The sequence below is a fragment of the Nelusetta ayraudi genome, unplaced genomic scaffold, assembly GCF_046127955.1.
Source record: "Nelusetta ayraudi isolate G7.1 ecotype Tasmania unplaced genomic scaffold, CSIRO-AGI_Nayr_v1 ptg000017l, whole genome shotgun sequence".
Lineage (NCBI taxonomy): Eukaryota > Metazoa > Chordata > Actinopteri > Tetraodontiformes > Monacanthidae > Nelusetta > Nelusetta ayraudi.
The window spans coordinates 9,223,520-9,361,229 of NW_027466067.1; the positions used below are offsets into that span (position 1 = coordinate 9,223,520).

At 46.0% G+C, this 137,710-nt stretch overlaps 4 protein-coding genes across 6 annotated transcripts; 2 read left to right on the forward strand and 2 right to left on the reverse strand.

Annotated features, from left to right (window-relative positions):
• Window positions 1-2,755: 2,755 nt before the first annotated feature.
• dctn2 (dynactin 2 (p50)) lies at window positions 2,756-14,366 on the reverse strand. Its single transcript, XM_076025293.1, has 14 exons — window positions 14,168-14,366; window positions 13,800-13,868; window positions 10,701-10,797; window positions 10,282-10,343; window positions 10,036-10,134; window positions 8,854-9,014; window positions 7,386-7,539; window positions 7,076-7,141; window positions 6,777-6,815; window positions 6,520-6,597; window positions 6,187-6,258; window positions 5,302-5,404; window positions 4,310-4,401; window positions 2,756-3,631 (listed from the first exon to the last, which is right to left on the reverse strand). The coding sequence occupies exons 1-14, from the start codon at window positions 14,201-14,203 to the stop codon at window positions 3,545-3,547; spliced, it is 1,215 nt and encodes a 404-aa protein (XP_075881408.1). The 5' UTR covers window positions 14,204-14,366; the 3' UTR covers window positions 2,756-3,544.
• A 2,055-nt stretch (window positions 14,367-16,421) lies between these two features.
• Window positions 16,422-77,847, forward strand: kif5ab (kinesin family member 5A, b). Its single transcript, XM_076025270.1, has 28 exons — window positions 16,422-16,861; window positions 35,262-35,349; window positions 38,103-38,176; window positions 38,502-38,606; window positions 38,967-39,015; window positions 40,095-40,150; window positions 40,786-40,873; window positions 41,130-41,254; window positions 42,527-42,631; window positions 43,969-44,117; window positions 45,691-45,839; window positions 50,493-50,725; window positions 51,505-51,573; window positions 53,321-53,527; window positions 57,941-58,087; window positions 58,884-59,072; window positions 60,674-60,791; window positions 62,206-62,270; window positions 63,719-63,828; window positions 65,354-65,455; window positions 65,970-66,030; window positions 66,136-66,207; window positions 66,309-66,413; window positions 70,496-70,712; window positions 72,642-72,891; window positions 74,532-74,596; window positions 77,090-77,117; window positions 77,662-77,847. The coding sequence occupies exons 1-28, from the start codon at window positions 16,733-16,735 to the stop codon at window positions 77,759-77,761; spliced, it is 3,255 nt and encodes a 1,084-aa protein (XP_075881385.1). The 5' UTR covers window positions 16,422-16,732; the 3' UTR covers window positions 77,762-77,847.
• Window positions 77,848-85,084: 7,237 nt separating this feature from the next.
• Window positions 85,085-95,770, forward strand: soat2 (sterol O-acyltransferase 2). Its single transcript, XM_076025285.1, has 15 exons — window positions 85,085-85,197; window positions 85,513-85,571; window positions 85,757-85,890; window positions 85,987-86,040; window positions 87,487-87,594; window positions 88,038-88,320; window positions 89,763-89,838; window positions 90,535-90,619; window positions 90,991-91,036; window positions 91,260-91,389; window positions 91,832-91,929; window positions 92,347-92,445; window positions 92,624-92,759; window positions 94,128-94,273; window positions 95,505-95,770. The coding sequence occupies exons 1-15, from the start codon at window positions 85,122-85,124 to the stop codon at window positions 95,550-95,552; spliced, it is 1,578 nt and encodes a 525-aa protein (XP_075881400.1). The 5' UTR covers window positions 85,085-85,121; the 3' UTR covers window positions 95,553-95,770.
• A 1,484-nt stretch (window positions 95,771-97,254) lies between these two features.
• igsf8 (immunoglobulin superfamily, member 8) lies at window positions 97,255-114,446 on the reverse strand. Of its 3 annotated transcripts, none has more exons than XR_012926553.1 (9): window positions 114,264-114,446; window positions 113,850-114,003; window positions 109,909-110,289; window positions 106,861-107,322; window positions 104,996-105,174; window positions 103,821-104,073; window positions 102,447-102,893; window positions 98,927-99,752; window positions 97,255-98,794 (listed from the first exon to the last, which is right to left on the reverse strand). XR_012926553.1 is itself a non-coding variant. In XM_076025282.1 (8 exons), the coding sequence occupies exons 2-8, from the start codon at window positions 113,920-113,922 to the stop codon at window positions 99,625-99,627; spliced, it is 1,923 nt and encodes a 640-aa protein (XP_075881397.1). In that variant the 5' UTR covers window positions 113,923-114,003; window positions 114,264-114,446; the 3' UTR covers window positions 97,255-99,624. The 3 variants fall into 3 exon arrangements, 1 of the variants encoding a protein (XP_075881397.1); XR_012926552.1 differs by having other exon boundaries at window positions 97,255-98,419; window positions 98,462-99,752; XM_076025282.1 differs by having other exon boundaries at window positions 97,255-99,752.
• Window positions 114,447-137,710: the final 23,264 nt, after the last annotated feature.

The window sequence follows — 137,710 nt, forward strand, 5'->3', positions numbered from 1 at the left end:
CTCCATTCACTCCGTCTGTCCTGCCCTTGGCTCCATCATCGCCGCTTCCTGACATGTCCAGACACATTCCAGGAAGGGGGGGACGGTGGAGGGGACGGGGGGTTGGCACATAGGTTTACGTGGAGCGCTTTCTTTTTGTCTTCACCATCCACCTCTTCACTTCTCTTTAGATTTATAGGGTGTTTTCTTTTTTTTGCAGAAATGTATTGCGAACAAAAAATTAATAATAAATAAAAATTAATCCTATTATCGTCTCTGAAGACAATTGTGAGCCGAGCGTCTGAAAAAATCCCCACGCAGCCAAGTCAGCATCGGCTTCTTTATTCTGAGCGTGGACACGAGAGTCAAAAATATCACAAAAAAAAAAAAGAAGAAAGCACAAAAACAACGCTGCCATGAGAGTGTAAGGTATTAAACTTTAACCGCCAGTCTGAACAGGTGGGCACACTGGCAGCCAGACTCACTCCGGGGCTCTTACTTCATCCTTTCCCATCTCTCCCTTTAGTTTCCCCCCCCCCCTCACATCAGCACCAGAAATAGAGATTTTTCAGCAAGCGGTGCTCCCCACAGCCCTGTCTGTTTTCAGCCGCTCCGCGCCGCACAAGGACTTCAATATTGACTTTATTCAGTGGGGTAAAGGTCGGTGTGTGCTTACTGATTTATATTGATCGCAGCCATTTCAACTGTAGCCTGCTGACCCCAGTTGAGATTTTTGTTTTTTTTTGTTTTTTGTTTTTTTTTGCGCTGGTTGTTGTCTTTTTGTGAGAATTTTTGAGGTCCAGCATGCGGTATTCTAAGGGGGTTTTATTGTCATGAAGTGGAAATGGAAGACAGGTATGTATTCATCTTGTTACATAAAATCACTGAAAATGAAAATAAGATAAAGTGCTGTTTTTGTGGTTGTATTTGAAATCAAGAACGACAATTTTAAAGCAAAAAAAAAAAAAAAAAAAAAAAAATTAGCAATGCTTCAAATTTGCTGTCTGCAATATGTTTGATCTGGCATTAAACGCATCTAAATCATACGCACAGGGCCTTTAAACTTGAAAATAAACTGCCTGTTCAACATTTTTCCTTTCTTCGCTAATATTTAGAGCTCCTTGAAGAACAACATATTTAAAAAATAATATTCTAGATTGCCCCGACACCTTTTCTTTTTATTATTTCCATCCTGTCGTGAATGAAACTGTATCAACCGACAGGGCGAGGGTGACCCAAACTGACATCGCCCAAAAATAGAAGGACACAGGCGGTACGGTACGGCATGGCATGGTATATACGCAGCGCTCGCTGTCTCCAAGTTGGAGCAAAGGCCTCGCCAGCCACACTTGATATGTGCTGTCCAAGAAAAGTTGCCCCACATGGGGGAGAAGGCGAGCGCTGCTCCTCACGTGTGTGTGTGTGTGTGTGTGTGTGTGTGTGGGGGGGGGGGGGGTGTAGGTCACTGGGTGATAGGTATACGTCGAGAGAAATAAACTCTCAGACTGAGTTGCCGGAGTTAAGCATATACTCGGAATTAATCATCAGCCAGGAGCGCAGAGGTTCCCAGCTGCGGAGGATTTAGTGCCGTTAATGGCGTTGAGCTTTGGACTACAGCGCTGCTGTATCTGGATGAGTCAGCAGAAGAACCTTGACCCACTGCGTGTTAACCGGTCCGCCCGTAAAAAAAAAAAAAAAAAAATGATTAAAAAAAAAAAAAAAAAAAAAATTATACGCCGGACGTACAAACACGAGCCAGTTCAGAGTTCCGGTGTTTCGTACTAAGCCCTGGCTTTGATTTATGCTTGACGACGCAGAAAAATGTGACATTGTTCAAGTGAACGACAAGAGGTCGTGTCCGTGTTCCTCGCTGGTGATCTTTTGGACGGATGATCTCACCAAGTATCATGATGGTCGTGAGAGTTGAACTGATGACAGGTTGTGGACTGGACTGGGCTGGGCGGGTGGTGGTGCTTCGGGGTGACACCTTCAGGGTCCAGGTCATCGCCCTCGTCACACTCGTGGTTTTCTGCTCGGAGAACTTTGCAGCGTTTCAGTAGATTTCCGCGACAGGCCATTTCTCCCCGTCTGTTTCAAAAACCAGTTTGGCAAGAGTGTCACGTGACTATTGTGGACAAAGAGGGGAATTCGTTGTAGTTCACCGGAAGATATTGACAACACGTTTATTCCCGAGGACAGGAAAAACCTTGGAATGGATGAACCATACTGAAAATAGAATTTATAGAGTAAAAGTAGGCTGTATCTGGAGATGTTTGACCTGTTCATTAATGCTGTGCTGCCACCCAGTGTTCACAGAGAGTCAAGCCAACCCTTAAATTAACACAATTAAAGGTGTGTTTTTTTGTTTTGTTTATTAATTCGTTTGCATGTACGTGATTTTACTTGATTTGGAGATTAGCCAAAACAGCGCATCGTGAATTCTTAAAAAACAAAAAGCAAAAACAAAAAAAGCCAATGCCTTATTGAAATATGATTGTTTACGTGCTGGAACGCCAGCGAGCGGTTGGTGACTGCCCTCCATGTAATCTTACATCATCCCTGTCTTGACTGCTCTTGCGTGGAGGAAGGAAGGTATGGCCACAGGAGCCAAACATTTGTAGGGCGACGACAACAAAGGTCCACCTCAACTGGCAGGATTCATTCAATCTGGAATAATAATTTTTTTCCTCCCCAACCCCCCCCAGAGCCAACAACAAATGTTAAAATAAAACTCCAACGTTTCTTCTCGGACAGAAAAAACGAAGACGAGGCCGCGCTTGTCGCACTTTGATTTTTTTTTATTGTTGATTGGTTTCCATGACCACAGATGAACAACACAGCTGACTCGCAGGCATCGACAAAGCAGATTAAAACTCTCGTCTGCGGTGTTTTTGCCCTCGGCCATAATAATATAGTTACAGGTGACCGAGCGTGAAGAAACAATAAGGTACACGGGCGTATTTACAAGCTTTCCTTCGGGTGATTTGGCCCGGACACTCGCCCGCTACCACAAATATTCACCCCACCATTTCTCTCATTACACACGTAGACAACATGAACGTGTCGTCCAATCATCCCGACGTGAGCGCCGACCATCCATGTGACCGGTTGTACAGTACAAATCCAGTATTAGTTTAAGGTTCCAAAAGGTAAGGAGGAATCTTTTATTCAATAACTATTAATTATAAAAACAAATCAAGGCTAAAACTAGAGTAAGCTCAACGGGAGGAGGAGGAGGGGGAGGGGGATGGAGGTGGGGGGGTGGATCTGCGACCAGCGGCGTCTGATATCAATTTGATGCAAGAAAAGGAAGTGGGGAAGCAAGGAGGAGAGGGTGTGTTTGGTCTTCTTCTTCTTCTTCTTCTTCTTTGCGTGGTTTTTCAATCTTCTCCAACTCTCTCCAACATTCCTCGTAGTGACAGAAAGGCAGAGGCGAAGAGGAGAGCAAGAGAGGAGCAGACAAGAAGGACACGCGTTCAGGCCTCGTTGTCGCCGCTCGCTGCTCTCTGGCCAGCACGTGTTCGTCCGTGTCTCAGTCGCTCCTGGACCGGCCCGAAAAGAGGGATTAATTGGAGAGCTTCTTCATCCTCTGGTCCAGTGCGGCAAAGTTCTCTTCTACGGCCGCCAGGTTCTCCTTCATCGTCTGCTGGACCTGGTGGGGACAAAGTGGCAGAGGCCAGCTTAAAAGACGGGGACGGGAGCGACGGGGATGACTCGAGGAGAGGCAGGAGTCCATGTGTGAAGGTTCAAGCTGTTGCGCGTTTGGACTGAGCAGTGTGGAAGCATATCGCAGATTTTTTTTTTCTATGAAAACTCGATTTTTGGTTTTGATTTTGATTTAAAACTGCAAATTTAAAAAAAAAACACAAATTACTGCAAATATTTATCTTAATTTTTAAAGAAAAATTAAAGAAATTTTCCTAATTGGTTAATGAAGTGTAACTAAAAGATACTGTAAATCCTCCTTAGGTTTAGTAAAGTGACAACATTTATGGCCACTTAACCAAGCAAAGATTAATGAAGTGGGAGCCTCACGTTCACCAAACTTCACTTGAAAATGAGCAGGTTCTTCTTTAACAAAGATGAAGTTCCCTTATTTGGGAATAAAGTGAAAAGTTGAGAACCAGACATAAATTAATCCCCCTGTGGATAAAGTGACAACCTTAACCGTCTTACACCAAACGTCACTTTCAAAATAAAAGGTTTTTCTATCATCTTGAACAACGACGTATGAATAAAGTGCAAAAACTTGACTAATGATCCGATTTCGATTTAAAATCGAATTAACGCACAGCCCCAAGAGTTAACAAACGATATTCGAGCTTCCTACCTGTGATAGCAGGGTGTTATTGTCCTTCAGGGAGTTGTTAATCATCTGCTGTGTGGTGTCAAGGTGGGTCAGCAGCTGGCCGAACTGCATGGCTGCGGTGGCGGGTTCCATCAAACCAAAAACAAAAACAAACAAACAAACAAAATGGAAGCGTTTGTTCCAGAGTCCCAGTGGATGTGAGCAGAGATGAGGAACAATTAGAAATAATTGCTGGAAATTGAACACTTTTGATGCATTTGCTTTTTCAATGTGAGGCTCAGGACAGACTGGTGACAGACTGGTAGAATTAAATTTGAGTGATTTGTGATCTTTGTGTCCCCTCATGACCAAATCCCTCATTAGTGTTATCTGGAATATCTCTGGCTCTTTCATGTTGCTTATAATAAAAACGACCAGACATAAGTTGATGAAGAGACCCACGATGCATCCCTCTCCCAGTGGAGACTTTCATTTTTTTATTTAAAAAAAAAAAAAGGAAAAAGATTTGGTTTGTTACAACAGAATCGCCACCTTTTTTTTTTTGTTGATAATTTCCTTATCACTTTAAAAGCAATTTTTTGATTATGTTCATCTCTCGTGCTCCACTCGGCTGTTGGAAATGCTAATTTCTTACAGGGCGACTGTTGCTTATCGGCAGAGATTCTGCCTGGAATGTAATCTGGGTTCGTGCCCTTTCATGTTTTACGGCTGCATCCCACATCATTTGAATATTAAATGCCAGTCCCCTCCCCCACTAACCTACATTATTTCTCGCCTTGAACTCTCGCGGGTGTCATTTCAAGGTCGTTTAATAAGCACGTCAAAGAAACGGAACATAAATTACCAAAGTTTCACTGATGTAATTATTGGTGGGGTGGGGTGGGGTGCGCCCCCCCCCCGGAGACAATTATCCTCATCGCAAACTAATTTGTCAACACCAGTACATTTATACTGTGAGATGCACCTTTATCATCGGCGAGGACGGCGTAACGGCTTCGATTCGTGTGCGTTACCTTGCTCATGCAACTCCTTGACGGCAACGAGCCTCTGCACCACCTGGGGTACTGATGTGGACATGGCGTCCCACTTCTGCACCACGTCATAGAGCTGCGACACCTGAGCGAGTGGCGCACAAACACAAACACAGTTAGTCAAACCAAATAAAAAAACAAAAAAACAAAAAAAACAATGGATGGACAGAAAGGTTGTGTATGCGCCCTAAGCACGTACAACAGCTCAACCAAGTCACTGTAAAAAAACTAAAGCTCGAAACTGTAATTTGAACGGAAACATTGTGACTGGTTTGCATTTAGAAACCAGTCACTGTTAACTGTGTTAACAGTGAATCAAGCCATCTCACCCATTTGAATCATCATCATTAAAATGAATTTTATCCACCATGGAGAATACACAGAATTACACAACGACCTCCTGTGTCAACAACCAACGATTGGTATGGCCTGCCCTCTCCTGGCCATTGTGGAGTACAACAGTGCCATGCAAAAATGACGGGACTACGATTTTTTTTATTTTTTTTTATAGAACTACTTTTTTCTCTCTCCAAGTATTGAAAGATATAAACAGAATTTGACAGTCAATTTCCCACACAAATTAAATGTCTCGATCAATCAGGTTCAATTCAACTGAAATGAAAAAAGCAAACTGTCAAATTGAACATGCAATCTTTTATTTTCTCCACCCCATTATTCCCCCCTAGCTCTGTCGTCAACTTCCCCAAACTACCGCGTCATCATAAACTACCAGGAACACTATTTTCCTTAGAAAAAAAAATAAAGGTGCCAGATTAGTGGACAGATGGAGTATCTGTTCTGACAGAAAGTGAACACGGTTACTGCTGACCACTGCAGTCGCTGTTGCACCACAAGTGACATACAAACCTTGTTTTGTGTGTCTGCGTCCTCAATAGCTGTCTTGTGTTTAGCAATCTCATTCATCTTGCCAAGGACACTCTGAACAAACAAACAAACAAACGAATGAAAAAGGTCATTAAGTTATTTACCACTTTAAGGTTTACTTTTCTTTCCCTGTAAAAGCCACAACATCTTTCAACTTTCAGACACCGCCCCGTACGTAATATAGATTTTAAATACTCGTCTCTATTCTTAACAAGATTTAGTGAGGGTATAGTTTCTAAATTAGGTTTTCTTTTTTTCTTTTTTTTTTTTACTGGACAAACACAAATTAGAAGACAATCAGATTGAAGTGGTAACCTGCAGTCTGGCCTCCACTTGATCCAGAGTGCTGGAGTCCAGTGCGCTGACTCTCGCCTGCAGGAGGTCTATGGTGTCCTGATAAAAAGAAAAGAAAAAAAACCCAGACCAAACACAGTTACTTGGAAGTAGCAAAAGGAAAAAAAAAGAAAGAAATGTTGTCATCTTTGCAGCGCGGCCCAGTTCTGGGGCGGCACATCAAACGGGCCGACTCATGAATACAGACACGGCGTGCAGTGCGTCCTGAAACAAAGTACCATCAAACTGCCTCCCTGTACACCAGCGCTCAGAGGCCCCTGCAACACACACACAAAGAGAGGGAAATACATTTGAGCAAACAGCAATGAGCCGTCCCTGTGATTTACATAAAGCGGGCGGACGACTTGATTGCATTTGCAATTTGCTGATGGTTACAGAGCAACAGCGGCGTGACAAATCTGCCGTTGTGAGGTACGAAATTGAAAAAAAAAAAAAAAGGAAAGAAAGGGAAAAAAACAAGGCATTTGAGAGAGAGAGAGAGAGGGTGTGTGTGTGTGTGTGTGTGTAGCCTGTGCACCTGTTTGTCTGATCCCGGGCCAACGGCAATCTCCAGCTCAGCGAGACGCTTCTCCAGTTCCGCCACCTACAGGGAGACAGCAAAGAAACGCATGGCTGCCAGTGACAACAACAACAACGACGACGACAACACCACCATCCCACGGGACGTCAACAAATACCCACGCGCACACCTTCCCTCCTTCCCTCCCTCCCTTCTTTTGTCCCATTCATCACGCGTCCTGACACTGATCTGCTGCAGCGTGACGCCCGACACTTGCAGCCGCTCGCTGCTCGCCGCCGGCGGCGCCGTCGTTCCGCGGCCTCCTCACCTTGGCCGACTCGTTGAACTTCTCCTGCTCCGGCCGGCTGTGCAGCTCGTACATGATCACCCCGTCCGGCCCCTTGGTGGACGCCGGCACCTTGGCGTCTCCTGCCGCGTTGCTGCGGCCGCCCTTGGCCACCTCCAGCTGGGTGAGCAGACGTCTGCGGGGGGAGGGGGGGGAGGGTGGAGCCAGACAGAGAATTGTATTAATATTAATAAATACATGCATATGTATATTAGGGCTGCCGAAGTTAATGTGTTAATAGCGCGTTAATAGCGCTATTAACGCGCTATTAACACATTAACTCAAACTCCTTTTAACAACACTATTTTTCTAACGCGCGATTAACTTCACAGCTTCACATCGGAGGCGGAAGCGCCGCAGAACGCTGCTGAATGGAGGCCTCTTCCTTTCGGTGCCCTTTGTTAACCAATGGCGTCGTTCACACCAGAATCGGAGTGGCGCGCATCTGCGGCGTCCGGTGTAATTTGTGCGCGAGCCGCGTCACGCTGGCCAGGAATTCACTCAAAGAAACCACGAAAAATCTGGTTAATTTTCCAAAATAAAAGCAATTTTCAAAATAAAATACCGCGGTTGACAAACACGATCATATTTGTGTAGGTTATATTTGTAAGTATCTAGTATCAGAGTGCGAGAGAGATCAAACACACACACACACACACACACACACACACACACACACACACACACACACACACACACACACACACACACACACACACACACACACACACACACACGCACACACGCACTACGAGTATCTGGACAGTTTAAGTATCATTTTGGAATGTTCCAATGAAAATAAAAATATAATATTTCCACAAAGGAATTATTATTGTCAGCTCCAATTTCTCCTATAGTGCAAGAAACGCGATAAATGTCTTGTTAAGTCACATATAAAGCTGGGTAAAAAATTTGCGATTGATCACTAGTTAACTCAGGACTGTATCGTGATTAATCACAATTAAACATTTTAATCGACTGATGTGTACGTATGTATGCTGCCGTCATCTAGCCTTCACTGGCCAGCTCGAGAAATGTCAAGTTTCGGTGACCTTGGTTCTATTCAGATCTGCTCCAGACATCTGTTGCATTTGGTCTTGACAGTGCAAAACCTTATGCAGGACATTTTATTCTCTCATTGAGATTTTTAACATCTGCAGTTTTAAGTCATTCATCCGTTATATTCTTTAGTACCCAGATGAACTTCCTCCTTTTATTAAACAATTGCCTTCCCTCTATTACTCTCTCTATCCTTGTGTCAGGACCTGGACCCGAGGCTCGGCCAAATTAATTCTCACTCCCGTCTCTGCAGCTATCTTTTACACCCTCCCCCTACTTCCCCAAACGATCCCCTCTCGGGTCACAGCTTAAGATTCCAGCTGCCCTTTCCTCCAGCTTTACTGCCTCGTGCCTGCGCCCCCCCCCCCCCCCCCCCGCCCTCCCACCTCACCTGGCCAAGGCTCCATCCGGGTCGGCCAAGTTGATGTGAGCCTGAGGTCCCAGCAGCGAGTCGAGGTGCGCAGACACCAGCTGCTGTTTGAGCTGAGCCGCCTGCTGGGCCAGCACCATGGGGGTCAGCCGCTCCTCCGCATTGTTTTCTTTGGTGGCAGCCTGGAGACACGGGGGCACACGAGTCAGTGAACGGCTGAGCTCAACGCAGCGGAACCCGTTGTTTTGTGCCAAACAATAAAGCAAGTGGTCCACGAGCCAGGAACTGGATGTCCCAGTGGCCACGGACTCCGGTCCAGCTACAGCAAGAGCAGCAAGCGAGGCAGGAAAACATTTCCAGTACTTTTTTTTTTAAATTGAATTCTTTATTCTGACATAAAAGAAAAACAAAACAAAACACAAACACTGTGAATAAAATAAGAAAAAGATTAAAAAAATATATATACAAGCCTCTAAGAAAACAAATATCCATAAACTTAAGATATGCTTGAAAAGGAGCAGGAAGAAGTAGAAATCTTATTTAAACCTGCCCCTATTCACTTCACCTTTCACCTGCATCTCACTGCAGTCTCCATCAAAATGCATTAAGACAATATCCTATCTGCAGCTATTAAACATCATCAACTGCCACATTACTACAATTATATTACAGTAATATATTACTTGGTGGGGGAGAGTTGGGATGAAATGCGGAAGCTGACAGCATGGACAGCTTTTCTTCCAAGTGCCTGAAACGACTCAAAGTTGGATGAGGTGGAAGCCTCTTTTTGCCAGTGAGTTTTTTTTTCCCAGCGTGTTGTTAGTTTCTAGTTCATTCTTCAGATTAGAATTCAGAGGTCTGATACATTTTCCCGGTCTAAACAAATAACGAGACACATGGGGACAAAGTGAAGCACCTCCCACCAGTTGATGCGGGGCCACATCTACACCACATCTCAAACTTGCTTACTTGCAAAATGCAAATCGGATTAATCAGTGTAATCGCTGCGTGTGTGAATGGTGGACAGTGCTAAAGTACTAAAGATGTTTCTGTTAAGTCTGATGAAGACAGAGAAGTCCCCCCCCCCCCCAAGGTGAACGTAAGACAGTCACAGCTGCCACACCCAGACAGTCAAAGACAACCCTCCCCTGCCAGTCCGGTCAGCCAGAGGCCACTGGCGCTGAATTCCAGTGTGTCGCTCACCTGGATGGTGTCCACCTCCTGAACGAGCTCCTGGATCTCATTCACCAGACGCTGGTACTTCTGCTGCGGCGTCTCCTTCACTCCGCAGCCCTCTCCCAGCTGCGGGCCGCAGAGAGATGTGATTAATGCGACATTAGAGCAAGTGGTTTATTCCAAACCCTGAAAGCCTCTTGAATTAGCTAGTTGTAGCGGTGTGATATTTTCCTCGAAGGTGAGAGGAGGAACACCGGGACAAGAAGAACTCACAATTTCAAACTCTCCAGACTCGTAGCCCACGCGTCTGCTTCGACTGATCCTGTCTGAGAAGTCTGCGGGAAAGTGAAGAGCAGTAAAATCAGCAGACTGTAGCACGTCACCACTCCACTAATACCATCCACATTAAGTGTTATGTCTCAACGCATCCTTATATGGGACAATTTGAAGCTGTGCTCAGACAGGGACTGGCTGCCTGATAATAAATCCAAGGAGGTTGAACAGCCTGGTGGGAAACGCCTCCTTGCGACGCTTCAAACAAAACTGAATTATGACCCAATTAAAGCTCAAATTGCTTTAACTCTCAGTCCTCATTAGCGCCAGTAGTGACACCGTCCAGCCAGGCCTTCAGAAGTTCATGGTGGAGTCGCGATAAAAGCCGCGGGCTGATTCATAATGCAATGCAAACTGACCGAGCCCCTTGGAGCTGACGTGCTTGTCTTTGAACTTGTCGTACGCGGCGTTGGGGTTGACCACAATCCTCTCCACGCTGTCGCTGCAGAGCTCCTCCTATTGTTCAGACAACAGAGTCAAGACCGACAGACAAGTCACCGCGAACACGCCAGAGCAGAGAGATCAACCGGTGAACCTCGATTAACACAACGCAGGGCTGAGATACGGCTGCAAGCTTTGTTAAATCTGAGGGAAACGAGGCCATTATTGCCTCTGTAATGAAAAAATAAATGAACTGCGTGTGTAAATCAATGAGTGTGTGACCGGTTACACAGATTGGACACAGTTTAATAGTCAATCATCACCAAATAGATCAATTGAGGGTCGTTGGCGGATCAATTTAGGGTCCTGATTGAACGCCAGCGTGCAGAAATACGCATCCCGAGCGTCTCGTTGGCTCTTTTATCGCAGACATGGATTGGCAAGGTTTTCATTTACCCTACTACAATAAGCATCAGCTGATAAAGACGAGTCACACACCGACGTCACGTGACGAAGGCGGAAGAACACGCTGAGACATGGCAGGGGAATAAAAACCTTAAAAAATAAAAAATAAAAAATCTCTGTCCGAGATAAAAGAACCAACGAGATAATCGTAAGAAAAGACAGATTGAACGGAATTCAGTTGCATCCCGAGCAGTCACTTGGTCTGCTTGTCTTCATAAAAAAAAAAAAAAAAGTAAAATCAGTCAGACAAAACCATGGAACCAAAGATGTCGGCCATTAAATCCTAACTTCTAAATGACAGCCGCTTGATTAGTTGTTACAGGGAGCAACGACAAAACGTGGACGACTTGATTAAAACATTTCCTAGCGTTTAAGTGTGTTTGACAAGAGGCTAAATTAGGATTACAACCCCACTGACACAGAGATGGCACGAGTCCGGGCTCACACACACACACACAGACTAACACACTAAAAAAACAACAACAACAACAACAACAAGCAAACAAAAAAATAAAACAACCAGACGGAAGACGAGACTGATGGAGGGAGCGATGAGGAGGGGAAGTCAGGGGGGCGGGGGGAGCAGAGTTAGTCAGGCTCTTACCAGCTCCTTGGGTTCCCAAAGAGAGTTAGAGAGTAACGGAGGAGCAGAGGGGGAGAGAGAGAGAGAGAGAGAGAGAGAAGTCGGGGGGGAAGAGAAAGACAACACAGATTAATGTGGTTATCACATGCCATGCACACAGCAGGAACATTTGGCCGGGGGGGTCGGGGGGATAAGAAAGGAATCAGTGTTCTGAGAGCTGATGCATAAAACTTCAGAGACACAGCATTCAGTCTTTGAGAGGCCTCCGGTTCCGTTCTGCCCTGGCCGGGTGACTTTTTTTTTAGGGTGGGGAGGAGGCTCGCGTGCACGCAAGTTACTCTCTCCTGCAGTGGGGCCTTCGGTGCTCTGGTGGAGGCTTTTTTTAGGGTCTCAGACGTGACGCTAGAGGTGCGTGGAGGGGTTCGGGGGGGGGGTAGTAGGTGTGATGGTGGCGGTGTTATCGCGGTGCCTTGAAGACTTCAGCAAGTCAAAAAAAGACTGGAGATGTTACGAAATAAGGCATCGTTCAGTCAGAGTGTGTTATTGCTTGGACACATGCAGGTTTTTTCTCAAGTCGGGCTTTCCCCACTCCCGACCAAGGTGGTTAACAAAGCACAAGTCAAGGTCCCCTATACACTGCTTTCAATGTCATTTTTGCATTTTACTCCCAGCTGGTGGACTTTGCAGTACTTATTACTCGATGACTCAAGGAGAACATCCCAACATGCGATTCCCTCAGTGACTTTCACTGAAAGTCGTAGGCCAACTGAAGAGAGGTGCCGTTACTGGAACCATATTGAATGCATTGGGTCTTAGACACTAAGCCAAGATGTTTTTAACAGCATCAAAGTGCAAATGCCAGATGTGAGGCACAGTGTATAGGATCCTTTGAAATGTCTAGTTTGTGAGAAAAGTGTGGTTAGAGAAGTCACATCTGTCAGCAAAAACTAAAAACCCTCTAACTTACTCCTCACTTTGACAAAAAAAAAAAAAGGCTCATCGTCGCTGCCTTGCCAAAAACACCACTCTGTGAAAGTGCAACTTAACGCTGACCCATCAACGTTACTATTACCTCACAACTGTTTGGAATAACAAGGAAAAAAAAAAAGGAGGAAAAGAATCAAATTCCACTCCGTACCAATCAGTACTGGATGAATGAGAGAGCAGGAATCACTACATCAGTCTGGATCTCATTTCTTTGTCCCAATCAATAAAAGGTAGGAAAGGTTTATAGGACATAAACAGTAAGCATGCATGGGAAGCATGGCATTAGACTCTGGTGGAGTGTAATGGAGCCAGTCTTACTTGTACAAACTAGGGTCCCAGCAGGGGATGGGGGAGAGTCAAAACAGGGGCAAGGTAGGGTAGGGGGGGAGAACGAGTGAGGGGAAACATGGAAGGGAAAATGCCAATTAGGATTCACACTGCTGGTCGCTTCACATCTTTTCATTTCCAATGAGCTTCCTTTAACTATCGACATGAACTAGGCCGAGCGCGAGCCGTTGCTCGGACCCGGCACGAGGACTGGAAGGACGACAGCGATAAGTCTGAAACATTACAACGTCTGAATTAGGTTTGGAATATTTCACAAGTGTTTTAACTTTTGTTTGGACAGAGAGTCGGCTAGGTAATCAAATTAATCTCATATTAACAAAATCATATTGCTGAAAATGGCAAATTTAAAGAAAAACATGATTTTGAAGCTGAAATAGAACCTGATATGTGTAGCTTTTGAGAACAGTGTGTCAGATGACCCCCTCCACCCTTCTTCTACTTTTTTTCTTCTTCTTCTTCTTCTTTTTTTAAACAACGACATGATTTTCATTAGTGGTGCGTTGTTACACTGTAATTCATTTTGTTGTTTGTTTTTTAGTGAGTCAAAAAAAAAGTATGGCTATCGTGACAAGAACATAGATCCCAAAAGAAAAAAGAAAAATACGTTAGTCGGTGTAAGCCCTTGTTAGCTAGTCAGTCGAGCGTCGTTGAATGTTAAATAGTAACGTATCCAACTGAAATGTCAGTCCCTTACCGACTCGAACTGCGCTTGGTCATCTTCTGGGAGGTCACCTGTTTCGTAGATGTCCGGCTCGTTAAACGCCTACAGAAAACAGGACACAACATTAGCTAACATTACTGGGGCTATTCTATTCGTCTGGCCAACGCCCCGGTCTAATTCAGCACATCTTTGACTTTGTATCCCGGTATATCACCATAGCACGAAATTGTTATCAAAACGTTCGTTACTTTCCATTGCTAAGTTTTTTGCACAAGACGTAAAATGAATACAGACAAACAGGAGGCAGTAATAATGTGAGCCAAGATAGCTGTCATAGCTTGCTGCTAGCGCTGCCATGTAGCAACCAAGCTAATGTGTCTGCTAGTGTTATAGCCACTTACGATTCCAGGCAAGTTTGCGTATTTTGGATCAGCCATTGTTCGCGGGGACCTAAAATCAGAGCCACGCGTCTCGATAGGATGAAATAGACCTCCCTAAAGCTTGCAAACAATCGAACCGAATCGTAACAAAAGCTAACTCAGGATGACTGTCTCAGCCAGGGAAGGTTTCCAGGCTGATGTGGTCACTGGCTTGATTTGACAGCGCCCCTGTTCGGTTCTCTTACAAGCGGACACCAACGGGCGGTGATTGCGTGCACACGAACGGCAACTCCAACAAGGGGACGCGGACCGGCAGAACACAATCAACAAAACGAGCGTACCTTGAAAGAGTGCCGTATCGGTACGCATGCGTACTGTCTTTTTTCTTCTTCTTCTTTTTTTTTTTTGCCATATGACGTCGCCGTCCTATTTCTGTTGTTCAGGAATGTTCTATTTGGATTTATTTGAGACGTTTTTGTTTTTTTGGCCGTCAAGCTAATGCGTTTTCGTAATGTCCAACGTCTGACGAGCTTGGTGTTTAAAAAAAAAGACGTTTCATTAAATCTTGAAGGTCTTAAGAAAACTGGCCACACGAGGGGGCTAGAGGAACGCGCAAGTAACTGTCAACGACGATCGATAATTACGACGAGCCATTCTCGTCGTCCCTCCCAAAACAAGAAATTAATTCCTCTCTTTTTAATGTCACTGACAACATCTGGCACTATCTTTAGTCTAGACACAACACCACTGAACCTGATGTTGACCTTTGATTATATTTTAGCATTCACAGGGGTTGTGAGTGTCAACAGTAAGCTGTGAGTGAATTGACCGTAATTCACATTTTAGATAAAAAAAAAAAAAACCAATGGCAAAGTAAACCATTGTATGTATTGTATTCACTCATACATTAACGGTGAATGAATATAATAATTAATATAATGGACAGCCACAAGGCCACAGCGTCAGTCGAGCCTCAGCTGTTAACTTCAATCTCATTGGTCGGCAGAATGACACAGCACACATCGAGCGGGGGATTTTAGCGTGACTTTAAAAGCGTTCTTCTTTCGGACAGACAACTCCTCAAGTCTTCTGATGTCCAGTTTGATCACACGTCTTTCTTGCGTGTATTTTCGTGCTGCCCCTCAGCTGCTCTGTGACGCCACAACCGAGGTGACACAAGCACACTAGTGCAATGTGACCGCCTCTGTACACGTGAACCTGTTGTTAGTGTAGATATAAATGTTAATTATTAGAAAAATAAATACAAAGCAGTAGTTTATGGGTAGGAGATAGTAGAGTAATCCTTACATCACTTGGTGTTCATACTAAAAGGATGTGATTAAAATGCTTAGTTACCCACTTGGCCATGTTCCATTAAAGCAAGTCTGCAAAAAAAAAAGGCTCCTTTTTCCACATCTTGCACCGCTCACTTTGCTCCTCCTCGCAGCCTGCATTCAGGTGCACAGTCATGTGACTCAGCGGCGCCGAGATCAGTTTTCTGCATCCTTGGCATTTTTAGTCTTCTTGTATTTACATTCCTTTGATGAATTTGGCTCGGGTGGTTGTGCGTTCTTTTATCCAAATGCTTTGCCTGCCAATCTCTGTTTGCCTGGTGGGCACAATTATGGCCGGTGCTCTCAGCCAGCCTCCTGGTGGGTTTGCATGAGGAACATGTACCTTATTTCGCTGTACAACTCCTCCTGTCACATGACTTGAGACACATTGGTCTGACTATGTGCTGACGTCTGATGCAGTCATAACACAGGGTATCCAACTGGGGTTGTTTCACTCCGTGGTGAAATAAAATGGATGCTTTTACAATTAAACATCAGAAACACTAACATCAATATTAGTGTTTCTGATCTCATATTTATTCGGATACATTTCTACCATGTTTTGCAGTAGCACACACGCTCCTAATTTTTTGACTGTTAACTTAATGCTGTTTAATGACCAAAAAAAAAAAAAAAAGGGGGGGGGGGGGGGGGGGGTTGGGGACGGGACGACGACACATACTGAACGTGTACATTTTGATCAGCGTGAACTTTCATGAGGGATGTGGGAGGTCCATACTACAGCCGCTGGTGCTGATGATGGGAGCGGAGCCGCCTCCTCTCTAAGCCCCGCCCACCAGTGAGAGAGCACAGGGATGACAGCGATGCGCGGCGCGCTGCCGAGGAACCTGCAGCCCCATCCAGACACCGCCGACCGGACCAGTGTGGAATACACTCCCCGCATGCAACTCTCCATCTGTTTCTTCTCCACCGGCCAACCGACTTAAACCAACCCCCCCCCCCAGCTGGAGGACACCTCAAAACAACAGATCCGTCCCCCCCCCATCCCTCCTCTATTCACATTCCTTTGATGAATTTGGCTGGAGACTCACCCAAAAGTCGATAGTTGCCCAAATTCCTTCCAAATGCTCCGTCTGCCAGTCTCTGCTTGCTCGCGGGCGCAGTAGCCGATGCTCCCATCCAGCGTTCCGGTGAGGAATATTTAGTTCATTTTCTTTTTTTTCTCCCTCTTTCCTGTGGAAATCCCTCTTTATCCCTTTGGAGCCCGCCGGCCACTGTTTGTTCCCGCACAATGGCTGATGCGAACGCGGAATGCAACATCAAGGTGCTGTGTCGATTCCGGCCACTGAACAAGTCCGAAATTACCCGCGGAGACAAGTTCATCCCCATATTTCAGAAAGAGGACACCGTCTTCTTCGGGGTAAGTTATTTCGAACAAGCGCTTCCCTCCCCTTATCATTATTATTATTATCATTATTATTTTTAACCACGTTTTCCGCGCGGTGGATGAACCGGGTGGTGGTGGTGGTGGTGGTGGTGGTGGTTACACTTTCCATCACGCGCGGCCGGCCAGACGAGACTTGAGGGGGGCTTCAGTGCGCCCGACAGCCAGGGATCAAGGCAGCCAACCGTCGGTGATCATCAGCATGTTGCGTCTCTCAGGTGCTGCCAGGAAAAAGAGCGAGCGATGCACGCTGAGATGTGTCAGTCATTTGGACTGACAGTGGATGAATGAAGAGCTCGACTGGGCCAATCAGCTGGCACCCACGAGCCTGATTACACGAGTAATGCGAGGTTTATTGCTCTATCTTTCAGAAGCAGTGGATCTGGTTTAGATTGAAAAAATAAAAAGAGACCTGTTTGTGTGTGTGTGTGTGTGTGTGTGTGTGTGTGTGTGTGTGTGTGTGTGTGTGTGTGTGTGTGTGTGTGTGTTTCATCCGGCACTGGGGCTCATTAATGCATTATTTCATTATTTGGTGCCACAGTGTGCAATTGGTATCCGGTGTGTTTCGTGTCACATGAACCGGGCGAAGCCTGAAGGTTTGATTTGGACTTGTCAGCCCTCTAATGCACTGTTTAGTCATCAGGTGGTGCAAATCCATAACCCCGCCGCGATAATTAGGCTCTGTGGTCTGGCTCGGTCCAGCGGAATAGATTTTAGGTGCGAATGTGGGCTCGCGACTGCTGTCACTGACACCGGAACAGCAATGAAATAAAAAAAAAAAACCCAACAACATACACACCCACTGTGCTATGAAATGTTTCTGGCTGTGGGGTACAGCGGGAGGGAATATCTCTATAAATGCAAATGTGTCGGCTGATCATGTCTGGGATGGGGTTAACACACACACACACACACACACACACACACACACGCACACGCACACACATTAACATGCATGACGGCAGCGACACCAGATGTACAGGGCATCTCCGAACTGTCTTCCGTGGCTTTTTTGTGTCAGCGGCTCGTCTTCCATGTGCAGATTTAACACTTGAGCGTCTGTTTGCTGGAGGAGTGGCAGGTTCGAAATCTTCCACGTCGCCGCCCTCCGCCCTTCCATGTGTTTAAAGATGACACGGGTGTGGACTCTTATCTTCGTGAACTCTTTGGCAGCGTTGAGAAATGTCTCCCAGTCACCATCCTGATGGCGTTACAAAGACGGAATGCAAACTCTCTCTCTCTCTCTCTCTCTTCTAATGTCACTTGTAACGCGCCGACGCAGGGCAATGTGTCTTTATGAAGAGAGGCCACGCTGCCACGCAATGAACTAACTGTCTCCCCTGGTGTCTGCCGTGTGCCACTTGCAGCCTTCAGAGCTCGTGCCTGCAAACTGACGTCTTTATCTTCATTTCCAGCGGTACCGTGCGGCGGCTGTGCCTGATCTTACCACACAGACGCCAGTATTTTTTCATCTGTGCCACCTTGATTGCTCAAGTGGTGCGTGGGAGGGTTTTATTTTCAAGGTATACGGAAATATATTCCAGTTGTTAATCTTGAGGCTGTATGGAAATCTCTCAGTAGAAATAAAAAAAAAAAAAAAGAGAAAATGCCCCCGGGAGTTAGAATACTAAGACAATTAAACATTCACACTCTGCCCCTTGATAGAAAAACAGGCTGATCCCACCTGCCTGGTTCTGCATGCGGCTAATTCCGCCTGACTGAGTGGGTTGGGGGAATTAAATTGCTGATTGATCGGCCAGCTGGCAGGCGGGATTAATGATCGGTTAAAGACGGCCGGTTGGTTTTCTTATAAAATTCCGCGGAACGTCTGCCTGCGCGAGAACGTCGAGTCGATGTCTGGCAGGTAACGCGGTGAGTGTTTCACAGCCAGGGTCGAAATCTGAACGCTCACGCTCGCCAAATGATCTTGACACCTCGACTTAAACACTGGCTCGGCATCATGGTTGGGTTTAAAGGCTGTGCTGAAGTGAACCCTCCCCCCGGCGATAACGCGCACTCCCCCAGAAAGCCTGCCCCGAGGCCTGGAAACCAGCCACTTTCATGCATAGGTTCCACCCCCAGATATGGAGCATGGATCATAAATATTTCAGCGTTGCGTGTTTATTCTTTTCTCATTAATATTCCGTTGGCCAAACATGTGTCTCCACTAATTAACACAACTCTGCGTTGGTTTACGAAGCAACGCGCAGTCAGGTGCAGGATCTGACTGACGTGTTGTAGGGAGATTTTCATGGATTTTTCCCGTGCAGTGTTCTATGCTCGACCAAAAAAACTTGTCCGTGCTTCAGACGGCTTTGATCTGTGAGGTAAACAAAGGCCTTCGGAGTGACAACCACGCAGACGCACCGAGTGATGTTGCAAAGACAGAACTCCCAGCCTCAGCTGTTTTATTTTGTCGTGGGTAAAAACCAACAATGGTGAAGTAATGTTCAGTTCTGTAGTTCCCTTGGTGCATTGTTGTTTAAAGGTTTGTGTGAACATTCTTTTTCCTGTCATCTGTAAAAAGGAAGAAACAGCATAAAAAAGGCTCCTCTGAGTTTAGATCTTACTTTGAAAGGTCCTGCAATGTGCAAAACTGACTTGGTCTCTGTGAGTCAGAGACCTCGGAAGTAGTGGGGCGAGTCCATCCTTTTCCCCCCTGCTTTTTCTACTTGCACTCATACATTTCTGGACACCTGCCCTCCACACTCTGGACCCATTGGATGTCACCAATGCCCAATACTCACCAGCACCTCTCACAGATCAGCATGAGCAACCAAAGCCAGGCTCCTCACTTTTATATAATTTTCATTCCCTTCTCAACATGTGGAAGGTCAAGGACCATTTTTTTTTCTTTTTTTTTTTTTGCAGGATGCTGTAAACAGATGGTTAAATATGCTGTTTTCAGAAAGTAAAATTCTGCAAGGCTTCTCCACAACACCTCTGAGTTCAAAATAAATGTGCATGACATGGAGCCTTAAAGATTTATACACCTCTGAACGGCAGTAGATGGTTACGTATCCAGGCACCTCTTTGTCTGCTTTGCCTGTTTATCCTGTCGTTACATTATTTATCGTTTGCAGCAACTGGAGGACAAATAGATACATGCTCCGTCTCAAAGGCAAACTAAACAGGCAGTCAAATGTAGGCAGTTACCTGCTGTCACCTGTAGAGGTTTTTGTAAAAAGCTTTTAGTTAAATAATAACAAATAATTATAATAGCAAAGGGAGTTATTAACGAAGACGGAGCTGAATTTGAAATCTGAATACTTTGCAGGAGAAGCACACCATTGCATTTTTCAAAAGACCTGCACACCGTCACTTGTCTCGTCAGCTATCGACTCTGACAGCCCTCATGTCTGCAAATGACCTTATGATCTTCCCGCATCCCTGCAGGTGCTTCCCCCCCCCCCCCCCCCCCCCTTTCCGTCGCATCCTTTGGAAAGCGCGCGGCCCTTTAGCGGCTAAACGGCTCCTCCACCACTCCTCTGCCTTTGTCTCGTCTTCTGCAGACTGCTTGACAGGCAGCCTAATGAGAGCCCTTCCCCGCGTGGATGGCGAGCCTGAAAAATCTGATCAGCGGCACCAAACGGAACGCGGGAGCAGGGTCGCTCGTTTGTCGGATCATGAAAGAATCGCGCCGCGCGTTGGAAGGGAACATCCCGTAGCTGCGGCGTCCCTTGCTTTAAACACACCTGCTGCCATTCTAGCGCAGTTACCGTCGGCGCTTCAGTGACAAAGCGGCGAGAAAAAAAAAAAACACGGGCTGTGGCATTTTTTGGAAAGGCTCCTCTCCGACGCCAGGCCACCTGTGGATCTCCACAGGGGTGATTGGCAGCCAGACCGATAGCCGCACCCGGGCTGCAGGCCTTTGTATTAGTTTCCAGGGAGAAGACTGTAGTATTTCACCTCCGAAAACAGAGCCCAGATTGTCTCTTCTAATCTTCCGACATGCGAAAAATTACAGCGGGCTGTAAATCACACCCTGGACCCATCGGATGTCTTTTTACGAGTAAACAAAAGGCCCATTGGCCGTCGACGAGCCGGCAAGACGTGAAATGTCTGCGTGCGTGTTCGCCGGCGGTGACGTATGGATGTGAGGTGGCAGGGCCGTATATACTGCCGAGTGGATGGAGGCTTTCTTGCACTCCCGAGTGCACGGACGCGTGCAATTTTTCTATATGCGACCGGGAGCAAGATGCTGACTGAACCGGTTCAATTTTGCACCTAAATGGAAAGAAAAGGCGACTGTCAGGCGCTTATTCATGCGTGTGCGCGGCGAGTGGCAATATTGATGAAACACCCATTGTATCAACACTCTAAATTAGCTATTGACCTGCCTGACGTTTCTCACATGGGATTGTTTGTTTTTTTTTTTTTTCGTATTTTTTACATTTTTGTCCTCAGGCTGCGGCTGGTTATCCGAGACGGAGAACGTGCGAGGGTTCCCTTTAGTCCAATTGAACCGTGGGCATTAGAGATTTATCGATTCTCCATTTTCAGCAGCGCCAATTTATAATTCTATGGATTACCTCTCCCCCGGCTCCTGTTCTCCGATGCGCTCCCAGGAACCTTCAGCCGCAGAACACACCTTGTTTACAGGGAGGATGGAGGATTAGAACCATCTCGTCGCATGGGGTACATCCTGAATTCATTTCCCTTTTCTCCATAAAGCTTTTCTTTTCGGGCAGGGGGTGAGTGGGTGGGTGGGTCACATGATGCCATGCTTCAGCCCAAAATAGTCATATAATGTCATTAGGAATTAGCCGATAATTCTTGAGGGGGCCTCTCTCGCTTGGCTGTATCGCTACGGAGCTGCGGCTCTTCCCTCCTCCCTGCTTTATTACCTCTTTTGTTTAGGTGTGAATGCATAGAGAAAAAAAGGGGGGGGGAGGAGGCATCGGGCGCAGCTTCCAGAAGGCTGGCGATGCTGCGCGCCAGGTTCATTGTCGAGTCCTCCTTCTCGCCGGTTGTTGTTGCATCGGGCGCTGTCAGTTCTCGAGGGCGTCTCTTTTTTTTAAAAAAAAAAAGCGGCTTTAGCCGCCTTCACACGTCAAAGAATAAGCAAGAGTTTTCTGTCCTCCCTCCCCTCTGCATCCCAGACACTGGCACAGTCCTACTCCAAGTGTATCACCGCAGTGCACACACCCGATCCAATTAGCCGGTGTAATTGGATTGCCGGGCAGGGTCAGCATCTGCAATCTTAACACAGTGACCGGACCTCATATTTTCCTCTGCTCCTTCCCTCTCTTCCCACTTTCTTCTACACTGTGTTTCTTCTCCGCTCTGGCTGTGTTCCCGATGCTGCTGCTCACTTCCCTGCAACGCAGCAGCAGTTTTTCTCTTTTTTTGGGGAGGGGGAGGCGGGAAGATGTGAAGAAAATAAGCTCGGCTCAGTCTGTCGTCTCATCAGGCGAGGTAAAGGCTTCTGGCGCGCTCCAGTGGTGTCGGGGGGTGGAGGGGAAGCTCCTGTCAGTCAGCGGCTCTGGGAAAGTTAAGGGATCAAGTGACTTTGGCGGGAGGGAAAAAAATTTGCTTCTTTGGCCATCAGCGCCAAGGGGTTGTGAGAATGGGGCGACGTGCAGCGGGGAGATTGGCCGTCCTTTTGTTCGAGGAGCGAGATGAGCCAAGCCTTTCCGCGCACTTGCCACGGCTCAACGACCCCCGACATCGACCCCGATTTCACCATCAGGCCTCTCTCCGGAGCTACCAGGTCCTTCGGCTCCGCTGTATTTCATTTCTCATTTACGCCGCGTGCCAGTTTGTCAACACTTCTCCCCTCCTCCTCCTCCTCCTCCTCTCTCCGACAGCCGGCGGGCCGTGACTACCAGGCTTGGGCTGCGGGGAGCGCTAATGAAGCGTTCCCTCTGCTCGTTAGCCACGGCTCTGCCCGCTCGCCGCGCCTGGGCCCTGGTGTGTCCGAGGGCATCGGCGGTGTAGACGCGCGCACATGTTTGCACACGTGTGCGCACGTCCGAGAACCCCTCCCCCACCCGCCCGCCCAGCCAGCCATCCAGCCATCCAGCCATCCATCCATCCATTGCCAGCACCCTGAGCATGATAGTAAGACGCTAACCCAAGGAGACCGGGGGAGGATTCCTTCAAGTAGCCGCCCGCTCGGCTTATTGATCTGACGCACCGGAACACTGACATTTACCTCTGTGTGCGTCGGCTCTTCTCTTTTCTTCTCTCTTTTTTTTTTTTGGATCAGACGTCCTCTCAAGGTTTCCTTGGGCTGATTTTCGCCTTGGTTAATCACGTTAGGGAATATATTCATGATAAAAAAATGTGTGCACCCTGCTTTGAGGTTCGATGGTTGAGTTGTTTGTTCTTTGAAAAGTGCTTTGAGTTGGACTGTGACGCACTGTTTCCTCATCAAGTGAAGTAAAAGTGTTTTATTTTCAAAGTTGTCCTCTAAGTAGGTTTATTTATTTAGTGCTACTCTTTATATTTTTTACAACAAGGTTTCTTATTTAGCAAATAGTCTTTCCTGATTACTCAACTCAGGGCCCTGTCTACATATACTGAAGGTAGATGGGCTACACATCTCTGCCAGCATAAATTTCTGCCTTGTTTTAATGTCTGCAAAGTGCTACTAAGGCGCTACATCTGTTTCAGTCCTGACCTAAAAAACAAAACCAAAATACAAATCTTCAGGCTATAGAGCTGTGAAGCTGTTCTCACTTCACTCCCAATAATCGCATCCCATTTTTTGTTTTTGTTATTTCCATTTCTCTCACTTCACTGCTTCGCTCCACCAGTGTGTGATTAATTACATTTTATGCAAACTCTCGTTGCTTTTTTTTTTTCTTCTTTTTTTATCCGTGCCTGTGGCTCTTCAATGTCGAAATTACTTTGCTTCGCAACATTCTAAATAGTTTTCAAAAGAGAACCTTACTGTTTTTTTTGCGGAGGGATTGGCACAAGCTTTGAACTGAAGCCCGTAGCTTGATTTTCCTCCCAGCTGTTCGCCGTGAGTTTGGTAATTGCTGGAAGCGTACACACATTTCTGGAGCGTCGTCTCCACCCCTCCTCTTCCCTTTTATGGTCTAATTCATTATTCATTATCTGGCACATGCGGTCATTAACAGCTCGACGGTGCAGTTGCTGGATTACGCGTCTTCCTCCAGCAATTGGGTTTTCAGGGATCAGTCACAGAGTTGAGGTCTCAGATTCCAAATTTAATTGAAAGGGTCGGCCGAGGCCGAAGAAAATCTCGGCGTTCCTTTGGCACAGACATTGAGATGTCGACGATTTCGACATTTCAAAGTTTCCAACATTCTAATTTAATTAGAATATGACTTCCTCCCCTAATTGAATCAGGAGGTTGGAACAGCGGTGCTCATGTGTGTGCTTTAAGGAAAGTCTCAATAATGTCCCCGCTAACTTTGTTAGCTGGTAGCACTTTGCGTGATCAAGCATTGATGTGTTGTTTGAACACAGAAAAAAAAAAAAAAGCTATGAAAAAAACTATGGGGATGGACCTGTGATATTGATCAGTGTCAGCATAACCTCAACAGACAGTTACATCTCTGCATCGTGTTCACGATTTCTGAGGTGGATTTTTTTTTTTTTTTTTAAACAAAAACACACGTCTAAAAAACGGAAATCTGTTTAACTCTTATTCAACGTAACATTTAAAGAAAAGCTCTGACACCGATAAGGAGTTTGAGGGATATAGCTTTGATTGATGTTAACAATATGGAGGTCTCAGGACTCCAGAAGTTTAGCATCAGGCGCCATGCTACCATACTTTTCCTTGCTCAGCATTAGTTTGCTGGGTTTGAAGCATGTGAGAGAACAAGCAAAACAAATAATAGCGGTCCTGAATTGGCAGCATTAAATATATGGAATAAATGTAGGTGTCATCTGCAAACTGCAGTATTTCTCTGAAAGGTAATCACAACTGCTGCAATTTCACTCCCGAGCATCGCAGCTCAATTGATGGATTGTTTTCATCTGTTTGGAGGACAGCAGGATCAATCGGTGTCAGCTGAGGACAAAGAGGTGGCTGCTCCGCTCCAGTTGCGACACAACAGGCCGCTGTTGCAGGCGCTTTGACATGGACGGGCGCTACAAAGGTTTTATCAGAGCTGGATAACAATTCCTAATTCAAAGAGCAAAGAAAGGCACCATCTCTGTTCCTCTTACCGGCTCTGTCACTGGTGCTGTTAAAGCTGTGATGCATTGTGACCAGTGGTGATACTGGAGTCTATCTGGGTCTGAGGGGGAAATTAATGTAGCGTTTACTGCCATGATGCTGTTCATAAAAAAGACTCTAACAAAGATATTGCAAAATACAGAGTTTTTTTCAACGTCAAAGTTCATTAAAGACCTAAACGTGCACATAAATGCAGGCATGAAGACATGGAGACAGACAGGAGACGGAGCGGCTGTCCAAAGAGGGTGGAGACTGACACACTGAATCGACAAGAAAAGACACACATCACGTCGCAAGCAATCCTTAAAGTGCAATCCATACCCAGCGCAATCAATTAGAGGTAAAACATTTAACCTTCAGGTACACTGTATCCTGAGTGCCAGAAACATAACACTGGGACGTAGTATTGAAAACGGGTCAGGTTTAGAATCAGAAATACTTTACTAGTCCCCGAGGGAAACCTGCAAAATAAAGTGTTTTACACTCACAACCGTGACATCAGTATGCGCCAATCCAGTGCTTCCAGATATTTAGATTTCTTCAAATGTCTCGATAGATTTTACGTTTCACATTTCATTTGGTAGGAATAAGCACCGTTTCTCTGGGCGAATCCGCCCATTGAGCCTCCACTGAGGCACACAAGAGTCTCCAACCACAGTTTAGGCCAAACTGTCAGTGTTACATTGAATTATTATCAGCTCCACCTTCTCCCTTTTGCTTCTCCTCTTTTCTTTCCTCGTTGTCATCTTTCGGTTCGCTCGCACAATTATGCATGCTGCTTGTACTGAGAGTAAGAGGGGTCGGACGCACCCTCTGGGAGGTCAGGCCCACTACTGTCAATGCAAATTTTATGTATCTCCACTTCACTTTAACATTTTGTCGGCTCTTGGGTATCGCCTGGTGGTCCGGGTTCAGAAAAAAGTCTCACCCCTCGTATTGTTTGTCATGTGGCACCCACTGACAAACTGAAGGATCTGGCAATCGACTCCCTCCTTTGGAATCCTTCTCAGACAGATGCGTGAAATAAATCCAACGGACTTGCAAAAGATTCCCTCTGGTGCGTTTGCTCACTCAGAGCTATGTTATCGTTCATTAGCGTGATGTTCATCGAGGTCACGGCGCTCCCTAGTATGCGTTTAGCGCAAAAGTAGCAAAACACGGATGCCATATTTTCCATGTTGAGCCGCAAACCTTCGAGTCTTGTGAGACTTAATTTATTTTGACTGAATTTAGTTTCGACATGTTGCAAAAAAAAAAAAACAACACAAACAACAAGAAAACAACAAAATACAGGTGGTGCTTTGCAAAAACAGAGGAAATGACTTGAAGCCGTTAATACCTTTGGCACTTGCTTTGACGTCATGGAAAATATTCAGATTTCCCCTTTGAGAGGGAGGGAGGACTGGCTGGCTGGAGACAGAACAGGGAGGGTCTCTGTTCTGCCGCTGCGTGCTGGGCTCCGAGTGTGTCTTAGCTGATAATAGGAGCTCTTAACTCCAGTCTGAGCTGGCTGATCCCCGCTTCACTTTGGACAGGTGTGATTTCTGTCCTCAAGCTCCTTCTCTCTCTTTTTCATGGAATTCTCTTAATCTTCAACATAAACAATTTTAAAGGCGGGCGCAGGAGAGGACCTTAATGGAAGGTGACACTGCCGGCAAGCACCAAAACAGTCTGCGCGCGGCTGAGGCGATGAGGCGCTTTTGTCATCGCTTGACAAGCGTTTTCTTCGCTCTCCCACCCTTTAAACCTCTTTTACACTCCCACACTGCGCAGTGGCTGCAGCGCTTCTCTATTGGAGCCGGTGTGATTTTCGCCCACAGCACGTTTCTAGCGTGTTACTAGATGACAATTTCAGTTGTAAGAATGAACAACTTGCGCTGAATTGTTGTGAAATTTGATGAAAGTATTGTTCAGTTTACCTTCGAAACACCAGTGACATTGACGGTCAAGTTTATTTTCTAGCTTCTGAGGCACAAAAACACCCCTATAGAGATAGAACCGCAGAATTAGCTTCACTGACACTGCAACGTGAAGACTTTTTTTTTCATCATAGCGCCACAAAAAATAGACATGTTTGGTTTTTCTTTTCTTAATCTCGCTACGCGATCTTGAGAAGCCAGAGAGTTTGAGTTTCTTCAGTTGTCATGGGATCAAAACATAATTAGCTGTTTTTCCATGCACTGAAAAGACCTCCAGCACTTCGGAACGCCGCAGTCAGCAGCTGGCTAGATTAGCTTGTTAATTAGACTGGAAACAGGGCTGAACGTGGAGCCCGGTTCTGTCCAGAGGCAACAAAATCCTCCTACCAGCAACTGGTTTGCGAAGAATATGTTGCTCATTTTAAAAAGCGAAACTCCAGAAAGTCACCTCTGACTGCAGACCCTCATAATAAACAGATGCTCTTACCTTCTACTACTTTGCGCATTTGAAAACAAACACATGCACAAACTGTTGGTTCGGCTGGCAGCAACCCACCGTCTGAATTGAGCGAAGCGGCTGCAGCAGTGACATTAGTGCTGTATCACTCCGTACATCTGCGCTTATCTTCCCCTTGGCAGGACAGCAAATTGGAACATTTAACAAAATGTCAAGTCACTCCAAAAAGGCTGACCAGGCTGCTGATAGATAGCAGTTGATGGAGTGGATGAAAGGGATTTGAATCCTGATCTGATTCTGACACGATTATGACCAGCGAGAGGTTACAAAGGTTAAAATCATTTGGTGATTGCGGCCCCTGACGCTGTGGTGCCGAGCAGTGAGGTCCCCCCCTTTTTTTTATTTTAACAGACTCTGAGCTCCAGGAACCATCAGAAAAACTCCCTGATTTCCCCCTCGTCAAAGACAGGCAGGTCGAAAGGCGAGCGAACTGAAACCGGGAGATTTTCTGTAATTTCCTGCCAGTCACCTCAATTGGTTTGTCGCAGCTTTCAGCGCCACTCCGCCCTCCGAATGGAGCTGCTCACACGGATGCAGATGATGGTTTCCCATTCCCACTCACTCACTCACCCAAAGCCCTCCAAACTCACCACCTTCTGGCCTGAAGCTCAGTGAGGAATTCCTGGAGCTGTTCCTGCCCGTCTCTGCGCCGCTTTCCTCGCTCATTGTGATAAATTATGCAGCGCATTCCACTTTGTGGCGCTAATTGCTCCACTTCAGCGTGCGGATCTTACAATAAACAACTTGACAGAGGAAAGTAGGTGAAATTATCTCACGAGCGCCAACGCTAACGTCGGTTGTTGACCTTTTTTTTTGTCCCGTAAGCCTGTCGAGCAGCCGCGGAAAGCTGTGCGATGAGTCGACGTTAGCGGCGGGAAATCTCAGCAGGTACGTTGAGCCCAAATAATAATAATAAAAAAAACAAAACAGAAAGCCGCTTTACCCACAAGGCACCAGTCCTGTCATCAAGGGTTGAACGGAGCAGTACAGTAATGTCTGGTAATTTCGTGCGTCTGGAGGTTTCGCGGTTGTGTCCCCCCCCCCCCCCTCGTTGAAAGCATCGCTAATGACGGCGCTTATCTGGGGCTGGGAGCCCGATTAGCTTGACGGATGGAGCCGGCGCTGGCACAGTCAACCCCTCTCCGCCTGCGCTCCTGCAGGAGAGAGATGAGAGAACGGGAGCTCGCAAAGGTGGGTGAAGATGGACGGAGACAATGTCCGACGCCGACGCACGTCGGCGCGTAAGCGCAGACGAGTTTGATAAGAAGAAATGTCCCGCTTCCTCCTTCCCCTTTTTTTTCCCCGCCCTGCCAGTGCCAGTCAAACTTGCGCACTGGCGCCAAAGACACAGGAGAGGAACCATGAAGCAGAAAATGAGCAGCCACCTGCCTGTCAGCCCACCGGTGTGGAGGAGGCAGAGTAGGTGGAAGAGGAGGAGGAGGAGGAGGAGGGACACATGACTGATCTTGTTATCATCTCATACCGCTCTGCCTTTAAAATGTTTGGCTACGCACCTCGCGGCTAGCGGCCGAGATGCGCCGATACGGGGCTAAACGGAAAGCGGGGAGGGGAAAAGGATGTGACGGGAATGAAATCTTCCCCCCGTGCCGAGCTGAGGCGTGCGTCTGTTCGCTTGTGAGGGAGAGTGCGGCTCGTCTCGCGTGGAGAATTGGCTGTCAACAAATAAGAAACAAGGCGAGGGAGTTGCGTTCTCCCCCGTGGATGTTGCCTCGGCGCCTCGGCAGGAAAATCAAAGCGTCCTTCAGGTGTTTGGAACTTTGGAGGGAAAAAAAAAAACAGGAGAGAAAGAGATGCAATTTTCCTGACAAGCAGCATTTTGTGCAATTAAGACGTGCTTCAGGCGGCATGACCAGGCCTACAGGGTGGATGGAGTTTAGCCTGGCGTTGCAAACGCTCAAAGTTGCTTTGACTCACGCTGTAGCTACAACAAAGGTTCTTACCTACAAGCTACAAACGCCGCGAGTGATCAAACCCCCTCAACGCGTTCCCTGTCATACAACGAGCGCTCCTCACCAAAGCACGCAGTGCAAATTGATACCCACGACACCCGAGTGAAAATTCTATCAACACTTTTTCTTACCGCCCCCCCCCTTCTTCTGACATTTCAAAGTCGGCGTTCGCCTTCGCATCCATCGTCTCGTGCATCTCTGCCGCTTTGCTGCCATCACGTCGTTGCGTGTTCAGTTGCAGTGTGTGTGTGTAGTGTGAGTGTGTGTGTAGCGCGTTAAACCCACTTTTACACGTGCAGAGAATGCAAATGAAATTGTGACCCATATGCGGAATGGTGCTTCCACTGGATCGGATTTTCACTGGATGATGAGCCAAGCTTTTCATTCAGGGGTTGGGTTGGGGCAACACACCTTGGTGCTGACCTGACAGCTTTTTATAAATTACCCGGGCCGTTTTCTATCTTTCGTGCCTTACAGCTGCAACTCCCTGGCTTCATATGTAGGTCGACGTGTAGGGAGTCTCCTGTTTGAAGATATAAGCCATAATAAGCCTGAGCTTGACTTGACTTTTCTTTCATTACTGTATTTATATTGGCATTATTTTTTTTTTCTCTCTTTTTGGTCTTTCCGCAAAAAAATGATCAACCAACATTTTACTTCCAATTCATTTTCGACACGGTTCTGATTTCAGGCTTGAGCCACATTTTTATCGGAGTTTCGACAGCTGCCTCTCCTGTCGTCTGCACACAAGCACACAGGATGTTGTTGTGACGTTGTGACCTGAGTGTGTGGAACCATATCAAAGCAAACTGAAGAAGTAGGCTATGTGAATTTCACTTAGTTTATTTACTTCAAAATGGGTGATCCAAGCCTCTGTTGATAGCGTTGTTGGCCTGCTTTCTTTCTCTTACACCAACCGAGCTGAACATAGGATGTGGTTGGCCGATAAAGGAATGACAGAAGTGTTTTTTTCAATTACAATAATAGGCCAATGATGTTGCTGCTCTTCTATTCTTTATTTAAAATAGCCATTTGAGTGGAACGGTTTGGCTCACGCCCTGCGATGAACTGGCGACTTGTCCAGGGTGTCACCCTGCCTTCGCACCTAAGACAGCTGGGACAGGCTCCAGCAGACCCCCGCGACCCTGAATAGGAATAAGCGCGTATAGAAGATGGATGGATGGATGGTTTGGCTCACTCGTCCGATGCCAGACTCAAGACTTAACGGCCCTCAGCGCAGTTAACCAGTCAAATGCCAGTATACGAACACAATGGCCAGAAGCCAATCACAACACAACTTTATACACTTCACAAGACAACTCATGAAAGTATATTTCAGTCTCTGTTTTATTTTAAAAGGTATCACGTATATATTTGCACACACATACAATATATATACATACATCTACACAGTAATCCAATAAAAAAAAAAAATCCCCTTATGTCTATAGCCTTTTTTTTTGTTGAGGTTTATTGAATTTCATACCTCAAAAATAATTTGATTTACGAACATAAATTTGACTCCATGTGCAGATCCCACGCAGGGATGCTGGGAAATAACTAGAAATGCCCATCAAGCCCGGCGGCTGGCCTTGTTGTAATCCGTCAAACTAGAGTCTGCTTTTCACGCCTCTCTGCGCAACAATCTCGGTGATCTTCCTTCCAGTTGAGGGGCGTGCACTCGGGTGTCATCCCTTGGAAGCTTTCAGCGTGCGCTGATGTTTTTTCATAGGGTCGCGGCTGAATGGCAGTTTGTTGTTTGCATGCAGTTTGAAGAGGACCGTGAAAGTGCCCGAGCTGCCCCTCTGGTTCTGAGGCGATCAAAGGTCTTTAATTAGAACTCAGCATTTGCCTCAGCAGCAACTCTTCACCCGTCTTTTCATCTCCTCACCGGCTCCTGTTTACACGTTTTCTTTTTCTTAAAATGCCTGCTTCTCTAGGAGTTCCTCCTCTGCCATCTGCACTTCACCCTCACACTCTCTTTGCAGTTTCGTTGTTTCTGGCTTAGAATTTATCTGCTCTCTCATCACTTCTCACCCATTTTCTCCTGGTGGCTTGGCTCTGTTTGAGCTTTATGACCGATTTGGGGATTTTCTTTTTTAGATGCTTCGAATGACTCCCAGAGTTTCTGTTTATCACTTTAATTAACAGTCACTGTCCGCTGCCTCTCTGTCTCCTGGCAGACAGCAGCAGATTGCAGGCTGGACAGGGCAGGTGGGTGTTTGATATGGATCATTGTCTGCAAGTACAAACTGTCATAATTAGATGTATTATTTACACGTGTGTGCACACACTAGCGTACACATTTGGTTCCCCCCATGCGCAGAATTTCGCGGCATGGCTGAATGCACATAATTGCACCGACACCCATTAAATTATCAAGCCGAGCTGGAAACACACACTGAGAGATGGGCCCCGGCTTTGTCTGGAACATTTATGCAATTATCATATTTGTGCAGCCGTGGAGCAGATTAGCACGGTAAGGTTAGCATTACGGGAAAATATGATTGGCAAAGGGTTGTTTATCATTCAGCTTGTGTTACTGACTCATTTTGTTCTGGCCCATTAAAGACCATATCATAATTACAAGTCCTCTCCTAGTATGTGTGCAACATTTCAAATGGCTCACTGTAAGTGGCCTTGATTCTTCATGCTTTTTTTTTATGGGAGTCTTATTTTTGGAGGTATTACAGAATCAAAACTGTTTCACAGTCAATTTATTATGGGATGTTATTATGGAAGCCAAACTGTTTCCAAACATTTCTCGTTAATTATAATCCAAAAATGTAAGGCGGGAGATGTGCTTGCTACTGCAGTGAGCCTGGTCTCCTGCTGAAACCCTGGGGAGCGACAAACTGCTGTTTTATTATCTGACTTTTTTTTTTTCTGTAGAAGGCGAGAACAGAAGCATTGAAATTCAGGAGAAAGGCAAAAAGAAATCCAGCCAGCTGAAAAACAGGTTTCATCTCAATCCAATATATTGACCTACGATTTGGGGGGGGCGCAGAATGTTGGACTTGGAGAAGCTTATGTAATCATTACAGACTACACTGATACAGTTACAATGTAACCAACTCTAAGTCTAGTGGAAAAGGTACACAAGCAGCTTCAATCCTCTTTATACACTGAAATATACAAATAATGTCCTGAGCCACCGCCTTTTTGGACCAACATGAGCTAAAGTGTCCAATATGTTGGGTTGTTTTTTTATGGTGGGAGGAAACCAGAGCGCCTGGAGGAAACACACACGAACACTGGGAGAACACGTGAACTCCTCATAGGAAGATGCTGGCCATGATGGAGACTCAAACACAGGCCCTCCTTGCTGTCGATAACAAATACTGCTGCTCAATCCTGCCATCATGGATGTGGTTGTGCTGGATTCTTCTTAAGTTGCCACATCAATGCAGAACATTAAATATGGACGTGGCTTGAACGCCAAGACAAATGTATTTGTTAACTGAAAATGAATTCGATGATGCATTTACAATCCAGCCTGCGATAAACATGTCTTTGCTGGATGTTTTTTTTTTTCTTTGCATTGTTTGTTCTTGAACGCATCACTTTAAAAAAAATGAGGGACAGCTGGGCTTGTATGAAATTATGGGATTATGAGTGTATTCTATATCCTGGACCACTAGCGCAGGCATAATCATGGTCTTGTATTGCTCGGCATGCACCGACTGAAATGCCATTTTCTTTATAGTGCATTATGTAATGGCTGAAAGCGTTAAAAACCAATTGGTAGAAGTATTAGTCCTGAGCTGAAATAAAGTGGAGGATGGTGTATGTCTGAGTTCACTTTTTTTTTTTTTTTCAGCGCCAACCGGTTTATCCCAGGCTAATTTTTACTCTAAATGTGCGTCTGTAGAATTAATAAGGTCTATTTGAATCAATAGCAGCGATGATGGGTTTTGACTTTCTCTCCAGTGCCGAGACAGTGACAGAGCAGGACTTTTTCATGGAGGCTGCTGTGGACTTGAATCTTCGCTTATGTAACGCGATGCTCCCACTCACCCTGAGGACGAGTGCGAAAGTGATTGCGGCTAATATAAACTCTGCCCGTGATATATTGCAGCAGAGACGCACCAAATGTCAATCTTGAGATTAAAAACCTTTTTTGCAGGCTTAAGAGAGACGAGTCTGTGCAAGGATTTTTTTTTTTTTTTTTTTTTTTTGACACATTAAGACCAAAAATGACTCATATGTCAGGTCAGTTCAAAATACAGAAAGTTCCCAGATCATTTCCATTTGAGATTTTTATTTTCTTGGCCCAAACTTGGAACTTTCGTACATAATTAATTACCCTTTAAAAAAAGAAAGAAAAAAAATCTCCATAAATCTCCATAACACTTTAGCCATCTGTTTAGAGTCTCCTGCTGCTTTGGGGGATCTTCCATACCCATAGAAAGTAATAGAGCACAAGCGACACCTGGCTGGCGTTTTGAGTTCAGAAGCCACTGTTGTCAGGTTTTCTATCAGTCTCGTTTTTTAAAAACACGACAACTTTAGAGGGCAAAATCACCTCTTGCAGCATTGTGCCTTTAAGATTTGATTAGCGAGCTGGGGCGTGCACGTCACCGAGAGGACATGTCAATGGAGTGATGACATTTTGCACACAAGAAGGTCAATATTTAATGGTGACATTTATAACATTATGCATTGTGTCCTGCAGAAGCCATTATCTGGCTATCGTTTGTGGCCAGGGCTGAGGGGCCGAAATGATGAATTGCGACCGTGTTTTACTCCAGGCTGATTTTGAACAAGTGGGAGTGTTTGGGGAGGAAAAAGGAAAAAGAAACGGACGCAGATGGCAAAAATCCTGTGCTGAGCTGCTCGAACTCGCGCATGAAGGATCAACATTGAAGAGTCGAGAGCTTCTTTTCTTCCGCTGCGCGGACCGCGGCGGCGAGCTCCCGTGTGATTCCCATTGCAATGAATGGCGCACGAGGGGAATCAGGACACAGGTGGACGAGCTGCACCAGGTGCGACGGAGTGAGACGGAGGTTCCGCGGCGAGACGTTGATTTTTCTGCCTCTCTTTACTTTTATGCCGATAAGGTTAATTACTGCTGGTCGGGGGGAGGGGGGGAGAAAAGGGTCAAACGTAGGTCGCCGGCTCGCACAAAGACATTTCAACAGGAGATCCGACTGCTCCTGGCCACTGGCTTTGATCACCTGAGCTGATGTGCACGTGTGATTAAATATGAGGCGCTATTGTGTGTGCTTAACTGGTGCACGCTTCTGCTCACATCCGTTCCCGCCATCCTCTCCTCTCCCCTGCTGTCTCTTTAACTCCGCCCTCTGCTGCTTTTACGCCACGCGCCCTTGAACGCCTCGCCTAATGGTGTCACCTCAGACGTGATGTCTCTGTCTTTCGCCGCCGCGTGTCTCGGGGTCGGCAAACAATGCCTCACTGAAGGCGGTTGCTTCTGCTTCTCAGCGGCGTAGAAAACACACACACACACACACACAGCGCACCTTTTCATAGGAGACAGATGGGGCTTTTAACGTAATGTACGAGGCTGCCACTGAAGTCCGTCAACACAGATGGACGTGGATTCCATGAAGCCGCCCTGTGAGAACAATGACTAATGCGTCGCTGTTTAGAGCCGCAGCATGGCTCTTCTCAGCAAACGCTTGAAAGGGAAAGATGACGCGTGTCACCCTCTTTTACACACACGCACAAAAACACAAGCTTCCCACAGATTTCGCAGACAATCGGGGGGTCACGATGGGATGAGGATAATCTCGAGCGCAGCTTAAGCCGTTTGTGCCGCCGGCTGACTCCTCTGCGTTGTGCTTTTCAGGGCAAGGCGTACGCCTTTGACAGCGTGTTCCCCACCAACGCCACCCAGGAGCAGATCTACAACGCCTCGGCCAAGCAGATAGTTAAAGGTGAGCTGTGCACATACACACACAGAGACACGCACGCACGCACGCACGCACGCGCGCACGCACGCCGCCTGCCGAGACCGTTTGAGTGACATTGAAGGGGAGACAGCCAATAAACCTTGAGTCACCCTTGAGCTTCCCCAGACGGCTCCGTCGGTTGGTTTACCCTTTTACGAGCCGGCGGGACAAACATTTTGAATAATATGATTCAGTCACGCAACCCGCGGGCACCGAGGGGCCCCCGAAAGGCGCTGATTAACAAGATACGGGATGAAGCGTGAGCATCGCAGACAGGGAGGCGATCAAACGAAAACCCAAGGCCCCCCCCCCACCCCCCCGAGAGTCAGAATCTCATCCGTGCTCCTCCCACCGTTTCCTCACATCCTTTTCGTCCATTTTCGCGGCTACACCTGCCGGGGAAAAAATAAAACGAGTGTGAAATTGTATTGGTCGGGTTACACGGGGTATGAAAAGAAGTTTCCTTTCATCGTTTGTTGGATAGAGATTTCCGCCAGGGCTGAGGAGAAATTGCAGTGCAAAGTGTGAGATGAAGTGCGGCAAATCCCAAGGTTTTGGTTTTAGTGTTTTTAAGGAGGGGAACCAAAGGGCAAAGGATTGTTTGAGGGACGCTTCATTTTGACTTTCCATTCGATTCGGAAAAACTTTGAAGTCCTCGGAGGGAAATTTGCTTCGCGACAGAAGTTAAAACGGGAACTGCACCAATAGTCCGACCTTCCATTACGGTTAGCGTTACAGTTACGGTCAGGGGAGGTCGGACCGATGGGCAATTGGTCGGACTAATGGGAGGTCGGACCAATGCCACGCTCCCAGTTAAAACGTGCGTGTCTCACACGACAACCTTATAAATAAACAGATAATACGTATTGTCATCGCAGTTTCATGGGTGCATCGCTCCCAACGAGCTGGCCTGCAGCTTATTTACAAAACTTACGGGTAGATGGAACAGAGTCCCCTAAGACACCTGTTGGATTTGGCCTTGCAGGGGGAAAACGTACCTTCTCGGAGAGTCTTTGCCAAAATGACCTCTGCCCTGTGTGTTGCTCTACTTCAAAACACACAATGCTGCGCGTCGCCATGACCAGAGCCTTTTTTGAAAAGGAGGCTGTAAACAGGGGGGGGTAAAAAGGCTCTTTTCTATACACGTCTATGTTTTCTTGTTGTGACGCAGCTCCACTGCACCTGAAAGACCTCCAGATTGGTATGACAAGACATCCTCACCCCACTTCCACTCGTTTTCGCAGTGTTTTGCCCTCTTCGCTTGACCCCATCCTCTGCTATGAGATGAGTTCACCCCCCTTCCCTGTCTCCACCTCTCTCTCTGTTTACTCCCAGAGGCGGAGCGCCATGCAGTCCCCCCCCCCCCCCCCCCCCCCCCCGCGCCGCGCTGCAATTTCCGTCCCACTAAAACCTGCTCGGAGGCAGAGGGAGATGCGTCGAAGAGCTCAGAGAGTTAAGGGTGTGAGGATTGGTGGATGGAGGGGTTGTCGAGGGAGCCGGCGGGCATTAGACGCTTGCAGTGGGCGGCGGTCAGCTGAGTCCGCGGCGGGTGAGAGACGCGCTTCTCTCCTTCCTGGCGCGGCCGTCACTGCGGGGGTTTTATTAGACGGCGTCAGCGCGATGACATTCAGCCGCTTTTATGACCTCGTCTGGCGAGGGAGCGTTTTTACCTGCGGCTCCTGCCAGGTGAATGGGGGAAATGATGCGTTCTCGCCACGCCGCCGTCATTATTTTTTCGACAATGCGGCTGGACGTTGTTCAGAACCAGACCAAGCTTTAATAACACGTTTATCCGCGGAACGCGCACACGCTGTGCTTCGATTGATCCGCCTTCAGCTCAAAGATCAAGTCGATTTTGTCCTTCTTTTGGGAGTTCTCTTCTCGTCTCCCCCGCCCTCTATTGTGTACCTGGCTGGTTGTTTGTGTGTGGCAGCCTTTCTGTCACCTCTCATATTATTCCTTTTCTCCACCTTTTATTATCAGCAGCAGAAAAGGTGTAAAGAAAGTTTGTCACAGACACGCACACACATACATCCCTTTATTTCGTCTTACTTGTTAAATGTCTTCAGGCAAAAGCTGCTGGATCGATTTTCAGAAAACTCAGCGGTGACATAAATTTTTTATTCTGATAAGGGTCAGATTGACAGGAACTATTTTCCTGTCAAATAGAATACTTTAAAAATGTCAGGTGTTTTTCCAGAAATAAAGCATGAGCGATGTAAGATATTGAATATCTATATTGTGTATTTCTCATCTAAAAAAGCTGCCATACTATACTGAATCACAGATCAAAAAAAAAAATCTTTGCGTGGAAGACAGACTGGCTGTTCCCGACTGCTGCGTGCTTACAAATAGCAACAGCAACCTGCAATATGCCTTTTAGAATTCCAAAAGCTATATTCAGTGTTTTTAAACAGCTTTTACAAATACATAAATTCTGTTTGTTGGAATGGATTATTTGCAAACAGAGCTGTTGAAGTGAGCTCTGCTGAACTCCTTCCCGTCACAGTGTCACATGCATATGTATGTGGAGAATCCACCCCACAAACAACCCGCCCTTAGTAGTAACCTGTGGTAAACTCATTTCCATTTTCATCACGGCTCAGTCGGATAGCAAACAATGAAATTTGCTGACCTTTGAGCTCAGAAATAAACAAGACTGACGGCGGATCGGGCCTGGCACCGGAACTCCAGCGGTAGTGCTTTTACATTTTGCCTCCTGCTTTTTCTCATTGCAGATGTACTGGGTGGATACAATGGGACTGTCTTTGCCTATGGGCAGACCTCGTCTGGGAAAACATACACCATGGAGGTACAGTGCAGCTAAATAATTTACAAGCTCTTGGCATGTGGACTACGCAGACGCACACGTGCGCTATTTTTACAGAGGGAGGCTGCATCTCGGTACGTGCAGCCCCCTGCATCACCGTCGCCGTCTCCCTTCGTGAGCCCGTCTGCAGTGGGAATCCTCCTCTGCTGCACGTAATGTGAAATAAAAAGAAAAAAAAAACCCACTCCTTTTAAAGTCAAAAAGATTGTCTGCTCTGCTTCCATTCCACCTGTGCCCTCTGCGTCTCGGGTTCAGCGTTTATCCCGCGCCGCTGCGCTCTCTCAACACGTCCGCTTTCCTCTGGCAGGGGAGCCTTCACGATCCCGAAGGCATGGGAATCATCCCCCGGATATCGGAGGACATATTTGAACATATATTTGCCTTGGACGAGAACCTGGAGTTCCACATAAAGGTTTGTGCGCGTGGCGCCGTCTCGGAAAACCACGCTGCTCAGGTCTCATAGGGATCTATATATATATATATTGGCAATTTCCCGAGTTTCTGACATGACCCTCAGTGGGATCAGCCCAATTTTTGAAAAATAAGTTAAAAAAATAAATAATAATAACACAATGTAGAGACGAGGAAGCTTATTTGTTGTACGACTTCCCAGATACCTCTAGTTTTTATAAAATGGAAAAACAATTTTACAGAACTGAAGGATTTTCATCATTTAGCCAATTATACACCATGAACATTTTGTGCATCCTTCCATCCTTCTCTTGTCATTTCAACGGAAATATCACCTGCATTGTGTCTTGTCCTCCTGCAGGTCTCCTACTTTGAGATCTACATGGATAAAATACGGGACTTGCTGGACGGTTTGTGCCACAACACACACAAATAACACCACAGTTTTAGCCACTTTAGACACAACACGTTGTGGCAGAAAGTGGTGTAGGTCATGTACGCATTGGGCTTCCGCCTAATGGGTATTTACACTCTGACCCATTTATTTGATGAAGGGCGCTTGGTGCTGTTGGTGGCCCAAGAGGAAGTCGATGTAAGCAGATGTGAATCAGGGCTGCAAAAATAGAAAATAAATTCTGGATCTTCAAGGGTGAAAAAGTACAAAAAATATTAACTACTAAAAATTATTTTTGTTGTTTAAATCTCCCAAGATTGACATTTCATACAAATCAACCCATTTTACAAGTCCCAGAAATGTTTGGCGGCACTGGATAAACCCTGCCTTTCTTTCTCATCGCTGAGATACACAGACAGTGTAGAATGACGGCGAGGCCGGCGCTGCATCCTAGTGATTACATCTTTAATCGTGCTGGAGACAGAGCTGAATGCGGACATTAGTATGCAGGGGGTGGGGGTGGGGGGGCGCAAGCAGCTAAGGCGCGTTTGGACTATGGACAAAAGAAAAAAAGGAAAGATGCGGACGACGATAAGTGAGAGGAATGGAGGCGATGCGTCACGACAAAACCACGCAGGAAGAAAAGATTTCTGTCAGACAACAAGCACAAAAACACAGAGACAACACAAGGATGCATCCCCAGAGTCAAAGGGGAAACAAAACTCCACAGCGGGATGACGTGTAGTCATCACTGGCGGGACTCAGCCCATTAATGCTAAATGACTAATGCGGGAACTTGTGCCAACAAGTGGGGGAGGGATTCTGTCCGCCGATATTATCAAGTCCTCTGCCTAATCTCTCGCCGACTTGATGATTCAGCACCATTAAAAGAAATCCATAGCCAGAAAGAATATGCACTGGGCCACCGAGTTCGACTCATTTATATGTGAAAGGGGACGGTGCAGTCAGCGTGGGGTTGCGCTTCAAGGATGAACACATGCTGACAGATGACACAAGGACGTGCATATTAAAGACACACGACACTTCGGGCAACGCAGTGACCTCTGCCCACTTTCTTTTCCTTCTCTCCTCCAGTGACGAAAAACAATCTCTCTGTGCATGAAGACAAATACAGAGTTCCTTATGTGAAGGTGAGTGGTACGTCTGCGCAGCCAGCTAGCTACCTAGCTAGCTAGGCTGCATATTATTTCTGGCTAGCTAGATAGATAGATAGATAGATAGATAGATAATGATAAACTTTATTTCAGACTCAGCTCCATATAAAAAAAGGAAAAAAAAAGTACAAAAACACAGATATACATAACAACAGAACAACTAAGTTTCAAACACTTACAGACATCTATACCAGTGCTCCCAGAGGTGTGACAAATATTTAGTGTCACTTTGGGCAGGCACCGTTAGATAGATGGATAGATAGATAGATAGATAGATAGATAGATAGATAGATAGATAGATGTTTCTTAGAGCATTATTATTGTGATTTGTCGTTCTGAGGCTTAGTTGACTGAGCAGATTGATACCTTTGTTCCATGCATTCACACTGAGCTAGGTGCACACGAAGCACAGCCCTGTAGAGAAAGGCAAGTAGCTGTGTTGACTATTTTCTCTGTTGAATTATGAAAAAAACAAACAAAACTTTCATCATCATCAAAATCTGTTTTAATCCATCTGTCATTCAGAAAAGAATATGGGTTTGCCGTGTCGATTTATCATGTTCATTGTTATTGCTCAAAACACGAGCTCACACGTCTTTTATACCCTCAAGGGCTGCACGGAGCGATTTGTCACGAGCCCCGAGGAGGTAATGGATGTGATAGATGAAGGGAAGGCGAACCGTCACGTCGCCGTAACCAGTGAGTCACCTTGTTGATCTTGCAACATTCCGACGTTCACACTTTTTTCTCCCCCGCCGCCCCGCGTCCCCTCGCATTTCGACTCTAACAATATCAAAGGTGCAAAGGTGAGAAGCGCGCGTGGCGGCGATGCGAAGCGAACACACACGACCCGACCGCTCCGCCTCGGAGGGGATAATGAATGGAATGAGTGACGTTTCATTTGAGGGGCCCAAATTAGAGCCTGTCCTCCTTCCTTCCTCGCTCTCCTCCTCAGACATGAACGAGCACAGCTCCCGCAGCCACAGCATCTTCCTCATCAACATCAAGCAGGAGAACGTGGAGACGGAGCAGAAGCTGGTTGGGAAGCTTTACCTGGTCGACCTCGCCGGAAGCGAGAAGGTAGGATGAGGCTTCACGAGCCCTCAGGTTTTAGCACCGGATGGTGAGATTGTATATCATTCATCGCTGGGGGTTCTGCACTAATCCCTGATTATTACTTTTAAAGCGCTTTAACTCACAGTTTATTGCACCGGCATCCCATTGAAATTATGTTTTGCGTGATAAAGAATCTGCCCGACGGGAAGCTATTCCGTATCTACGAGGTGTTTGCTTATTTTTTTCTGCAATGTTCGGGGCGGTGAATCCCTCACTGGAACAATTTCCAGTTGGAGAAAAAGGAAGAAATGGAGAAAATATTTCTCCTTGTGAAAGGAAGCTTTTTCCTCTTTAGCTCTCAGCCTTGTCAAACAGAGGAAACAGCCGGCCTCCAAACCCCCCCACCCCCCACCTCCACGTCTCCCTTTCTTCTTCCTGGATACAGGTGATGTTGCAAAAGCAGCGCAACACACATAAAAGACATTGTTAAACTTCTCCCTCCAAAGGGTGCTGCTATCCGCTGTTGATACAAATTGTAAAGGATGTTCTTGGAGAAGATAATAGCCTCTCGGTGTGAAACCGAGGCTGATGGTCCTGCTCGGTACAAAGCGCAGATGTTTTGTACGTGCAAGTGGTTCTGCTCTTCCCCCCGAGGAGGCGGGTGGAATCGGTTGCGCCTCGACAACTCCTCAGATCTAACAGGAAGCCGCTTGATGTTGCGCAGAAAGCTCTGCTCGCGTCTATAATTAAGCCGCTCATTATCTTGCAATAAATAATCGCGTCCCGCGACTATTATGGCGGTGTGGGCCTCTACCCCCCCCCCCCCCACAGTGTGTTTGAAAGCCAGATGAGTCTCCGTGTTCGCAATTTGAAGTGAATGACTTTCCTGCAGTTTCCTTTAAATGATGCTTTGACAGGATGGAGGGAGAGAATAGAAGCAGACGCGGGAACTGACGCAGGTGACGGTCTGAGTTGTTTTCAGTTTGCAGCCATTTGTGGCTTCCTGAGAGCTCAGTTTTAACCCCGAGTTCATTTTCCATGTTGATTTTTCTATTTTGCTGCACGTGTTTTCCAAAGGTGTCGGAGGAAATGAGTAAACAATACTCATCGTCAAGGAGCTGGCTTTGAATTCACACGTACGACTCAATGCATTTGGTCAAAGGAACAAAACCCATGAAATAAAGTATTTCCTGTTTCGTTTTTGAAAGAAATCCAAAGACGAGGAGGCGGCGTGGTGTAATGTGATGCCGATGATGAACTCCATGAGCTGATTGGCCCTGTGTGTTTCTGTGTCAGGTCAGTAAGACGGGTGCGGAGGGATCGGTGCTGGATGAAGCCAAAAACATTAACAAGTCACTGTCAGCCCTGGGGAACGTCATCGCAGCCTTGGCCGAGGGAACGGTACCGTGGGGGAATCTCATTCCTTATCTTTCGAGTCTCTGCTGTTTTATAGCTGCTTTGTGTCCCCCCCCCCCCCCCCCCCCTCTCCAAATGGTTTGTTCCTGCCAGATTTCTGATGCCTCGCGCTAATGTGTTTTTCATGTTGACTTCAGATGACTGGATTTGATTAAAACCCCGTTTGTCCTCCTTACTTTTGGAGAAAAATCCATTTTTATTTGCTTCAGCATCAGATGGCAAAAAACCATCACCCACAGTCCAAATCCAATCTTTTATATTAATAGTGCCTCTAGTCCAAATAATTGTGCTCAACCTTGATATTTCCCTCTGTGATTCTGTTGACTGAATGGGAAATGCACCCATTATGCTCATGGATGGACCAATAAGTGTCATATGTCACACGCGGGGGTTCCTCTGAGCAACAGGCAGCCTTATTAAACAAACAAAACCCTGCAAGTAAATGTTTCTGTTGTCTGCCTCTTTAAACACCACTGCGATATCTGCTGACCTTGTGTGAGATTTATACGAATCCTGCAGATGTGAGCATGATATCAATTCTCTCAATAAACTAAAGTATTTCCAACATCGTTCACATTGTTTCCCCGCTGCCGATTTCCAACAGTTGCTTGGCGGCAGTAAAAAAAAAAAAGAAGAAGAAGAAAAAAAAAAAGAAAATCAAGATCTCTCTCCCCCCGACGCTGAAAAAGAAGTTACCGATAAATACAACATTGTCCCAGCACATAATCCCTGGCTTTGCGGAATCCTCCCATATTGGTATTCAGGACTGCTGCTGGATTAGATGAATTCTGCTCTGGCGTGGCAGCGACTTTTGTGTCCGTTCACCCGTAATCCTCCAGAAGGCTACAGCTGGCAACTCCGTCTCGTAAAGGAAACAGAAAAAAAAAGTGTCCAAACGATCGGCTGCCTGCAGCGCACTCGCTGATAATCGCCGTCATTAAAACATCACGTCTTGACTTAATGGACGGGTCACCGGCACTCAACGCCTCAGAGTCGCCTCTGGCAACTCGTTTCACATTTACTGAGCAAAGAGGCCGTATATTCTTTTATAAAGCCATTGGAAAGGTTTTGAATTTGAAACGACGCAGCAGATGGTGATGGAAAAACTTCTTACTCTCAGCCGCCTCCTCCCTCTGGTGATCCCTTTCTTTAAAAAGAAACCCCCCCCCCAAAAAAAACAAATGGATCAGAAAGGATGGTTTAGACTGTTTCCCTCCAATCTTTTAATCCTCTTTTATGTATCTTTTTAAAAAAATCTTCCCCACCGTCCTCGTTTTCCCCGCAACCCCTGTTCGCCCATGCCTTCTTTATCCCCTTTGCAGAAAAGCCACGTGCCGTACCGTGACAGCAAGATGACACGCATCCTGCAGGACTCCCTGGGCGGGAACTGTCGCACCACCATGTTCATCTGCTGCTCTCCCTCCAGCTACAATGACGCGGAGACCAAATCCACACTGATGTTTGGCCAAAGGTGAGGCGCCTCCACGGTGAGCCGCCTCGCGGGCAGCGGCTGAAATTTTGCTCCGCTCAGAAATTCGGCTCACGTAGCTTCTGTTTGACCCGCATACTGCTTTTGGAGGGGAGGTTCTGCGCGCTGCTGATGGTGCTTAAAAGACAGGGAATCTCTTCTAATCTCGGCGGGAAACCCACACTCGTGGAAGCAGGGATTTGGCTCTAAGATGCGGCCTGTTTGGGCGAGGGGAGATCTCGCTTTCATCCGCAGTTTTACTTTTCTACCAGTGAGATTCATACAAATGGACTCAAGTTTGTTGGGATGAATTATGCATTCAAGAGCGAACGGAGGGCACCAAGCGAACAGCATTGGTAAAATATTGCAGAGAAACACTAGCTTTTAATGTCTTGAACAATAATAATAATACGAAAATGTTATGTCCCATACGGAGATGATTTCTGTTTAATTAGAAATTGTTGCAAAAAAAGTGCCATATTGTGCTGAACTAACTTCTCTGTTTTACTGTCAGTAAAAGAGAAAAGAGAAAGGTCCATCTTAAACTTCTGCCGCACCTTTCATCTGAAAGAAAACAAGCAGATGCGTGCAGTTCTGAAAAATTGACCTTTTGTGATGTCACCAAGGGCAGTGGTGCAACAACGGCAGAGCTCCCGGATGGCTAACAGAGCCAGGCGCTCGTTCCGCACTCCGAGACTATATCATCTTCTAACATGTGGAGCAGGACGCTAAAACCGATGCCTTTTTTGCTGGTGGCTGCAAACAGGAGGCTAAATACACCTTTCTCTGGTGATCTGTGAGAGTTTTGGGATGAACCATCCATGTGAAAATGATTCAGTAATGTCTATGATCGTCAATAAAATTCTGAATGCTGGTCCTCCGGGACCTGTAACAGGTTGAGTGATTATAGAAGGACTGGACACGAACAAATGTAGCATTTAAAGCGTCATTACAACAACACGGCTGTCTTGCTACCTTCTGTGAGAGCCTCACTAGTAAATAAAGTGCAGTGAATACCTGCCACGACATTTTTATTGCTAATTTCCACGACAGCCTTTTCTCACTGGAGCGTGAAATTAAGTCATCGCCCCCAATGTAAAACTCGCAGCCTGAGTCAAGTGCTGCAGCTGCAGCTGCAGCGTCATGAATCTTTCAGCACTGTGACGCCACTCACTTGCGTCATAATTGAGCAATAATTTATGGATTCTGCACGGCACTCTGTCCTCCCGTGAACCGTGTTATTTCCGCGCAACGGTGTGAAGGTGTTTTTTTTTTTTTTTTTTTTGCAGGTCCCTGGCAATTTTAACACATTCTATGTTAATACACATTTTTTTCAAGCAGAGGCCTGAAAACATTTCTGTCCCCGCATGCTCCACCAAGCACAGTTGGAGGAAACCCAATTTGCATGCAAATTAATGAGATGCGAGCCCGTTTTCATGGCGGAGACGGGGCCGAAATACGCCTGTTGACAGTTCCATTCTCTCTCACTCTCGTTTCATTCTTTCCCCTTCTATCTCCCGCCCGCACACACCCTCCACACATTCTCTCCGCCGCCTCTGTTCTCCCCGCGACGCAGGGCCAAGACCATCAGGAACACGGTGACAGTGAACCTGGAGCTCACGGCCGAGCAGTGGAAGAAGAAGTACGAGAAGGAGAAGGAGAAGAACAGGTCCATGAAGGAGGCCATGCAAAAGCTGGAGGCTGAGCTGAGCCGCTGGAGGAGAGGTAGAGGCTCACACTGCAAATATATAATAACAGTCTTCCTTGCAGGCTGGGGTATTTTTTTTTCCCGTGCCAAGCATCTGTGACCTTCTTCACAGTGCTGAGTTTTGTTTTTAGAGTCATAATGAGTTTGAATTTCTGGTCCGCCCACCACTTTCATCTGGACTGAAATAGCGCTGCTACTAGCGGGTGGTAGGCTCTGACATTGTGTGTGGACGCTCGTGTTGGTTGTGGATGACTCAATCGCCGAGCCAACTTTTCACACAAGAAGAGGATGTTGTTTTGGTGTGCACTGCCACCACAATAGCGTGCGGTCCAACTCTAATATACTTCAGTTTAATACTCCCGTGTTTTGGACTAATCTCAGTTTGGCAGCGTTCCCCCCAAAAATATGCACGGCTGTTTGGCGCTAACTTGAAGTGACAATGGCAAACGCCAGCTGCGGAATTTTGTGAATATTCCCAACGAATTTGACCACAAACCTACAACCGATAAATGTTTTACAGTGTAAACACAATGTAAATGCTGGGATTCGCTGGGAGCGTGATAGCTAGCCAGCGGATACAAACGTTAGCCGGCATGTTAATGTTATCAAAAGACAACCACATCCCATAAAAAATAAAAAAAATAAAAAATAAAAGCACATCAATGATGGTGCTCATCTGTCAGTAGTATGTATACTGTATATGCACAATTGTGCATAATGCAGAAACACACTGCCAGGTCATTCTTATTCTCTGCTACCATTTAAGCAAGTTGAGAAGTCAATATGGCATTAATTGTAGATGACTCAATTTTTTAACCGCTTTAAGTACATGGCATATGAATATACTTGTCAGTGTAAATACACTGCAAAATGTGCAGCCATCCAAAAATCTGATCCCAAATTCAAGAGAACAGAAAACAAAATGAATGAATGAATGGACGGACACACACACACACACACACACACACACACACACACACACACACACACACACACACACACACACACACACACACACACACACACACTAATCCTCACTCCAGTTTCAAAACACAGAAGCCCAGCTGAAGGTGTCGACCTTATACTAAACAGTGAACACCAGCCACCCTAAATCACCTCCCAGACGGCCTGATTACCAGCAGCTGAGGAGAACATCACAGCTGCACTCGATGTTCCTGATTAGCAGGGAAAGGCTGTGACCTGGATTTTGGATCCCTGACCACGACGCTTGCAAATTTACTTCCACTCCTCCCTTCAACTTAACATTCTGCAAAGCAAAATATGTTCTTGTTCTAATTAGGAACCAACATTCCTCGGTGCTGTTTTGCGCTTGTTTTAAATCAGCAGATGCCAGTGATAATTAGTCAAATTAACCTGGTGAGCAGCATCAGTCTTGTCCGTCGAAATGTTCTTATTAAGAAGAAAGGACGTTATGTAAACCGTTGGCTTTTTTTTTTTGACACAATATATGTCAAATTTAAAAAATGTATTTTGTCTCTTAGAAAACAAATGGTGTGTTTACTGCTAAAAGCACAACACCAGAGAATAGGATGCGTAGTTCCACGTGATATTGGTCTCGCGGTGCATCGAGGACTACTTACTAACAGCATTGAAATATTTAACAGCCTGTTAGCCGGAGGACACCGCTGCGTGAGTCTGTGTAAGTGCTGATTTAACATCCTTTGGTATCATCTGAGAATGCGCCACTGGTGATGTGAGCGGAGAGCTGCCAAACACGCCTGCTGGACTTGTGCCCAAAACACTTAAAAAGGGGTCCGTCGTAACCATTTCATTTTACTCAGAATTTCACGCTTTCGCGCAATTTGCTTCCCATCACAAAGGGCCGAGGCAAGAATCGCCGGAGGCTTCGCGTTTCCTGAATACTTCTGCATTTGAAATTCTCACGGCGCCGGCGGACCGTCGCGTCCGCGCACAAATAGAGTCGTAACTTACAGCCATCCTCTCCCGCGTCAACAACCTGAGTGCATGCGGCGGTGCACGAAGTCACTCACCCGGGAAAATCTGAGCCTCCCCCTCCAGCCGGACGGACCGTGGCTGAAATGTCAGTCCTCTCAATGGTTCTGATCGTCTGACATTTCAACCGTTGTAATAACTCTTGTCTGATGTCTAGATCATCCCCTCAGCACTTGACCTGACTTTTTAAAGAGTGCCTGAACGCATCGGAGTCGAGTGTCCATCAGTAAAAAACTCTTTGCTCCTGCTTCCAGGTAGTAGTGGAAGAATCTTCAGTGTCCCTCCTCCTCCTCCTCCTCCTGAGTCTCCCTGAGTCTCTCCATATCTTGCTATTAATTTCCTAATGGATCATTTTGACAACGTTGTTACCCCAGCTCGGCTCCTCACTGCTCCCTCTACGAGCTGCTCACCCCTGGGTCAAGCACTCCCAAGTTCACCTCCATCTGGTTCCCCATTAGTCCACCCTCGAGTCAGGCATGGCGCCGATCCAGCTGCTCTTACTGATGAGCGAAACCCTGACACGGACCTGGCCGAACCTCGCGGGTGAAAACATGGCAACTCGGTCGCTGCGTTCCGGGCATTAAAGCGGCGGTGAACTCTGTGTATTTTCAACCAGAAGCACATCTGAGCAGCTCATTTACATATACGAGCCACATTACAATGAGCTTGTTCCTTAAACGCTAAAGGCAACACACGGTCCCTTCATTAATATTTAACTTAAACCAAATATTTTATTCTAACCTCCACAGACACAAAGCTGTGTGTCTTCAAGGGCATCAGTGACGTTCTCACCAGGTTCTGTAGGTGTGTGTGTTAGTGTGAATGGGTGTGTGCTTGTGTGTCTTTCTATGTGGCCCTGCAAGCAACTGGCGACTTGTCCAGGGTGTAACCCTGCCTTTGCCCTATGACAGTTGGGATAGGCTCTAGTGCAGGAGGAACGGTTATAGAGGATGGATGGATGGATGGATGGATGGATAAATGGATGGATGGATGGATGGATGGATGGATGGATAAATGGATGGATGACAGTTGGGATAGGCTCTAGTGCAGGAGTAACCCTGCCTTTGCCCTATGACAGTTGGGATAGGCTCTAGTGCAGGAGGAACGGTTATAGAGGATGGATGGATGGATGGATGGATGGATAAATGGATGGATGGATGGATGGATGGATGGATGGATAAATGGATGGATGACAGTTGGGATAGGCTCTAGTGCAGGAGGAACGGTTATAGAGGATGGATGGATGGATGGATGGATGGATGGATGGATAAATGGATGGATGGATGGATGGATGGATGGATGGATGGATGGATGGATAAATGGATGGATGACAGTTGGGATAGGCTCGAGTGCAGGAGGAACGGTTATAGAGCATGGATGGATGGATGGATGATTGAATGATGGATGGATGGATGACAGTTGGGATAGGCTCTAGTGCAGGAGGAACGGTTATAGAGCATGGATGGATGAATGGATGATTGAATGATGGATGGATGGGATAGGCTCTAGTGCAGGAGGAACAGTTATAGAGCATGGATGGATGGATGGATGATTGAATGATGGATGGATGGGATAGGCTCTAGTGCAGGAGGAACGGTTATAGAGCATGGATGGATGGATGGATGATTGAATGATGGATGGATGGGATAGGCTCTAGTGCAGGAGGAACAGTTATAGAGCATGGATGGATGGATGGATGATTGAATGATGGATGGATGGATGACAGTTGGGATAGGCTCTAGTGCAGGAGGAACGGTTATAGAGCATGGATGGATGGATGGATGATTGAATGATGGATGGATGGATGACAGTTGGGATAGGCTCTAGTGCAGGAGGAACGGTTATAGAGCATGGATGGATGATTGAATGATGGATGGATGGGATAGGCTCTAGTGCAGGAGGAACAGTTATAGAGCATGGATGGATGGATGGATGATTGAATGATGGATGGATGGGATAGGCTCTAGTGCAGGAGGAACAGTTATAGAGGATGGATGGATGGATGGATGATTGAATGATGGATGGATGGGATAGGCTCTAGTGCAGGAGGAACGGTGATAGAAGATGGATGGATGGATTAATGGATGGATGGATGGGCGGGCATTCGTGACGCCTGCGTTCAAAAATACCAATCGTTTGTGCTAAATAAGCCACTCAGGGGAAATCACCCCCAGTTCTGATCCAGCTTCCACGTTCTAAATGCAATTACGTGCGGTGGAAATATTTACACCGCAAACTCTTGATCCGTCGCACCTCTGAGGGACGCATGCAGAACCTGATTGCTGCCGGAAGGAAACAGCGTCCGGCGAGAGGCCTGTTAATCTTCAGAGTGGCTGCCAGTCCAGGCTGCTTTCTGCGTCCCTCATGCCTCTAAAGTGCCTGAGCGGGCGCGGCATTAGCACACACGGCGGCTGCCGTGTTGCTTTGTGAAACGCGGGCGTTGCAGGGCGAGGCGGGCAAACGCGGAGCTCCGGCGAGGATTTCCCAGGTGCAGCGCGGCAACGAAAGAGCTCAGCTACACCTGAGAAGTGTGTCAAAAGCCGGCATGTGAACGCGTTCGCAAGTCGGGAAGGGACGTACACCGAAGATTAACCTGCTAATCCCTATTTACACATTCAATCCATAGGGGGGAGCTGGCTTTTTGCCCCGAGATAAGAGCGGCGCTGCAAATGCAACTCTGTCCTCCTCGTGCTCAGGTGAGGACGTCGTGCTGGAGCCCCTGAGCCCGGAGACGGACGACGCCTCCCTGGCGCCTGCCGGATCGGAGGAGCCGCTCCTGGACTTGTGCAGCCCGTGCACGCCGTGCACGCCCTGCACTCCCTGCAGCCCCTGCTCCTTCGCCTCCTCCATCGTGGTGCACATCTCGGAGGAGGAGCGGCAGAAGTACGAGGAGGAGATCCGCAAGCTCTACAAGCAGCTGGACGAGAAGGTGAGGGTGGCCGCCTGGGCGCCTGGGCGCCTGGGCGCATGCACGTGCACGCGCCCCCGGCTTACGTAATGTAAACCTACAGAGCGTGCAGCGCATGCATTATTCATTTTCATGAATTCCAGAGCAGGTTCATAGCAGCTCTTAATCAAGCACCTATTAGGAATAGATGCATCAGGGGGAATGATACTATTCCTCAGCACAATCCAATCAGCTTCATTTATTTAACACACTATCTATCTGTGTGTAGGTTCTGCTCTGCAGGCCCCTAAAGAGTCATTTCGGTGCATTTATTATTCCTATAAGATTTCCCGTTGAATATGCAGAAGCAGTCGTGCGCGGCGCAGCGACACAGTTTCTATTCCCTTTACGAGGCACACGAGCAAACATGTTTGTTGTTTCGCACATGCACACACGTCTTCAGAGTCGGACTGGGAGTTGTTTTTTTGTTTTTTCTGCCTATGCACCACAACAGCCACCACACAAGTACCAGACCCGACTGAAATCTGTGAAGCATTGTTTCAGAAGAAAAATCACTCCCAGTCGGTTTGTTGTGCTCCATTGTCAAGTGTCAAATTGTCAGTTATCTTGTGCCGTTTATTTTTAATTCTGGAATTAATTCTTTTTTTCGGACGGTGTGAACCAACTCACTTGGCTTCCATCTGTGCTTCGAGTTGACAAAACCCCCGAAAAACGGAAAAAAAAAAGTGCGATTTGGATGGGCAGCGTGTGCGCTGAAGCACAGCGATGCCGCTGACCGGCTGTCTGGTTTGTCGCCGCAGGATGACGAGATCAACCACCAGAGCCAGATGGTGGAGAAGCTGAAGGAGCAGATGCTCGACCAGGAGGAGGTAGACGACCTCTGCTTTCTGTCTTTTCATCCGTTTTGTCTGCGGCGGCTACCACTTTAGCGGCCCGTTTAGCGGGACCCAGCCGCGAGAGGGTTTATTATCTTGCCCTTGACCGGATGGGAAAACTTTCACCGTGTTTTTGACGATGAAAAGCGTCCGTTCGAGATAGAAAATGTGCCTCCGACCTTTGAAAAGAGAGCGTGGTGGGACCTTTGCAGTGAATATTAGATGAGTGTTGATGCTCTGGATGGGCGGGGAGAACCCCTACCACCACCACCACTGCCCCACCCCCGCTTAATGTTCCCCCCTTACATAAGCCGAGGCCCGTCTTGAAATGCCACTTACGGGCCGAGGAGCGGTTGAAAAAGGCGCCATTAAAAGCTAATTAGGAGGGGGATGTTTACAGCCAGCGCTCCGTCACACGGTGACTAAACCGCAGAGCTGAAGCAGCCTGAAGCGACACATTTCCCCACTGGCAATATTAGTTTAACCCAGTGTGTGAAATACCCGTGAATATTTGCGGTGGGGAGGTGGTGGGGAGGAGTAACAATCCGGCTGATTGTTGCTCAATACCAATGTAGACTTCCTCAACATGCAGCATACATATTTTTAAAACTTGAGCATAAGACAGGCATATATATACTGTACATATGTGTGTGTGTGTGTGTGTGTGTGTGTATATATATATGCATATAAACACACACACACACACACATATATATATACATATATATATATATATATACATATATGTGTATATATACATACAAATGAATATATATGCCTATATATACATATACACATATGTATATTGACATATATATATATAGTACTACCCAGAAAATTAGAATATCCTGAAAAGGTTGTAGTATTTCTGCAATTCAACTTAAAAGGTGAATGTGACATATTATATAAACTAAAATTATATAAAAATAATAATATGCAAATCAATATATTTCAAGTTTTTATTTCTTTGGATTTTTCTGATCAGGTCTTGCAGCTTAAAAAAAAAACTCAAATTCAAAAACTCAGAAAATTAGAATGTTACATAAAGACAAATCTTTATGAAAATCTTAATCAGCAAAGTTACAACAAGGAACTGCTTGAGATATGTCAATTTGCGTGTAATGGCTCAATAATTTGTTGATTTCATCTTTACTTGAAATTCAAATTTTTGTGGTAGTACCTGTATGTATGTATGTAATATATGTACCGTTTGAGATCCGCTCAAATTTTGCTTTGAGGCTTTCAGGTGGTATTAATGCGCCCTGGTTTTATCCCTCCCTTGAATTGGGGGGGGGGGGGGGGGGGTCACTGTGGGGTCACGCTGGCACGGTGTAACCTAGCCAACCGCGTCCCGTGCGTGACGGTATTGTAATTTTACGTCGGTGCGGGCACCCCGGCTAGAGTGACATTCATATTTAATAGCGTCCATTTGGCGGAATAACCCCGGCTGCGGCGCAGGAGTGCGCGGGAGCAATCATCACAGTGGCGCGGTAATATCGGCTCTCGCAGCGTCCAGTGATGATATGAATATGTAAAATGCGAGTCATCTGTCAGACGGCTGCGGCGCAGCGGGACAAGTGGGGACTATTAACGGCAGCGTAAAGAGGCACTGTAGAGGGAACACAGCGGGTCGGCCTAATGAAGAGCAAATAAACTGCCGCGTGCTCTTTGTCTCGGCCCGACCGGAATCTATTCTAATTGTATTCACGGACGACTCCCCTCTCCCGTGTTGTTCCCTCAGCTCCTGGCGTCGTCCAGGGGCGACAGCGAGCGGGTGCAGTCGGAACTGGGCCGCCTGCAGACGGAGAACGACTCCGCCAAGGCCGAGGTGAAGGAGGTGCTGCAGGCCCTGGAGGAGCTGGCCGTCAACTTCGACCAGAAGAGCCTGGAGGTGGAGGAGAAGAGCGCGCAGAACAAGCTGCTGGCCGAAGAGCTGTCCAAGAAAATGGTGGGTCGCTTCGGTCCCGACAGCGGACGTGGAAACATGAGCGGTGAAAAAAAGATAAACCAAAGGCAAAAATGGCAATTGGAAAGTCTTAACGTTGGCTCCAACTGATGGTCGAAAAGAAACGTTCAGCTAAATTAAATGGCCGATGAGGGCTTTTAAAGATTAAACGCGCTATATTTTCTTCAGGTGCCGAGGATTTTTGTCGATTTTATGTCTCCTGCCTTCTCAAAAATACGCGTAACTACCTGATAAAAATGTAATTACAGCACTTGAGTCGAGTTAAAAAAAAAATGAAAGGAGACAAAAGCCAAGTGGTTCGTGTAGTCCTGAACGGTGCTGATGAAAGAGTGGATTGTCAAGTACAATGTGAAAAAAAAGAAAAGAAAACAACCTACCAGTGATGCAAAAAAAAAAAATCCAGAAGCCTGAATAGTTTCATACCATGACCACAATAACCAAACTGACTCCTTCTGCTGAAGGTGAGCCATCAAAAGCGGCTGCGTGAAATTATTTCAAAGGCCGTCCGCCTGTGATGGACGGCAGCGTTTGTCAAAGGCCCGGCCAGTTCAATAAGATGCTGAAACTCCGCAAATATGACTTATTGATGATGTTCCGCTTTTATCACAAGGTTCCTCTCGGCGACTGTGTTCAGGAGGCTTTCTATTCACACACGTCCACGCCGGAGTTTGAAAAGCCTTTGAAAGAGTTGGGAACGCTGCATCTCTGGTTATTGACGGTTTGGAGTTTTTCAGATCATCAAGGCAGAGGAAACCTTTTCTCTTTTTTGCCCCACTCAGTTACCGTTTCAGTGTGACGACGCCCTGCGGGAAGACCACTTTTTCCACTGCGCGTGTGTTTTTTCTCAGTTTTTCTTTTTGGTTTCATGTATATAATCACTGACTCGCTTCAGTGCTCTAATGGTAATTTAATCGTAAGCGAGAGAGCAAACCATAGCAACGGAGCTTAAGTCTCGAATGAAAATTGCGACTTTTTTGCTTTGTATTCAAGTTTCAAGTGGACCAAAAAACATTTTTAAATGTGTTAAATGTGCTTCTCAATATATATCTATATCAATTTTTACGTATTAGTCTATATGTGAGTATGAGTGACAGATGAAAGCCATCACTTGAGGTCCCGATGAAAACTCTTGAGGCTGACAATCTGTGCTTGCAGAGCAACATCCTTCACCTCCCTGAACCCTCCTCAATATTTCATGCCGGGTGCAACAATCTGCCGCCGCGTCCTCCCCCAACTCTGTGTCTCTCTTGGAATCGGGTCCGCTCATCAAAAGACTTGACATCGTAACAACTCACGGCGTTTATTCCACTTCACTTTCACTCTCTTTAAGTGTCTCCCTGCTCTTTCTCACATTGAAGTCTCACCCTCGGTGACATCTGTTGCGCAACGCTGGCACAAGTGTGGAAGTCCCGCTTCTGGTTGGGTGACAATCCTGCATGCCAGCTGCCATGCTAACGTGCACAGTTGTGGCTTGACACAATTTCCCCCTAATCTGGCAACGCAGCTGGGCTCCTCCCGCTCGTCCGTCTTGCCAGCCTCCCATTAGACTGCATTTTCGGTCCATCTTAATTGTCCATGGATTACATAGCAAATCATCTTCCTTTACGGATAAAGAAGCAGTAAGTACGAGAAAAGTTAAGTTGTGATGAAAGTAGTGTGTGAGTTGCTGCTGCTAGTGGGAATTGCCTGTTGCTATAGCAACATTTATTGGCGGAACCGGGCAGTACTTCGATATTGAAATGACGGCGTAGAATGCACTGAAGGCTTTTTATCGGCAGCACTTGCAACTCTCATCGGAAAGAGTGTTACATTACGTTACGCAGAGCCACATGTAGCAGCTAGCCAGCAGCTAACAGTGATGGGCAGCTTAGGTTGACCCACGTGCTAGGAAACCTTTGGCCTGAGCTTCTCGCTAAAGGCTAATTCTGGCAAATACGTTTTATTGATTGATTAGAATGGATATTAAGACATTTGAGAATACAAAATAAAAGCCATCGGCAGATCAAAATCTTCAGACAAGTAACATGGTCATCCGCAATATGCGAAAAAGGAGTAGTAGTTAGCATACGCTTATTTAAACGTTACATCTGGCACGCCGGGCTCCATTGGACCTCTTTGCCATTTGAGAAACAGTGCAATCCAGCGACAACATTTATCACTCTCCTACCCACCGTCTCATTTTCTTCACCTCTGCTGGCATCAGAATCACCTTATCTGCAGGAGGCCTCGCTCCCGGTCACCACCTATTCATCAGCGCCCGTAATTCACCCCCTCTGAGAAGAGCTCCCTTTTATATTGGTGATTAACTCCATTCATCATTCAGTCAGCCGTCTCCAGTGTTTCCATACCTTCATAAATCTCCTTTCAGTTAAACCTTTCCCACTACGCCTCATTTTCCCCTCCACTTTCCCTATACTTAATCGCAAATAAATCAATCTCAAGCAATTATTTACATCCAGCATTAACTCAGCTAATGTTTTGATACAGGAAGTGACCCGGAAAATCTTCCCATGGCCCGAAGTTAATGAGGGGGATGAAGATGGAGATGTTTCTCTAAGAGAAAGCGTTTTTATTTTCTTCGCTCAAGCGATGATCTAACGAGGCATCAACCAAAATACTCCTTTAAAAGGAGCACAAGTGCATTATTTGTGCAACATTTATTATAATGAGGCACATTTACCATTCTATTGACGGCATTTGCTGCTGGTGTTGGGATTTAGTAATTAGCTGTTTCTCACAGTTACAGTGCATCAAACTGTGAGAGCAAGATGAGCACCATCAATGTTATTCCCCCCAAATTCCCAAATCTTGAATCTGAATTATAATTTTAAATAGTTATTCTGTGCATATTTCACATGCAGATGCAATCTTTGCTCATGAAAGACTGAACATTGGAAGGGAAACAGAATTATTCATGTGTTGCTTTCGATAAACATAAGGGACAATTTAGGTAAATATGAAGAGTTGCTTGTGTTACTGTTTTTCATTCTGACATTGACTAGTTCTTTATCTGGGCGTGCTTGGTGGAGCATTTCCCACATATGTTAAGTTAAATTCAAAATGTGGGATCAATGTGGGAAAGAGCCCTAAAAAAGATTTTGAACGACGAGGCCCATATCTGACAAAAACTTGCAAGGTGATTGGCTGATGGCTTTGCCTGCCAGCATAATAACAGATTTCTTCCCTTCCAGTTAATGCACACAGTAACAGCGTAAGGCTCCCAACTGGTGCAATTGGAGAGACTCATGATGGTCATTGCCCTATTGCAGGTCAGGATGATGAAGTGGTGCACGTTCTGCTACAACAGCATGATCCAAACTGCAGGCCAAGCTGAATATAATGTGTTTTTTGTTCTTGTTTGGTCAGATGTGCTTTGGCCGGTGCTCTGAAATAAATTTCCTCTTGGGGAAAATAAAGTCTGGGTTCTATCCTGCACTCACGTATATCAGGCTGACGGCAAACCGAAAGTCAAGTTATGGGTCCAGAAAGCGACAGTAAACTTCAGTCAAGGCTGGCAGAGAAGTTAAAACACAACTTTTTAACTCGGAAGTCCGTGACCTGACTCTTGTCCACTGAAGAGAAAGATTTTGACTGCTGTTGTCACCTGTTTCCCTGATGAGAAAAAATAATTGACTATCTCATTGCCCTCAATCATGCATCCATGTCGCCCTATTCACAAGCTTGCAGTTCCGTCTCTTTTCCTGGTAAACCACCTCTTTCTCATTAAAGTTACTACTTTCTGGTCCACTCTACTTTGATGACAATTTAGTTGCCAGTTTGACTTAAAGCGAATCTGCAGGGTTATTCATCATTCAGCTTCAGAATTAGAATTACTGGGGGGAAATTATTAGTAACTATTTAAATCATCGGTATGTGCTTATTATACAAAATCTGTTCACAGTTGCAAAGATTTGCTCAACAAAGAGACCAAAATACAAAAACAATCAGTTTTGTAACAGCAGTCCTGAGTGACATTGATAACCATAACTTCAAAAATGAGCTCTTGTACTCGTGGTACCAAAATTTAATTATGATGAATTAAAAAATCAGTAACTTTCTTGTCCAGTTAATTACTCTTAAGCCTTTTGTGGCTGCAGCCGAGGGTGAGAGTACTGCCTGCTTGCAGAGCAGAGAGCAAAGCTCCATCACTGGCTCTGCCTGATGCATTCATCCAGCACCAAGGCCATCACCACCAGCGTCACTACGCTATTGATTTCTAATTTAGTGGCCCTTATCTTTTTCTGCCCGGGTTGCCAGGATGGAAATTAGGTCAGGTCGGACGTTTGCAGCAGCTGCAGTTTGTTTTGTTTGTTTGTTTGTTTTTTTTTTTTGCACTTTTTTTTTTCTTTCACTCTTGTAGTCATCACAGCCGTACCTGCTCCTCTGCCCCCACAGACACACCTGGTGGCGCTGGAGGTGGAGCTGTCCCGTACCCAGGAAGTGAGCAGCCACCAGAGGAAACGCACCGCTGAGTTTGTCAATGTGATGATGAAGGACCTGAGCGAGTTCAGCGCCATCGTGGGCAACAGAGACATCAAGCTGGTGAGCGGGACACAAGGCGGCGCTACTTAAAACACTCTCGTCCCCGCACCTCAGTGTGAACAAAGTCAGAATAATAATTGAAATATTTAATGGAAAAGAAATTCTACCCATGTATTTTTTAAGGCCGAGTGTAAAAATGAGGACATCCTAGTTTTTTGTGTTTAAAAGTAGCCTCTGAGGGCCTTTGAGCTCATCCTATATTTACTTGCAAACAAAATTAAGACATTCCCGTAATGCGCATGCTGCTGTTGCTAATACTCGGCCCAAGACACACTGTTATTTTTGTTTGAACATATTCACGAGGTGCAAATAAGCAGGAGAGTCATTTGGATTTGTAAGTCTTGTTGTAAGTTTTGTTCCTCATAAACAGTGGGAACACTATACAAAAGCAAAAAACGCACTGAAAGTGAGAGCAGGGTGGAACATTCAGTCTCTCTTAGGAATCATTTTCTAAAAATGTATCTTAAATTTGTTGACATTTTTTTACGAATATGGAAACAAATGTTTTCTTATATTCAATATGTCCTTTCTCCTGTGGAAAACATGGAACTGGGTTATAGGAACACAGTGTCTCCGCCATCCAACTTTGATTGATTTTGCTATTTGAGTGCAGCTTCATACTCTGCAGTTGCATCTGGTGCATTTTTGCTTAATGTCACCGCTTTCCTAATGGCTGTGTGTATCATCAAAAGCAATTCCCTCCCCCGTCCTCTCTCCCTCCCTCGCTCAATCTTCAGCCGACAGTTCCGCCGGCCTTTCAAACGTCTCTCTCCCTCTCTGTCTCGTTTGTCATCAGCCCATGGAGATCACCGGCGTGATCGAGGAGGAGTTCACCGTGGCTCGCCTCTACATCAGCAAGATCAAGTCGGAGGTGAAGTCCATGGTGAAGCGTTGCCACAACCTGGAAAACCTTCAGACGGAGTGCCACCGCAAGATGGAGGAGACGGACAGGGAGATGTCCTCCTGCCACCTCCGCATTTCCCAGGTGACGATTGATGGTGGTGGTGAGGAACATCTCCGAGACATCTCAGGCACTTGCATGACGGATGTTCGCCAGCGGAGAGCGTGGATAAGAGGCGGAGGGGGCGTGTCGCAGATAGGTTGGAACGGGTGGAGCGAAGTGTCAGGAGTGATAAAATAGTGTCGGCGAGAGTGAAGGGAAAGGTGTCATAAATGGCGGTGAGAGCAGCGACGTCATCAGCGCTGAGGAGAACACGGGAGCCACGGGCTGGAGGTAGCAGAGAGGAACATGCTGAGCTACTCGTTGGGATCCATCACATGGACAGTTTGTGTTCCATGTTTGGAGTTAAAGCCAGAAGCTGTGTTTCCATTATCCCTTAGAATTGCCGGACACTGGGCTTCCTACACCAACATACGTGGACCTGCTAAAGAGAGACGTGAGTGCGGAAAATACTGGAGAACTCACAGGTGGAAGATCGGGATAGCTGGAGACTTCGTTGGAAGGCCCGTCAGAGGACGACCCAGTAGTAGTAGTAGTAGAATTGCGCAAAACCTAAATATCGCAATAAAAAACTGGTCATGGAAACGGCTAAAAGGTTTTGACGCTCTCATGAGGTGGTTTTTCAGACGTATCGATATAGAGGTATAACAAAAGAGTGTCATGGAAAGACCTTTTTCGCTTTTACACGTCAGTGGACGAGACGTTTGGGGTCACGTGACCAGTTCACTTGAAGTGAAAATGCTGCGTTCTGATGATGTGAGCAATCAAAGAGAAAAATAAAACAACCATTCTTGACAGCAAACAACGTCATAATGCAGAAATGTTGTACCTCCATCCTTCTCAAAGTGGGCTCTCGCGGGACGAGATTCCACGAGAATTACGGCGAATGCGCTTGGCACCATTCAGTGGAAACGCGTGCAAATCGCAATTGTACTTTGTTGAAATTTTTAACAAATATCGCTTTTATTTTACGTAAAACTGTCATGGAAACGCAGCCAGAGAGGCCAGACTGGGATGTTCTGAAGGGACGGAGGATATATCATTAGAAGGATGCTGAGGTTGGAACCGGCTGGCAGGAGGACCAGAGGAAGAGCAAAGGGCAGACTGATGGATGTTAGTGCAAGAGGACATTGAGTCAGTTGGCGTGAGAGGAGACAGTGAGATGGAGGCGGTTGATTGGCTGTGGCCACCACTGAACGGAACCGCTCAAAGAAAATTAAGAAGATAGGAACAATCTTGGCCAGCAGCAGCAGCTAAAACCTTTGAGGAATGTTTCAGGTACTTCACTCTTCATCATACTGATATCAGAGTTATGGCTGCCACTGAAGTGAAGTTACCATTGTGTAAAGCGCTCTGTGCTTGAATGCCTCCTTAGAGTAACGGCACCCCCGCCGCCTCCCACCACCACCAAAGGCTCCTACAATAGGATCCATTTATTTCCAGATTGTTTTCTTTGTGTTTCAGGCTTAGAGCCTCTTTGACTTTATCGCCACGAGCAAATTCAGTGAAATTGGAGCAACCCTTGAATGGGGAATTCCTTCCAACGCTGTGTTTCTGCACCTGAATGCGAAATCCGTCGCTTTTTCTTCTCTGCGTCTGACAAGCGCGTCTCTGCCGTTTTCCAGCACGAGGCGAAGATCCGCTCGCTCACCGAGTACACGCAGAGCGTGGAGCTGAGGAAGAGACAGCTGGAGGACAGCTACGACCGTCTGAGCCAGGAGCTGGCCGAGCTTCAAGCCCGAGGTAGAGTGACGTCATTATTCGGGTCATCACTGAGGAACATATAAGGATGCGTTCAGACTGCAGGCGAATCTGATTCAAATCCGATTCCGTCTCACATCCGATTTTCAGGGCTCACTGTCCACACTGTTTCTAGCAAGTATCCAAATGGGATCGGGCTCTGTTCACATCACGGACAGTCGAAACCGATCCGTGTGTTTGGAGCTGCTCAAACTATTATACGATTTCAAACGACCTCCAGAAGATGGTTTCAATCCGTTTTGCAAAAGTCGGATTTCGTGTGATTTGTGACTGTTCAGACTACAAAAGAGCCGTCCGGTTTCAATCAGGACGGGCTATAAATCGGACTTTGGCAGGCAGTCTGAACGAGGTCGACACAACACCTGTAAAACGAACATGGCCGTTAAGTGAAATCTGACATGACAGCACAAAACGCTCAAGGATCAATGGAACTCAAAACGCAGAAGATATTTGCAATAAAATAGTCCTCGATCCAGGGCGGAACACTAACCTGAAGGGCTCTACCTGTCTCCTGACTCTGAGGAAGCTGAGAACATCAATATGGCGAGACAGGAAATGATTCACGCTTGTTAAATGGGGCAGAATATGCAGCCCCGGGTGCAAAAATTAATCAATATTTTCAATCAGCGAGGCAGCCTGAATGCCACGGGTTAGAAAAATATTAAAGAAAATCCAGCGCTGCGAAAGCTAAATTTCGAAGTTGAGCCTCTAAAATCATTAAATTTATGACATGACTAAAAAAGAAAAAACCTCTCTGTAAAAAAAAAGAAAAAAAGCAGAAAAGTGAAATGAATGCCCGTCGCTGTATCTCAGCTGCAGCGAAACACAGGCGATAGAAATCTACTTCTTTGGCCTCAAAAGTGGGACGGGGAGAGGACCTCGTGTCCGATCGCACAAAGAAAAACAAGAACGCAATTAGCCGCTGCCACTCCCAGGACACTGACACACAGCTGGCAGAGTCAGGCCAGGGGTAAATTGAGTCTTTCTTCTCTCGATGCCCCGAGGATCCGCCTCGGATAACCTGTCGATTCCAGGGCCGAGTAAATCAGCCGGAGCCGCGCTCCGGTCGGCTGGAAGTCATTACAGGCGCAGATTAATGCAAAAGGGCTGCGGATCACGGTGACCGCGCCATCCGACTCCAGCCTGGGGAAGGAGGTGGTGAGGTTGGCGGTGGTGTTATTTAATCATCATCGGCAGCCGAGGTGCTGCGGGACGAGCTAACACTCCCGAGCACTGTGTTTTTCGTCGGGAGTCGCGATGCTGTCACCTCCTTCTAACGTCACACACGGATCCTCCGTGTTCCTCTCCTCTCTCTCTCTCTCTCTCTCTCTCTCTCTCTCTCTCTCTCTCGCTCACAATCTCTCCGTTTTTCCTCCTGTTTGTCCACGTGCCTCAGAACGCATGTCGCAGCTAACCGGAGGGAAGACTCACACGCCGGACCGGGATTGGTGCGACGTTCAAGTAAGCACGTCTCCACTCGCGCCGTCGTTCCCGACGTTCCCGCCTGTCATGGCGATGACTCCCCCTTAAGTGCAAATCGCATAAAGACAGACAACAGGACGCCTGGATCTGCCCCGAGGTTACAAAATCATACCGTTAAAAAAAAAAAAAAAATTGACTTTTATTTTTCTATCTCCCACCGTCAGGGTTGAATTTCTCTTGTGGCAGTTCTCGCTCGGTTGCCTAGCAGCGAGAGACATGGTCGGCTCATAAAATAAATTCAAGATAAATAATCATGTGATGACTTGTTAGGCTGCAGCAATGAAGAGATGTGGTTTGATGAGTGAACATTGCAAAGGTCTGCTGGACATATTGTGTAACCCCTTGCACTCGCTCAGGCTTATCCTCCTTTTTTTCCCCTCCTCATTTCCAGCCCTAATTAAATCCCGATTCGGCCTTTCGTGGCTGGACGCAGCTATGGATTTTAATTACGCCATTATCTAATCCGGCTGGAAATACAATAACAATGCGCGGAATTCTCCCTCCAAATCTTTGTTTGTTTGGCGTCTGGAACGTCTCCGCGCTGTCGGCGGAGCTCCCCTGACAGATTCCAGCTTAATGAAGGATTACAGAGCGAACGCAAATCTTTACGTTGTTCGCCTTAATTGGGGAAGCTAGACGGAAATGAGTCAAAGCTCTCAGCTGGCAGGGAAGCACAAAGAACCCTCAGGCAGACACCTTATGCGCCGCAAAGATTCACATGCAGCCAGCTGGACCGGCGCTGGCAATAGAACAGCTCAGCTGATGGCAGAAGACGGTTGATGAAGCAACTTTGCGAGTCACAGAAAATGTCCGTTGTTAGTGTATCTAAATATTCTGACTCACATGTTGTGCGACAGCTTCAGACGCCGACAGCTGCAGATATGAGGTCACCTGAAGCAGAAAGAGCCCGAGTTCTTCCAGGACGTTGTTAGATAAGATTCTGCCACTCACAAGGGTTTGATGTTTCTCGAGGAGGCGCACACTCACACACACACACACGCACGCACACACACACACACACACACACACACACACAGTGTGATAGATAGGGACTTATTCAACAGTGCACTGCTCGGTGCAGCTGGAAGTATTTTGGTTGCACGTTGTAGTTTCCTTGTGTGTGTCTTGCTCCATTTCCAATGATCCGCATCAGACTCTGTTTGCAGCAGCAGCTTGCTCTCTCTCTCTCTCTCTCTCTCTCTCTCTCTCTGTATGTGTACGTGTGTGTGCGCCCACATGACCCGCCCACACCAGTCCACATGTGCGCTGGTGTGTCTCATTGTACACATTGTTGTTATCCGCTCACATTGTTTTCCTCCTGCCGTTCCTCCTCTGGGTGCTGTCTCACTCTCACTCTCTCTCTCACTCTTGCTCTGTGTGTGTGTGTGTGTGTGTGCGTGTTGTCTCTCTCCACGTCTGCACCTCAGAGGGCTCTGGAGCAGCAGATGGAGTCGCACCGTGAGGCGCACGGCAAACAGCTGAGCCGTCTGCGAGACGAGATCAATGAGAAGCAGAGGACCATCAGCGACTTAAGCGAGTCAGTGCTTCGAAGTTGAACCTCCACAACCCCACCCCCCCTCCCCCCCTCCTCCACTCCCCTCCCCCTGCTGTTTTCTGATCCCGCCGTCCACCCTTGACCCGGCCGTGAGCGAAAAAAGGTTTAAAACAATCGCCATAAAGGTTAATCGCTCTGCACTCTGCGTATAAAAAGTCTGAAATTCAATTTTGTCCCAGTGAAGCCACGGCGAACGTCGGACGCGGGGTTAGATAACAGCTTTAGGAAAATTCTTTCACGCTTTAAGGAGCCTTAAAACCAAAATGTGCAGGGTTTTTTTAAAAAAAAATATATATTTTGCAGCAGCAGGGGAGGGCAGAGTCAAGCATCAAGAGCCAGCGGGCTTGTAAGCTCCTTGAGGAGGCGCTGCGCCTCAATCTGAAGATTCTCGGGAGCAGACTAGACTGGGGGGCAAAGTTTGAACTGTAAATACTCTGCGCAGTAGCAGCTCCTGGTGACAGCAGGCAATTACTGGGCTTTTCAGCGTAAATGGCCCATGCCATCTGAGTTTTCACATCTTCGCTTTTAATCCCATGTGCCAGTGGAGCAGCCGCACGCAATCAGTTATCTATAAAACGCCAAAGAAAAGCGAAACCTATTTAACCCTCTGTTCACAGCCGACCACAAATCACAACACTAGCTATGTTTACATGCGCACATTTATCCAATCCCATCTAAACCTGGGTTGATCATAAATTCCAAATCCACTGTTTACATGGACACTAAATAAAATGACCCGATCATGACGTGCGTAAACATACACCAAGCGTTTAATCAGAATAAATCATTTGGTCATGCACAGAAATAGTAGTGGAAGAAGCTGCACGTCCTCGGCTTGTTCACTCTTTGTGCCCCTCGCATTTTGTTTTCCTCCCCTCTGGTGCAGTGTCTTTTAATGTAGTATTTTTTAAAAATATGGACCAGTTTTGCCTCCCTCCCACCATGTTTTCTGCCTGCCGAAACGCTGACGTAGCACGAATGTGCTGTGGAGATCGTTTCGCCCCAACCAGGAAGACAGGATCTGAATGTGTGTGTACATGGACGCCATTCGGAATAATAATCGGCTTAAACCACCACTCTCATTCGGAGTCAAATTACTTTCTGGATTGGATCTGAATCTTCCAATTGATGTGTTTACATGAAGCATTTTTAATCTGATTGGGCCTTTATTCCATGTCAATTATTATTTGTGTCCTATTTGCTTCCTGTTAGAAATTATCTATCTATCTATCTATCTAGCTAGCTAGCTATTTAGCTATCTATCTATCTGTCTATCTAGCTATCTAGCTATCCTTGTCTCTAGCCTGGTCGAGGTGTGTGTGAGGTGACAGTGCTATTTCAATATTATACCTTCATGCATAGGATAAACTGAAAAAAAAAAAAAAGTTTTCCCCAGTTCACCATCATGTTTTTCCCACCCTGCGTTGCTGAGACGTACCATCGCATACCTTCTCCGCCTCCTGTCGCGTGGTCCGTGCACCGAGCCTTTGTTCTCCTTAACCCGCAGTTGCAACCAGAGGCAGCGGCTGGAGCTGAAGCAGCTGCGCTCCGACTACGAATGTCTCCGGACGCAGGAGCATCACAAGAGCCGGCAGCTGGAGGAACTGACGTGAGTCTTGGCCGGCGCTCAAACGCTTCGCCATACGGAGGCAGAGGTCCAGGCTGCCTTATTTGATTTCCCCGTCCTCCTCCTCCCCCGCCTGCATTGTACCTCAGTCATTTGTCATCTTAACTGTCTCGTCTTACCGTATTCACATTATGAGCTTCCCTCAGTGAAATGATACTATGTTACATTGAGGAATCACCGGGAGGAGCACCTTTTTAACCCCCTCCCCTCGTCCCTCCTGCGTAATCTCCCTTATTAGCCTGGTGATGAGGCAGCAGCTGCTTGCCAAGAGCCTCTTTCTTTCGCTGACCTTTACAGCGTGTTGCGTCAGTTTTGCAGATGGCTAACGTCCCCCGAGCGGGACAGCCGATCCATGCCGCCGTTTGTTCTTTATTCATGAACGGTCTAGACTGGAGCGTTGTTGTTGTTGTTGTTGTTGTTGTTGTCCTTTTCTTTATTTATTTTGCTTTGAGAGAATTTGGATTGTTTGATCGCTCGTCTTGTCTGCCTCCGTCAGATTCCTCCACGAGCGACACGAGCAGTCAAAGCAGGACCTTGAAGGGCTGGAAGAGACAGTGGTAAGCTGTGATTGTCTCTTAACGTCGAGCTCGGCTCCCTCCGAGGCCGTTCAATGACTGTTTTCCTCCGCTCCGTCTCTCTCTTTCTCTGTCCGCACGCAAAAGGCCCGCGAGCTGCACACGCTGCACAACCTGCGCAAGCTTTTCGTCCAAGACCTCTCGACTCGAGTCAGAAAAGTAAGGCTCCGACCCTCGCGGAATCTAAAACGTCCGTGGCTCGACTGCATGCAAATCGGCCTCGGAAAGCTTTTTTTTTCTCAACTGCTTTCCTCGGACAGAGCGCAGGGATGGAGCATGACGACAGCGGTGGATACGTCACCCAGAAACAGAAGATATCCTTTCTGGAAAACAACCTGGAGCAGCTCACCAAAGTTCACAAACAGGTAACGGCGCGAGACGGCTGGAGTCGCAGCGCAGGAAGTGGAAAAAAATTGAGGCGATTGAGGTTTAAGCCATCAGAGGAGACATTTTGAAACAAATCCCTTCACCCAAAAATCAAGGCATCAAGTTGAAAACTATTTTAAAAAAGACACAATCCATCTAGTGCTAACGACAGCAGGGGATGCATCAGCCAGAAACAAAAGATATCCTTTCTGGAAAACAACCCGGAGCATCTCACTTAAGGTTCACAAACAGGTAACAGCGCCAGACGGCTGGAGTCACAGCGCACAAAGTGGAAAATAACAGCCTGGTGTTTATTCAAAAATAGCGGGTTAATCTTCCAGTTTTATATATATATTTTTATTACCCCGGCTTCAAAGCCTGTTTCTCACAGTGTCGGGGGTTTCTGCAGCGCAGCGAGACAAAAACGTCTCTGGTGTATTTTCTGCGGGAAGGGCGAGAAATTGCAAACTAATTTCCCCCCCAAAAAAAATCCAGTGCGTTGAGTTGAGGCTTATTGCTCTCCCAGGGGCGAGAGCGGCGCAGGCGCCATCAATCACGAGTGGAGCAACTTTACATGAAGCGAAGGTCTCAATGCAAGGGGTGTTGAACCGCATCGCCTTGGGGAGACGCACACAGCCGAATCACACAAGCCCCGACGCGCACACACACACACACACACACACACACACACACACACACGCAAGCACATTTGATCCACGCAAATTAATTCACAGTGCAGGTTCACGCAAAAGTGCTGAGTCTTTTGTCCTGCCTAACACACACACACACACACACACACACACACACACACACACACACACACACACACACACATACACACACTTCACATCTCTCTTTAATATTCACAGAAGGGCTGAAGCAGCGGACTAAAGTGTTGATGTGCTAAACGCTCTGTTGACTGACACGTATGATCCGGCGGCAGACAGCACCGTTTGGGGAGAGCTGCACTGCAGAAGCATGCAGCAGCAGTTTTGTCAGGAAGGGGAAGCAATCCTAAAAGTGTCTGCTGGAGACTCCATCCCTTCCACCACCACCTGCTGATACTGTAGAGGGAGGGAAACAAGATGAAAGTCACGGTCGTAAATCAGCGAACTCGCTGCGGGGAGCGATAAGGCCGACTGGCAGCACAAACACACACACACAAACACACACTCTGACGCAAAGGGGTCCCGATACACCGATGCCTATCTGGGCGCAAACACACAGTCCTCTCGCGACAGCGCCAAGGTAACGACCCATTTCTTGACTCTGCGCCAACAATAAATAAGTTGGATTAATTACTCCCCCCACTGCTAAATCCCCTGCGTTGCCTGCTCGCGCCGTTAGTTACAGGCTCTGCTTCTCTTTCACTCGGCATCCCAGCCGTCCCTCCTCGCTCGCTGTGCCACGTGGGCGCAAATCGGATCAGTTTGCACGACCGTCAGGGTTTGCGGGTGCTCAGTCGACGAACGGCACATTTACCTTGGCTTGTGTGAGAAGGAAAGTGGCGTTGTTTGGATTCTGTATGGCCTTCACAGTGTTCGTTCCAGCGCCACATACACAAACATTTGACCATCTATTACATTTTTACATCACTGTTGCAGAACCAAAGCGACGTGAAAAAATAAAATACATTCTATTAAAAAACAAGAGGATTCACTTCATTAATTCCATTGCAGTTGCAAGTTGGCTAATGCACAAGACTGGAAGCTGGATTGCTAAGTAGTTATTAAAAGTTGTCAATTAGCTTTAGTGTCGCTGACTGGGGGAAGATGGTACCGCCAATGACCAGTCTTGGTGGTCTCACACATGATGTGGACATTCCACACTCCAATGCGGACCTTGGTTTTAGGCCCCAGCAGGCCCTCTTTCGCACTCCTGACCTCCTTGCGGCTTTCACCAGGAGATTGGCAGAGTGGGCTTGTTGCGTAGGAATCTTCTGTCGAGATAAAATCCATATTAGTGGTAGGACTCCTGGTATTGTCTGTTAAACGTTGCTGTAATTTTCTTGGAAGCCGTGGGTTCTTCTGTCTCCTCACTGGGCCTTTTCCTCTTTCCAAAGACGTTAGTGGTAACGCATCACGTGACCGAGACAAGTGCCTTGACATGTGTCAAGAGTTGAGCCATAGATGGATGTCACAGAGAGAATCTGGTAATTTTTCAAAATAAAACTGTTCAGACTAGAAATAAAAGGGTATTAATTTAAGTTAAGTTAAATTGAGTTAAGTTACGGTAAAAAAAAAATCAAGGTAAGTTAAGTAAAGCAAGGGCATACTTGGAATGATACGTTAGGTAAAGTTAAGCAATGGTGTGTTGTGTTAAGTTACGTTGTGGTAGGCCATGTTAAGTTAACTTTCCTTTTTTTTTTGTCCCGGTACCAAATGACCCACAGACCGATACCTGTCCGCGCCCCGGGGGTTGACCCAAAGAATTAGGGTAGCCCAGGTCTGCCTGTCTCCTATCCAAGGCCTGATGTCACTTGGATTACTCATTGTAGTTTCTGTAACAATCTGTTTTTTTACGGCGTTGCGTTGTTAGCGCCACGCCCAACACCCAACCTGGAGGGCTGGTGACCTGCCTTTAGTCACACCAAGACCTGTCTGGTATGGTTGAACCTGCCGGGAACAATGGGCCTCCCCCTCAGCATAGCTCTCGAGACAATAGAAGCAACCCAAGCCTCTCCACCACGACAAGATAACAGCAAAGGCTGACTGAGCTAGATGCAAATTCCCTCATGGCGGCAGTCAGCCCCCCACTGGGTACTGTGCGCTCGCACTGGACGGTTCCAGACGTAAGCTCAGCGAAGCCGCAGTGCCTGCAGAGGAAGCGTCGACCAGAAGTACATTTGCCAATGCAACTAGCCGTCAGTCTTCTCTCCTGTTCATCAGTCTGTGTGCAGGATGTTTCCATCTGGCAGATGTCATCTTGCATTCCCAGCTACGGACGTGAATTCCAACTGCAGCCAGGCGTGACGTCTGCTGCCTGCTAAGTCCAGTTTCCCAAGACCTCCACGTTCGAAGCGTTTTTGCCTTTATTAATGTCATCCTCGCTCTGTCGTCTTCGCCGCGGCCACTTTCCCTGCAGCTGTTGTCAAAATGAGGGAACGATCAGCTCCGGGCCCGTTGGCTGGCTGCAGATAGGGCACATTTCCAGACCCGGAGGAGAGGGGAAATGCATTAGGCCAAGAGATTTCCCTCTCATCTCGCTTCCTCCGCTTTTCTTTGCCAGATAGGAAGTTTTTCAGAGTTTAGCCAACACAAAAATGTGTAACTAGTTTTCTGTATCGCCTTCTGGGCGGCTGGCTCTGAGCTGGAGCAGGTGTTCAATTAGCATCATACCTCAATGAGGTGGACGTGTCGGTGTCCTCGCAGAGTGCCGGCTCACTAAGTGTGCTCGCTGCTTTGCTGCATTGCTGATACTCGTTAGACACTCTTAGTTTCATGCATTTTGAAGATGAGAAACATCAAGGTGCGTTTCAAGTTCTGGGTTACATCCTGCTGAAGCGTGCAAGGAAAACCTCACCTCAAGCTTTCATCAGGACAGTTGCAAGATATGAAAGCAACACCATGTCAACTGTCTACCTCAAAATGATAGCTTTGGAATCTGAAAACTAGTCTTTTAGTAAAGTCTAAACAATATTATATTCTAAAAATTATGATATTAGATTGGTGAGGATCACAATTTGTGGATTTTCTTTCCTTTCTTTTCGTATAGGTGCAAATTTAATACCATGTTTTTGCTCTAGGCCAATAGCTTGTACCTGAGTCACATTCTTGGACTTTCGACATTGCATCTGTTTTCTCTATGCATCCCTCATGCCTCAGAATAGCAAAACCTTTTGTCAAATTGGACAAAAACAGCAAAAGTAATTTGGTAATTGGGACTCAAGTTCTAGTTCAAGTATAAATTCCAGTCATTATTTCTGATTTGAAAATAGGAAAACTCCCCAGACGGCACAATCATAAAAGTGCTACAACCCTGCATTGCAGTCACCCAAGTTTGTTTTCTCTCTCGAACGCAATCGCTGATACATTGAGTCAACCTCTGGGGCCTTCTGCCTCTTTCTATGTGCGTGTGTCAGCTGGTGCGTGACAATGCGGATCTTCGCTGCGAGCTTCCGAAGCTGGAGAAACGTCTTCGGTCCACGGCCGACCGAGTCAAGGCGCTGGAGGGTGCGCTGAAGGAGGCCAAGGAGGGCGCCATGAAGGACCGCCACCGCTACCAACAGGAAGTGGAGCGCATCAAAGACGTGATGAGGGTCCGCACCCCCTTCCGCCGGCCCCACGCCGCGCAGATAGGTGAGCCGGCGAGCGGGCCCGCATCATGCGGTTCCATTTCATTAAAAGCTCTCTCTTGATAGCACAGCTTTATCCAGCACTCTAATCTGCGGAGAGCGCTGGAATCTAATATGTAGGTATTAACGTGCATTATTCAAGCAGTTGTATTACATTCCTCTTCAGGCATTTGCTGTGTTCTCAGAATTAATCACAAATGCATCATTTTTCATATCATTTTTTATTTTTTTTCTACCATCGCCTTCGACACCAGATACATTCCCATTGTGAAGATTATTGGACATGTCAGAGTCTATAACCAAGTCTCTCAGTCGTCCTCCATGCCAGAGAAGAACCTGTCCGTGACCATCTGCCCTCGAGTGAATCCACGCTCTCTAAATGAGAAAGAATGAATAGATGTGTCTCTGGCCGTTTTCTCCACTCTTTTCTAAAACAGTGCTTCTCCACTGGTGGAGTCTCAAGACTCACATTTTTTTCCCTCATAATGAAGTCGCAACCCAAATTTATTCCACAGCGCTCAAATTTATTCGACAATAATAAAAACGGTAGCTCGCTTTCTACCGTGTCTAGTAAATAAATTATTGAAATGATTGAATTGAATTGTGCGTCTTGCAAAATAAATGCCCAACTTTTTCTCTTTTAAGTATGTACATTTATAAAATTACATACATACATAAAATTCCTTTTTTTTATTTTTTATTTTTTATTTTAATGAAAAAACAACAACCCCGCAACCCAATAGAAATTGCTCCATGACCCACTTTAGGGTCACGACCCATACAGGTTCTAAAGTTTTACAACATTAGGAGCAAAACGGTGTTCACAAAAATATTAGATGCATTGGGGTGTCTGTTAAACACCCGCCTTTGGTCTGTTTGGCTGCAACATTTTGTATTCCTGTCTGGCATGTGTCTTCCCGATTGGCCGTGAGGAAAAAAAAAAAAGAATGCCGCAACCATCATGTCTGCGCTGAGTGATTTTTCTCACAGGCCACATTCATGGTTGACCGTGCTTCCCTTATGCTTCATCATCAGTCATCTCACTATTCCCCCCCACCCCCCGCCAAGGTCGCCGCATATTCATGTTCGTGCGACTCCCCGTGCACGAGCAGCCGTGCACAGCCACACTGGTTCAGCACAGAGACCCCCCACCTTTGCTAGCTCCTTTTAATTGTGACGATATTTCCCACCATAAACATAGAAAAATCATTTTAAAGATGCACTTTTTTTTTTTTTTGCCATAGCATTGGTTGGCTGTTCAACGGTGTGCGTGTGGATTTTGCAGGATGGGCTGTTCAAGGGGTTCGTAAGAGACACGATATAATCCATTTTAATCACCCCAACACTTCTTCATCTCAGTGTGAAAATATGATAATTGCACTTATGCATTTAAATTCTGTGAGAATAAATGAAAGCCAGGCAGGCTGCTGTGAGAAAATGAGCCATTGATTTGTGAGCGGTCTGGAATAATGATTTTTATTACAGGATTATGAAATGAAGTGCCGGAGATCTTGACACGCCGGTGTTTATTAAGGGGGCAACTGAAGCCATTTTTACGCAGCAGTGCTTTTTGAAATGAGAATATTTTAGTAAAGAAATAAAGGCAATGACACCTAAAGCAAAAGTCGGTGTGGAGCCGTTTAGCCCAGAATTATTCATGTTTGGCCCATAGATCCACAGTTTGTCCGCATGTTTGTGTTGAACTAATCAGCAGGCACTATTGATCCCCGTATTTGATTTCAATCATGTAAATGAGAGCAAAATCAGTCTGTCAGATCAAATTGATTGGCTCTACTTCACCACACGGTGCGGCTTCTACTGGCTGTGACTGTTCACCATCTGCGGGTTGAATCCAGTAAAACAAACAAACAAACAAAACCAGCGGTAACATCTTAAAGACGCCTGCTTTACTTCTGTCTCGTCTCCGTCGCAGCTAAACCGGTCCGTCCCGGCCACTACCCGCCGTGCTGCCCCACCAACCCCTTCTTCCTCCGAGGCTACAGCGAGCACCCCTTCGCCTTCTACAAAGCCCCCTGGCACGTTCGCAAAAGCCAGGAAGAGGGCGCTCCAGCCACGCCGGAGGCCGAACCAGACACAGAGGACGCCAACTCCAGCCCGGGCAGCCCCGCCAAGAGCCCAGAGCCCAACAGCAACGACGCACACCAAGAGGTTCAGGGCAACATGTGAGTGAGATCTGCAGAGCATGGCGGGAAAATCAATTTTTCATTTATTTATTTATTTTTTTATGTTGACCATATTTTTTTTTAAATTGCTATAGTTTATTTCAGTCAACTTTGGGGCATCATTTACCTGAAAGAAAATAAATAACCACATAGAAGACCAAAAAGGTATAGGCTGAAGCCATAGCTTATTATGCCTTAAAAGAATAAGATGAAAAATAGTCAAAATAGAGAGCAAAAAACAAACAACCAATAAAAACAGGAAATAGAGAAAAAAGCAAGGCAACAAGAGCCTTTTCTTTACATGTCGGTATTTGCTGGACTACACAGGCATAATATATACACCCTTACATATGTATACACATACGTATGTATATACATATACACTACCATTCATTAGTTTGGGGTCACCTGCTCATTTCAGCATTACCTTTATTATAACCAGTTGTATGAAATAATGATCTTGAATACTCTGCCATCATAATAAGTGCAGGAAAATCAGTCAAGATGTGCTTAGGAAGTATGGGAACATTTTAGAGTTGAATGAAAACCATTCCCAGTGTCTGATTAGAAGTGACTGAGAGAATTCCAAGTGTGCAATATACAGGTATATAGTGCAAACATATAATACAAAGCTTTCTTTTGGAAATGTTTACATTTTTAGCACTTTGAAAGCATTCGACTTCTGTAACGATGGCGCCGTATTGCACACTTGATATTCATTCTGTAAAATCACATTCACTCATACATTCAAGGGAACAACTGTCAAAGCCATCCCATAATGTGTTCAGCACATCCCGCCGGATTTTCCTGCACCAGAAATGTTCTAACAGAATTCTAAATGCATCAGTGACCCCAAAGTGTTGAGTGTGTGTGTGTTTAGATATTAAAGTTGCATTTGCAAACCCCCTCTTTTTTTTGTCACGAGACAAGTTAAAGGTTTACTAGCACACAACTGGGAAACTGGGAAAGGTGACTGCGACCCAAACAAATGGGGCTGAAGTCAGTGCGCAAAAGTAAAGTGAAGTGAAATCTGATGCCAAATATGCAAAAAGTCACAGAATCCAAACGCACCCGCTAAGTCCATAAGCTCAAAGTGTGCACTACTGAGGTTAGGCTGTCATCTAATGACAGGTGAGTTGAAGAGCCAAGCTCAAATACTGGGAGGCTTGATGAGTTGATTGCACGCAGGTGCGTTGGCCGGCCATAACGAGGAGGCGAGGAAACAGGTGTGCCAGCCTGAACAGCAGGAGCCAAGCTCTCTGCCCACACACACACACACACACACACACAGAGGAGCACAGGACTGCCTGGCACTGTGACACTATTTTGGTGCCTTTGTCACGACGTCTGCCTTCCTAATCATTTCATCAGTCTGCACTTTGTTTTTATTTTCTTCCGCCGTAGCAGCTGAGTGTTTGCAGATGTCAGAGTCGCGTGAGACCAACGTTTTTTGGCTCTGACGGTGATTCATTGCGTCGAGGCTGAGCGAGCGCGTAGCCACGTTTCTCTTTTCAATTCTCCTCTCTCACAATTCAGGTCGAGGAGGTCGACGTAGAGGGGTTTGAGAAATCCCACAGTTACATACTCATAAATCTCCCCCCCCCTCTCTCTCTTTCTCTCTCTCTATGGGCTGTCTGCAGGCTCACAGCTGAACCACTGAGCCAAGCAGACAAGAGCGCCGCTGAGATGCTTGATTCAGAAAACGGTGAGCCCTGTTCCGATGAAGCCTCTCCACATAATAAGAAGTGACGCAATAGATTTTGTGTGAGTGTGTGTGCGGTTTGCCTTCTCGCCAGCCATTGTGAATAAATCTTGTTTAGCGTCGTCTTCCGCAACAGCGCCCGTTAAACCCCTTAACACGGGATTCCCCTGCTCTTCTCTTCTTCCTTTATTTATATTCCCATAATAGACTCATAATAATTGGCCTATAGGCTCCGCTGATGCCGCACCGGGGACGCCGGGACGGCACGGATAAACCGCGGGACACGTTTACGGCTGGAATCGCCGGCTTGAAATATGCTCTAATCAATACGGGGATAATGCTGCTACTTGAGGCTGGTGTGTTCGCCGCTGTCACTGACGGGGGAGAGCTTGGCCGAGATAGATTAGCGTTGCGGCCATCATTACTCAGCGCGACAGCGGGCCTGGGCAGTCGAGCCGAGCGGCCACCTCAGCCACGCTGACAGCGCGCGGCGCACACGTGTGACAACACCGACACGTCGGTGAATCTCCGGGCGGATCAGTAAAAGTCAGAAACCATGATAGGGCTAATAAATCAAGCTGCTGCTGCTGCTGCTGTGGTGCCCGTCGTCGCTCCATATCATTTTTTACTGTTGGTCCAGCTGCCACTTTATTCCGAAAACTGGAAGTACCAGCAATTAGGATTTTTTTTTTTTTTTTTTTTTTTTTTTTTTTTTAAGATTTGTACTTTATCTGACATTCATTTGTTTTCATTAGATGTCATTTTTATTAGTTCATTTAGTTTAAAAAATTGGCCATATGGCATTTTGGAGGGAAGAGCATAAGGACAGTAATGCATTCTGGACTCTTTACTCTCCCTCCAGTCCTGCAGTAATAATTTTAACTGTGGGGACTTCATACATCTCACTGACATGAATTTCAATGAGATAACCTGAAGTCACGTATCTTTTTTATTTATTTATTTATTTATTCGCCTCATCAGCCTTGAATGATCCTGTTCGGGTCGAATTAAACGCGCGGCGCGTCCGGCTGATCACGTGGTCCTTGAGGACGAGCCGACTTTCCCCCATCCAGCCGTCCTCCAGGTTTATTGGCGTGAAATATTTAGGAGCCGAGGAGCCAAAGGAGCACCTGTGTGTGCGGCGTCGTGCCTGTGGACGTCTTGTCACTTTAACTTCAGCTCTTAAAAAGTAAATGGCAACGTCGTTTTCAAGCTAATGAAAAGAAATGCTCTGTGGAAAGCCGGCGACCGTGGTCAGCATCACACTGGAAGCTCTTTTTTTTTTTTTTTTTTATCAAAGTGTAATTAAAATTATTAGTGAGAAATTATGCATTATGCATTAATAATTAATTTGTGTTTAATTCCATCATATAACATAGTAATAAATGTGCATTTTTATATTGCATTTCATACCACCAGATCACTGTAAGTCCTTCCATTGGCATTAATACCCACATGACTTTTTTTTCTATTCCCGGAGAGGACAACTGAATCTTTTTCATGTGTCAGGAGTGTCAGCATGTGGCGCAACAGTAAAACAACAAGTGAATGTCTGTCAGGCCGGTTAAGGAGAAGCGCAGGTCCTGGGAGAATTGCAGGGCCGCGGGATGTGAAAGACACTCGGGGCTGCAGGGTGACTCGGACGACTTCTGACACTCGCTACTGAAAGTGAGCGCCGCGCAGCTCCACGGGCAGATACTTTGAAGTGGGGGACCACATAAAAGAAAGGCCCATTTCCCATGTAAGTGATGTTCTGCGGCATTATCAGGCCCATCTGTAAGAACGATCGTCCTTGTCCTCTCCGCTCTCCGTCTCCGGGTTGCAAGGACTTTTCTTTTTTTTTTTTTGTAACTTTCATCACTTGGCTAATTAGCTGTATTAGCGAAATAGTTTGAGCAAATGCCCTCATCAGAAGAGTGTCAGAATGAATTTGTCCAGGCACTATAAAATGTCCCTTGTTTACATTTTTGAAAATGACTTCTTGCAGGCGAGTTAATGAAAACTCTTGGTGAACAGATTGGCCATTTGTTCAAACAGCATGGCAATAAATGAGTCTGTGTGTGAAAATCTTCAGTAGTGTGACTCTTTACAAGCTCTTTGTTTTCACTTTTACTGCTTCCTTTTCCAACATCATTTTCCAAGCAGAATTATTTATCCACGATTTAATACCAATTTCTTCTTACATTTGCTGCATAATCTGAGAATCCAGATTGCAGGGAGAGATTCTTTTAAAACCGGCAAGCGCGTTGGTTCAATTTGTTAAACAGGACCTGTTTTCTCAGCACAAACACATTATGCAGCCGCTTGTTCCAGAGCCATCCATCTTCTTCTTCAAAAATCCATCTGTGTGTGCGCGCGCGTGTGTGTGTGTGACCAAAAGGCTTCTCCCCAAATTTACACCCCGCCACCGCCACCACTCTCCACTCTCCACTCTCCACTCTCCACCGCCTCACTCTGCACCTGCCTGCTTCCTCATGCACCTTTCTGTGTCCACAGGAAACACCACAGATATCAATGACAACAGGTAAGACAGTGGAAGACACCGGCTATTGCAGACAGCTGACTGTACAGTGTTAAAAATGTATTTTAAAGGCCCAGTGTGCAAGATTTAGCAGCCTCTAATGGTAAGAAAGCACATTACAAATTGTTAATCTGTGTTTTCATCCATTTTAATCTCACTTCCTTAGAAGTGGTCCCGCTTTTCATATAAGCAGAAATTCTTATTATTATCAAATGTATTTTCTATTCAATTTAATTAAAAAAAAGACCCCTTTAATTATTAGCCACTGGGCCTTTAATTTTTAACTGTGGAATACTTGGCAGAGCTGAATGCATTTATGTCCAGCACTCCCATATTAAAGAATGCAGTGCCACATTTATTTATTTATTTATTTATTTATTTATTTATTTTGCATGCAGTGATCCTCTCTCACCACTTACTAACGCCGCCGACTTTCTTCCCTTCGCGGCTGCGTCTCCCCGCTGCACCGCCGCCCCCTTGCTGCTGCCGCCTTCAACTGCTTCCCTGACGGAACTGGCCGACGGTGGCGTGACCGCGCGTTTGCTAGCATGTGCCTGAATGTCAATTCCACCTCCAGAACTGATGTCTGTGACAATCAGGACCCGGCCAAACTCTACAGCCTGCAGCCAGAGGTTTCAAACAGCTAGTAGTCCCGAGCAGGTAAGAGCGCTGAGGGGCAGGCGTTTGTGAATTATTGCTGGAAAACTGAGTGACACCTTGAAGGTTAAAGTATGATGTTGTAATTGTGCATTAATTAGACCTTGAAAATACGGAATACACATTGAATTGAATTGAATTGAATACAGGAGTACAACAAAATTACAAAAGTGCCTTCCATCGTTGCATCGTATAAAAAAATAGCAATAAAACATACACATACATCAATATACATGTTGACCCCTGCATTGATTAAACCATGCGAGCGAGCTCAGCTGACAATAAACATTGAGTGCAGGATAATTTACACACATTCATTTTCAAATGTTCTTTACCTAATCTCAGTCCACATGCCATTTAAACCAGCAGCTGCACATTATTTCTCAGATGCGTATGATATCACGCAGTGCTGGTTGGAGCCTCCTGGATGAACTGACCCACTGGCACGACACACTATCACTACATTTACAGACCCTCCATGCGTTTCATAACCCCGGTGTCCATTACAATGTCCAATTGGATTTATTAGAGCCAGCAATAAAAACGTTATCTGTCGGCACATGCGGTGCCGATCATAAATATTGCACAGCGGTGAATACAGTAGGCTGAGTGAGCGTAGAGCAGGCCCTGCCTTATATAACAGCCCTGCGACCAGGCTGCTGTCTCTCAGCTCCCAGAGGCCGAGTGCAGTGTGCCGCAGCCTCTCTTGCCAAACGTGAAGGCACTGATGTCTGGCCTTATTCATTTATTAATATTTCTTCTGGGGCCTCCCACACTAAAAATACCTCCGCTCGCCGGCTGCTCCGAGACGCGGAAGCCACTCAAAGACCACCGACGGTATGAGCCTCTGATCTGCTTTTTATGTGGACTACCTTAACAAACGCCTGATGGGGATTTGAGAGTGTAACGAGAGCATTACTCAGACCAGTTCAGACCCGTGCAGATAGGCAGCCAGCCTGCCAGAGAGATAGATAGACAGATTTTGCTCTGTAATGAAATTTGCTGCGTTATGTGCCGGCGTTTCCTCCAGAGAACGCCGGCTTTTTGTTGAAAGTTTCCCGGGCAACTCCATCCTTTGCTGCGGAGCAAACACAAGTTTTGAGTTTTGCTCCTTGCCAAGTCTAAATACAGCTCCTGGTGTGCTTCCCCAAACACGAGCAAACTGGCACCGAAGACAGCAGAAATAAAACTGGAGACGAGTTCCTGCCGGCAGCGTCGGCGTGCATCACTGGCTGCTGCCTCTTGTTCTCCCAGTGTCTCACTTTGGCTTCTCTCTTCCTCTCTTCCTGTGCGTCTGTTTCTCCCGTCTCTCTGCAGGCAGACGCCCTCCCCACCCCCCCACCCCTTCTAGATCTGAAACTGCATGCAGCTGATCACTGTCCACCCCGCCTGTCCACCCACCCCCTCCTCTCTTCTCTCCTCACCTGCTGTAAAATGCCACATCTTCCTCCTCCTCCTCCGTCCCGCCAGGGAGGGCACTGCACCGCAAAAAACTCCCAGATTTGGCAGCTGACACCCACGTTGCAGCACATCTCCGACCTCCACACCACCGCCACCACACGCAAAAGAGTCCTGAAGAGTGAGCCGACTGCCGTTGGTCACCACTAGGGTGTGCTGTTTGTGTGGAGGACGGAATGAACGGTGGACCTCCGCAGTCTTGTCAAGAAATCTTACATTTCGTTCACATTCGTATGTGGAAAAATACCAAGTGAACTGTGTATGGAACCGTGGAAGCAGTGAGGGTTCCCCTGATAATACTTCTGACTGTGCATGTTGATTGTCGATGTTGGTCTTCACGTTTAATCAGAAAACAAAAGAAAAGAGACGCATACATTCATGAAGAAATATTTCATTTAAATACCAGAGCAGGACAAACGCTGTCAGGATAAATAAAAGGCTGTGACCCCAAATTTTCCCTTTATATGATTACACTGACATTGATATTTATTTATTTATTTATTTATTTATTTATTCATTCATTCATTATTAATTTTACTCCTTAGTCCTGGGGCAGAGCAAAAGCATTGATGCGTTCCAAAAGTCTCATAATTATTTAAATTCTAAAAAAAAAAAAAAAAAAAAATCATTATCAGCAGAGGCGGCGTTGTCTCCTCAAATATCAGGAAATTGGTTTTGGCACAGTGGTTTAACATTAAATCCTAACTGCGAGACGTGAATGGGATTATTTTCAGATGAATCCTATTTAGAGTGGGATTATTTTGGCATTTTGACACACTCTTTTGGTTCAGCGTGAAGACTTTTGAAAGCTCCGTCGAAAGTCTTGTTGCATAGCCGCAGAAGCCGGACCTCACAGCAACAAAGGAAAACGCGGCCCTTTTAATTAAAACCTCAATTTGTTAGTCAGTCCGACTGCGCTGGTGTTTAGATTGATTACCGGTTCATATAGTAAAAAAAAGACAAACATTGTTGTGTGTGGTAGAGAGACTGTGAGCTATAAATAGTCCTTCCAAAAGACTCTGCTGCGGACGGTTTGTGAGGTAACAAGTCATTGTCATGTCAACCCAAAGCATGGTGGAAGAATAATAATAAAAGAAAAAGAATAAAAAGAGGAAAAATATGTAGCAACTATTTTTGTACTGCCGGTTCTACTTTAAAAAGATAAATACACATATACGGATATATTATAATTTGCTCTATTTCAGATGATTTCATTCGCTATTGATTCTATATTTATAGTCGCCGTCGAATGTGAAAACCTTTGCGTTTGTTTCGCTGTGACGAAGTTGTCGTCAGGTTTTTTTGTCCCCCCCTCCCACACATGCGCGACGACGCCCATGTGCTGAGATGACTAATGGCGTCGCTCTTAATAACCACCTCATACAGAAACCAAAGGCCTGACTGCGGAGAGGAACCTGCTCTTTGCCATCTATAAACTCCCCGCGGTCGTAAACCGAGGAGTTACTGTAGGTTATCAAGAGCCGAAGTCGACCCTGTCACCAACTGACACTGAGACACTTGGCCTGATAAGGTGCCTCATCGGCCAATGAGGTATTTAACCGTTGACCCCGGAAATCGGGCTCTATTTAAATCCAGTCATCTCCTGGTGCGTCCTCAGCACGAGTGACTTTGCTTTTGGCACGCTGGTGGCACGCTGCCTGTCACCCACTGAGCTCCTGACCAGACAGCCAGGGTGAGACAGTGGAGCCTGACAGCGGAGGGACTGCGCGTCTGTCCCACTGTGTCCGCGTCGGGTGGAGCAGGAGTCGGAATTCTGACTCTTCATGAGCTACACAACTGTAAACTTGTGGAGCTGTTTCAATCGCACCTGGGAAATATAACAGTGGCTATTTAACTATTAAGAGTTAAACTATTAAGAACAGTGCAGGAGAGGAGTTGCATATTACATTATTGACCTGGTAGCATGCTGTATACTTTCTCATACGGGACAGTTTGTTGATCTACTTGTTCCTTTTTTTGTGTGTTTTATTGTCTGATTTTATTGTCTTTAATTCTTCTTTATTATTTTATGATCTTGCCGTGAGAAGTTCCACGTGTCTGCTCTTCATTCTCATGCCAAAAGCATTGCGTTGAAATTAATTATTACATGTGAACGGCAACAGTGAGCTACAATAAAAGATGAGCGATAAGCCGATGAGTGTTATTGGAACGCTTTTAAAAGCCGGAATCCCAAAACGTTGCCCGCTGATCCGCTGCGCTCACTTTATGGCAAATGTGTTAAAAAAAACAAACAAACCATGAAGTTCTGAAGTAAGTCACTTCCTGTCTGATGATTGTCTCTCTCAAAACTGTCTCGCAGTTTTGCTTGATAAGAGCGCCAGAGGTAACGAAGAGTCAGTGAACTTGATATTATCACAGGAGTCAAGTGTGTTTACATAACCTCTCCGTGAGGTCAACGTTACTCGTCATCTTTAATCGGTGGACCGCGTAAAATTACGTGTTCTGTTCTTCAGTGTTGACTGATCTAATCCGTGACCCGAAGACGGGAACATCAGGTTTATTTCCAGTCTCAACGCTTTGATCCCTTTGAAAAGAATTGTAACCAATCCGAAAAAAAAAAAAAAACCTTGCGCCAGAATAAAGAATCAAATGATGCAAGACTGAGATCAAGTGGATGAAAAAAAAAACCCAAAAAACATTGCCGATATGTCTGTGTTTGTACATTTGTGTGTATGTTGGTTCTTTTATGGCGTGTGAATTAGTGCATGCAGTACTTTCCTCTGTAGCTGCTGACAAACGGCACCGGTCTCCCATGATGTCATCCCAAATAATAAAGACGATCCTGTGCACATTGTTGTAACAGTCCTGGTCTTTTTTTTTATTTGAATAGTGTTTCCATCCTGAAATACTTTGAAGCAGTATTAAAGTAAAAAGTATTAAAGTGGCACCGACAGACATAATGATGTAAATAAAGGAATGGTGAAATTCCATGAAAAATTGCACCCAATGCAACAGCATACAGCAACAGAGTGAAAGGGATTCTAAGGCTCCTCCTTTTAATTTTCTAAGACTTTAATAATTCACATTTACTTTTTGTACCCAAATGTCCAATGCCACAGAGAAGTAAAGGGGCTGTGAGTTTAACTTCACTAAACACAATCAGTGCCATGATACATGCTATGTGCTACAAAGTCACCAAAAAAAATATAATAAATAAATAAATCCTGTTTGTATTTGCCACTATAAGGGCAGCAGATCCACTTGTTTACATTCATTTGAACTCATATACTATATCTAAACTACTGGTATAGCACTACACACGTGTCTATAAATGCTACGGGACCTTACAAACGTGTCTGCAAAGTGATGTACTCTGTACCAATCCAGGTGCAAAGAAATCATGAGGCTGAGCACACAGCAGCATTCAGTTGAGAGAGACCACACTCAACTAACAGACACCCCTAGAAGAAATATTAGCATCATCTCCTCTCTCTGCTGCAGCAGCCCTCAGGCCCGCTGTAATCAAGTGATCACACCCGACACGTTTCCACACTTACTGCCGTAGTAATCGGTTTCCCCATCACAGCATTATACAACATTTTTTAGCGCGGGTATTTTTTTTAAAAAACATTTTTAGGTTACACTCTGCAACTGAACGTTTCTCCCTTTTGAAATCAAGCAAACTTTATGTTTTGATGTTGTTTTTCCATTGCACACAGACAGCTCCTCTCCAAGTCAAACACGTCTAAAGAACACGGACACAAGGCAAACTGATTGCTCAACGGTCCCTCGCTGAATGCCAATTGATCTGCCACAGAGTGCATGGCCTTTGCTCTCAATTACCTCATTTAACGTCATTGCGTCATGTGCAACTGCTTCCCAGCGTCAGGCTTTCCTAGTGTTGATATAAATGCTTTACTTTTTAATACATTTTTTTTTTTTAACTTTCAGATGTGGTGAAATGAACTACAACAAAAACAACTCCCTCTATTTGTCACTATAAAAACAACAACTGGGCTCTCAATGCCTTCTGGATGCCTTATTTAACATCAGTCACTTGTTTTTGAAAAAGGAAATAAAACTGAACAATTCTTCTTCGCACACTCGGGGGGGGGAAACAACTGTGAAAACTGTATGACCCCTTGGCTGATATCTGTCCCACCGATGGCCAGCAGCTGAATAGGCCAAAGTACAGAATGACAGCATGAGGAAAGGAAAGGACAGAGATCATAAGTACCATGACACACACTGACTTCACAACACTTGAGCAGTTGCCTCCCCACAAAACACAGCAGGTGAAACCGAGGCTCTTGCAACACCTGGACTCAGCCCCAGATAGAAGGAGACTAAGTGAGTATGAATAAGTTTCATTATCTGTGACAGTCATTTAAATTAATTTCATGTAATTACAGATTAATTACATTTGTGGATATTGTTTTAAAATGAAAAAAAATACAGTGTCAAATCCTTAAATCATGAATTTATAAATGTGGCGGACATCAGCGGGTGATTTTTTTTTTCTGTCATTATCATTTTTCCTGAGTGGAACAGCGCACACAAACATCATAATGCAAAAATCTTTTGCAATCAAGGCTGGTCGAGATGTAGATGAAAACAGCAGTTTCACTGTGACACCACAGAAATGATGTGTCCGATGGGAGCAAGCTGCTCCAAACAACACCATATTTTCTAGATATTCCCTTCAGAGGTGTAATAAGTTTAATTTAAATGCTTATTAAATTGGGTCGTCGGCGTAGCAATTTATTGGAATAATTATCTCGACATCAATTCGTCATCCCAGACCAATTACGGGCCGCGGCGTAAATCAAAACTTTCATCACTGTTGCCTGTTCTTTATAGGCCCGTAAAAAGTTAGAGCGCCGCCGGAGAAAATCACCCGCTAATGTGGATGGAGTGCCGGGGGTTTGACCGGCTCGGAGGGAGAATCGCGTAATTCTCTGCAATCCAATCATTCCCGGCCAAACAGTGCAGCTCGCGCCGCTAATCAGCTGTATTGTTGTTTCTCTTGGGGTTGGAGGGAGGGGGGGTGGGGCGGGAGGGGGGGGGGGGGTGTTCAAAAGGCATGATTGCAGAAGGAGGTCATGTGTCGTCGTTTGCCCCCGTGAACCGCTCCGTGGGTCACACTTGCGTGTTGTCTGCAGTCAGCCTGCGAACGTCCAACCTGGGGACAAGCCAGTTTTATCGCGTGTTTACGTTTGGCCGACTCTGGGTTGTCCCCCTCTGGAGATAACGCCTCAGCGAGACGAGCGCTGGAGGTAACTGCCGTTCAAAATCACTCGGACCCCCACGGCTGTGCATTCAAACCAGGTGTGGGTTTTTTTTTTTTTGGCAAGTGAAGTGAAGTCACCTCCTCCAGATTCATCGCTGGGAATATTAATGCCTTGTCTGCATGAGGCAACCTGCAGGCAATGGGCGCGCCATCTCCCTCAATATCTAAATTCACGGGTCACGATTTTCGGGAGTCTAAGTTGCAAGACTTCAAGGGTGAAATCATGTCACAGGGTGAAATCATCCGCTGCACTGCGCCGCGCCGCCGCCTATTGGCCCGAAAAGTTTTGCGTTCCCCTTCACGCCATGGCAACATGGGCTCCTGGTGGAAGTTGATAGGGGCAAGGCTCACAAAGAGGGGAGATGTATGTGCCCTCAATGTTCTGCAAGCCTTCGTCAGGCCAATTAACATTCAAGTAGGTTAACGAGAGAACTCACGGCTCAGCCAGCTCTTAAGTTGCTCCGGTGCCCCCTGATTAATGTTGGTCATTAGGACTGAGGGCCATTCATTACCTGAAGCTCCTCAATGCAATTCTAATCGGCCTGAGATCCCAGCGTGAACCCAATGCAGTTTCTCATTCGTATCATTTCTCTTCATCTTTTGTGTGTGTGTGTGTGGAATTAAACACATTGCCAGCAAACATGACGTCTCCGGAGCCAAACGGTGTGTGCCACCGAAAAGTCAAGTCGTCTCAGTCCGATGGGGCCCACACACATGGTATGGTGATTATTAACCGCTTACTACCATTTCTTTTTTATTTCTTTTTTATTCAGAAAAAAGTGATAATGCCTCTGCGTAAGGGTTGAAAATTACTTTGTATTTTATGCATGTAAGTATATGAATATAAGTATATAAATATAACTAATTTATACATAGATTTTTTTTTTAAAATATATATAGATTTTTTTTACAATATTGGAGTTCTAAATTTTGTATTGTTTATTTCAATTTTCCCTCATTGGTTATCTTCAAAAAAAATGAACGATGGGTTCCATTTAGATGACATCTGCCCTTGTATGTATTTCTTTGCAGTGGGAGACAACAGTCACGTGGGGGAGGAGGACCTGAAACGGTGGCAGAAACAAGTCCAGGTAACGCATGCAGTGTAATTGCACTGTTGCTCTTTATTCACTTGGACTCTTTAGCAAAGCAGCAATTAGGAAGCCAGAGATTGAAAGTGTGTCGAGTAAAAACTGTAATTAAGGTGTAAAAACAAACCCACTTGGCGTTCATTGCGACACGGGAACAATGTTCTCCACGTGTTTTCCCCTTGCAGGAGTTGAAGACAAAGGTTTTGGAGCAGGTCCAGGATCAGCTCAAAGACATACTCGACAAAACCCTGAGTGAGGGTCTGCCGCCTTATGGCGAAAACCATCAGGCCGCTAACAGAACAAAGAAGCCTCCGTCCAGGTGACATGGAGACGACTTTCACCCGCGCGCGCCGCATGTTCCCCTCGGCCCTCGCGCTGAGGGACGAGCTAACGTCTGTCTTTGCTACCACCACAGCTCTCAGAGAATGGACGACGGCAAAGTTTTTGTGGCCAGGCAGTCACTGTTGGAGTAAGTAACACACTGATGGTGCGAATCAAAGACCAGTCATTTTTGAAATCTGATCAATAATCAGAATCAGTTGAATTATTTTGTATGACAAAGCCTCCGCTCTGAAGGAGAAAAAGAAAGAAAATCTCCGACGGACAGATGGTGGAATCAGTCCTGCTGTTGCTACCGATCAGCACAGTGGGACCAATGTTATGTAATATTAATGTACTATATAATAGGGACCATCAGACAATATTAAGAACACCAGTTCCACTCTGCACTTCATTACGGAGTACACAGCAAAGGGAACTCATTATTTAGATTAATGCTAATGTGCATTAGGGGGGGGGGAAAGAAAACCTCAGTTCTACATTCTGAATGTGAGCGTATGATTAGTAACAGACCTCACGGTCAGTTCATTAGACTGACGAATATGCAAGAAAAAAAAAAAAATCAGACAGCGAGGATGAAGAAATGCTGCAGTGTCCAGCTGTCAGAGAAGGAAACGCTTTGGACAGGAGGGGCAGATTTATCACACCAAAGCAGCTGTTTAACACAGAACCCCCCCCCCCCCTTTTGTCTCTGAACACAGAGCTGCATATGCAAGTCAGCCACCTTGTTTTTGCTTGATGTCGGAGTGTTGCAGACTCCGGCGTCAGTTCGCGTGGAGGATTGCACGCTGACATATATAATGATGTCTCTATTATATCAGTTTCAGCAGTTTTATCAGTGTCGACAGGGTTTCCCCCCCCCCCCCAACATACCTGCTTATCATTCCAGACCGGCTGTCAAATATCTTGCTGGGAAGTGCAGTCCGACTCCCCCAGGAAAAAAAAAAAAATGTGACCGTGTGAGATCCATTACGATTCCTTCAGAGGGCCGTCGCTGAGTTTTATAGGGGACCAAACATGCAAACAGTGAACCTTTTTATATGGAACCAAACAGGTTTTGCTTCAACCTAAATATGGAACAAAGCAAAGCTTAATACCATACAATAAATACCTTCATACTGCACACATGCAAAATGAAATTTTAAATTAAAAAAAACCTCATTAAAAAAATGAAACGTAAATGAATAAAATTCATATGCATCTTTTTTTCATTTGTAGCCCGCTGATTTAAATTTCAAAGGTGACCTTTTTACACAGGCTCATAATAGATTTAAGAGCAAAAATAACAACAATAAACCAATTAAGTCATAATAATATCCTTCAGTGAACATCCTGTCCTGATTGCCACACCAAAATACCAGCAGAGCATTCTGGGATTCGTAGTGTTAGCGGTACATGTGCTGTATAATACCGGTAGTAGTGATTTCGCATTTCTTTGCGGGCCAAATATAATTGCACTGCGGGCCAATTTGACCCGCGGGCCAGAGTTTGACACCTATGCTTTAGACTGATGCCGTCCTCAAGTCGCTCCACTCGGCTCTGGTGACACCCGTTCTTCTTTCACTTTTGCCCTCAGTGAGCTGTTTGAGATCAGCCACATCAGGACCATCTACCACATGTTCATCGCTGTTCTCCTCATCTTCTTTCTGAACACGCTCATCGTGGACTTCATCGACCAGGGCAGGTCTGTGTGTGTGTGTGGAGTCGGCGGGTGGGTGGTTGAGTAGGTTGCCGTGTTGGGAGCAGGATTTTGACTGCACAACCCTGAGCTCAACCCAAAGTTCTTACACAACGTCTGATCCGCTCCTTTCTCCACATTGTGACTCCTGGCTGAGTCGAAACAGCCTCCGCAGGGCTGTGGGGTTAATGTTTCACTCTCTTCCTCAATGCCTGCAGATGTTTCAATGCAGACCGACATTCCTCAGTGATTTGTAAGAGATAACGATTAAAAAAAAAAAATAAAAAAAAAAGTTGACGAGAGAAAGTATGAAGAAATAAATGGTGCTCGAAGCCAAAGCAGGTCAATCTGACAGTATTTTTAGAGTTTTGTGTTCTGAAACACCATCCGCCTCTTCTCACTAATATATCACCAATGTTTTTTTTTCTTTTTTATGGTCTCCTGGTCAGGTTGGTGTTGGAGTTTGACCTGCTGTTCTACGCCTTTGGGAAGCTGGGGACGGTGACGTGGGCGTGGGCCGTGATGTTCGCCTACACTCTGCTCGCTCCCTACTACGCCCTGAGGTTTTGGGGCTCTCTCTACCACACGTCCAGCTCCAAGCTGGGGCTGTCGCTGGTCACGGGCCTCGCTCTGTCTGCGTTACAGACCTACGTGCTCGGCCACTTCCCCATCCACGTGGTCATGCACTACCAGCTGCCACCGGCCTCACGGTTCATTGTCATCTTGGAGCAGGTGAGGAACCACCGCCGTGACTTTTGCCGGAACTAAAAACTATAAACTATAAACCTGACAGAAGATGGAACAGAGGAAGCACTCGACTGAAAGCAACTGAGGAGGAACGTGATGTGTTTGATTGTTCAGGAACTGCCAAAAAAGCAGCCTGCTTGATGCAGAGACAAACCGTTAAAAGTGTTTCTGACTAGGAAATAATCGAACAACGTTCTCAGTCGTCAAAGGTCATTGTGCATTTGCTTCGTGCTCTCGAAAACCAAGTCGTCTGGAGCAAGTCGGCGTCTGAAATCCCACAATTTTGTGACATTTGGCAACTAACGACAAGATCGACAAGCGCAATAGCAAGTAAACAGAAACCGAACACAGGTGAGAACGACATGAGAAGCACAGCGTGACAATCTGGCAAAGGCTGAATGGGCTCTTTTGAGGAAAGTACCAGGGCGCCGTGAGCTCTTGGGTCACCGTGCGCTGCAGTCAGGTCATCGGGAAAACTAGAAGGATCTTTACCTGGAGGCTGGAGCCAGTCTGGTCCACTGAGGACCAGGAACCAGAACAAGGTGTTGGCTGGGCACCCAACTTGATTCAGAACCTGAAATGTTGGTGAAAACACACCTTCACCAACCGTCACAGTGGCTCGTCAGCTGTCTGATACCAAGAGATCAAACTTCAGGTTCAGGGACACAACGGGCCAGCGTCATGATTACAGGATTTTGTAGCAGACCGAGCAGACTGGATGGCAGCTGGCCGGCCACCAGCTTGTGCATGGAGAGCACCTTGCACATGCAATATTCAGAACCGTGTCGTTATTCATCACTCGACGGCCTCCTCCCGGCAAGCAAAGATGCAGTCGCGGTGCAAAACAGTTCCACCGTGCAAATGCCGCATCTGCCGGGTGGCTGTTGGCCAGGGACGAGTGAGATCTACAGCTTCAAACAGAACTGAATCCAACTGCAAGTGTGATTTAACCCCGTTCACAGTTTGATTAAGGTATTTTCTGTACCTACAGGTACGAACACGTTCCTGTAGTAACCTGAGGTTGACTCTTCACGTGTTTTCTCTTGAAAGCCACAAGCGAGCACTCGAATCATTTCTGCGAAACTGAGTCAATCTCTTTGCAACCCATTCATTCAATAAATTGATTTTAGTGTTCCTCTGTAAGTTCCTCTTAAAATCAGTTCTGCAAACAGTCCTGCAAGTAAAACATATTGATAACAGGCGTAAATATGGAAGTTCCCCACAAAATTGTTGGTTCCTTTCTCAGGTCCACACCAGGTCTTCGCTTAAAGTTTAAACCAGTTTCCCAGCCAGACTTCTTCTTTACCACAACATGAACCGTGTTCTGATAAATCACAGATCAACGCAGACAAGATGTCAGTGAACAGAGAAGATGTCCTTGTCCACTCTGCTGCTCATTTAATGGCCGCACCAATCATCTCCCCCAGATTCGCTTCCTGATGAAGAGCTACTCGTTCGTGAGGGAAACGGCCCCTGTCGTTATGAGGAACGCTCCCAAGCATGGTACTGTACCTGCCCGCGCGCTGTAGTAAAAATGTCAAGTGCGTCCACGCCACAGGCGGCGTAAATCCCTCTCAGTGATGTCTTAGGCACCGTTGAGAAATGACTGAAAGTGAGCCGAGCGGGTTAGCCGAGCAGTGATTCATGCTGCACTTTCAGCTAACAATAAAAACACCAACGTACAATAAATAAGTGGGACTATAGGAATCCTCAGGGGGATTTTACTGCAAAAGGCTCTTAGTGGTGAAGAATGTGTCTCTTTTGACTTTATACTCACAGCCGAAAAAGGCAAAGACTCGCTTGAGGAAAATAGAGCGGGGAGGAAAAGCCTGAATGGAAAAAAGAGAAACTGCCAGAGAAAATGTACCAATCTCGTACTATTGTTTTATTCATAGATCTATAACGTACAACTTACTCAAAACTACAAAATGCCATTCCCGCTATAATTTTAATATTAACTGTATAACAGTATTATCTTGAATTATTGCCATTGCATTGAATTATTGGACTCACAGGTGGATTAAATGCAGATAATTCAACTTACTGGCCCGCCATAACGAGGAGAAACAGAATGGAGTGGAAGATGCAAACTGACAGCTTATATTGGACTCTTTTTACACGGGCCTGTGAATGCCGTTTCAAAAACTGTATCCCCTTTAATCGAACAGTTGGAATGAATGGATTGTGTTTGCCTTGCAGGGGACAGTCCCAGATTCCCAACGTTGTCGAGCTACCTCTACTTCCTCTTCTGCCCCACGTTAATCTACAGAGAGTCATATCCTCGGTAAGGCATTATTAGAGGATTAACGATATACGGCCACGTGCAGCTTTCGCAAGCAGCCCAGCCCACAGCCCAGCCAATCTGAAAGTGACGCATGAATTCAGCAGAACTGCACGCAGCAGAATGCAGTTGCAGAAACTGCACCTTGCAATTGCAAGTTGCAGTTGTTGATGCGAATTTTGGAAACAGAGGCCTCTCTCTCGGGTCCTGGGCTCGTGCACGTCAGTGACAGGTTGCACCCGTGCACCGAGTGCAACGTCACGTGCTCTCATGAGCAGAGCGCCGTGTCAGGCCTCAGAAAAATAAAACTAAATAAATGATTTGCCGTAAACAACAACTGTGAACTAGTAACACAGGGCATCTATCCTCAACAGGAATTCCCACATCAGATGGAATTACGTCGCCGCAACACTTGGCATGGTAAGACAAAACGCCTTTTCCTTGGCCAGCGGAGACTTTTTAATTTCCAGGCGTATCGCTTGCAGCCAGACGACAGAAGGCCCTTGTGTGCTTTAAAGTCCAGAAGTCGATCTCGGCGATCTTGTTGTGTGTGAAGTTAAGAGCGTCTCACTCCCACCGAAGCGGCCCTCCCGCGTTTACCCTCCTCTGTTGTGTTTCCGTTTTTTTCCTTCTCTCACTTCAGATCTTCGGCTGCCTGTTTTACACCTACTTCATCCTGGTGCGCCTCTGCGTGCCTGTCTTCAGACCGGAGAGCAACCAGCCTTTTTCTACAAAAAACATGGTCTTGGCCGTGTTCCACTACATACTGCCGGGTAATTTCTACCCCTCCCTTTGCTGGCAGAGAGAGCTCAGTGATGTGTAAATGTCACGCAATATTAGGAGATAGCGGAGCGTGAAAGAAGCATTTCAACACACACAAAAAAAGTTAATGGTTGTCTCTGTCTGTGCCATTTATCTGGTTACTTCCTCTGTTATTTCTTATCAGTTTGAGTCAACAAAACTCAGCGTCCCGCACGACATTGTAATAGAGGAAGCGGGCCCCTTGTGTTTTTCGGCTCAGTATTAAGATTAAAGATGCCATTATGCAATCAGACCCTCAGATCTGATCCAGCAGCTTTATTACTCCCTTTAAGTGAATTGCTTTCAGTGTCGGCGTAAAAGTGCCAGTTTCAAAGTCGCTCTTCTTCCAGACGAGATATCCGGGAGCCATGCCCAGAACTGAAGCGTTCCTCACAAAACCTCTGCCTCCCTCAGGTATCATGCTCCTGCTGCTGTGCTTCTTCGCCTTCCTGCACTGCTGGCTGAACCTCTTCGGGGAGCTCTTGCAATTCGCTGACAGGATGTTTTACAAGGTGCGTGCGGTGCGTGGCGTCAGGACTGCCATCAGCCACAGCGGGTTACTTCCCGGCAAGCCTTTGCTCCGTGCCGTGATGGATTTTTGTGAGAAGAGTTTCGGGGGGTTAGCTAGGTTAGCTATCTCTTAGGCTCTTTGAGTCGATGCGTAAATGTGAGGTAATAATGCCAAAGCAGCTGTGCTTGTCGTGAAAGATAACACATTGAAAAGTGGAAAACATGATGTGCACTCGAAGGTTGTTGCACTTCAACAACAGTGTAATAAATCACCTTATATCATTATATCATTACATTAAAAATTAAAACTATTTTCTTGATATTTGCCTTAACTGAACAAACTGTATTTTTAAGTTCATAAAACTCAAATCTTCTTTTGTCCTCCTGGATTTATTTTTGCTCTATGCCTGATTCTCCAGGACTGGTGGAACTCCACATCCTTCACCAACTATTACCGCACCTGGAACGTGGTGGTCCACGATTGGCTGTTTTACTACGGCTACCGGGACTTTCTCTGGGTATGTGCCGTTTCTCTCTGACCCCTGAACTCAAACAACAGCGGGATTCTTCTATCTGCCCTCTTGAAATGTGTTTGCAGCGGCGGTCCCTCGTAAGCCCACTGGCGCAGATTCCCCGCTGACCCCTGAGCTTTGATTTTAACCCCCTTCCTCTCCGTTCCTGTCCTGATCCCTGCAGCTGTCCAACAGGAAATTCCGAACAGCTGCCATGCTGTCCGTCTTTATCGTCTCTGCTGTGGTCCACGAGTATGCCCTGACCCTCTGTTTCGGCTTCTTCTACCCCGTCATGTTCTTCCTCTTTGCCATCATTGGAGGTGAGAGCCGAACTAATGATCATCGTTAAACGTTGTGGAGCAAACCTGACATCGCAGATGGAATGTGTGCCAATCCTCTTGCATACAACTGCTGCTACTCTATCCTCTGCGCAGTGCACACAGCTTGCATCTGCTTCTTCAATTGTCATTAAGGCAGCTTGTAACAGCTTGCAGATTCCGCAGGACTAAAGAGATGCGGATTGATGTGGAGCTAGGCAGGATTGGAGCTTTTCAATGCTGACATGCAAGGCTTCAGCCTGCAGCAGCAGTGGTCTTGCGAATTTTTTGGCCATTGCACACATTGTCATGATGAATATTAAACATCAGAGGTGGGAGTAAGAAACACGTGAAAGTCACAAGCAAGTCTCAAGTCTTAACCTTCAAGTCTCAGGCAAGTCACAAGTCACTGTGGTGATAATCAAGCAAGTCAAGTCAAGTCATTGCTCAGGTCAAAGCAAGTCACAAGTAAAGCCATACAAAAATCTGATCATCTACCCAGTTTCCACATTAAATTAATTACTTTATATGACGTTACGTTGACGTTATGCATATCTTAAACTTAACATGGCTTAATATTCACATTTATATCAACAAACGTTAGCTTTCTAGCTAACGTTGGGCCAAATGACCAGCCAATAAGTTAGCTGAAGACACTTTTATTGGACATTTTATTGAGAAGACGTTAAGTTTAAGCTATGTTAGTATTAGCAAATGTTAGCTTTCTGACAGTTTGCTAACAGTTAGCTAAGGAGGTGCATTCACGTAGCCTATCTTTCTTTGTGGGTTTTGTAGTGACGGATAAAGTTGGAAGTTGTGGTCGTTAGCTGCAGACCTTCAATACCGCTGTCCTTAAGAGCGTCATCGACAACACAATCCCTAAACCCAAATTGAATTATTCTTGGCCTAGCCGCCTCCATGACTGCTGCTCATGTGTTGAGCTGTTGACCGCTGTCGGTCTGCGTGCAGCGTGCATTGCACTGTAAAATCACCCGATCATGTTTCAAAATAAAATAATAATAAAACACGTTTTCTAATGTAATCTAAAAAAAAAAAAAAAAAGTTGCAAAAAAAAATGCAAATATTTAATTTTAAAAAGTCAAATCGTTTCGAGTCCTTTGTCTGTCGAGTTGAGTCGAGTCATGTGACTGGAGTCTCCTATCTCTGGTAAACATTATAATTATTATATTCCAAGTGTTTACAGTCTCCGCCAACTTACAAGTGCTCTGACAAGAAAACATTCCTTTTTATTGTTCTTTTAATGCTCTTCCGGTGTGTCACTAAGCAGCTTTTCATCTCAACAATGACACCCGTAATCCGCTGTTGTAACACGTCCTCTGCCATCTCTCTCTCTCTCTCTCTCTCTCTCAGTGGTGTTCAACCTAACCATGAACGACAAGCGGCAGAGCCCCGTGTACAACGTCATCATGTGGGCTTGCCTCTTCCTCGGCCAGGGCGTCCAGGTGTGTCTGTACTGCCAGGAGTGGCACGCCCAGAAACACTGCCCACGGACAGGGGTATGTACCTCGCAGAGACGCAATGCAACGCTCCGTCTGTTTGACCCATTTGTTTCCCCATCTGGCGGATTTTCCCATATATATATATATATATATAGATAGATGTATATGTTGTTTAAGCATGCGATCTTTCACATTTCATTGAACTGGGGCCTCATCTCCAGTGGCGAGTCCGACCGTGAATCAATATCGCGCGGATGCAAAAGTGAGATTTGTGGGGTCTATTTTTAGCCGAATCTAAGAGGATCTGTGGAAGTATACAGGAAGATTCTGCTGCGAGATTAATGGAGCGACGGATCTTGAACAACAGTCTCCCCACCGCCGAAATAAACGCACGAGGAGAGCTGTCCTATACGACACCGGTACCCTAGAGTTATAAAACAATATCGCCGCATAAATCAGAGGCTTCCCGGCAACAAACGAAAGCACAGGGTGTTCCAGGTTTTCAGCGCCGCTATCAGCAAATTGGACATTGACCCCCTTTCTGCCTCAATCTTTTTTGAAAGTAGGCCAACAGGTAAATGCACTTATCATTTTTTTTTTTTTTTATATAAAATTATAAAGGATTATCTGGAATTGAAAAAAGAAACCCGTGAGGACGGATTTCGCCAAAAATTCGTCGGCCTCTGTGACGCTGTGACGTCAAACGGGCACCGGTACCAGGCTCAGCTGCTCCCCGCGCTCCATCAGCTGTGTCATCTCTTCTTATCCGCGCTCGCCATTGAGCATCTGTCCTCCCGGATGACTGCGTCAACACAAACCTGTTTTGAAGAGAGATAACGCACCTAACTTTCGCGAGCGAGCAGGGGGTCCAGCCTCTGCTGGGTATCAGCCTGACATGTATTTAACCCCTTCTGACCCCCCCCACCCCACCCCACCCCCCACCCCCACAGACCTCGAGTGTTCGAGCTCCCAGATGTGGAGGATTTGCGCGGCAGATGGGCACACATACTTAACATACTCGCTCGACTGCGGACGAGTGATTCTCTGCGTATCCCGGGGCCGAGGCGTCCGCTAATGCCAGCGGTGGCGTCATTCACACCCGCGGTGGCTTAGCGCAGGGAGACGCCGTCTAAAAATAGCAGGGGCGTCGGCAAAATGAGATTATCACGTGATTAATGAACGGGTTTTTAAGAAATTGTCCAGGTAGCATGCGTAAAAGGATTACATATCATGTGAAGAGACAGACGATTCCTTTTTGGACTTTCAATCCCGTGTTTCCACTCAACAGAACAGCTTCCTGGAGCTGATCACCCCTCGATCGTGGGTCTGTTACTGAGGTGGCCTTCGTCCTGCAAAACAAGGAAGGATGCCTACGACGTCGTGTAAATGTGTGACATTTCCAGTATGTGTAAAGGCTACTTTTATATTGTTGTGTTGTCCATTGTCAATGATCCGTCAACGCTGATTTAATTTATTCTATCCATAGAGAAGCAAACATTGTTTTGGCTTGTCTAAAGGTAGCTGCTTAATCAATGTAATACAAAAATGTTCAACTTTTTTGTGTAGGAAACTGCTGTTTGATGATCAAAAACTTTGTTTTCTGTTTGTTTTCAACGCGTTGGTGGTTGTACGTGGTTTTGCGAGAAGAAGATGGACGACTCTCTGTGAGCTAGTGGGCAGAGGAAAGTGAGTTAGGGTAACCCGACCCTAACTGCCAGCTTTTTTATTTAGAGTTTCATACTAAATCACGTCTGATACTGAAAGGAATTGTACTTTATTTATTTTTTTTTACAGAAGTTCCCAGAATACGGATAACAATTTGTTAACGTTGATCTGTTAACCATACAACCTTGTAATTAATGTGTAATAACTATCAAACAAGAAAAATGAACCATCAGCACTGTAAATACTTTGTGTCTGTATTTGTATATTCTGTATTTGTAGTAAAGCTGGATTAACTAGCATTTCAACTGGACTGTGTTCCTTCTTGAAGCTGCCTTTTTTTTTCTTTTCTTTCATTATCGCAGTGCTTGAAAACGTTTCCGGGTCAAATCAGGGCCGAAGGGCCTCGCTGGAGGTGCCTGGCCTGCATTGCATTGTGTGTGGGTTGCACGTTTAATCTAAGCTGGCCGTGACAAGCAGGCAGCGGGTACCTTTACCTACTATGCCGATAAGCAGAACTGCGCCTTATCGCCTATTCACAAAACCTGTGCTCTTCTGCCGGCCTCTGGAGTCAACACAGGAAGAGGAGGATTAGCAGCATATTTGCATTCGTGCGGTCGTGCTTTGTAAATTGATGCCATAACTTGAGGGAAGGAACATCGGCCTGGGAGTCCACAGTATGAACGTATACGTCTCCATAGTGTTCTAATCCATGGATACGAGGTATTAACCGTAAACCAGGGGAGAATTTTAAAGAAATTGCTCAAATTTTGATTTACAATTTATCCTCGTTTCCATCTCGAGAGTATTTGAGCCACAATGGTCATTGCAAGTGAACTCATGAACACGTAACGATATAATAGATTGCGAATGTAGGGTCACAACGTTACATTTGGTTACGGTTACCGTCTTTCCGTTCTTCCAGTGCTGTTTAAAAACACATATTTTGCATTTTTGTGTTTTTGCCGGACCATTATTCGAAATGAATATCGCCGTCTCACCCCGTAACCGAGTCAGACAGGCGCTCTTGCCTGTTTACCTCCAGCAACAGCAACACAAAGTGCCGAGAGTTAAACTGGAACGGAGACTCGGCTCCCCCTCCGGCTCGGCTGGCACCGAAACGCAAGCTGCACAAACCGCAAAAAACGCTGTGGCTTTTTTTTTTTTATTTTAACACTACACAGATGGAAAATACTCCCGACTTGGGAGACGAAATGGATTTATTTTTCTCCACAGTGAAATCCTTCCAATACCTCGGCATCACCCCTTGCGGCCGAAACAGCGCCGTTTGCGTGGAAGGCGGCCTTCATTTTATTTCATTTTAACGCAGAGGTAAGAACACAACAAAGGGAACAATAAAAACAAAAGGGATGTGATCAATCCAGAGTGGTTTATTGGTTTATCGACTGGCAGGTTTAGCCAAAGCACCATTGAGAAACGAGCCGTGAGGACAATAACCTTGCCCTCCGCGAAACTTCAACAGCAGCGCGATGCGTTCAGGAACGGCGGCGGCGGCGTTAAAGCAGGAGGCAGGGCGAACGAAACCAGACACAACGAGACACGTCCGGGAAGAACAACAAAAAAAAGGGTCGAAAACACCTTTAGAAACAGAGCACGACGTCGACAGCAGCTTCGAACACAACTTAAGGTTGACATAAAAAGTCCTTTAAAAAAAAAAAAAAAAAAAAAATCTTTCACATTGAGTTGTTACTCTCAGGGAAGAGACTGGAATGAAGTGAACGGGAGCCACAGCTGCACATGGATGGGGGGTGGGGGAGGTGGGGGGGGGGAGCGGGTCACCGCAGCCAGCAACAGGGATTAGCGATGAACACGCAGATACTCGCTCACATCCATCAGGAACGGCAGCCAAGCCAGGCCCCGCTGTGCACGTTCATCTGTATGTGTGTGCGTGCGTGCGCGCTCATCAGCAAAGCAGCCGGGCCGGGCCGGATTTTGTGCGGGCAACAAAATCAGCTTTGAGTGGTTGATCTGGACCAAAGTGGCTCAGGAAGCAGGCAGAGCTGTGATTTTATTGGCTAAAGTCCGTCAGCAGCGTGCGCGATCACGCGAAGCGCAGGTCCGGGGGGAGACTGAGGAGGAGGAAAAACTCACACTCCAAGCCCGGAGTCCATGTTTTTAGCGAGTATTTTTTTTTTTGAAAACGTACACCGGATAACCTCCCGGCAAAATCCGTCCCCGACGGATTTCTGCGGGTCAAAAGGCCCCGGCGACGGCGGCAAAACACGCGGCCTGGACCGCATGACGAACTGCCGACAAGAACCTCAGTGAGGCTTCGCAGGGTCCCGTGACTGCGGGCAAATCCTGCTCACTCCCCCCGGGGGCCACATGCATCCCGGACAGTGACAGCAGTTCTTCTTCTTCTTCTTCTTCTTCTTCTTCTTCTTCGTCTTTTTTTTTTTTTTTTTAAGCTAAACGCATTAGGGGAATAAACAGGGAATTCTTTTCTCCGGCTCGGTCACTTGACAGGAGGTGGAAACAAGCATTTATCGCAAAGAAAAAAAAAAGTAAAAAAAAAAAAAACTAAAACAGTGAAAAGACGAGACTGTTCAGCTGGAGGAAAACCAAAAGCGGATGATGGCAGGGTGCTTTTTGGTCCCCGTTCACGCCCAAGTGCTTCAGAGCAGACAGCTGCGGCGAGATAAACACAGGCGGCAAAGCGCCGTCTTGCTTACATTAGGAAAAAACAATTAAACAGCTGAAGTGCACACAGTATTTACATGGGGTTTTTTTTTTTTCCCTTTAAAAAAAAAAAAAAAAAAAAACTTCAGTGCAATTGGAAATCCTCCATCTACTCAAGTCTCGGGAGGAATCCTTGCATTCGAGGTTGGTGCTTCTGAAGTGGTGCCTTCAGTGGCAGTGGTGAACATCGCAGCCATGCAAAAAGACGTTTAGAGGCTAAAATGAAATTATTATTTAAAAAAAAAAAAATCATCTGAATCGAGTGCAATAGTTCCGACAATTTTCCAAAACCCGATATACTGTTTAAGAAAATAGAAACATCACATAGTGCACGGTGATTTGACGTACTCGGCCTGGTTTAGGACATCGTGGAGCTTGTGGATTACCGTCGCAGTGGCGTTGTAAACATTTTGAGTTTGGCCTTTGTTGAGAGAAAAAAAAAATACTTTTTCCTTTTAGAAGCACACAGAGAGAGAGAGAGAGAGAGAGAGAGAGAGACGGCCTAGCCGACCGTGCAGTGCATTCTTTCCTTTCGACACAAGAAAGACCTTGGCTACATTCGCCGAATAGCACAACAAAAAAAAAAGAAAGACTGAGCCGCGGGGGGGACGACCCCTCTGCGGGATCACGGGATCACGGAGAGCGCTGCTTGAAAACCTTCTGTGCTCCTGCTGTGTGAGCGCAGCCTCGTCTCGCTCAAACTGAGAGGCAGTGTTGCCAGATGATGGTGTAGGTTCAGTCCTTTCCCCCAGCGATGGAGCGGCGAAGATCTCAGGGAAAATCGAAAATTGGGCCTAAGTGGTCGAGATGCAAAAACACTAAAACAAGTCGTTTTCTGAGAAGGTTACAAAAACAAAAGAGAGTACAAAACAAACGACAATCACAAAAAAAAAAAAAATCTTTTGGCATTGATCGTTAAACAGTTAGGTCAACACACAAGAATCATCCCAAAAGCTTTTTCTTTTTAGTTTTTTTTTTTTTTTTTTAATGTCCACAGTGACGCCGCGCACTGCCACTTCCAAAGTGCTGCACTGACGGCCGACGGATCACTTCCTGTTGCGCTGCCTCGCCAGGCGCTTCATGAAGCAGCAGGTGACCGCCGCGATGATGACGATGCCCACGAACAGGGCGGAGGAGACGCCGATGACCAGGGGGATGAGCAGGAGGTCAGCAGCTGGGGACGGAATGGCAGGAGACATAGATACATATAAAAATCTGGCAAAAGTTTCTCCTGAAAATGAAAAAAAAATGGTAAAACAATAGAACTGAATAGACTTTCACTGTCATTGTGACTTGCATGATGAAATTAAAAAATGGACCAAATTCAACACAAATTCATACAGTTCATGAATACATTAATAAAAGTGTATATTTGTGGTATATATATATGTATTTACTGTATATATACACACATATATATATATGTATATATATATATATATATATATATATATATATATATATACATATATATATATATATACATACATATATATATACATACATATATATATACACACATACGTACATATATATATGTATGTATATATATATGTATATATATATATGTATATATGTATGTATATATATATATATATATATATATATATATACATATATATATATATATATATATATATATGTATATATATATATGTGTATATATATATGTGTATATATATATATATATATATATATATACATATATATATACATACATATATACATATTAGAGCTGTGGGAACAGTGAGTGAAGCCAGACTTGGATAGCCATCTACGACAGGAGAGCCCTCGGTACGACGCTGTGCTGGTTTTACACGATCTGTGACTTTTTGTGACGCATCCCTCACTGACAGAAGACACTTTGAGTCGCGGAGCACTTTCCCCTGAAAGCTTTGGCAGACGCGGGAATGAAGGCATGAAAGCAGCGCGCCGACAGAAAGCCTTCGAGGCAAAACTTTCACCGCCTCAAAATATCGCAGCGTGAATGTGGAAATCAGATAGAGGAAAAAAGGGCGACACCAAGGGGAGCACAGAGCTCTGCTTTCATATTTGCAAGGCAAAACAGGTGATTTAGCAGCAATTTTGAGTGTCAACAAGATTTGCACCCCGTCAACCTTTTTTCATGTTCACAGAGACGTTATCATGAATTTACTACGGCCCCGTACAAACACATTAATAACCCCGTTTGTTGCATTCAAGCCACTATTCACTTGACATTCAGCACAACAGAGGAAAAACGTATGTGAGGTGAAGTGCACCCATGGCGAGCAGGACTCTGCCAATAATGAGCAAGCTGACTGAATCTTATCATGTATCACGTATTCACATTCACTTGCTTGAATTACACATTTTTTTCTACTTTATTACCTTTATTTTCTCGTTTTAGCAAAAAAAAAAAAAAAAAAATACATTCAGCTGTAGTGTTTTGTGGTGTTTGAAATCTGATGTTATTTAAAGCTGTTAGCATTTAAGACAGCAAAACAGAACTTGTTTTCAGAACCCAATCCTCTGTTTATTCTGATTAAACTGAATCACTTTTGACCGCGTGCAACAACTGCATTGCGCGTCGTCCCAATCAATCCGGTGAAATAAATGACCGCATACCATTTTTGCCATGCGCCGTTCAATAAATCCTTTCTTCCAACTTCCATGAGCAGGAGTTCATTGAGAACATAAATGGACACATAAAATGCATTTGCTTGGTTTTTAAACACACGTAGGTTCATCCCTGTCGGAGCAGCAAGCCCGGCTGATCTCATTCGCATCTGATCCGACGATCTAAAGCCCGCATCATCCTGAAGGTCCGGCTGATTCCCTTCCATGCAAACATTGGCACCGGTTTCCCAGTGTGTCCGCCATGTAAGCTGCTTTAGCTGGCCACTCCTCCTGCTTCAGCTGCGAGCTGTCCTGCCGCAACCTCAGGCCGGCTCGTGCCTGCGCGCTGCGTCCGACTGCACGTCATGTCTTTGACTGCCGACGCCTGGTTGGCCTCACACGAAAGGACTCGTTAGTACGACTACACTTCAAAAGACCTGCCGTGCCAAGGCTCGTTGCTGGTGGGGGGGACGAGTACAAAGCCACAAGTCCAAATCTGTCATATGCAAAAAATAAAATAACCGGTGGGTGGAGGAGATGGAAGTGATGCGATTTATTTAATCTGTGCCCTACGGTGAGCCAGAGGAGGACGTAAAGGACAATCCGTCTACTTAAAGCATGCTCACACCACCCTTTGGAAGATCAAACAGTCCTCATATCGACATGGCACACTCCAACCCGAGGGAATGTCAAGGACACCTTTGTCATCCCCTTGCTTTGCTAAGGCAGCTATGCTAATAGCAGAAGTTTGGCCCACCAAAGTGGAACTTTCTCAAAATCCTTGCGAAGAGCCCGTCGAAAACGAGCAGATGTTTGAAGAAGTGACGAGACCAGGAAGGCGAACCTTCCGTCTGCCACGTTCCAGCAAACCAATCAGAATTTTTACGACGCGCTTAGAGTTGCCAACAACCTCGAGGCTTCCTATTGGTGCGAGGGGCGCCGTTGGCTGTGCACCACCTCCCTGATGAACCAATTCCATCCTGCTCCGATAAAACTGCTGCTGGGAACTCGGCTGTCTGTCTTGTTGTGGGGGGCCTTTTTAATTGTCCCCTGCAGCAGCTGCTTCTGACTCCCAGCTGTAAACCGCTCACGCCGAATCCATTAAGACTTAATAAATCAATTTCTAACCGGGAGCTCTGAAAATGGATGTGCGATAGATTAAACCGATCTACTGAGAAACGCAGTGTATATGCATCGATCGCTCCTGGTCTCCCAATGCATTTTATTCCCTGTTGCTATGACGGCGATAAAAGACAAAAAGTCAACCTACCTCTGGCGTACAGGTAGACTGTGACCACGTTGGACTGCGCCTTGACCCCGGTGTTGTACCAGCCTCCGTGCGGGTCCTGGCCCCAGGCCTCAGCGTGACAGACGTAGAGGCCCTGATCGTCCATGGTGGCGGTGTGCACCCTCAGTCTGTAGCTGATGGCGGACAGGCGGTCGATGCTGACCTCGCTGCTGTTGGTGTAGATCTTGGCGACGCCGTCGTGCATCAGCGCCGCCACCAGCCGCGGCTGAGCCTCCTTGGGTTGGCCCCCTGGGCCGAGGTCAGAGGGCGGGCTCTGGTCCTTCGCCGGGAGCGGCCACCTCAGCCACTGCACCAGCGGCTGGGCGGGGCCCGTGGTTGTGACGGTGGCGTTGCAGACGAGGGTGACGGTGCTGCCTCTTTTCAACAGGGGGCCGCGAGGGAGGCGCGCCACAGCCGAAACCAGCACGTCTATGGAGGAAAGAGGGCGGGGGGGGGGGGGGGGGGGGGGGGGGGCAATGGCAGCATTTGGTTTAGAGTTCAATTCAGCCGCACACCCCGTCAAATAATGGACTAAAGGGGAAAAAAAATCTTGCAATAAATGACAGAAGATGAAGGTTTTGAACGTCACCCCACGCTGGTGTACTCATAGCAACCAGGCTATGATCAATCATTTTCTTGCATAGGAGCCATTTCCAACAATAAAACGCCGCCTTAATAGGGTAAATCACTGCCTTACCTCAACTCCCGAACCCTAGCCCCCTAATCCCAACCCCAACCCCATCCTAAACCCCAACCAACCTAACCCCTAGTAAGAACTCAACCCTAACCCCAACCCCAAACCTAACCCTAAACCCACCCTAACTCAACCTAACCCAAACCCTAACCCCATCCTAACCCGAACCCAACCCTAACCACAACCCTAGCCCCAAACCTAACCCTAAACCCACCCTAACCCTAACCCTAACCCTAGACCCGAACCTAACCCTAACATGAACCCAACCCTAACACCCAACCGTAACTTTAGCCCCAAACCTAACCCTAAACCCACCCTAACCTAACCTAACCCTAACCCCATCCTAACCCTAGCCTGAACCCAACCCTAACCACAACCATAACCCTAGCCCCTAACCGAATCGTAACCCCACCCTAACTCTAGCCTGAACCCAACCCTAACCCAAGCCTAACACGAACCCCAACTCTACACCTAACAAAAGAGGACCTATCCTTGCCTCCTTCCTTCTGCCAAGAACCAGTCAATTATTACATTCAAAAAATGATTCATTCTTTGCATTCCACACAATTGCCCATTTTGACTTAATTAACACTTGTGACATCCCACTCACTCACTTGTGCACTACACCAGGTGCTTGAAGACATGAGTACAGAGCTTCTTACCTTTGGTCTTGAGGTTGACGACGACCCCGTCAGACTTCTGGGTTATGGTGGCAGGGGTCGAAGGCCCTGGGTTTCTCCTTCCAGCGTACACACTCACAACACACCGGTACACTCCAGAGTCGAGGGGACGGGCCGAGAACAGCTTGAGAGAGTAACTCCCCTCTCTCACCTTCTCCATAGCGCCCCCCATAGATCGGCTGAGATCGTCTCCCCAGCTCACAACACCATCCGGGCTCATCCGGGCCACCTCCACCTTAAATCAAAACACAAGTATACAACAGTTAGCTCTGATCAAGTAGTTGGATTGGACTAGAGGTGACCCATAAGCACTAATGTCGAGTCGAACAGCCCTTTTAGGGAGATGTATGACTTTCCGTTACTTGTCTCCTTAATCAGCTTTAATCACATGGAGTGTCGCTCAATACTGTAATAAACTGCTTGCTTACAGTCAAATCTGAGCAGAGTTGTGTAACAAATTGGCAAATAATCAATTAAAACAAATCATCTGACGCAGTTAATCGCAAAGGTCTCGTTATATTGCTAAAGTGCCAAGTGTTGCGTTGGTGTAGCTAAATGTGATTTGTGTTGCAGTAGCCTATGACGGTTGACGACATTCACAAATAAATAAACAACCACTGTGAACAAAAACGACTCTTTAATGAAGTGCACACATATGATGTGGAGAAATGGGCTATAAAATAGTGGAGGGTTTCCTGGCTGTTGCAAATGTAAGGTAATAAGCAAATTCTCAGATTACAAAATAAATTTTATAAAATCAAAGCGGTCTTTCTCTGTTAATAGTAATTACTAGAAAGAGACAAAGATGAAACTAGAAGCTAGCGTTGGCTTTAGAGAAATCAATTAAATAGTACCAGCAACAGATGAGCAACAAACTTACAGTTACACAATAAAATACTATCCACTTACTCTATAAAGTAATTTGAGTTATACGTAGCATTTGAATAGCATTGCGCTTTCTTTTGAAACCAATTTCCTCAACTGACATGCTTACAGAAGAACTGCGGCTCTGACTTGAACTGCGCCGGGAGGATGTGCAAAAAAAAAAAAAGAAGAAAAAAAAGGCAGCAATACCTCTGCATTGCCCTGCTTTACACAACACCAGCAAAGTGTGACATCTCTTAAGAAGCAACAGTCCGTGGTGAAAGGTCATGTACCTCGACTCCTCCAGTCCCGGCAACATCGCTGCTCACTGATCCCCTCCTCATCCACTGAACCAGGAGGCCCGAGTTGACTTCAGATGGCAATCCCAAGACCTCGCAGGTCAGGATGAGAGGAGAGCCCACCTGTAGGGTCACCTCCCCCTTTGGCGAGGACGTCACAGTCAGCGACTCGGCTGGGGAAAGAGAAAAAGTGGAGGTGATAGGTGAACAATTGAGTGTAATTACGACGGTACAGCTTCAAGGCCAAACGAAGGACATCTTTTCAGCGGGTGAGAGAAGTTGGCTTCTCATGTCAATAGTTAGCTTGATGGTCTAGCATGAAATAGATCACCACAGGTGGCAATGACATTTATGCACAATAACTGATGCATGCAAACTACCAACATGCATTCAGCAAAAAACACCACATACACATACATATTACTAGAAGAAAATGCCATCTAGCACATCAAGCAGTCATCTGCAAACATCAATAGTGTGATTATAAGATATATAGACAGTGGTCCATTGTGCAAGGAAAGCCTCTTGTAAAAACAATGCTGCTCCGTAATAGCCACATTATTTCCTACAACAAAAGGAGATGTGTCAGACTATTGTATAAGTCAGGCAGCATGGGCCAAAGCATAAGGGATTTAATAGCGCTTGTCAGCTGCAGGAGGATGAAAACAATGCACGCACTGATGAGACTCAGAGCCGTTGCTTGAGCATAACATTTATTACACAAGGGAGACAGTTTTATTTCTTTTCATGTCGTTCGCATCCCTCAATGCCAAATTTGATAAATGAGAGATGTAAAGAGGACTGTATTTTATGTTCTGTCCAACTTTGATATAACACGTATTAACATATGATAGGAGAATTTTTAAGCAAAGTCTCTGTCCTTGGGAAACGCACACAAAGACACTCCAACTTTCCTATGTCAGTTGTTTAAACACTTTTCTGGAGGAATTGGCGGGCTTTGTCGTTCTAAGACCACTGCACACATCAGTCTGGCAGACAGACAATCATCCCGGTAAAGCAACACGGGGCCAAGGTGGGAGCAAAGAGCACTTAATCCTTTAGCTCTCCAAAAGCCCTTTGGAATTCAAACTGAGCCAAGCGGCGGGGCTGCGGGCAGATATCCAGCCGCCCGCTCGGCCGGCCACTCATCCGCCAGATCCCGCTGGATAATCAACCAGAGGGGCCGGACATCAAGGCCTGTCCGTCAAGTCAGATAGCGAAAGAGTCGCATAAGTCAATATGGAGAGATAAAATAAGACTGCTGCTGCTTTGACTGTCGGCGAGGTCATTAGCCCAGCCGAACATAAGAACTGGGCTGAGGAAATCTTTTTTTAAACTTTTTAAACTTCCCAGTCATATTTTTTTTTTTTTTTTACATTTTATACCATCAGGCTTCCAAATGGGATGTGCCGTTACACTAATACATTATTCATAGCTGCCCTGATGGCGAGGAGCCCATCCATCTCGAAACCTAAGGAGGTCTGACAAGGCTGTTGAGGCGGCTAATCAGTAACCACAACACCTACCCACCTTCAAGGCAAACAATAAATCCACTTTAAATGTGCACTGAGCATTTTAGCCAGCTCTACATCGATTCATCAGTACACCCGGACCGGCAGCCCGGAAAGCAAAACCTTCAGCAAGTCTCCCAGTAACACAAACATTCGCTCGGAAATCTGGACCGAGTCCAAACCTGCTGGACCGGCCGACTGAGCCGAGCCTCAGTCTGGCTCTTTATTGTCATAGCGAGACGCCGCGGCCAACTTCCACTCTTGTGAAACAGTGCGTTTGGCGAATTGGGACACATTTTGACCAAACCCGTAACCGCGGTGCCAAAAACCCTTTGGTGCAACACCGACCTAGTTGCTGAATGGTCAGGTTGCCGACGTCCAGAGTCCTCTGGGCGATCTTCTGCCACGATCGATCGGGGTCGCGGATCCACTGCGAGGCCTCGCAGTAGTACGAGCCGGTGTCGTCGGGCTGCACCGCCCTCATCTTCATCACGTACGTGGCCAGGCCGCCCTCCCCGCTCTTCTTCTCCAGCGTGATCTCGCCGTCGTCGTACCGCTTCCTGTAGCCCCGTCCGGGGACCACCTCCAGCATCTTGTCCACGGAGATGATCTCCCGCACGGTGCTGACCTCTCCCCCGGAGGCGCTCGCCGCGCCGTCCGCGCCGCCGCGCTTGCCGAAGGTGACGGACAGGTGGGTGAGCTGCTCCGATTGGATGCCGGCGGAGCAGGTGAGTGTGAGCTCGGCCCCCTCCGGCAGCGGCTGGCCGGTGAGGGAGCGGGCGTAGCTGATCCGCAGCGTGTCGGGGATGACTGCGGGCGGAGAAAAAGAACACGCGTGTGTTAGGATTATTAGATGGAGAATACAACACAAGCACAACGCAGGGGCGAAGCTCGGTGGTGACAGCGGTGGCCGTGCCCCCCTACCAAGGCAGGGCGGGGGGATAATTGACTAATGGCCTTACACTTTCACACTACAGCATCTCAAGTCATGTCTCGGTTGATTGACATACAGTATTTGCTAGGGATGCAAATGATCGATTAATTCATCAATCGTTAGTTGATTGACCTTATCGATCGATTAACGATTCATTGATAAGCTGCGTTTTTTTTCCCGGGAACCTGAATTTCACAATTAAAACTGTGTAAGGAACTCATTACTTAACCCTTGAATAATGCTGAGGGTCCAATGTGACCCATTTTTACATGAGAGAACAGAAAAAACAACCTTAACATTTATCCTCTGACTTTAAGTGGACTTCTAATGGGTGACGTTTTCAATTTTTTTTCTTAAAGTTGTTTAAAAGTAACTTGTTCTAGGTATACACCACGGGACTTAACAATAAAAACAAAATAAAATTCAATTAATCGCGACTAATTTAATTTAATCGATTAAATTCTTAATCGATTAACTTAAACATCCCTAGTTTTTACAGTATTAAACTTTTTACATTATATACATATATATATATATATATATATATATATATACATATATATATATATATATATATATATATATATATATATACATATATTAAATATATGTTTGTATTTAATATGTGTAATGTATCTCTGACTTGATAATTGGCCTGGATTTTGTCCTTGGTGGAAAACAAGACACTTAATATTTAACAGCGCTATAGAGTTGCTGTTCTCTAATTCGTAGGAATGGCGACGGGCCGACTGTTGCAAGGCCACACTGACGACGTTTCCTAAATACGAACAGCTACAGATAATAAAAACAGCAATCATGTAGACATTTCAGTAATCTACTTAATGAGACCTCCATGTGAGTCATGATGTCACCCTGTGACCCCCTCCCAAGAAAAATACTTCTGGCTCCACCACTGGACGGGTGGATAGCATTATCCCCAAATTTAATTCATAATGCTTGTGTTTTGTTTTCCACGTTTAGTCCTTAAATCAAATAAAGAGGGCAGGTGGCGGTGGTGACGACACGCTCGGCTCTGGTTGCTGTTCAGATCAGCCTGAAGTTTATACTGCAAACAAATTAGCGAGTGAACGGAGGGAGAAGCAGTAACCATGCCGATGGTTCGCCCGGTGCCAAAATATTTTGGACTTCCAGCGCAGCGCACACGTCCAGATGGAAACATCTCCGCACTCCGACACCAAGCTGAACTCACAGGGCGATTTATCGATGAAGAAAAAATGTCGTCGGCCTGGATGGGTCCGGGCAGAGCCGCAGATAAAAATCCACCAATCAGGAAATTCCACCGCGACAGAACTGGAACGCTGTCTGCTCACTTTCCACTGTGTCGCAACCAGACTATGCCGTCTGGGAGGAGATTAATGCTTCGGTATCGGCCGAGGATCTGAGCGTCGCCGGGAGCTTGGAGAACGCGCTGGTCCTCAGTATCTTCTCGAGATCTTCGCTTGAATACAGCTCTGTGGCCGAGTCGGTACCACTGATGCAGCAAAAATAAATACGGAGTGTAACGCCGCATATATCGCATCGCCTCTCAAGCTGTGAGTTGACGTGTGCTGACTGGAAACCAAACCGAACACAGAAACACTGGGAGACCCCTGTGATCACACAAGTCATACTTGTCAACTTGGTTTTTGATTTAATGTTCTCTGAACTTCATTTATACCTATGTTATTATCACTTTGTCTGATTAATTAGGTCATTCTCTCTCCAGATGCCATCCTTCATTTTTACAGAAGTATATTCCTGCCATAATAAAAGATCAAGGGCTCAGTATCACATCTTGTTTTTACATGATAATTATCACGTTATTACACGATAATGACTCAAGTTTAAACAAAATGTAGGATAAATGAGGCAGGCTCGCTCGATTCAACTCCTGAACTTACTGAGCATTGTCTATGTCAATAATATTAGTCTGCGCACTCTGAGGAGGATTTTGAAACGGGGTTGTTGGACACATGCCAGTTCAGCTCGAATAGCACGCAGCCTTCGGTTGCCTAGTTTTGATTCATTATCAGGAAATAACGTGAAAATTATTCAGTAAAAACGTGAAACTTTTCACTGAATTACGGGATACCGAGCCCTTTCACAATCACAAAATAATGTGATCGTGTCCTGTAATGATTATCTTGTAAAAAAATGTCACATAATACATTTCATCTCTGTTTCCTTTAAAATGGTAAACAAAGAAACATCAATCGTATCATCTTACCCGGTGAAATTGTGTATTTTCTATCAAGAATCAAGAATCTTTATTGTCATTATGCAAGCATAACGAAATTTCGGCCAGCAGCTCTCAGCACATAATAAAAAGTCACATAATAGATAAATACACCCTAAAATCCCAGACTAAAATGATACATTCTTGCTATTCTATTCTATGCAATGCAATTAACATGCTATTAATTCTATGCTACAGACGTGCGGCAAGGCTGGACACACTCTACCTTTGACGGTCACTTTGTCGCTGTAGTTCCCTCGGTAGGTGCCGTCCGTGCTGGGAGTGTAGCACTCGTACTTGCCCTGGTCGTCGGGCCGGAGCTTCTGGATCGCCAGGCGGACCCTGTCCCCCGAGTCCCTCTCCACCCTCACCTCGCCATTCCTCACGCGCGCCTGGTAGGGGGTGTAGGGGAAGCCGTTGTCCCTGGTGGACACCACTCCGATGGGCCGGTCGCCGGCTTCGTCCTTGTACAGGAACCACTCAAAGTCCTGCGTCCGCGAGCCCTCGTACTCGGACACGGAGCAGGGCAGCGACAGGGGGAAGCCCGCCACGCGGAACAGCGGTCCGGGGGGGAGGGTCACGTCGCGACACACGGCGCCCTGGAGCACTGTGGGGAATAAATAATGGAGAGACAGACAGACAGAGTGATCATTGGCCACTGAGGACAGTAAACAGAAACCGCGTCAGTTTGTGTAGGTCACGGTCTCGCCGCACAGGAAGTCCGTTGCACAGGAAGTCCGTTGCACAGGAAGTCCGTTGGGTGGACACGGCAGTCAATATTCCGCGCTGATGAGCAGCTAGCAGCCAATCGATACTTTAAAGAGCTCGGGAGGAAGCACTGGAGCCTGGGGTTGGGCCAGCTCCAGTGACACACTTCAGAAGTCCCAGAGAAGCGAAACCAAGGGAGATTAATCTCGGATAGCTTTGGTAAATTTAAAGAGGAACAATGAGCATCGCAACGCCACAGCCAGAGATTTGGTCAAACGGTGTTAAGCTTTCCGCGGCAGCTGCGGCGCTCGGATTTAGCTTTCTTGAATTTCGTGCTTTAAGGTGTGAAAAAGGCCGCAAGCTGCCTTTGACAACCCCACATGACAAAGAAGAAAACAGGACATGGCTTCTACGCTAAGATGGGGTGAATGTGCAAGCGGCACTAACGTAGCAATGACTTGTGTTTCATCTTGGTTGTTTCTTCTTGCGCGCTTTATCTGTTTCATCTCAGTTGTCTGCACCTCCAGGGTCTGTAACATTGTTTCAGTTTTGTTTGGTTTTTTTGCACAAGTCTCCCTTTTTGTTTTTTGTTTGTTTTCTTCCCATTTCAGGAAACCTTCAGTTGAGTTTTTGTTCATTATTTGAAATAAATGGTTTTGCATTCCTAACACCCAGAGTTGTCTGCATCTGAGTCTTTGCCCACACTGCCACCGTGATAGATTGTGATCAGTTAGTACTCAGTTGGGGGGGGTATTTAAAAATAATAATCTGTTATGATTCTCATTTGTTCAACTGAAGATGAAATGTTTCAACCTTTGACATTGAAAAAAAAAAAAAAAAAACAGCAGGCGGTTTCCTGTCACGCGCGACTCGCTGAAACCAGGCGTCAGACTGCTCGAAGTCTGCGTGCGGCAGGAGCCTGGTAGTCTGCAGCTTTTCTGCTTTTTGGTTTTGACCAAAGATATTCAGCGCGATTGCCTCGGGGTGGGGGGAGAGCAGCCAGTTTCCACGCTTCCACCCAGAGCTCGCCGCCTGCATGCATACCAGAGCAAAGCAGCTTCTGGTTTCAGCAGACCAGGCTCCAGTGAAACCACCTCTCAGCCGCAGACACGGAACACATGAGGATCTCCTGATAAAAGGAGCCTGCAGCCACCGACCGGGCTGCTGAAATAAGGAAGTCAAAGAACCAAACAGCAAACCAAGGTGGCGAATGTGGTTCGGTGGTGGCGCGTAGCCACCAGAGCGTCTTTCCAAGGAAAAGCCAGAGCGTGCAATGTTGTAATATGACACGCATTAGTTTGATATGACACACTTCTGTCGTGATAATTGCGGAATGTCTGCAGGCTTCAGTTTCTTTTCAGCTTCAGCTTCACCATTTTTATTCACAACGGGCAAAAAGTCCCAGACTGATTCTAGAGAGACTGAACATATAAAAAAGTTCAAGTTGAACGTTAACTTCCCAGTGATTGTCGCATCCCGAAGGATGCAAAATTTCTCATCATCCCCCGAGGGAGCGACGGGCAGCAGCGGTGCCGCGCCCGGGAATCACTGGGTGATCCAACCCCCCCAATTCCAACCCCCAACACTGAGTGCCAAGCAGGGAGGCAATGGCTACCGTTTTTACAGTCTTTGGTAAGACCCGGCCAGGGATCGAACCCACAACCTAGCAGTCTCAGGGGCGGGCACGCTACCACTTGGACTCTCTACCACTAGACCACTGAGCTGGTCAATACCCCAATGTAATCACAATTGTGTAGTAGTATTGATGAAATCAAAAAAACAAATACTGCAGCTGACTCATTAAATGACATTTTTCCGGCACCAAATGCAAATTTCTCTGAAATTAAGAAGATCGGAAACACAAAATGACAATCAGTCAGCAAACTACGCAATAGGTTCCTCATTTCTGGGAAGCGCACTAATACGCCAGAGGCCAGTGAAAGCGAAATCAGCCTAATGTGACCTTGTAGAAGTTGTTTGAAAACACTTCACACAACTGGTTGTTTCTTACTTGAGCTGCTCAGAAAAAACACAGGTAATGATTGGAAATCAAACAGGAAATCCAATATGTTAATAACTCCTATCTACTCATCATCCTGAAATGCAAATGAGCTGCAATAAGCGAGCAACAGGCAGCGCCGCATGCTAACACTGGATATGGTGATGAACACACCCTGTGCTTGTCACCTACGAGTGACGAGTGCGTGAACAACTGGAAATACAGGATGTGTGTGTGGAGACACACCCCACCTGTTACCGTAACTGTGCGTGTGTGTGTGTGTGTGTTGTCCCTAACAACTGGAGTATTCTCACACAGGCTACAGTCTGGAAACAACACGCCCATGGATAATGACATGGGAGCCTAGTGGGAGGCTTAAGCGGATCAAGTCCTAATTAACATTGGGCTCAGACTGATAGGGGTAGGGGACTCGGCAGCCCGCGCGACAATGCACGATTCTCTACGTTGTCAGTAATGAGAGAGTCCCACTTTTTTTAAGGTCTAAGTAGCCCAAGTGGAGACAAAAGAGCGACTGAAGCGGCAAATATTGGCCATGGGCTCACATAACTAGTCAGGTTGGAAGCGTGGGGGTTGAAAACTTTTGCGTCAACCTACTGTTTTCGGTGAACCGCGTGGTTAATCATCACTTATTAATCCAATTGCTATCAAATTTAAACGGAAAAGGTGAAAATTCTTCCTAATGGCCGAAAGTGCCGTCAGTGGTCAGTGTCCCGGCTAAACATGCATTTCCCGGAATGAATCAAAATGTTCATCATAGGACATTGAAGACTATGTGCTTGTCCCGGGGACACTGCACCAAAAACGATGCTAAGCAAATCACTCACATTTGAATTAAATTCAGTCACCTGTGAATTGAGACAACCACAGGCTCGACGTCAACTTCCCCATCTTGATTGTGGGTTTTTCTGTCCTTCCTTTTTATGCGATACTTCTCACATGTGTGATGCCACTTTTGCATACGTGACCGCAGGTAAACAATGTAAAGTGACTGATGCAGTGGAAAGGAGAAGTGGCGTCATAGGACATATTTGTATTTTATTTTTATTTTTTTGGATGTCAAACCAGCAGAGTGATAATTGCCACGTCCTGGAAAAATTGGGATGAGAGAGAGAGAGAGAGAGAGAGAGAGAGAGAGAGAGAGAGAGAGAGAGAGAGAGAGAGAGAGAGAGAGAGGATGAGGAGGAGGAGGAGGAGGAGGTGAAGTTCAGGGGCACTCCAGCATCTTGCGCTGCTCGCACTAACAAAAAATAATAATAATAATAATAATAATAATAATAATAATTAAAAATAAATAAATAAATAAAAAAGCATCAGGCTAAAATGGCTGTGAGCATCATGGATGGCTGGTGCGGTGGAAGGGAAAAACAAGCTCGGCGCCCTCGACAGATGGCGCGGCGGTTCGGACTCGTCGTGCCGGGGCCGGCGCTCGCTGCACTCACCCCAGTGAACGAACACGAATAATGCCGCTTTCAACGGGTCCATCGCGGTCCTCCTCATCTCCCACGGCGACATCCGCACGGATTACAGTGGGTCAGATTTGTGTCTCCTTGCTCCTCCGCTCGTTTGGCACCGATCATAGTTCACCCACAGCCCCTGCACACACACACACACACACACACACACACACACACACACACACACACACACACACACACACACAGAGAGAGAGAGAGAGAGAGAGAGAGAGACAGACACACACCAACATAAGCGGAGCGGATTACTGAAAATAGCCGTTTCATGTGCAAACTAATAAATGGACACACACTTAACACACAAGCTGATCGGACGGGAGAGTTAGCGCCATCCGCCAAGTGCCAGGCTAGTGTATGGAAGTACGATGCTATTATTATTACCTTATATACTCATGCGCCGCCGCCGCCGCCGCCGCGTCTTCGTCAACACACCGACGGCTGCATTATTTCCCGGTTATGGCTTCAGATTATGCCGCCTCGAGAGACCCACACACACACACACACACCGCAGCTAGCATCACAGGGGGTTGGTTGGTTTAGGTTGGTTGCGCGTGTGCGTGCGTGAAGTGATAGAGAAATGAGAGAAGGAAAGAAAAAAAAAGGGCGGGGCGTGCATGCAAAACAGGCGGCTGGGAGGAAAGGGGTCGACCCGGTGCCATTGGTCGGCACAGCGACGGTGACATTTTTTGAACGGAAGTACAGCGCTGAGGCCGCCAGGGGGAGGCAGAGAACAAGAAATAGTCTGCTGAAAACCGGAGCCATGTTACGTCCCAGATCAGACGTGGGTAAACTACGGCGCGGGGTCCATATGTGGCCCGTCAAAAAAAATTTTATTCCGGCCCGCCGAACTTGAAGGAATTATATTAATAGTCAGTAAGTCATAAAATAGCCACATTTCATATATTTATTCAGTTTTTAAGAGTCATTTCAATAAAGAGCTAAATGCTGTTGGCCTTCAAAGACAGATATTTTATCGTAACGCTTCTGTTCATTTTCAATTGACATTAAAGCACATTTCTACATTTCACATTACGTATATTATTTTCCTCCTTTGAGGCACGTCAACAAAACCCTCTAACTATCTGCTCCTGGTCTGGCCCCTCAGTCAAATTTTAGAGCCCATTGTGGCCCTCCAGTCAAAAAGTTTGCCCACCCATAGATAGAGAGATAGATTAGTTGTAAATTGTAGTCTCTCTCTCTCTCTCTCTCCTCTCTCCTCTCTCTCTCTCTCTCTGTTTTTTTTTTTTTTTTTCAACAACACCTCACACTCAACTGTGGCACTTTCGTAACAGTCTGCAAATAAATAGTTGCACAAATATTCATGCTTGTAACAGTACACCCTCCATATATTTAAAATTGTGTGGGATTAAATGAATGATATTTTAGCCCAAGTGCACTACAAGAGAATAAGAACTACCTCAAACACTTGACCACAAGATGGCGACAGTCTGGTGTTTTTCCGACTGTTGGTCTAATGTCTTCCATATAGGGATTAACAAACCATGAAAATACACAACATTATTCAATTTGAATGATAATTATATATCATGATTTTTTTTTATCTTAGATAAACCATAGTATATTAATTTTTCTTGTACCCGAATCAATGCAATTTGTAGCAGTTTCTTTTTTGCACTCAGACATATTTTCAATAAATAAATAAATATGAATGTATGTATGTATGTATGTATGTATGTATGTATGTATGTATGTATGTATGTATGTATGTATATGTGCATATAGTTTATAAGTCTTTATATTCAATTAACAAATCTGTTAACTTTATTTTATAAAGTGCACAATCAAAGAGAACACCAGCTAATACATTCAGAGCAAGCTTGGAGCGGCAGTGGCAGGGAAACACACCCCAGTGGGAAGAAACCTAGAACAGACCCCAACTCTGGTGGGCGGCCATCTGGTTTGACTGGTTGGGGTGGAAAAGAAATGTCAAAAATGAAGAGAAAGACATAGCGATAGGCCAGTGAGAGTGGCAGATAGGCCAGAGTGAGTTGCAGGAGAAATACATCACAATATTAATACAAAAAAAATAAATAGGCATAAATATAGTGTGAATGTTTGTTTAAGTTTCTGTAGTCCATGTAAAAAAATATTGATATATCTATACTTTAAAGTGAATGACAATGTTTTTAAAATAACAATAATATGGTAATATTGTTGTGTATTTTACAATGCATATATGTGTTCACATTAACACTGCCAGAAAAATATCTATCTACCTATCTATCTATCTATCTATCTATCTATCTATCTATCTATCTATCTATCTATCTATCACTGTCACTCACTGAGGGCACCCGTCCCCTCACACCCCGAGTAGTTCCCTTTTCTCTCCTCCTCATTCCTCCTATCCTCACTTATGGCCACATGGAAACATGGATGACTTCACAGCGTGGCTCGGCAGCGAGCTGGGGGGAAGTCATTAGGGTATTCTGGGTTAACAAGGCGGCGAGCAGGATATGCAGACTTCAGCAGGAGTCTCCAGCAGCACTGAGGGATGGCACTGACACAGAGTAAACTTCCTCTGTGTGTGCCTTCCACTATATCATAGTTACTTTTTTGGCAAGTGAAAGCATGATGTCTGATTTATTTCCACAGTGGGGAAAAAAAAAATCCCTCTAAGAGCGTCACTGATCCGCACTTCATTTTTTTCTTTCACAAGTCTGTGTATTACTTTTGACAGGCAACCTCTTTGCTTTTAAAACGGTGTCTCCTCTAATAGTTTAATTCCAATGTGAACTTCTTTTCATGCTCATCAAATGTCAAGCAGAAGAATTGGGGCCAATGTGAGCGAGTAGCTCGCAGTTTAAACCAGCAGAAAGTCCTCCATCCTGTTCACTTCAGCATGGGGATTTGCATACTTTCTGTCTCATCCCATCACAGCGTACATATTTACTGTATATAATGCTCATATTCAGCAATGTATCTGAGTAACCACTAGGAAAGAACAAAATAATAGAAAGCTGTTTAACCCATGTTTAGGGAACAAATTGACCATCAATCGGCATTAAATATACAAATATAAGACTTTTGCTTGTACCTTCAGTCCCTAACAGTAAAAAAAAGAAACTTTTACCATTGTATATCTTTTTCCTCCAAGTACATCATTTCCGGTTGAGCTGCTGAGCTGCCTGCGACGAAGGCATCTGCTTTCTTTTAAAAGCGTTGCGGAGCGACAACTGATAAGATGACAACGCCACTTCCCTCGCCGTTACGGAAATGTTAATTGCTATTTAGAACTAAGCCAAACAACTCCCCGGGACTTTTTTTTGTTTTTTTTTCATCCTCCCTTACAAATAACCCCTTTTTAGCTGCGCCAGTGATTTAATTTATTGTTTATGGATGTAAATATCAATTTCTCTGAGCTTTAAGTAAAGAACGGGAAATCTACTTCCATGCCATAACCCACCGGGAAGCGTCTTTATCACATTTTCCTGCAGGTTTCCTGCTCTCTCGCTGTGTGCGCTCACTCCCACTCTGTCTCTTCTAAGGCCCGCTACAGACTAAACTGTGACCTACTGGAGACTGCCTCTAATTAGTTTGTACTACAGTCAGTAAAGTCAGGCAAACACACCGGCCACTGGTGGGACTTCACCATCAGTGTCAGGAGGATCCTCTCACCGTGTGTGGCATCAGTTTGCACCGTAGGTACAGACACCTCATTTCATTCACCTCGCTCTGAAATTACTCCCAGCGGCGCAGACACACTGTCTGTTTGTTTTAATTGTTCACACCGACATCCCTTTTCCGCGCGCCGCGGTCGCGCACATATAGGTGTGCGTGTAAACATCTCTTGGCACTAGTTCCAGATCAGCGCAGAGCACACACACACACACACACACGTCGCTGTAGTCCATTAGTCCTGTGTCAGCAGTTTTTACGGCCGCGCTGTCTCCGTCTGGCCGCGACGGGGGGGTAGCAGCTCTCAGCCAGCGGTGGTGATGGAAGGACCGTGGCTAGACCAAACAAAAAGCAGGAGCGCGGCACATGTAAGCGCACGGCTAATTTACTGCTGACAGGATATTAATAAATTTTCCTCGCAGGGCCGCGGGTTTCGTAGCTTTCCCCCCGCCTCTTTATTACAGGACCAAACGGCAATGTTTAGCTAAGCGCTTGACCGCATCATTTGACATCTTTTGGCAGATGACTGGAAATGTGTGAGGTTGATCAGTCTGTTTTTCTTGGAAGAGAGGAACCCGAGGTTCTTAAATATTCCCCCCAAGCTCCTAACAGACACACACACACACACACACACACAAACACATAAACCATGACCTACAGACGGTTTATTGGCTTTTTCCATTTACTGTCCTGTGGTCGGAGCGACAGATCAGCGGCTGACCTCTGTTACTGTCCAGTTGGCTGCAACCTGAAGAAGTGGTTTGCAACTTTTGTGATTTGTTTGTAACTTAGTCCGTCACTTGACATTTGAAAAAATTAAAAAAAAAAAATCCCAATTTTAAACGACTAGCCAGATTTTGGAAGCATTATACACGCGCACAAAAAAAAATGCATTTATCAATTATTTGGAGTCAGTCTGCATTCACGGATGCGTATGTCACAAAAATGTTGCAATGTGGGTGCACGCGCGCCACTGACCCCGAGGCAGCCACGCAGCGGAGAATGTCAGCGGCGGTGTCCCGTGGTGTAATTGGCAGGAGTGGAGGAGAGCTTTTAGCCCGCTGCCACACCACAGACGAGGCAGGCCAGCAGATAGACAAATAGAAAGTCTAATGGGCAATTTGGTAGACATGCAGATAGAGAGACAAGCTGGGAGGAGGAGGAGGAGGAGGAGGAGGAGGAGGAAGAGGAGGAAAGTGGAGGGATGGGAGGGCAGGAGGAGGCCACGGTAGAAGAGAGCGACGGTCGGCAAAGGGGGAATTGGAAACACATGCAGTGGTCTGAGTGCCACTGCCTCCACCTCCTCCTCCTCCTCCTCCTTCTACTCCTCTTCGTCTTCCTCTTCCTCCTCCTTCTACTCCTCTTCCTCTTCCTCTTCCTCCTCCTCCTCCTCCTCCTCCTCCTCCTCCTTCTCCTCCTCCAGACAACCACACACGACAGAGATGGGACGCAGGCCAGAAACGGTGTCCGGGTCCGACTGCGAAGGTGATGACACACAGGCGAGAGAGGCCGAGAGAGCAACGTGCAAACAGTCAACAAATAGATGCAGGTGACGCAGCGTGTTGCGTATCATGCGGGCCGATTGAAGCGTAATTTCTCCATAAATCATGTGAGACAGGATCAGACCGAGCTAAACAAATATTTACAGTAGGGAGAAAAATTGTTGTTGCACAAAAATGAGCCTCGCAAGACACATTCCACCGCTGGTGTTACTGTTAGCTGCTAGTTTTCCTCTTCTTTCTTGCGGGACGGCTACTGTGTCCGAAACCGACCCCGCTAAAAACGATTCGGTCATTTTGTCGGATTACAAAGCTCTCGCCCATTGTCCTCCAACACGCTGAAGTCAGCGCGCCCTTGTTTGTATCCTTTTGCCCCAGATTGAGCGTCTCCAGTTTCCCAAATCTAAGCAACAGACTCCTGACTCCTGAGTCACAGGTATTTCTTCCACAATAATCTGACCGCAGCCAAAGTGTTAGAACAACACGTCGCATTCTGATACGGTTAGAACACCACTCCTCATTTCGGGCTCACTGTTTGGTAAACAGACTCAAACAGATAAGATGTTACTGGCAGGGATTTTGGGGACAAAGAAGATAAACTTTCATTGTAAAATATGCCGGTAGGTTTTGCTTCGCATGTGACCATTTGCTGTAGATAAGTTATACTGACGCTTTGCTCGACGTACTCAGTGCAATGTCGGTTTTGTTCTATCAATTGCAATACAGCCCTGTAAATGTAATTAATGCCATGATTGTGTTAACCTGGTATTGTTTAGGTAGCCTTCAGTTTAGTGTTGTTTTATGAAAAGCTGCATTTACAGCAACAAAGTAGCACATGTATCTGGGTTTGAACAATCTTTTTTTTTTTTTTTTACAACCTCCCTGATGTTTTAAGGAGTCATTTATGAATTTTAAGGACCTAAACCACCGTCGCCATCTGGAACAGAAGCATGAACGCTTCCTTTCCGATAAATTGCTGCAATGTGGCCTGTGTCTTTCTTCACTACACTAAAACAGAACCAAAAGAGGAATATAATAAATTATTCATTAATGCTCAACCTTCAAAAAGAAATAAATTCTTTTTTTGCCATGGTGCCCATCTGCTGTGCGTGCTCACGAGCACGTGCGTCGTAAATGTTTGCGCACAAGTATCCCACCTGTGTGTGGGGGTCACTTGGAAAAAAAAAAAGAAGCATGCGGCTGCAGCATGGCGCTGTAGCGATTAGAGTCAGGGTCCATATAGTGAGGGAGTGTCAGTGTCATCAAGTGTGGTGACCGTGGTGCTGGTTAGAGGGGGGAAGGCAGACGCCAGCCTTGGCTTTGGACCTGAGCCTGGAGGACTGCGGCTGGAAGAGACGGGGGAGAGAGGGGCGGGGGGCTGTGGAGGAAAGGAAAGAGTGGGTTTTTGTTAAAATATTAAAGCGCTTTTCAAATTTTAAGCAGGGGACTGAGCAAGCGGAGAAGGGGCTGCAAACATAAAGGAGGAAATGCATGTATGATAGGGGTGTGGGTAAAAAATAGAATCGATTTGAATTCAAATCGTGATTCTCACGTTGTTAGATAAAGTATCGTTTCGAATTCAAATCGTGATTCTCACGTTGTTAGATAAAGTATCGTTTCGAATTCAAATCGTGATTCTCACGTTGTTAGATAAAGTATCGATTCTCATTTAAAAATATCACTAACTAAAAAAATTTTGAACAATAAAATCTTTTTCTTCCCCCGCTCCCGACAATGGGTATTTGCCTTCTGGGCTGCCGTAGGAATTACGCAATAAGCAGCATGTTGTTGTGTTTCCGGTTTCCGCTAAAAAAAAAAAAAAAAGGAGGGCGAAGAAAAAGAAACCGAGTGTCCACGTGAAACCGTTAGCTTGCGGACTTTGCATTTTGCTGCGGGTCTACGTTCGTCTTCCAACGTGTAGAATCGCCACACGGCCGACATAGTTGGTTTGTTTACAAACGTGGAGACGTGCGGCCGGGCGGAAACCGTAGAAATCAATAAGTCACGTTTGTGCGGAAAACGGCAGAGATGACCAGTAGAGGGCAGAATGCGGCACTCGTTTATACATTGCGAACTATACATGTATAATGTTATTGCTATATTTATATATCAATACATATTATTATTATTATTATTATTATTATTATCATAAGATCGGATCTGGGATTTTGAACGCAGATCGGCGGATCACCGATCTATTAAAATATGCTCCTTCTGATCTGAGGAAGAGGAGTGGAAGTCGGGAGGAGGACGGGGGCCTCATTAGGGCGGCGCGAGATTGGAGCCTCGGTGGCTCGCTCGCGTTCAACCACACTCAGCCTTTGATGAGGGCTGGATCCTCGGGCTCAATCAGTCCCACATGAGTCCAACTGACGGGGCGAGGGAGACAGAGAGGGGAGGGGAGGGGCGCTAGCTAGCTAGGTATGGAGAGAGCAGAGCAGAGGAGGAACGAGACAGGAAACGCTATACGGCGTGGAACAGGAGGAGGAGGAGTGACAGCTCAGGGGTGGAAGTGGTGGAGGGCAGCGAAGTAAGGCTACGGATAAATGAGCGCTCACAAAGAGCCACAGAGAAAACTTTTTTCTTTTTTTTTTGGGCCCCCCCCCCCCTCCCAACCTTTCGCAAAACAAACTACTGTCCAGAGCTAAACTGTTTTCATAACACAAATAAAGTGAAGTGGATACAGGGGTTTGTTTTGACAAGTTTATGACTGCGCATATGTTCTATTTGCATCAGCACGGCGCGCAGGCTGAATGTGGACTTTGTAGTGTTTGCTCCTGCGTGTTAACGGAGGGACAGCTTATGAAAATTCATGTGTGATTTAATCCGTGTCAGCAGTTGTTCGCACACAGTCTGATCCGCGCGAGTGTTGATGCGTGACAGCAGCAGTCCAACAAAGCCATAATGCCTCACGTCTGCATGGTTTATCACAGTGGAGCAGGGCCTTAGTCAAGGCAGTTTGGGCCGACACAGTTCAAGGAAGTTCAACTCGCGAAGTAACTTAATGTTAACAACATGTTTATCCCTCTGACAGTATAAATACTGAAACACAATTTCTCAATTGCCGTTCCTGTTATAAAATATACATTTGCAGATTTTTGTGTGTCTTGCACTCTAGCCGTTTACAGTGATTAGATAAAACTCCATGGATCTCCAAGGGAAAATAATATCTTTCCCTCTGTTTGCAGCCTCCCACGAAAATTCAAGGTTCAAGTTTTCAGTTGAAACAGATCCTTTGCTGCACTTCCCACCTGTTTGAAAGGCGACAGAAACGAGGCAAAAAAAAATAAAAGCTTGGGGCATTGTCATTGTGTATCAATGTCTGGATGCTTTTTTTTTGCTTTTTTTTGGCACATTCTGTCTGAAATTCAAGAAGCATGAAGAAAAATATAAAAGATAGATAAAAATAAAATGCTGGAGGTAGTTTTTCGTAAGTTTTTTTTTTAACTGCTTAATCGTTTAAGATTACAAAATAGACGTATGAACCTTACATTCAAATTAACAAATTAAAAATTTTGAATGTTTTCAGGTGTGGTTCTCCTGTTTCAATTCAATATTAAACACAATTGAATTTTCACTGAAAATTCAGTAAAACCTAAGGGCCACATGCAGTGTTCAAACGGGTCTGTTGCTATGCATTGGCAAAATACATATGTAGTTTCATACAGTCATTTTTAAATTAATATGTAAATCACTGTTACGTTTTCATGAGTGAATAAAAAGCATTAAGGATACTGTGAAACAGGGATTAATATCAACGCTGGTTGCAATTCACTTTCTTACCATTAGGTGCTAGTGAACTTTACACAGTAGGCCTTAAAGGCTCCTATATATCTAAATGGTGACATCTGTTGTGTAGCGAAATCTAACCTTTGCGCTTCCTTTAAGAAAGAGAGGACAGTGTGTGTGTGTGTGCGCGCGTGTGTGTGTGTGTGTGTGTGTGTGTGTGTGTGTGTGTGTGTGTGTGTGTGTGTGTGTGTGTGTGTGTGTGTCTGGCTGGGTGATCGGTTGACTGGCGTGTGGCATGGCGTCACTGCCGTGGACGAATGTGGCAGCATTTAGTGGTTCTCCTGAATCTCAGGTCTCTCTCCCTCTCGCTTCCTGTCCCTCCCTCCCTCTCTTCCTCTCACCCTCCCTCTCTGCCTCCCTCGCTCTTCCTCTCTCTCTCTCTTTTCCTTTCTCCTTTGCTCCCTCTTTCAACACCACATCAGCACCAGAGGACCACAGGATCATTACCCAATTACTGTGTCTCTCTACCAGAGGCAGGATTAAACGTACCAACCAACCATCTGCCCTCTTCCTTCTCTTTCCATACTTGTCCATAGCGCTCTGCACCAACCAATTAATGGTGGTGGCGGCGGGGGAGTGCGCGTGAGGAGAGGCAATTAGCAAGCGTTTGATTAAATGAAACCTCTCTCTTCTGCCCGTTAGCCCCGATGCTGCTGTGGATGTAAACACAGCCCACCTCACGAGAGGCCACCGGGGGGTGTGGGGGGGTGAGGGGTGAGGGGGGCTGCCAGAATTATCTCTTCACCGCCGAGCGAGACAGCCGAGCAGACGGACGAGGAGCCCGCTCATCCCTCAGCGGCGGCGGCGCAAGAAGTGGCTGATATTATGCGGCTGATAACCCGGAGGACGGACGTAACCCTACACCCGCTGCCGCTGAATCCCCTCTGCCGCTTGGCAGGCGCAAAGACCTGAGGTTTCTTTATTGGTTTCCCTAATTGGTGCCAGTTTCCATTTTCATTTCCAAAAACTACAGCGGTGTGGCGTTGTGTTCGCCCGGCGCGCACCCGTGCGGTGGGCGAGCATGGGGCCTGAGAGGAGGAAGGGGAGGCGAGGGGGGGTACAAGGAGAGAGGAAGAGAGATAGACGCCGAAAACGAGAAGAAGGAGAAGAAGAAGAAAAAAAAGGCAGAGGAGAGGTAGCCGAGAGGCGCTCGGCTCGGCTGATGACTGTTTGTCCCTTGTGTCTGTTTGTGTGTGTATAATGAGTCACCAGTGATTGGCCAAGTTGATGTGGTCAGCAACGGAGGCCGAGGGAACACTTTACAGTAAAGTGCATCAATGGAAAAGAACCTCAGTTGGGGCCGAGGAATGAGGAGGAATGATGCAGGGCTTTGGCGGGCGGCGGGTGGGGTGTGTGGGGGGTGCGGGGGGTGCGGTGGGTTGGGCCGGGGCTGGAGGGGGTTGCCGGTCAGAGCGCGCACACAAGAGCGACGTCGTTCCTCCAATTGTAGGAGTAAATTACACGAAAATACACAAGAGCCCACCACAGCTGAGCAGCAAAGCCACCGTGACGGAGGAGCAGGAGAGAGAGAGAGAGAGAGAGAGAGAGAGAGAGAGAGAGAGAGAGAGAGAGAGAAAGAGGACGACTGCCGATTTGTGTAAACACACGTGCAGGGGCTGCAGGAGGAGTAAACAGGGCAGAGAAAATTTTGGCCGGGGCGAGCGAGCACCGCTGGAGACAGCGAATATGAGCCGGAGGGGCGGAGGCGAGGTGGAGGGGGTAAACAACACACTGTGATCCCGCATCATGCTGTTGGGAGGGTGGAGGGGGTGGGGGGTGAGGGTGGGACGGTGTGTCAGGATCAGTGTGTAATCTGCTTTGGAGAAACATGCACACGATCCTCTAAACAAATGCTCAACATTTGCTCTCTGAGTGATATAATACACACACACACACACACACACACGCACGCACACACACACACACACACACACACACACACACACACACACACGCACGCACGCACGCGCACACACACACACACACACACACGGGGGAGGGGCCGACGGCGGCACGCACAACCGGGCCCCGGCTGCTACACCCACCAAGAGCCATTATTCAGCAGCTCTTCCCTGTAAATGTGATAATTACACGCTGTCCCGTTCAGCGAGAGCAGCGCAAATACACAAACCCCGTTGCTTCTGCTCGTTATCGCCGCCTAATTCCTCCGCAATTTCCCGCGGGGACTCCGTAAATCCGCTAGCAAGAAGCGGTCGCAGCTAAAAGGCGGCGCACGGCTACGCTGCCGCGTCACGGACGATTACGTCGGATTTTTTTTTTTTTATTTATAATCTTGAAAAAGAAAAACAGAGAGTGGACACTGGAGGTTGGTCTGAGACGTATATCTGAAAGACACTCGTGCTGCGCCCTCTGACTTGGGCGTATTGATTACACCGTGCGTCAAATGGGCACAGCAGGCCTCTTCCATATATATAGGTGCACGCGAGCGTCCATGTGTATCCGAGTGCCTTCCGTGTGCGTCGCGGGGCAGTAGCTGCCATTGCGCGGCGACCGCAGCTGCCTCCCACCTCCCCGCCCCTCCAGCCCCCCCCCGCACAACCTCCCCCGCCCCGCCCCGCCACAACAAAGGGCAATTAAACGCCGCCGCCTCGCCAGCTGAGGAGCCGACCGCCAGCCACACTTCCACAAACAGGCAGATCTGTTTAAAACCAAAGGGGGAGAGAGGCAATAAAAGCCAACCTACAGGGAGCGACCCCCCCCGCCCCCCAAACCCTCTCCCCTCCGGTCGCTCCCCTTCCGCTGATTCAAACCAGAAGGTGGGACGGCCGGCCGCCTTATCACCATATCACTCACCGTGATCGCCGGCCGTCCCGGCACATGTGCTCGCGTGCGGCAGCGGCGCTGCTGCAGGGCCCCCGTAATGCATTTCATTGATTTCCATTGTCATTTTCATTGGTTTTAATTGTGTATTTATCCAATAGTTGGTGTTTAGCATAAGCATGAAACCTGTGTGTTTCTGCCTCCAAATTGTCCGTGTCAACACGGACGACCGCGCATCTGCTACCGATGCGTGCCAATAAAGTTCCATTCAAAATCAGTCAGAAAACTGCCCCTCGCCATCGTCGTTGTCCGTCGTTCTGCTTTTGTTTTGCCGTGTGTTTCTCTCAGGGACAGACTGCTCCGCTACGAGGGCTGTTCGCCGACTCGCTGTGTTTGTTTGGCATGCCGAAGATCCTCACTGGGACGAAAGCTTTCTTGTTTTATCATCACATTAACGCACAGCTCAACGGCTGGTTTTATTTCCTTCTTGTTATTGGCATCAGCCTATGCTAGGCGTCCGCCGCTGAGTGCAGTTTGCATTTCAGCGCTGATGTGTAGAGAACTTGACTCCTACTCCCGAATGGTCACGATCCTTTGCGAACGACACAACATTAAAATATATATATATATATATATATATATATATATATATATATATATATATATATATATATATATATATTTTTTTTTGTCTTAATGGAATTTGTGTCAACAGGGCATCGTTTTTGTATTTTTGGTTGTTAGCAGTATGTTTGTTGCAGTTTTTTTCCCCCTCTGACATTTGTAGTCCTATTTCCCTGTGGTCCCAGCAGAGGGCGGAAGAACAGGAACCTGCCGCAGAGCAGCTGTGGAGCCTGACCATGTCCTAGCCCAGCCCACCATAGCCCGAGTCGGTCTGGGTTCAGCGTGGGCCGCATCGCGGTGTCTATGGTCAGGCAGCCTGGAGCCCTTGGGCGCTGGCAAGGGGTGCGGGCGTCCGGGAGGGGCCCCCTCAAAAGCCATGTACGAGGGGCCACACCCACACGGCCATTACGGTGGAAGCTGTTCTAGGCTTCTCCTGAGGCCGCCCGCCTTCCATTTTTAGAGCTGCAGCAGAGGAGACCACATGCTGTGGCTTCAGGGAAGTGGAGAGACGGAAGGCTTCTTCTTTATTTTCAGTCAAAGGCCAAGGACCTTAGGAGGATTTTTTTTTTTTAATTTTTTATTTTTTTCCTTTTTGACATTTGTGCTTCTGTGGGACCAGTGCGAAGAAAACGTCTTGGCCCGAATAAATAAAAACAAATTTGTCTCGCTTCCTAAATTATGTTTTACCCAAACGTTTGCGCGGAAAAGGGCCAAATTTTCCTGAAAAGGAGAGGCGGGGGCGGAAAAACCCCGGCGCAGTCAATCAGTCTTTCTCGTTGTTTTTGGTCTTTGTCACGGTAATAAATGATAAGAATAATAAAGAGTACCGAGTGAATGTTGTGAAATCCTGTGAAATATGTGCGGCTCGGTTGGTTCAGCCCTGCGCTGCGCTTGCTCAGGAAAGTGTGTGGGTGAAGCGCTGGGTGGTCTCGGAGGAGAAAAGGCTTTAGCTTCCTCTTGCACACATATGGTGCGGCCGGGCCCTTTTGTTTTGATTCTAGGGGTTTTAGGTTATAAGTAATAAAGTCCCCTTTGGGTATGTCCTGCTTATTTTACCTTCCTATAATGTCATTCTATTTCTGTGTTCTGGCGAGACCTGCCTGCCTCCGTCCACCGTTGCTAGGATTCCTAACAGCGATTTCTCTCCAGTCTGTCGAGCCTTCATTTCAACTGTTACCGAGCTTTAATCCCCTGCTCTGGCCCGACCCCCCCCCCACACACACACACACACACACACCCCACACCCTCCTCCTCCTCCTCCCTCCTCTTGATCTGTGTCACCAGGAAGTGGCCACATCAGTCTCGTTTGAACGAGGAGGAAGCACGAGTCAGGAACACTTCACTCCTATTGCACACAATCACTCAATCGACGGGGACATCTGATACTCCAGACGGTTGATGCCCGTCTGGAGCATCAAGACGCTCTCGGTCTCCTGACCTGCTTGAAGATATTATCCCCGCTCTGGTAAACAATTGATCCACTCCCTCAAACCACATCTCAGGGACACCAAATGTAAAGCTTTGAATGAACCCACCGCTTGTGAAGAAGGTGCACGACCTTAGGGCTTAATTCTAGAGCCTCCCTGCGTTGGAAATTCATTGTATGTGTGCAAAGAAACAAAGTTACAGAAACGCAACTGTCAAAAGTAGCATTGCAAGTGTCTAAAATGCGACATCTTGAAAAGTTTATATCACTTTTTAATTCGGAAATACATATAGAAATGAAGAAAGAGAAGATATGAAAGATATCAAGACATAAAAGGGAAGAAAATGTTCATATTGTGAACAACAGAGCTAAAATGAAGCTTGACTGAAGGAAAAAAAAGAGGCTTCAAAAGCGCTTTTGGGGTAACTCGTCCAGTCCTAACTGATTGTCATTTCACATATAATATTGACAACAGTAATACAAAACGCTAGTTTGAAAAGTCACAGCTGTTCACATAGAGATGTTTGTTGTCACACACAGTTTGTCTCAATTAGTGAGCGCTTACCAGCCACAGGAATACGAAGACGCAAGAAAAATTAATGCACACATGGGTTTGTTTTGGTGTCGTTAATTTAAAACCAACGGGTTTTTTTTTTCCAGTGGCTTCTTCAGGCCTGAGTCAGCCCAAGCAAAACAACATGTGAATAGGCATGAGTCAAGTTAGGATTTTTAATTATTTAAAAAAAATATTTATTTTAAAGGGGGATTGCATTACCACCATCGACATGATTTACTTCCAGGATGAGAACAAAAAAGGGAAATTTAAAGTTCAGGATTAAATATCTAAAACGTCCCCTGTGGTAAGTATAGTGCTTTAGTAAATATACTAATTTACTCTCTGCCGCATTCTATTTAAAAATTAAAGTTATATTTAAGCTTTTATGCATGACTGTTACTTGACATAATTATAGCCAAGTATAAGGCATTGTCTGAAAAACTGCAGTTCAACACTGTCAAGAGCGAATTCTTGAAATTTATGAGACAAGCGTGACCAAAAACAAATTCTTAAACTGTGTAATGCAGAAGGAAAATGCACTGTTAAAAAAAAAAAAAAAAAAAAAGAATCGGTGAAATTCAGTGAACACATCCGAGAGGGGAGTCCATTAAAAGGGGCAGAACGGAAGTCGTCTCCAGGGCCGAGGGGAGCAAAGAAGACTGCTGGTGGCACACACACACACACACACACACACACACACACACACACACACACACACACGCACACACGCACACACACACGCACACACACATGACACATGGAACAGATCACACGAAGGTTGCGTTTGCCCATACAAAATAAAGTAACCCAAAAAAAGAAAACCTCACTTCACTCCTGAGAGAGAGAGAAAAAAAGCCGCTGCTCTCCTTTTGGCAGGGCTCCAACCAGAGGTAATGAGCTCCCACCCAAACCTCAGCGCCAGCTGCTGTCAGGGTCTGGGGGCGCGGGCTGAATATCTAAAAAGCAGTACCTACTGTTGGAAAAAAAAAAAAAAAAAAGGAACTTTAAACTGGATGGCAAAAGGTGACTTACGTTGATGATCAGGGTGATTGCAGGTAAACTAGTTCATGTTGTATCTGAGCTTATTACATCTATCTGCGGTTAAAGACACTTCAATCTTCTTTAAGATGTTAAAATCATGTTTGATCTTTTTCTACCATGGAGAGGAATCAAGAAAGTGGCTTTGTGAAAATAATTTTAAACCTCCTGGAAACATTCCCAGTTTTCTATTCTGTAATAAGATTGTAGTGAATTATAAATACGATTGTTTTTGTTTTGTTCTTTTTATCCTGGATTTACATGGCTGAATCTCACACTATTAGATATGAAAGGAGAACACTGTTTGAAAGCAGAATACAGAAGCAATGTATTTTAGTCCTTTGTTTACAGCTGCTGGCAAAAAGTTTTAGCTTGCCACTAAAACTGGTGCTTTTTTGGACCTTCCACATTTGCAAGGCAACAAAAAACAAGTCGGCAAGGAGGAGGTCTCATTGGGAAGGATCGTGCATCTGGCTGAAGGTGTGTGTTGTCAATAACCTGTTAGACATAGTGGTGCACTTCATGACATCACAAAGGGTGATGTCCAAATTCTTCAGCGATTTTAGCATACAATATCAAGAGATGAAGCAAGCAAAAGATGTAAATGTCAAACTATGTTGTAGTTACAGTAGATGGCTCATAGAGAGTATTTTGGCATTAAGCCGAAAAAGTATTTGAATTAAAAGAAACACTCACAGTTGGATTGCAGATACAAGAGTGGGATTTCTTTTGTATGCCACTGTATTGCAGGGCAGGTCGCTGAGGGAAGGGGAAGCAACATAAACCCAGATGTTTTTGGAAAAATTACAGTTATTTATTTTTGCAAGGAGTTCAGATTCAGTTTACAAACGCTGAGGTGGAACTCCAAAGGAAAAAGGGCGCTGTTCAGCGGTGGGTGCTGCTCAGAACAAAGACAGAAATACAACCAAAGGAGGACTCCCAAAACCCAGCGCTGTGTATAACTGAAGGAAAAACCAAAAAGTGAAAATAAAACCTCAAGAGCAAACTATCTTTCAGCAGAAATCCAAATACAAAATACAGCTAAAAACAACATCGCTGTGTCCTTGCAGAAATGAATTTTGAAAGTGTCTCCAGGGGGCTTTTACACAAGTACCTTTATTTCCAGTCTACAGCATCTAACCTACCACCCAGGAAAACAAGTTCAACAAACTTTTTTGGCGGGGAGAGGGGGGCGGGGGTTCTGCATCAATTCCTGCTGATTGGACAACCATTGCAGGGCTGTAATGGAATAGAGGAATCTCGCTAATTTGGCAACACCTCCTCAGATGAAAGCCAATAAAGGGCAGAGAGCCAAAGACCTTGATTTCTACATAGAATTGCACAAAAAAGATCAATCCTCTTAGGCCAGAGCTTTAAACAGCGACGTAAGTAGAAAGTCCAGCGAGCTAACAATTCCAGACAACATCTCCACCGTGTATTTCTCACTGATTTGATGAAACAAAACAACATGGATAGCGGTTTAGTTTCTTTATATACATGACAAATGTAAAGAATGTATACAGCGGTGGGCATAAGTGTTTGGGCACGCCGTGCATTTGCACTACACTGCATTACTGGATCACAATCATCTGCAACTTCTTTTAGTGCAGTCACCCACAACCCACACGCTCCCCTCTGCACATGAACCACACAAACTGTTCCATCCACACAATGTGCAGAATATTTCATAGTGTAACATTTTGAGGGTGTCTAAAAACCTTTTCCCCACTACTGCAAAAAAAAAAAAAAGACATATTAACAACGTGGATTTAAGTTTTCCCTTAACTATTTGAGGGGAGCTTTAATGTTTTTTTGAAAATTCTCATCAATTTCAATAAATTGACAGGAGAGGATGACATTTGGGGGCTGCGCTGCCATTCGCCACAGTCAGTTTTACTTCTCTCCAGCCAATACATCCTGAAAAGACAGTCTTTCTGTGCTAATCCGTCTACCATAGTGCAAGAGGACAAAGCTGCAAGTGTCTGGGGTAAAGTCTAAGGCAGGGGCTTCCGACAAATGGCTGTTCTGTGTATTTATAAGGTCTGACAGCAATGAAATACAATTTAAAATTTAGACTTTCCGCTTTGAACGATGAGTTGCTGTAATGATGACTTGAAAAAAAAAAAAAAAAAAAAAACATGAGCCAAAAGGGCCGGCTACCCATAAATAAATATCAAAGCCGTACGTCTGTATTTTTAAATGTTATCTTGAGGTTTCGGCGGATTACAACTTGAGACTTTGAGCTTTTACATCCACGCAGCTTCTCAAATAAATGCAGTAAAGTCTGCACTGCCCTGTAACTTATGTCTGAGTTTGGGTGTCCTGCCATGGCAATAAAATGCCATAAAGTGAAATATTTTATAGCTACATTCTTTCCAACGAAGAGAACGTATCCTGCACATTACCCATTAAATCAGTTTAGCAGAAATCCCAGGAAACCGTATATACTTTTTTTTTTTTTTTTTTAACTAGGCACGAGAGGTTTCTTACTGCATCGAGGATCTGACACATTTCCTACCTTCACCCAAACTGCACGTTTGTCTCCTCGCAGACAACCTGCAGTGTCCGGTGAAAAGCAGAGCACTCACTTAAAAGTCCCTCTCATTTCACAAAGTATGTATAAAGGGATATTGAAAGAGACTGTCATTGCGCCATCCTGAGCAATTGCATGCATGACGCCTGTTGGGGTCATTAGGTGGCCGCAGGTCTCCTCGACAGACGGGCAGATTACAGGCCAGCCGTCGACTTGTATACAACAAGAAGGCGGCGGACTAGGATTTGTTTGGGAGTCGATGGACTTCTGTGTTTCTCGAGCTGATACTTGCATGTAATAGCCCATGCGATAAACACCCTATTAAGAATTGTTGCACAACAACATTTGCAAATCCAGAGTGGGATGGCACCTCTGTCTCCCCGAGAGACTCTTCACGGAGGGAAGACAATTAAAGTCTCCCATGGTGCCCTGTGGGATTACGTCTGACATGTGTGGTCACTGAGACATCACAGCGAGACGGGAATAAACTAGACTCTGCTGGGGGTGGAGATGTCAGACTAAAGCCATGTTAGCTCTCAGGAAACAATATTTAAAGAAATGGGCGGCGGGAGACCTTGGGCCTCGTCCCCGTCCTGCGCTCGCATCGGCGAGGGATCGCTTTCCCCTCGCCGCTATCTTGTGATTAGCGAGCGCGTCTGGCGGCCGACTGTCTTCTGTCCGCCGGGTTGAAATGCAGCCTGTTGGCGGTTGAATTAGTGGAAACCACCGACATGCCCCAGAGCGGACGCAGACCGCTGCAGTAGGCAGGTCATTTTAATTCTAATTTTTTTAAAAGGCCAAGCAAAAAAACAAAACAAACATTAAACATCAGATGCCGCAATCTGCCGCATCAACGGCGCTACAAAAGAACTCGATACCCGCTGGTGTGTCCCGTAACACGCCCCCACCGCCGTCTATACGTCTCCCCATCTCGCTCTGTCGCCCCCCGCCCCCCACTCTTCTCTCCTTCCCCTCATTTTCCATTGACAAGCTCTCCCCGAGCCTACGACCACACAGCCTGGAAAAAATAGCACGGAGTCATGCTGCAGAGCAAGCCTACCCCTGACCCTGATTCCCTCTCACCACATTTCCATCAGCAGCAAAGAGCAAAACGCATCTAATCATTTCAATTTTTTCCCCCTCCGTCGCAGTATTATTAACGCTGTTAATTTTCTGAGGGTTTGCAGCCCAGAGGGGGAACGTCAAGGGAAATGCATTATGGTGAGATATTCCATTGATCGGCTGTTAAACGCCGCTAAGCGGCCGCCCCTAAGTGGCACGATGATAACCAAGAGGCCAAGTCAGGGAGCGATGTCGGAAAACAGGGAGCTGTTCAATGTGATGTCAACACATGCGCGTCTATGGTAAGTAGCTTTGTTTTGCTGATGGTCTCTGGGTTGGCGCACGGCAAACTTTTTTTTTTTTTTTTTTTTTTCTTAAACCACTGTTTCAAGCACCGCGTGCCTGCTCTGCTCAGTGTTCCCACCCAAGTGCCCCAGCGTCCAACATTCATTTCAGTGGAGTTGCTAGCTAGGGCGTTGTTTTCGGTTTATTTTCGCACCATGCGGCCAGAACCCCCAGAGTCCAAGATGGCGGCCCCATTCATTTCAATAACGTTGCTCACTCAGCACATATGCTGAAAAAGTTTTTGACTTCCGCATTAATGGGCCCATGGAGCATGCACAGCAGTGTCACTTCACATCACACCAAGTCACATGATCTATTTGGCCAATCAGAACGATTCTGGAGAGCATCATTCACCGACACGTCAGAACACAGCCAATCAGAACACAGCACGTACGACGTCGCAACATCACGCTGGGACTGTTCTGGTGATTTTCTGTATTTTGTTTATGGGGAAAATGCTTTTTGGACCCATGGGATTTTTTTTTTTGCTGCAGTACCTCGATTGGCCACTGGGAAAAATCGGCACGCCACCATATTACCAGTATCCAGTTCTTATAATGCATCCATGTATGCGGCAAATAGAGCATGCGTGGTTGTGTCACTTCCCATCATGCCTTTATAACTCACGTCACGTGATGCGTCACGCATCAGGATGCATCAGCCAATCAGAGCGAGCCGAGAGATAGTCCATACAGCTGGGAATAAACTGTTTTCTGGGGATTTTCAGCCCTTCATTAGAAAGATTAACAGTCCAGGATTTAACAATCTACAATAGAAAGATTTATTATGAATTGTGCTTCGGGTCGATGGTTTCCTATCAGCTGCTTAGCAGGCGTTTGTTTTTGTACTGTGGTCTATTGGAAAAACGCTCTTTGGGCTGCATGGGGTTTTGGCTGCAGTAACACGAGTGGCCACTCAAAGAAAATGGTTGCGCCGCCTTATTTCCAGTTTTTCTAATACATCCACGGTCCTGACACACGCTGGCACTGAGAAGCTGAGCCCACATCAACCTGGACGACCAAATCAAGAGGACAAAAGAGCGCAATGTGCAAGAGATTAAATTAATGGTGAACAGAAGGATCATCGAGAGGGGAAGGGATTTGACTGGACGCAACCAGGTGTCTGTGGTCGGGGCGGTTGGGATTTTGGCAGCTGCTCGTCAAATGTCTGCGGTGCCGCGATGATGGCTGCACGACAGCAATGAGCAGGAAGTTTCTTCTAATGCTTGGCAGATTGTAAGCGATCGGTCAAGGGAGACGACCAGATCACCACAGGACGAGGGAAGCTAATCTGCGAGGGAGGAGCCCCCTTTTCTCATCGATGCACGGCGGATGCTTTATTTTTAAGGGGAAACGCATTCCGTGATTTCAGAGAGACGGTCAATCACTGTGACATTTTATATGCACGATAACTAGTGATTTCAGAGCTGAAGAAAAAGGAGAAAGGCATAATCTGCCACCCCAAATTCCGTGGGTGGCATCGCGTCCTCCGCAGGGATGGAAAGGAAGATGTTCGTATTCGAGTTGTTGCTGCAATTCACAAACGACTCCCGTTTTTTTGTGTGTAATTTTTGACCGCCCGCTGCGCAGTGACATTCTTGCAAAGGGTTTCCAGCAGAGGAAGTGTGGCAGCGGTTGTACTTCGGAAAAAAAAAAAAAAAAAATTCAAACTTTGGGCATACTTGGAGTTCCACGAACAAGTTTGATAAACGCCGAATGTTTTTGTCAAAAAGTGAAATGGAGAAAAAAGGTTTGAGGTTTGAAGACATTGAACATAATTTTGCTTTCTTTTTCAAAGACCAAACAAAACAAAACAAGCCTAACACACCGAAACTCACCCCAAGCAGAGGCCGGGTGTCTAAAGATAAAGAGTAATTTGCCATCAAAGACAAACTACACAAGTAAAGAGGCGTCTTAAACATTTTCAGATACCAAGTTCGTGTTCCATTTTGAACTCAGCTAAAGTGACTTCTAACAGCCAGCAGTGGAATTCGTCATGAGGAATTTCTGCCCTCCACGTGTTCCACACATGACAGTGGAAGGTGAGGGACGCTACAAATTCCAAAGAACGTATTTTGTCCGCACAGAAGGATTTGGTTGTGAGCTGACCGAGTGCTCACTCACTGCCACTCTTCAATCAATGTGTCCCGGGGAGTGTTTTCGTTTTCTGCCGAGCCGAGCCACCCGAGGAATCTCTGCCAGCGTCAAAGCGTCTTGACTCGATGGTTTGCACGGAAAAGTTGACCACTGCTGAACATGACGGAGGCGGTTTAAGACTTACTGCTTCCCTTTTTTTTTGTACCAGAAAGAAAAAAAGAGATTTAAAAAAAAAAGTGGTAAAAGGTCCTTCTGCATTTCTCAGAAAACAGGATTGTATGTGCTTTTAACGATGAAGAAAAGGGTGTATTTGTTCCAATGATTGTGGAATATGATTCACAGGCACAGAATGAATGACTGTGACTCAATTGTTGTTTTTTTTTATTGTAAAAGAAATCATTGTGCTTTCCAATGTCAACAGAATGCCTGAAAAGTGAGACATTTTGATCAAATTTGCTTGTGGTGGTGGCAGTGATTTTTTTTTTTTTTATTGGGTATTGGAACATAATTGGGATATCATAGTTTGGTTTTTACAGCAGTTTTTACTTCTTGCCTCGTCTCGCTACTTTACTTTGTGAACTCAGACCATGACTTGTGAAAAAAGGACATTCATTGGCCAACCGTCCAAGATATAAACCAAATTAAGAAAATAAGAAAAAAAAGAAAAACACTTTATTCTGAGATTTGTTACCTTGAACTCTCTGTTCATACCTGATTTACTGAGTTACAGGGGTGCAATCCAAGGCCTGTGGGGGCCTTGTTCATTCATAAAAAGAAATGAGGAATTATTTTTTTTGTGAACTTCGCAATCGCTTGTCACATCCGGGCAGGCTTGTTCTAATGGGTTGGCATCACCGCGAAACCCTGAAGCTACTAATACATCTGATGGCTGTCATATGGACAATAACTATCCATACACAACGTGTAATCAGCGCTGGGAGGCGGGGGGGGGGGGGGGGGGGCGGTGCACATAATTGTGCCCACCCAACGCCCCGGTCTTCATCAAGCCTGCATTAACCTACTGTACGTACACAGAACGTTCAACCACACACAGCAGAAAATAGTAAATAGAGCAGAGAAAGCTTTTTGAAGGGCCCGTTAAGAGCTTAACGAATTCTCTAATTATAGATCTCGCTCGCTCGACTTTGATGAGACCTGTAAATGGGACGACGCCAAGAGTTCCAGATTAGTACGGGGCTCGCAAAAAAAAAAGCGCGGACGAGCAGCCCGTCGCGGACCACATCGCAGCAGTATAGGAGCGTTTATACCTTCCCCTCTCATTTCACCCCAACGTACGACGTAAAACGCTGATAAACCAAAAGGAACAGTTCACTTAAACGAGTGTCAAATGAGAGGGAAGAGAAAGTCCAAAGGAAAGTTCGGAAAAAAGGATCTCCGGCAAAACGTACGGCGAACGTACATTCGGAGGCAGATGGACGGACGACATGTAGCGGCCTTTGTCCTCGCTCGCAGCACTTCGGGAATAAGAAAAATAAAGCAGTGAAGGTCAGTTAAAGAGCAGAATGCCAAAAATAGGCGCTGTGTTCATGTGAGGGCCAGACTCTCCAGAACGACAAGCCCTGCTCTGACCATGCCCTGTAATTGAGGAGAAAATAAGGACAGAAATTATATGTTTATTTTTGACAACAATTTTAATCTTCTGCGCTCTCCTTCAGAGAACGAGACGCCCACAAAAAGGCGCTGAGAATCTGCCCTACTGAGACTGAAAGTTAAGATCGACCTCTTCAACCGAAACACGAGACTCCGAGATGAACCCGACGCGACGGTCTCGGCAATGTAAAGGCAGTAGGAGCGTGCGTAGCTCTCACTGTGAATAGGTTGGTATCAGGGGAGACTTATGCTGCTTTTCACCAATTTATGTTAATTATTTCCATTGTTGAATTGGTTGGGTTTTTTTTTTTAATGCAGATTGCAACACGTTCATACATCAACTGAAAAAAGCAGCATTTTACATTTTCCAGCCAATTTTCAAACAGAATTTGCTATTTTACTTTACAGTATTAAACTGCATTATCAATGTATGTAAATGAAAGAAGTAAAGGTCTGACTGAGGATTTGCTTGTGTTGTGAAAGAGCACAGCTGAACACAACCAAAAGAATAAAACACATTCTGCCAACATACTGTTTTATAATGAGGAGAAAAGCTGCGATTCCTCCGTTGATCTTAGATTGAATTGTGAGTTTAGCAAGAAAACTACATTTGCATTACTGCTAAAAGGTTTCTGCTTCGATTCAAAAATAAACAATAACAAAACGGCTTCGGCCAAACCTTCATTTTCTGACGTTTTCTGTGTTTCTCTCGACTGTCAGCTTTAATTTTCCCCTTTTTGTTCAACGGCACAGCTAAAGTAAAGGGAGCAAAATTTGGGGATTTTTTATACGTCGCAGTTCAAATCCGTCCTCGATGCAATAATCTACC

Bases quoted from the DNA above. Each gene is read 5' to 3' on its own strand.
- dctn2 (XM_076025293.1), bottom strand. From the start codon at position 14,203: ATGGCTGATCCAAAATACGCAAACTTGCCTGGAATC. The intron at 7,540-8,853 runs GTGAGGTGGGAG...CTCCCCCCGCAG, and splicing joins CCGGATGGAGCCTTGGCCAG to ACGTCTGCTCACCCAGCTGG. The intron at 3,632-4,309 runs GTAGGAAGCTCG...TGTCCCCACCAG, and splicing joins ATAACACCCTGCTATCACAG to GTCCAGCAGACGATGAAGGA.
- kif5ab (XM_076025270.1), top strand. From the start codon at position 16,733: ATGGCTGATGCGAACGCGGAATGCAACATCAAGGTGCTGTGTCGATTC. The intron at 16,862-35,261 runs GTAAGTTATTTC...TGTGCTTTTCAG, and splicing joins AGGACACCGTCTTCTTCGGG to GGCAAGGCGTACGCCTTTGA. The intron at 53,528-57,940 runs GTGGGTCGCTTC...CTGCCCCCACAG, and splicing joins AAGAGCTGTCCAAGAAAATG to ACACACCTGGTGGCGCTGGA.
- soat2 (XM_076025285.1), top strand. From the start codon at position 85,122: ATGACGTCTCCGGAGCCAAACGGTGTGTGCCACCGAAAAGTCAAGTCG. The intron at 85,572-85,756 runs GTAACGCATGCA...TTCCCCTTGCAG, and splicing joins GGTGGCAGAAACAAGTCCAG to GAGTTGAAGACAAAGGTTTT. The intron at 86,041-87,486 runs GTAAGTAACACA...TTTTGCCCTCAG, and splicing joins GCCAGGCAGTCACTGTTGGA to TGAGCTGTTTGAGATCAGCC.
- igsf8 (XM_076025282.1), bottom strand. From the start codon at position 113,922: ATGTCGCCGTGGGAGATGAGGAGGACCGCGATGGACCCGTTGAAAGCG. The intron at 110,290-113,849 runs GTGAGTGCAGCG...TATTCCCCACAG, and splicing joins ATTCGTGTTCGTTCACTGGG to TGCTCCAGGGCGCCGTGTGT. The intron at 104,074-104,995 runs GTACATGACCTT...TTTTGATTTAAG, and splicing joins CCGGGACTGGAGGAGTCGAG to GTGGAGGTGGCCCGGATGAG.